This window comes from Sturnira hondurensis, unplaced genomic scaffold, assembly GCF_014824575.4.
Source record: "Sturnira hondurensis isolate 20B ecotype Veracruz unplaced genomic scaffold, ASM1482457v3 Scaffold0014432, whole genome shotgun sequence".
Lineage (NCBI taxonomy): Eukaryota > Metazoa > Chordata > Mammalia > Chiroptera > Phyllostomidae > Sturnira > Sturnira hondurensis.
The window spans coordinates 3,240,460-3,384,638 of NW_028087063.1; the positions used below are offsets into that span (position 1 = coordinate 3,240,460).

Sequence of the window (144,179 nt, forward strand, 5' to 3'; positions counted from 1 at the left end):
TTGTTGCTAGCCTTCCTTGCCAACATGTTGATATTTTCAAGTATTGAAATCTGGTAGTCATTTTTCACTTAGGAGATTTGCACTGCTTTGAGGCTTATTTGTCCAAGTTCTTAAAGACTGAAAAGCAGTTCTCAAAAACAAATCGAACCTCTTTTGATTTGGGCTTCTGGTTTCTCCTTGAGGTCAGTCACCTTGGCATGGTGGCTTTCCAGTAAAACACTTAACAAGCTGTTCATAGTGTGTCCTGCTGAGCCTAATGATCAGCCCTTCAAAGAAGAGGCCCCATCAGCCTGGACAAGTGAGCAGCAGACTGAGTCAGGAATTAGGAATCTCGGGCTCTCACCTGGTTCTGCCCCTGCAGCTTTGCAGGCCATGCATATATGTCACGTCACCTCCCGGCGTCCCATCTGCTCACTAGGCATAATGGAGCTGACCTTCCTCCCTGCCCTGCCGTGAGGATGAAACCCTGTTGTGGAGCACTTTGAAATCTTTGGATGAAAAACATGACAGAGGCGCCAAGTGTGGTTGTTACCCGTGCCAGCATCACTAGAAGACAGCATAAAAATAGGAAGCAAAGAAAATTTCATTTTACAAAAGCTTCAGTGAGAAAGTTGGCTGGTCAGGATGTCATTCCCTGTTTTTGATTCACATAAATGTTGGCTTTTATAAAATTTTTTTAGATGTACACATTGTTGTCTTTGCCAGGCAGAAACCCTTTGATCTTCCCCTTCCCTGTGACATTAGGTAAGTCCCAGATGCAGACGGAAGCTTAATACCTTAGGAGACAATGGAATCTGTTCTTGGTGGTTACCACACAAGTCTTCCTTCTTGTGACAAGACATCAAGACCAGAAAGTCTGAGAGGAAGTTACAGATTGTGGCATGGAGGGGAACTATGCCTCAACAATGTCACATCATAGAATCCAAGACATCTTCAGCTAAGAGAGAGATCGGCCACACTCAGATCCCCTCAGATCCCCTCAGATCCCCCATGAACACTTAATATGAGAGCTCAAGAGAAGCAGATTTAAAACCTCACAGGGACCTTGGCAACAACCTTTGGTACATTAGGACTCTCAAAATAAGGTGAGTCATAACAATTAATGTGAGGGCTCATTTTAAAAATGACTTCGCCATACTTTGGAGAGCTTATGCCCATTTCGATATATGCCGTCGTGAGTTGTGGTAAGCCGTAATCACCTTTACTTATGAATTGAATGGGCTATGGAGTTCGTTCCAAACCACAGAAAAAAACGTTTCAAACCTGATCTTGCCAACTGATATGACACTCAAAGAATTTAAAATAGGAACTTTTGATTCTTTTGTCACATCTTTGCCGCCCGAATTTTTTATCCTGGAGTTTTGAAAAGCCAACCCTCCACAGGGCGGCTTGGCTGTTGCACTGAGAAGCTGAGAAAGTGAAAGGTAAGGAGGTGCTGCCACCGGTGGAAGGGGGAGTGAGTGACACCAGTCCACCCACAGCAACCGCGCCGTGAAGTTATGAATCATGTTCTAATCGACTCCTGATTTCCACCCAGGAGGGCAAAACCCCTGTGTGCTATTGAAATGTTTTGTTCAGAAGTTTGAGGGGCTCCTCACCATGTTTTGTGGAATAATTTGTATTCTAATTGGCATAATTAAATTATTGCTATAGGATTGACATGGCGTGACTCCAGTTGGAATAATGTTAGGAAATTCTCCTTAGGAAAAAAGAAATGTTCGCTGTAGTATTCAGTCATGTGGTAGTCTCTATTTATTCTATTCGGTGACCCTATGCCAGGGGTCATTCACACTGGATTTTCAATTGCTTCAGTGAAGCAATTAGTTGAAAAGTGGAAATCAAACCTGCTGATAGTTTCTTCATCTACCCGTACCTAATAATTGGTTTGATTGATTTTTCCCCCTGTGGTTTACAATGCTGCTAAGGTCCCTCTTCTTTAGAAAAAATGGAGGTAGAAATTTTCCATAGGCTAAAATTCTGTTTCCACCTTCAAATTTCTCATTTGTATTTTTAACAATGCTAGAAAAATGCGTTACTGTGCAGTCTGGAAAGATCACATTGATTGAGACACGAAGCACACTACAGAAATGACGGCATGACAAGGGTAGCCATACTGTGATTCCGAGAGCATAAATTATGCACATATGAGAACAGACTGAAAAAGGAACACGGATAAAGGAAACAGATAGTGGGTTAAAATGGCAGGATTATTAGAATGCTCTTATTTTTCTAGTTGTCCATGAGCACTCTTACAATATTGTTGTGTAATAAGTATAGCTATGAAAGTATTTAGTTAGGTGCAGGAGAAGCTATGCCATGAAAGTAATCAAGTGTAAGCTACAGGCCCCCTCAGTTGCAAGGGCCCTGTGAATGCCTGAGTAGCTCAGCGTGTAGCACATTCCAGGTGTTACAATCAGAAAAGTTTCTAGTCAGCATTTCTGGTAAATCACTGGAAAAGATCTCAGAAGAAAGGTACCTAATTCTCCAGTGCTCCCCTAATTTGTCATGATCTATTTTCTCATTCTAAGTAATATTCACTGTCATGCCTGATTTTGTATTTGTGAATCTGCATTCTTTTTCTTAGAGAGCTCCCACAATTGTATAAGCTTCATACCTCACAGAGCCTGAAGGTGCCTTTGATGAGGTGGGTCACAGAACAGCCACTGAGTGATGTGGAGGGTGAAATCTACCACTGAATTCCACCCCAGATATTCCCCAAGGACCATGGCATAAGTGATAGATAAACTGGGCTTCTTCTCTGGGGTCCGTGCATCACCACATTCCTGATTTCTCGTCTGTCTCCTCCTAAGTGGTTCTGTGACTTCTTAATCATGAGAAAATCAGCTTGGAAATACCAGTTCAGAATCTCAGGGTTGTTAGGGACCTACCTGAGGGTTCTGTCCAGGTACCCCTCTTCTTCTGGATTCTCCTATTCAAGGCACCTGGGCCTGGGGGACAACCTGTTGCCTGAAGCAACCCGTGAGAAAGATTTTTCCCTGGTCTGGAGTCAAAACCTGTCCCTACTGGAAGTGTTCTATGCTAATTGGCTCCCGTACAAGCCTAATGTCTCAGATGATATTGGCAGAGGCAAGTGAAAATAAAGTAACTTGATCTGTGCCTCTACACCATTACAAGGAATGCTGCGAGGGGTTTTCATACGGTGTTTCATTTAATTTTCACACTAAATCTCTGAGGTTGGTGCCATTATTATTATCCAGTGTCATCAGATATAGCAAACACACTGAAGAATGCCCAGTTAAACTTGAATTTCAGATAAAACAAGTAATTGTTTAATATAAATGTGCCCTCCCCCTAAAATGGGAAGTTAATTTGTCTTTGGAGAAAAGGGATGCCTGGCAACCCTATTATTATGCCCATTTTGGATCTGATGAAACCACAGCTTGGAGTCTGGTGAGTAGCTGAGCTGGAATCCAAGCCCAGGTTTGTGACTTTAAAATGCAGATTTTTCCTTCACCATATAACATACATTCATATTATTTCCCTCTAACCCCCCCCAAAATGTGGCATTAATTTGTCCCTAGACAAAAACTACTGAAGTTGTAAAATAAACAAGCAAAAAACCAAGTAAGTAACAACAAAAACCCAAATGTACTCTGAGCTGAGAAGACAACCCCCAGGGAACTTCTGGTCCATTTATTCAATGTTGCGAGCACAATTCCTGGCGAGGAACTGGCCCGGAGTGAACAACGGAGGTGTAAGTGACCCTGAGAAAGAGCTAGAACAGCGAGCTGAAAGCCCCTTCCCTTCCAGGAGGTGTTTGCAAAGGCCTCCTTTGTCGTGGTAGGGATGGCAAAGGGGAGGCCGAGACGCTGGATGTCACTGGATCCTGATGTCCTAATCATGCTTCCCTGTCACCTCTCAGAACTGATTTGCTTTCTTCTTCTATTCTACATGCCATAGAACTAATTTCCTGCCTAATTGCCAAAACTAATTGCTGTGACATTCATTGTTCATTTGCTCTCTTCTCGAGATCAGGCAGGTGGCTCGAGGGAAGGCAAGGCTAGAATTACTCCTGGGTTGCTGCGGGGTGGGATGTTGCAGAGCAAGGTCCCAGCGACTGGGTTTCTCGTGGAGGTGGACCAGGGCACCAGCTTCCTCACTCCAGGGATGACAGCAGTTCCTGGCAGAGGATCACCTTCTTCTGGTGTGAGATGGGGTTTCTTCGACGGCTTTTGAGTTCCTTAAGTTGTATCTCTCAGGGAATAGCTGTCTCCCACTTAGAGATTAGAATTAGATTTGCTGATTAAAAAATCGGGACCCAGAGAGATGAGCTCGCTTCTCACTGGCCGCGGAGTTTGTTTGTGGCGGAGCTCGATCAGTCCCTGGGTTTCCCAAGTCACAGCTGAAGAGAATTTCCACTACCCTGCACTGCAATTGTTGCGGTTGCACTAATCACTCTTACATTTCTCTAAACACTTTTATTAAAACACTGTCAAGTCATATTTCCTTATTGCTAGCTAGAATAGAAAATATTAATACTTATTGAATTATTGTGACTATCAAGCCTTTTCCAGGCATTATCTCCTTTAACCCTCAGCAATAGCAGTGTGAGCAGGTGCTGTCTGCATCCTTATTTTATTTATGGGGAAACTGAGGCAGAGAGTGGTTACTAACTCGTCCAGGTTTGATGGTAGGGCCCATCTTCTGGCTACCACTAGGTCACATGCAGCATCATAAAGACAGCTTCTGAATTCTGATAGGTGAAAGAACTTCCGAAGGTAGATTGAAAGTTGGAGTTAAAGAAGCTGAAACTAATCAGGAAAGTTATGTAAATTATTATGTAAATTTCTGCCACTGAGCCAGGAGTCATTACATTCCCTTTCCTCCACACTGCTGAAATGAACACAGATGCACTGCAATCCTTACTTGGGAGGAACTCAAGGAGTCCAGGAAGAATTTCTGGGACTTACCAGGCAGTTGTCAAGACGGTGAGTGCGTTGGGCATCAGAGGCCTCTGGTTGGGTTCTGAATCTGCCACTAGCTGGCCCTGTAGGCTTGGTTGCCTCAGTTTCTCCTGTGAAGCAATTAGGCATCATGGTCTTGATGACTGCCGCCCTTGTATGCACCTCGGGCAACACACACAAGATGAACACACACAATGACAGAGGCTTGTCCTGACCTTCAGGACAGCTCTGCAGTGACTACACATAAAAGTCTTATTGTTTTGTTCTTGATCCACTGCATCCCCGCCCCCAACCTCCAGTAACAGGAAGAAGAATAAAAGCAATGGCACTATTGTGTGAAATAAGATTTTTTTTTTTATCCAGAAGAAAACTATGACAGACACAATAGCAAACCATTTGGAAGTTGGGAAAATAATTAATTGCATAATTATTAAACAGGATAGGAAAGGTGAATTATGATCAGGGAGAAGAACTAAGGATTAAAAAAATGAAGATCAAAAAATGTTTTAGATTGTTTGTTTATTAAAAGGGGAACATTGTAAGGTAATTAATGTCCAGAAAGCAACTCCTAGTTCAGGCCCAGACACAATTAGAAGAACTTTGCCAGGGGTGGGGGTCGGGGGAGAAGACTTAAATTTATCTGAGGGAAAAAAGATGTCTTCATCAAAATCAGAGATTTTGAAATACTGTCATCAAACTCCTTAATTCTTCTGGGTAAGTTTCGCCTTTGTCACCTTTCAACTTCTAAACATTTATACGGGGGAAAGATGATAAGGCATGAATTTAAAAACTAATTTTTAGGGTGTGGATTTTATAGTAGAAATCTCCTTAGCGTGAGGTGCCACGGAGGCCTCTGGAGGAGAGGACAAATTTGGGCTGTGTGACCTTGGGCAAGTCCCATCCCCTCTCAGGGCCCCAGGGGCCTCCTCTCTGCATGAGGTCAGGGGGATTCAATGCCTGTGAGGCCCTCCTCTGTACATCTGCACTCCTAATTGTAGAACGTGTTCAAAAAAATTTATAGGCACTTGCCTAATGACTACGTCTAGTCATTAGGGTAAAACCAAGAAAATCTATTTCTGAAATGAGGGTTGGGTTTAGTGAAGATGTTCGTTATAATCATTCTAGAGCAGCCTTGTTCTGATGTCAGAACTTTGTCAGAACAAGGAAGTGAATGAATGCTTTTCTTCCTCCTTCATTTCCTTTTTGTTCATGTAATTGTGCATATTTCTGTGAAAAACCAGAGTGGCGAGCTGCTGGGGAAAGCACCTGCATAAACCGCAGTGTGGCGGCGACTCCGTGTTTGCCCGGAGCCCCTCTCCGCGCCGCCCAGTGTTGGGGATGCAGTTTGTTCAGCGTGGTCGCGGTGAGCCAAGTTCGGGCTTCAGCCGCAGGCGGGGTTGGGTGGGGCTGGTGTGGGACCTGGAGCAACTGCCTCAAGCAGAGATGTGAAGCCTCTGCCTATCAAAAGGAAACACTTGTCCCGAAGTTTCGCTGACGCGGGAAACTAAGGGTTGAGAGTTCTGGGCCGTTTCACCAGCAGCCTCCGACGTTATTCTAAGGCCATTGGATGCCAGGCAGCAAACCGAGAAAGCTACAGCTATGGACACTGGCCTGCGGAGATAACGACCAATGAAACTGTTCTGAGGCAGAAGCCAGAGGGGCGGGGACCCACAGGTGGCAGGGCACAGGCAAGATGAGAGGGGCTGTGCCCAGTGGCCCACTGCCTCCTCTCTCGTTTCAAACATTTGCCCTAAGATCTGCATGTGTGAGAGTCAGGGTGGGGTGGAACATTGGGGTTGGCAGGGCCAGCGGGTGTGACAGGAAGGGGAAGCGTGGGGAAAGGGAGGGAAGAGAGAAAAAAACCCCATGACAGGATAATAAGTATCTGAAATATTTAACTACTGCAAAATGTGCTGAGGCTTTGTCTAGTACAGCCACATTTTCCAAACTGCACGTTGTGAAAACAGGCTGTGAAATCAGTTTAGTAATGCAGGAGTCTTAACCTGGGGCCCATGAACGTGGCTTGCCACCCCCCGGATGTCCAAGGATAGGCCTAGACTTCAGTATAGTCCTCTGAATTTTGTTTTATGCATTTAAAAAATCACTCCAAGAAGGGATCCATAAGTGTCACCACATTGAATAGAAATGGTATATACACACACACACACACACACACACACACACAAAAGATAAAAATCCCTGGGTGATGGCCAGTGTTTAATACAAGTTATGATAAACTGGGTTAAAAAGAAATATAAAGACATTGAGCTCTACATGTAATAAGGGTATTATTTTGTGAAATGGTTTTAGATATGTATATGTATATGTATATTCACACACACATTTATTTCTAGGAGTAGGGCATGGCCAAACAATTTGATAGCCACTGATCTCTCTCTAGGCTTCTAGGGTGAAAACTAAAAATATCCATTAAAAATTATGGGTATAGAACACGGTGGAACATTTATTGTTCCAACCAGACTGGAGAGTTCAGGTTTACGCAGACATTTGGCATCGGGGCCACCACATAGACACATTCCAGCCAGCCTCTCACTGGTGGATGGTGACCTGCTGGCCCCAATCACAGCCATAATGGATAGCTACACCCCTCGCACCTCGCTGAGGACCGAGAGACACATGCTGAGTCTTATGATCACGAGTCCCCAGGAAACGGTAAGCCGTGGTCTTGTTTCCTGAGAGGTATGACTTCCTGTTATCTCCACCGAGAAGTTTGTTCTTTCCTGCCAGAACAGCCAGGCCATCTGAAGAAACAAAAAGAGCCTCTTTCACCGAGGGTGAAAGCAAAAGCTGACATGCAAAAGTGAGGAAAAGAGAAACAGGGAGCGGAAAGGTTGAGATGTAGCAAATGTTTGGGGAAGGGGGGTAGGTTCAGACAGGAGAGAAGGGCGAAGAAGAATATAGCAAGTGTAAGAGGCAAGGGGCTGGGCCAGCTGAGCCGGGGGTGGACAACGAAGCTATGGCTCCAGTTTGTTAGCCCCCTGCAGGATTCACAGCATCACAGCGGGGAAACTAAAAGAAAGAGAGGCAGTTCAGCAGGAAAGATCAACAAAGATAAATCCTGGGATGGGACCAAACTGCTATTGGAATCGAAGCAAGCCAGAGAAAGGGCCTCCCCTCTGAGTGAACTGCTGCTTAGAATTTTTAAAAGGAAATTCATCTTTACTTAGTTCACTTAGAAAATGTCAGCTTTGCTAGAGCAGGGACTGTGCCCACCTCATTTCCTAGATCAGCACCAGGGTCCTGGTGAAGGGGTGATAAAGATGTGTAAAAGAATGTGACCAGCTGGTACTTGATATTTAATATTACTTGGAATAATAATAATAATAATAGTGATACTTAAATGTTATGCTGTGCTTAATTGTTTAGAAATCAATTTCATGGCCATTATCTCATTTAATCCTCACACCGTGCCATCAAGTATCACCACTAACATCCTCTTTAAACGTGAAGGCTCTAGTTTAACGGTGCTCCGTGGCACGTGCCTGGGATTTTAATCCATACTCTCTGATGCCAAAGCCCACATAGCAGTTTGCCTCTTTTGAAGTGTTGCACATTGAATGTAAACGCTTTGGAAATTTAAGTAGCCCCATCCACAGTAGGAATGGGTAGCCATTTGGGTCCAACCGGAGGCAGGCAGTCTGATGGAGTTAGGAGTGAGTGCATGAGAAGAAGAGTTATCACCTGTGAAACGTAAAGGGAGGGGGGGGCAGGATGGTGCAGGGTTGCTGATCTGGCAGTAGCGAATGAACAGGTGGAAGGAAGCAGAATCAAGCTGGGAGTGCCTCCGCCCGTGATGCAGATCTGATGAGGTCTGAACCAATACATCAGTGGGAGTCCCAGAGCAAAGATGGCCTACGGTGCAGCCCTGCACCGGATAGAACCAGCCAGGCTGCCACCCCCCACGGTGCTCAGTCAGTATCCGGGTCTGCCTAGCAAGCACATGGCTTTGGCTTGAGAGCTGAGGTGTGTTCTGCAAGCACAGCAGCCGAATGCTGTCGGCAACCTGCTCTTCCTGCCACTGGACGGCAAGCTCTTTCTTGAAGGGCAAAACAAGTGGCACACCCCATGGCCAGCCCAGCATATGTTAAATTCTTCTTAAGATATGCCATTTTCTCTACAATCCCAACCTAAGTATCCTAGCTGGATGTTGTTTTATTTAGCATGTCCTGACTTTCTGGTTAGTAAACTTCAGCCAACCTAAGGAGTAAATGTCCCAATCTGAAAAAACGGAATTCCTGCCTACAGGGTAAAGAGACGAGGGGATTCCAGTAGGTTGAGTGTTTAGAACCTGATATGCTGGAATAGGTCAACTGTTACAGAAACACAGGTGCTGCCCCTCCTCTTTGGCACATTCATGGCAGATGTGGCCGACTGTTCACAACACTCTTCCTCATGAGTTGTGCTGTCTGCCTCAGAATTCTTCTTAGCCTGGTGATCCCAGCAGCCACTCCGATCTGTCAGTGTTACTGCCTGAGATGAAAGCAATTTGTCATCCCAGTACCAGGTGATAGGGGCAACCGTAGGTCTCTGGGCCGGTGTGTGTGCACAGACGTGTGTGTGAGTGCCAACAAGAGCGTGGAGTTGACAGAGACACAACGAAAATGAACACTTGAATTTATCAGTTAGGGGGCAGTTGGGTGAGAGCCCCAAAAGTCTAAATTCTGGATGGATTCCAAAAAAGTAAGATGTAACCTTATTCAAGTCTACAAGATTTAATAGGAAGAACTTACACACGTGGGCAAAGCAGCGGCTCCCTGTGGTGGCTGGCGGGAAGAACCCACACCCCTTCCAGGACAGGGATCCTTTCTACATGGGGTTAGTGGTAAAACTATACAGTGGTTGGTCATGTAGACCACCAGAAAGAACAGTGCATTCCAAAGCTTACAGATAACAGCAGGCAGATATCACACTCTGTAGATTCCTTAAGCTCCTTTCTGGGGCCTGACGTTTATCTGTGGGTGGCCTTCAGGCTCTCCAGGTAGTCAGCCAAGCCTGAGGCTACAGAGAGTTAAAGTCACAGAAGGTTAAACAGAGAGTCCACCATTTCCCAGATGCCTTTGCTGCTAGAGCCACATTGTATCTCTGACTTCCCCTACAGGAGCTATGTTTCAAAAAATTTTTAAATTTATGTCTCTTTGAACCCGGAATACCACCCCACCCTTGCCTTGAAATAATGTTATAAATAAGAATTAGACACAAACATAAGCATTTTAAAACTTAGTTTCCCATACATAAGTGTTAGTGAAAATTCTTTCTTTCTTTTTTAATTTTATTGAATTTATTGGGGTGACACTGGTTGGTATAAATACATAGATTTCAGTTTTACAATTCTTTAATACATCATCTTTATATCGTATTGTGTGTGCACCAATCCCATTGAAACTGCTTTTAGATCCTACAACAACAACAAAAAAGCCAATGCTCACAGACCCATCAAATAGGTGTTTATGTTTTCTCCTACAATAAGAAGTTTGTAGACCGGCAACTGTGTGCAGCGGTTCAGGGTTTTACCAACGCATCTTGTGGTTCTGTTGCTACTTCCCTCAGAGTTACAGAATGGCTGTTGTTCCGAGCATTGCCTTCCATGCCAGAAGAATTTGGACATGGGGGTGTCCCTATTCATAAGAAGAAAACAAGCTCTTTCGTAACCTCCCCCGGAAGACTTCTGTTTATTTCTCAGGGTTTTGAGAGGATCACATGATTATCTCTAGTTTCAAGAAAAACGAGGAAAGCAGGTCTTTTGCTTTTTAGCTTCCATGGTGGGAGGCAGCAAGGGAGAAAGAATGGGGAACAGCTCTTCAAGGGCCAACCAGTAGTGAAGTGAAGGTCGGAAGGAGTTGTACTTACATATAAAGGATGGCGGTCATGGATTCCAGGGGTTAAAGTGAGTCTCAGATGTTTCTGAGTGCAGGTGGAAACTACTCTGTGTTTCCTCTTCTCCTCATTCCCACTTTCCAATAAAACATTACTTGATAAAAAAATGAAGTGTCCCTGTACAAGTACATTTCCTGGGTGAAGGTGGATTCTCCACGTATGTGCTTTAGCAAAATGAAATTTACTTTAAGCTTCCAAAGACCTATGTCTTAAAACCCAGTCATTGGATAATCTTGAGCCAAAATACTGCTGATACATTCCTGTTTGCTATAGGATTAACCCGGTAACTCACCACAAATAAAATGAAAATGATAAAATTAAACTAACAATGACTTGTAATTGAAGGTGAGAGAGACAGAAGGTGAAATCTCCAGCCCACTTGTGATAACAACGATGAAAATGTGCAGCACGTTCTCTATCAGCTACAGAGGGCCCGAACTGTGTCCACATCTTTGAGCAGGTCACGTGCCAACGTGGCAATCCTCTGGTGTTATTCAATCTTCTTAGCAGAATACAGAATGAAATCCTTGGTAACTCCAATCAGGTGTCAATTTTAGATGATGACACCATCTTTTAGTAATCTTTAGTAACATACTTCGTAGGTTACTAGAAAACGGCTGTTCTCATGTGTCAAAAAGAAAATCAAAGGTATTACATGTTGTTTGCTTCCAAGAACTGAAGGCAGACAGTTTTGGGAATTAGTTTTTCGTCCGTTTTTGCATAATAGGTTAGATCGCATTTTAAGGAACGTAGAAGTAATTCTACGTTCCTTAATGTAGAATGACTGCTTTGAAGTCAACAGCTGAATTTAAATTTTTATTCCACCTCGGACTCCTTGGGGCACAACACTGAACCTCTCCAAAGCTTACTTCCCTCCTCACTAGACTGAAAATAGTAACGCAGAAACTGAACTTAAAATCGAGGTGTGAGGGAATCTATTTGTTGGAAAGTTTAAAGTGACCAAGCTTGCAGCCACAAATGCTTTCCCAAGAATAGGAGCACAAATCCATTTTCAAACCTTTCATTAAGGCTAGTGTTCTCACCCATACATGTCTTATGCCAGGTGTACCTAGCTGAGAGAATAATGTTTGGCATTGAATATATGTTTTTCTGAATGAGCAAATGACATCTTTCCCCCAAATCATCCTTGTTTGTGCCTACTGGGTGTCTGTGGAGGCAGGTAACTGCCCGCCTTGGGTGTCCTGGGCTGTCCCTTAGAAGGCAGTCTCCACTCTCACCACCTCACCTTTGTGTGGATGTGATCCAGATTGGAAGAGGCCTTTCCCCTTCACTAAGACTGGAGATTCAGAAGCAGGACCCTCAGCTAACTCTGAACCTTTCCCAATGCCTAGAATTAACACAAAGTTACCCACCCGGCATCTAGCTGCACGCTGACAAATGGTTCCACGGTGTGTCTCTTTCATCATCTTGTTGATGTCGTCTGTTGGTGCGGGCACAACACCTTTGTATGTTACGTGATTTGTTCTTTGTTTTCCAGAAATTTTTCTAATCCCCAATAACACATTCTATAGTCACATGAGCATTCTTCCTTTTATCACCACTTTAAAAATTTAAAAATTTCTTCTGTATCCATGGTAATTGTGCATCCTGACAAGAACTTTTAAAACTCTCAGTGCTTTTGGACTTATTGGACCTGCTGTGGTTAATAACGCTGGCGAAACATCTTAAAACAAACACAAAGCCAAATGCACTGATGGCAAATGGCACAGTTTGAGAGGAAAAAGCCAGCCGCACACATCGCAGCATCCTCTGCTGGAACCGTGCAGAGTGTTTTCACAGGGACCTTCGTTTTCATCTGTGAACGGTCGCAGGTTGAAAGTTGGTGAGCAGAGGAGTGACTATAACTAATCCATCTTCTTCACGGGTGTGTTGTTAGGATAAAGCCAAAGCGAAACTGTGAAATGTTTGGATCTTTGTTACCGTTTCCCTGAGACATGCCCCATTTCCACACTTCCACATTCAAACACCGGGGACAGATCTTTGTCCCACAGCAAAGGTGGGAAGGCTGAGCTTAATGTCTTCTCATTCTAAACGTGTGAAGACACGTGCACACGCGCAAATGCACACCCCACACAGTCAGGGTGCAGAGGGGAAGCAGGAAACATGGTTCCCGGAGTTCACACCTCTCACAGGACGGGGCGTGTTCACTTGGGTTACTTATTACTTATTCAACAAACTTTTGGTTACTTATTACTTATTTTGGTTACTCATTCATTTTCACAGCACTTTCTATTCTTTGCTTAATAGAAGGAAGCAAGTCGTTGACATGTGTTTTGAATTGGATTTAAGAAGAACACAGATTGAGATTAGAATTAGAGATTTTTATTCCATCCGGAATGCCTATATAACGTACGTTGTACTGATGTTTAGTTGAGGTTTTCTAGATAATAAGCAGGAAACTCATTTACCGGCACTTCTGAAATGCTATGGGAATAAGGAAGTGTAGGTGTTGGCGCATGTTCATGTACTGCAATGAAATAACAAATGACTAATTTTTACATTGAGTACAGAAGCTTACAGTCATAAATAATTCACGTGAAAGTCGGGTCACGGAGAGAACCTGTAGTAAAACAATATAGATTTTAGCAGCCAAACTTGTACTGGTACATAACTACTTTAGACATATTGTCAGATTTTATAAAGATATTTTCCCTCTTACACTTCCTTTTCGCTACCTAAAAGCCAAGTTGAGGCATTTTCTTTGATGAGTGGGGCTTGTAGGGACCTGCTCGAGAGTAGAGTCAGCTTTAAGCAAAATTGTAATGTGGGAGCAAATTATTGCTATAGCTGTATTTTGTTTCAATGACTTGAGTCTAAACCCTAATCTCGCCCCTGGGCACCCCAAATCTCTGCAGACACAGAATCTCCCACAGAAGTATCTCTTTGTTCTTTAAACCGTGCCCAGGGCTTCATTCTCCTTTTGCCGCCATCTAAAATGTAACAATTCTAATATTTATCTCCAAATGGCTCCAGTTTAGAGACATATATCTGTGCTTATACCACAGTTCTTATGATCTAAAAGTGTTATTCTTCTAAATAAGTGGTTTGAATTTTAACAGGGGTAAAAAAATGCCTTAGTTCAAAAGAATGGCCTCATGGGATTGTCAAAATCCCACTTCCTCTAGCCTCCCTCTACCCCCGTAAGTTAGAAGTTTCTAGTAAGGCTCCTAATAAGTAAAGGGCACTTTTCCTGTCATGGCACATAGCACGCATCATTGTGATCACTTGTTTAGCTGTCCCCTTGTTGGAGGTGGCCATCGACAGGACGTGGCCCCTGGTTGACCCGCTGCTGGGACCTGGGTGATCAGAGGCTCCTCACTCCCTCATCGGCCCATTTTCCCTGCACCAGCAGCCACAGAAAGGACACAGACTTGAGAGAGCAACGCACTGTTGGGACCACCTGGATGGGATACATGACTAAACCCTGTGAAGGCCTCTGTATACAATCTTAAGATTCTGGTGGGATGTTGCAGAGCTCATCTTGCAGCCCCCCAGGACAAGTCTTGGATGCAAGTTCCCTTGCGTATCAAAACTGCCACCTGCCAATCTGGCGTGATTTGCCTCTTTCTTTGGTCTCGCCCGGGAAGCTTCTGAGGTTGCAAAACAATACCCCTTCCAGGCAGACTGTGAGCGCTGGGTGTGCACAGCCTCATGTGTGTGCCTACACAGGTTGATTCCCGCCACCTAGGTCTGAGATGGAATACTCAGAGTACCCAGTAAATACTTGCGGACTGAAGAATAAATAGACAATGCCAAGGATTTCAGGACCTCTGGAAAAGTGATGGGGTGAGAGAATAGAAAGCTGTATTTTGGAGGCCAGGTGGCTTTCATTAGTGCCCACTATTTAGTTATTTAATAAGGCTTGAAGACCATGCTGACAAACCTCTGAAAATGTCACTTGAAGAAAACAGGTACAAACTTAAATACCACTCTCAATCTTTTAGAAACCTGCTCAGCATTGGATATAAATGGTTCGGGAGCATAGCCTTGACATACTGCAGCCACAAGAACCTTTAATGCACAGAGATTATATAGACAGTGCCATCGTATCCATGTTGCACCTAGTGAGGGAATCTGTTGTTCAGGTGGGAACTCATATGGGAGTTACTCCTTCCACTCACAGGAGCAGAGAATGAAAAAAAAAAAAACTAAAGTAAAAAATCTCCCCATCTTTGCAGGATGACATAGAATGTTCACCTAAAAACAGAAAGGTGGCTTAAGGGAAAAACAATAATAAAAAAAGAGGAGTGTCAATGATATTCCAGGTAAGTAGTGGCTAGCATTTTGACTCCGTTACTAGCACACAAGACCCTCCTTAGCAACACAGTCATAGAGCTTGTTTCGGAATAAAGCGGCCTTGGGGAAAGTGAGTGAGAAAACACTGAGAAGAGCTAGAACGTAGCCTCGCAGCCCGTGTAGGAGACGCTCAGCTACATTCAAATAAGGAGGGAAGGAAAGTTTATCCCAGAGCAGGGACTGCGACATTAATCTTTCTGGTGGGTGTCTTCTTAAGTTCTTAGTGAGGCGGAATTGTAAGTTATATCAGAACTGCACTGTTTATAACATGCGGTTTATTAATGCAGATGTGGCTGGATCAACCGTATGTAATTCTTAGTAACGCGGCATTCGGTCATGTTCAGTTCTCTCCCTTTTTTCTTTCTCTTTTTTCTCTCTCTCCCCCATCTCCCCTTCTTCCTCTCTCATTTTCCTCTTTCTTTACAACATTTCAAGTTAAAGAACCTCTTTTGATATTGTTACAGATAAATATATACGGACCAGGTAGATCATGTAAAGTGACCAAATCCTGTACAAATATCCAACTTTTGCAGATCTCTTTCCATCTCAGGGTGTTACATGTTTTATTTTCACACACACACACACAATCTCATTTAATTTCCCTAACAGCCCTACACTATATTTGTATGCACATGTTTAGTTGAGCAAAAAAATTCAGGCGAGTTAAGCACCTTGGCCAATAACAAATAGAATGTGGATCATGAATTTAAGGGTAAGCTGTCTTGCTCCAAAACTTATACTTTTTTCCTCATCTAGCTTAGAAGATAATAGGGACAAAGTGGGAGAAAATCAACATTGGGATTACCATTTAGCTTAGATAGAGACACCATGCCCTCATTCATAACACAGCATGTTTCCTCTCTGTGGAAGGGGGTGTCAAAGCCACGAAACACAGCCAAAGATGCAGAAGCTATCCATGCGCGAGTTTCAAAACCCAGCAGCTTCGTGGTCTTTTTTCTTCCTTTGGCCTGGCCTGGCAATGGACGCAACGGCCGCATACCTGGCATGGAGAGTTCATCTATGGTGAGTGTGTCTGAATTTGCATCTGAGGCTCAAAGCTTAGGAGGGTTCCTCCAGGATCCTGTATACCTTATGCTCTTCCATAGGGTGCCCACCCAGGTGAGTGGCATGATCATAGCACCAGTTCAGAGTCTGTTGTTCCCACTTTTCTGTATTTGACTTAAACTAGTACACGGTATTGATACATTTTATTATTTTATTTTACTATTTTAAAAGATTTTATTCATTTATTTTTAGAGAGAGCAAAAAGGAGAGGGAGAAACATCAATATGTGGGTGCCTCTCATGTGCCCCCCAACTGGGAATCTGGCCTGCAACCCAGGCATGTGCCCTGACTTGGAATCAAACCAGTGACCCTTTGGTTCACAGCCCGCACTCAGTCCACTGAGCCACATCAGCCAAGGCAGGATGTTAATATATTTTAATTTGCTCATATGCCAAATTTCAGTGTTTATTTGCAATTCTGAGAATTGATAAGGAGAATAAACAGAGCCATAACTTATACATGCCAACACCATGAAGTAACCTGAGTTTCATTAAAAGGAGAGATACACAAGACATTGCGTTTAGGAATCGCTCAAGAGAAGCAAATGGAGAGAAGCCACATTTTGCTTTAAACACATACACACATCACAACCCTTTCATTATGTGCAGCACACAATTTAACAGGTGTGTGATTTATTCATTTATTCAGACTCATGGACTAACCATTCCATCACAGCACTATTGTCTGTGAAGCAAAACACATTTACAACTAACTGCATTCACTTCTTCAGAGAGCGAGAGGGAGCTGATCTCCAGAATTCCTTCGCTCCCAGTTAAAGACGGTTAATAACCACCCAAATGGTGAACATGAGTAATCAAAGTTTACCTCCATAAAGTCCTTTCTGTTCTTGGATTTCTGGGTCACCTATAACCAGTTATTGATATGAAGAGGGGAAAACAGTGTATTCTTTCTATTGGAGAAGCAATGAAATATAACAGTCTCTCTATGTGCATTTAGAATGGTCAGTGGCTCCCTTAGAAAAAGTCCCATTGCCCTGCCCTTTCTGGTGATTTTCCTGATTGGTAAGACTGGGGACAGCATGCCACCTATGTGGCCACATCCCTTTACTGGGCAAAGGTAGGTTTTGATAGGTCATTGCTAATTTTCTATTGGTCTTATAGGCCCAAATGCTTCTAGAGGTTGTATATGCCCATCTCAAGTCTCCAAGTGGTTAGCTTGTCACTGGTGAGCCCTGCTAAGGCTCTTATTCTTGCTTCTCTACTTGGAGCTGGGTGATATGTCAGGGTTTGGTGGGGGTCCACATGCAGACGTGGAGCATAGAAGTATTAGCAGGCCCGGCTGTATTTCCCTCACAGTTAAACAGAGCGCCCTGTGCTCTCTGGCCCATGACATCAAGTTGATACTGTGCTTGGATCACACAGGGTTATTCAATCCAGCCGTACTGATGGTAAAGCTGATGCCATGATTTCATCCTCTCTCTGCTTGCTCTCTTTGCCAAGTTCTTAACTGTGTGGAATTGGAAGGCGATGATTGGATGAGTGATGTTTACCCTGCCCCCAAATTCCGATAGAAACCAAGGGCAGCAAGAGGAAGACTGGGGGTATAGGCCAGGGAGGAGAGATTATTGTTAGAGTGGATGTGTGCATATGGGTGTGTGGAAAGATAGGTACTTTTCACTTTCCGCCTGCCTCTAATACATTATGATGCCCTAATTTAAAAAAGCTACATTCAAAAATGACCCCAGGGACTATAATGCTGTTGGCACTGTAGGAAATTTGCAATCAATAAGTAAGCAGGCCATGTCAACCCAAAGACCTTTCAGAACAACATTGCTACTCAGGGGGGAAAAATAAAGGTAGATTTTGTTTATTTAAATATTTCCCAAGATCTTTGTTAAATTTCAGGCAATAATGTTCCTTTCTTTGAACAAGCAGTGTGTGTTTGCCTTTGACTGAGAACAGTCTGGGCTAAACACCCTTTAATATTCAACCTGTGACCATGTTGGTACTGAGTCTGGACCAAAGGAAATTCATGCTCAGTGAAACGATTTTTACTCACTGAGACAAATTCACTTTTTGCTTCCTTCAGCAATTCATCAGTCTAATGGGAGAAATAGAAGCTATTGAAATAATGAGAATAGAGTCCTAGGAGTTTGAGCCAATACCAGTACTTTAATAATGCAAATTCTATAGCCACATGTTCGGTCTCAGTCCAAATTTTCTTTTAATTAAGTTTTCTTACCTTGGTATGCTTCTCTCTCTCTCTCTCTCTCTCTCTCTCTCTCTCTCTCTCACCACACATGCGATGCCTGTGCTTTTTTCAAAGCACAGGTATCACATTGGACCAGATCTTGTTGTCACTGGAAACACCTACAACGCTGCTGTTACACTGTCATTATCACGTCAGTGAACACTTAAATGTGGTCATCAACTGTGCTTTAGATAAAGTAAACACTTCCTGCCTGGTATGTTCCATGTACAAACAATAACACTAATTAAGAACACCAGAGAAGATGTATAATTAAAAGTAACATTGAATTAACATAATGTGTTATGTGTCAAAATGTGATGCTTTACGACTAAACTTATATGACATAGGATACTCTTAGTTAAACTTCTTAACTAGAAAGACTACCAAATTCTGCTGTTTCTTTGTTTATATATAGAACAATTCTAAATATTTCTAGGGTAGGTGATTTTGAACAGCAGGTATCATCCAACAATGTTATGAAATTCTCTGGCTTCTTCCATCCTGTCCCCTTACCTTTATTAGGATGCTCTGGGCATCCTACAGTTAATAGGTGTTTCCCAGCCCCTAGCTCACTGGTTTCTCACTTGCTTCTAGCCTATTTCCAGGTTGCTCCTGACTTGGCTTTATTTTCCCCGACTCTCTTTCCTGTCCCCCGACTCTCTTTCCTGTCCCCCTTTATTCCTTGAATAACACCTTTGACTTTGGGTCCTCTTCAAGGACTCCTGACTGCCTTTCTAGCAGCTTTAAAGGGCTAACCCACCTTAGGAAGCTCCAGATAGAGATGCCAACCTGGTTTTTCTGCTGGTTGGGTTTGCACAGAATGGTTTCAGATCATAACTTGGCTGTTCCCTCATCCTTTTTTATCTAGCCACTGAGCATCGGATTTCCTCAAGATCGGATTTCCATCGGATCCTGCTTGCTAACTTTGTGCGCCCTCTGGAAGCAGGGAAGTCCACATCTATGGGCTGGCTGATAGTACAGTTACTAGATTTTGAGAACCATGCTAAAACTTTTAAATGCATCATGCCATTTCATATTCCCAGTAGCATTATAATTTCTGAAACACTGTTGTCTCTGTCTTACAGATAGGAATACTTTGTTTAGAGTGTTTGAGTAATTTCCTTATGGTTGCACAGCTAGGAAGCAGTGCAGCTGGGCCGAAAATCCAGGTAGCTTTACTCTAAGGTCCTTCAAGCACTGCTTGTGGATGTGATTCTTCAAGCACTGCTGTGCATTACCATTAGTTTACATGGAACCTCTAGGAGATCACATCCACACTTACGAGTTCAATTACCGTTGAAGCACTGCTGATTCCCAAACTCTAGTTACCAGTCAAGGTTTCATTAGAACATCTCAAAAACACTTCAATCTAAACACACCCAAAATTAATTCAATTATCCTCCGCACCCCCCAACACAGTCCTCTTATGCATTCTCCCATGGGTTCCCCATAGTCCTCTGTTTTACAAAACAATCCAAACACCCGGGCATCATCCTTGATTCTTTCCTCTCCTGTCCTTCAACCCTGTGTCCAGTCCATCATTAAACACTGCCACTGATGCCACTGATACATGTGTCAGAGCAATCCCCTACCCCCACCTCCACAGCCAGGCCCTCCGCCCAAGCCCTGTTGTCATTCATCTGACCTAGTGCCAGAGGCACCTGACTGAGCTCCCCACGTGTAGCCAAGGCCCTTCTCCTCTTCTCTTGACTCTGCTGTCAAAGCGGCGTTTTCTCTTTTTTTGTATTTAATTCTTGTTCAAGTACAGTTTTCTGTCTTATATTCCCAGCCCTTCCCCCCCCCCAGTGCTCCCCACCTCCCTCCCATTTCTGTCCCCACCTTAGTTATTGTCCATGTGTCCTTTATACTTTTTCATGTGAGTCCATCCCCTTTTGCCCTGTGATTCTCTCCCCTCTCCCCTCTGGACCCTGTCAGCCTGTTCCGTATTTGAGTGTCATTGGTCATATTTTGCTTGCTTGTTTGTTTTGTTGTTTAGATTCCTGTTAAAGGTGATATCATATGGTATTTGTCTTTTACCGCCTGGCTTATTTCGCTCAGCATAATGCTTTCCAGTTCCACCCATGATGTTGCAAAGGGTAGGAGCTCCTTCTTCCTTTCTGCAGCATAGAATTCCATTGTGTAAATGTACCATAGCTTTTTGATCCAGTCATTTGTTGATGGGCACCTAGGTTGCTTCCAACTCTTGGCTATGGATAGCAGATAGTCAAAGCGGCATTTTCAAAATGCAAACCAAACCATATAATCTCCTGCTTAAGATCTTTCCCATTCTCAAAGAACTGTCAGATAAAGGCTTGTCTACTTAGCATCACCAGTAAGGACCTGCAAAGGCTGGCCTCTGCCTGAAGCTCCAGCCTAGTCTGAATCCTGTCTCCCTGCTCTCTGTACTCAGGACACTGGCACATGCTGTTCCCTCTGTCTGAAATGCTCTCTCTTCCCTGGATCTCCCCACACAGACCAAGTCTGGATAACTTTTACTCATTCTTCAGTTCTTAAGTCACAGGTCGTTCTTCAGAGACACCTGTCCGACCCCTTACTTACCCCAAGACTGTGGCAGGTTCTCCTGTAATATAACCATGTAACAGCATGAACCTCACTGTCATAACACTTAGCTTAGTTTGTAATTCTGCCTTTGGTCACGTGATTATTTATTCAATAACTCTCTTCCCCAGTGGAATAAAATACACTCCATGAGGGCAGAGACCAAATCAGGTTTTGCTGAACATTGTATCTCTGCAGGCACTGATAAATATTCAATGGATGATAAAGATGAATCAATCTAAAAACACAACAGAATCAATTTTATAAATAACAGATTAAGGGGTGAAAACTACATTTCTGTGGAGTGATAGGTCACATATTAAATTTTAAGATAGTTACATAGTTTGACTCAAAACTTTCCTCTTCTACTATAAGATTCTCAATACGCTGAATATCTCAGTGTATAATTTTCTCAGTGGCGTATAACAAAAGGGTGTGATCTGGTCTGGAAACCACCACCCCCGGGCCCTGAAGCTGAGCCCATCGTGGTTGTGCAGCCAGAGCACGCTGCCCTGGCACCGGGCCTGGCCGCCCCTTCTGCGGTGTTCATCAAGCTCCCATGTGTCTCCAACCTTGGATTTCTCAGCCACCTTTCCTTCCAGTCAGAGCCTACTGTGGCCCTTGGTTGGGGTGACTCTTCAGAGTCTACTTTTGGTTACACCCTTGGAGTTTTTGTCCCCACAGCTTTGGCAGGAGTAGGAAATGGGAGTGGCAGTGGGTGGGGGTGATGGGGTGGTGGTGGTGACGCTGATGCCTGTCCCAATTTATGGTCACTACCAGGAAGGGAATCGGCGACTATCTGATCTGGAATCTGAACGGCCTTGCAGAAAGCACAGGGAGTGGTGGGAGTTGCATAAAAAATGTCGGCAGCATTCATTATTTTCAGTGTATTTGGGGGCAATGGTTAAGTGCCAGGCCTCCTAACTCTGAATTTCCAAAATTGGCCCAGAAATCTGCGTTTTCACATGCAGCCCAAGTCATTTTGAAGCATGTATTTCCTGTACTGTGCTTTGAAAAAACACTGGCATAGCAGCACCTTTTATACACAGCAATGTTAACACTTATTCTGTAAACACAAACAAAAACACAAAAACAAACCCGTATTCTTGGCACTACCGACTGGCTTGGAACAAGGTACACACAGGCCACCACGTGGGCTGGCGCTCTGGTCCCTTCCATCTAAGTATATTAATGGATATCATTGTGTCTTTACCCTAAGAAGTGTGGAGGAGCGGTTACCTGTTTTTCTTTGTGAATCCCAAGAACATCTGTTGTCTAACACCTGGACTTCTCTGTAACAGGTGCACGCTCGAGATAGCAATGCTGAAAAATCATATGACATTGGCCCAGATCACAACTTGCAGCCTCTCACTCTTGCCAGATGGGCCAGTTGAGATGGCAACCACAATTTGAACAGATGTGTATTAATAATTTAGAGAACTGTCACAATGTAAGAGAAAGAGTATAAGAATATGGAATATATCTTGTAGGGCTTGAGAGGCAGCTTTCAACTGTCTGGGAAGCTCATTTTTGTTCATCCCCTTTACAAGTTCTCATCCCTTGTTTACTCGTCCCCAAAGCATCAGCTACTTCTAAAGACTTTATGAAGGGGAAGGAAGTTATATGTTGTTCAGACGAAGGGAAGCAATGGTATAAATGGTGGAGACCGCAGTTGGAAGGTCCTGAGAGCCTCTGATTCAAAACCTTTGTTGTGTCGATGAGGATGTGGCAGCCCTGGGACATTATGTGAATCAGCCAGGAGACAGGCTACATTATCTCCTACCCTGTCTGGAACCCAAAGTGTAGCTGGAGTCCAGGTGTCAGGTGCCAGTATTCCTCCCACACCACCATAACTTGTTAACTCAGTGTTCTAGGCAATGGGAATGGTGGACGATATTCTCTCTACAAATGGAAATTGTGTGATGCAGGTACTTGTCTATCTCGTTCTCCACTGTAACCTTAGCATTTAAAACAGTGATAGGCATATTGCGAGTCCTTGGTAAGTCTGAAGAAGGCCTAGGAGCTTCTATGTGTGTGTTTCTGGGAACTCTGAGGTGCCTATAAGAAGTCCAGCTATTCTGAGGGAGGGATTGTGTGCCCACAAGAACCTACGAATGAGACCTTACTTGGAAAGAGGTTCTTTGTAGATGTAATCGAGTGAAACTGAGATCGTGCTGGATTAGATGGAACCTAAACCCAACGGAGACCATATAAAAATACAGATGCACATAGGGAAAAGGCCATGTGATAGCAGAGGTGAGAGTTTAGTGGTGCAGCTGCAAGCCAAGGAATGTCAAGGATTTGCAGCAATCTCCAGGAGCCGGAAGGATGTGGAAGAAGACTCTTCCTTAGAGACTTCAGAAGGACCACGGTCCTGCTGATACCTTGATTTTGGACTTCTCGCCACCTGAACTGTGAGAGAATATGCATACATGTCTGTTTTTTTTAAAGACATAAGTTTATTTATTTTATTGGTTTTTTATTTAATCTTTATTGTACTTTTCTTCATTACAACTTAGTTCCCTTATACCCACCTCCCCCCCAGCAATCACCACACTGTTGTCCATGACCATGAGTCCTTTTTCCTTTTTGCTCAATCCCTCCCCACCTCTGGAACCTGTAGTTTTAAACCATCGTTTTGTGGTGTTTTGTTATGGCAACTCTAGAAAACTCATTCAAGAGGAGTGGCCTTGAAACTATGTGCAGAGAGAATAAAGAGTACTTAGTTATTTGGTATTCAAGGTTGATCACCCAGATGACTCGAGCCTCAACTGCTGTCTGCCCACAACCACCCAGAGACCCCCCAGTGAGACATGCAAAACTGCCAAGGGGCCCTGGGCTCATGAAAGTCCATGGCGTGGGACACCTTGAACATCCCAGACCAGTAAAGCCCTAGGTTACTGCAGTCCTGGTTGTCATCATATGGAACGGAAAAGCCAGCCACCCAGTGGAGTCCGGTCAACCCACCGAGTTGTGTGATCGTAAAGAGGTGTTTTTTTTAAACTACTACATTTGGGGGTGGTTCCCTATATGGCAATAGATAACTAGAACATTTGGGCTTCCCATAAGCAGACTCTGAAATTAGAAAGTGACTTCTTAGGATGTGTTCCCAGGAAAACTGAGAAATGGTGTGGGGAATTGGGACAGCAAAGGGAAGACATCCCAACAAAGTGCCATGGAGGATGAGTGTGACCTGGTTCTGTAAGGAGCTCTGGTTACAATGCAAGTTGTAACTCCGTATTGTACCCCTCAGGGTCAAAGACACAGCAAAGTCTAAACTCCTTTATCCTTCAGTCATGGTTAAGGGCATCCCCAGGGATGCTCAGACTGACTGTCACTCTGGCTCTCTGGGAAAGCAGGTGTAAGGGGTGCTAGCAGCAGCCCCCTGATAGGAGACATAAGCACTGAAATTTGGGAGTCAGGGTGCACAGGAAAGCTGTATGGGTAAGATGGTAAATATAGGGCAACCAGTTCATTCCAATTTGCTAGGGACTGTTTATATCTAAAATGGAAAGTCCAACATCCTGGGAAGCTGCTTAGTTCTGGACAAACTGAACAGCTGGTCACTCTAGAAAGGGACCCCAAGGGACACAAGCAGAACATGACAGTGTCTGCTGCAGTGGGTGCAGGACTACCCCCAAGCTGGAGTGAGTAGGGTCCATGGGACTGTCCAGAAGTGTCTCCTATAGGAGGTCAGGGATGCTGGCGGTCAACAAGTAGCCAGCGACAATTTCAATGTAACAGCCTGTGATCTATGATGGGTATGAGTGTTTTCAAAGGGTTTCAAACACTGGAAAAGGTCTGAGGATGATCAAAGTGGAGAAACATCTTTCATTTTGGCAGTTAGAAGCATACGTGAGAGGAGGGGTCAGAGGGCACATTGGTGGGGCCAGGAGCTGGGCTGGAACATGAAACTCGACAATGGCGCACGGCAAGTCGCCTGTGGATGAGGGTGTGGAGGGAATGACAGACAGGTGGAAAACTGGGAGTTAGAGGAAAGAGGGGGGATGGAAAGAGAGGAATTTACTGTGAGTTAGGAATTGTTTAAAAAGAAAGTGTCCCGAAATGCTCATTTTTGGATGTTTCCTGAGGGAAAGGAATTCATGGACAAAAATCGAGGTGAAAGCTAGTCATGGGAGCGGAGAGGCTGGTGGCTGGTGGTACTAATAGGGAAAGAAACGGAGTTCTAATCACTTTAATTAAAAGTCAAGAAGCTGGTTTATGTTGCAAACAAAATGGAAATAAGAAATTTATTAACAGAAATGAGAATTCCAGTGAGAAAAAGCAAAGATAATGGGGAGATTTCATTAATGCTTATAGGTTAACGAATGGTTTGAGGATAATAAACATAAATATATTCATTTAATATCAGTGTTAAATGAAAGGGGAGTTTTGCAACCGAGGGGAAATGCCTATAGGATAAACAAAAAAATGGTATTTTATTTAAATTCCGCAAGGAAGTATATGAAAGAGGTTACGCCCCAGAGTGTAATACTTTGGCTAAGTAGGTAAAGGGGTCAAAGACAGGTTTGGATAAATTAGTGAGTGAAAATCAATCTGATTAATAAGAAAAGGCACTTAAGATTTTTCTGTGCTTTAAAAATTTATATTTTATTTGATTTAACTATTTAGAAGATATGAAAGTGTCATATCTTCTAAAGATATGGGGTGAAAGATATTCTATTACCGGATGGACTCACCCTTGTGCTCCAGGGTCCCCTGCCCTGATACTAGGTTCGCCTTGCCTGCCACCAGAGAAAGGTGTCTCTCAATGCCAGAGATTGGTGAAAGGAAAGGGATTATTTATTTAAAAATTTATGCAAACTTCAGTGGATTGAATGCGGGCCTGTGAACCACATGATCGCGATTCGATTCCCAGTCAGGGCACATGCCTGGGTTGCAGGCCAGTTCCCAGCAGGGAACTCCCGAGAGGCAACCATACATTGATATTTCTCTCCTTCTCTCCTTCCCTTCCCCTCTAAAGATAAATAAATAAAAATCTAAAAAAAATTTATGCAAACTTGGTAGTAATAACTTAATGTCTTCTCTGAGATCTCAAAGTCCTTTAGAATACTCACAAATGCACAGTCCTTCCTTCCCCCTCTGCCCAGTCCAGGATACCATATCTCAGAAAAAGAAGTAGAAGTCCATGGTTCTTCTCTGCTTGAGCTGTGTGGTCCCAAAAGGACGCTGTGCGGCTGCCACACCTGGGTTTAAATCCCAGTGCCAATCTGCCGCACCATCTCCGACTCCTCCCACAATTGGCCACAGCTGCCAGCATTCCCGTATTTTTCCCACGTTACTGGGCTGCCATAGTAAGTCTGAGCAGGTGTGGCCCTGTGGTGTGGAGCCAGTCACCTCCAAGCTCTTCTCCATGGCCCTGCTCCATGCATCCCATCCCTCAGCTCAGACTTGTGGGGATGAGGACATCCTATACATATATATATTTTTTTTTTCTAATATTTTCTGGACACTGAGTTCTGGACCCCATTACAAAGCCCTATTTGGGGTGCCCCCTGGCTGCACCCTGTTACAAAAGGCCATTCAGTGAAAACTTGCTTTCTTTTCCTTGCCTCTGTCCCATCTTTCCAGTCCTTGCCTCTCCCAACAGGTAATTGCTGTTACCATTATGTCTCCCCCTAGCGTCTCAGGTAATGGGGACAGAATTCTTGGTCAGATGGACCACCGGTATTCCCAGTATGACATTTCTCATGTTCCGTTTAGTGGTCATTGGGTCACTAATGACAAGTGTCTTTGGCCTGCTTTTTAAAAAGATGCAGAGATCTGCAGAATGAGAAGTGGTGAGAAGTGTCGGGAGCCATAAAGTCACACACAGACCCCAAGACCGTGCCGTGGGAGAGATCACACAGACCTCAGATCCCAGCTCTGGCATGGCCTCTACTTGGATCTCTGAGCTGGCTGTTCTCCCTGTGAGTTGTAGGTTTTAACCATCACTATTTAATAATTCACATCTTTGTTTTTCATATTTTTCCAAGGGCACATGAGTACCCAGGCCACTGCATAATGGCCTCTTTGCCTGCTTTGCTTCCTCAAAGCCTTTTGTCCTCACCACGGCCATAGGGCTTTGATCTTACTGTGCTGGCCAGACTCTGACACCAGGCACATCAGGCTGAAACAGCGACATTCCACTCGGTTTATCTCAGTGTTGTTTCTTACAAGCGAGGGCAAAGCCAATTCAGACACGGATAAATGGAGATACAAGGAAGCCATCTCTGAATCCTTCACCCAGACATGTATATAGCTGGGCTGCTCTCCACGGCCATGTTTCATCTGAAACGTGAAGATAATGATACAGGCCCACATCCTTTGAGGGTATGGCGGTGCATATTAATGAGATAAGCTTCAAAACACAGTTCAAGTTCTTCAGGCTTGAGGTCCTTGATAAAAAAAAAATGGGTTATAGAATTAGTGAGATAAAGGAGCATATTCCAACCATGACCATTTTTCATTACCGAGTAACTTGATGGCTGCTCTAAGCCTCTTACTCCAATACAATGGCTAGAAACTGCCTGTACAGTGCATATGTCTTTTCAATATTCTGCTTTATCTTTCTATGTACTAAATGCCTAGGACTGTGGGTAGTTTATTCAATCCCAGATATGCTATAAATGTGCACGGGATCCTGATGGAGGCATCCGTCTCAGAAAGGACTTTGGGCTGCTGGCTGGGAGGCAGGCTTTTCCCTGACTCCACCCCACCTGGCTGATGGCCGCCCGCGGCTCGCTTCACTTGCGCCTCGCTTTCTTTTTCATTACCCAGGGTAATGGTTTTTGCCCTGTGCATCTCTGAGGGTGAACAGGAAAGGGCAGTAAGTGAAAATGGATGGACAAGTTGTTCAGCAGAATAAGGCTCATGAAAGAGTAATATGAGCATTAGTGTCTGTCTATACAAGGTGTTTTCTCAAATTAGAAAGAAATTGGATATATCGGGAAACAAGGTCCACACACTCCAGGCCAGGGCTTCCCCACCTCAACTGAACAACAAACCAATAACATACCTAAATTTTCTACTGTGATATATCAAAATCATACATGCCTATGCATATGTACAATATGCATATGGATATATGTAAAACATGCATATATGGATATAAAATATAGAAGCATCCACGTTTCAGCAACAACAAAAGTCTTCCTTTCAGTCGCCTCACATTGAACTGTTCTCCGAGGGGAGCTGAAGGAGCCCAGCTCAGAGGGCCCAGCGCGGAACTCCGATCCTGCTGCCGCGTTCCAGCCCTGGGAGCTGTCCCGGGGCTTTTGGATGACCTCAGGAGTCTGGCCAGACTCTGTTCCAAGAAATCTAGGGACTCAGAGAAAGGGAGGGAAAAAAAAACCACGTTGATTTCCCCCGTCCAGAAAGCTGACAGCCTGTTGGGGCCTGGAGATGCAGGTACCTGTGCTGGCGGTTGGAGTCTGGCTGGCAGCGGACGGAATTCACCACCTTCCCGGAAGGATCCACGGAGCCCCACCGGCAGTGCAAAAGAGTGAAATGGTGAAGATAAGCTTTCTTCAAATCCAGTGCCATCGTATTTAGCATTTGGGACGGCAGGCGATGTATTTCGGGAACGCCACCAAGAGTGGTGCGGATGGAGGTGCGATCTTTGAAGCTCACTCACTACGCCCGTTCGGCCTGTCACGGATGGAAGTGCCTCGTTTTGTGGCATCCTCTGACTTCTGGCCAAGGTTTAAATTTGCGTTTTATGTAAAGTCCCCCCATTTTTGAATGTTGGTGTGTCTACACACATACTCACACATACATGCACAGGTCACTAGGTTAGACAAATTCTCCCTGGGGGTCCTTGAGCCCTCAGGTGGTGGAGAGCGGAGGGTGTCATAGGCAGGAGCCAGCACGACCTCCAAAGTGGAAATGCAGAGCCTTCTGGACCATGAAGTAAACATCTATCAATGTCCTAGGTTTGAGCAGTCCAGGAAGACTGTTTGGGAACGGTTTGTTTTAGGTTCTCCGCTTCATTTGTCAAAGATTACGGGTCCCCCAGCCTATCAAGGAGCTACTGTGTAGACAATGGAACTACGTTTTGAAAGCTGTGTGTTTCTAAGATTAACTGTGTGAACAAGTGGGAAGGTGGGTTCAGGAGGTGAAACTGATGGTGACCTGTCTGATCATAAACACCGGCTACTTCTTCCTAACAAGGGGGAAGGTAACAGATCATCACCTTTGCACTTACGAAATGACAGAGCTGAAATGTAATAGCTAAGCCATAGACCGCCTATGAGGTGATTCTGGGGAACTGGTGTGCTTCAGAATTGGAAGGCTAAGTTCTACCAAACAATTCATTGCCATGTTTCTTTCGAATTGTGAAATTTTCCAAACACGAAGCAACCAACAGGAAAGTGTGTGCCAGGGCACAAACTATAGCGATGAAGTTGGAGAAGGCACTTCTGTTCAGATGATGGTTTCAATTTTCTCACCCGTGAACCGGGATAGCCAAAGGACAGCTTTGAAAGCATGATGGAAACCAGAGCTTGACTCTTTCCTTTTCTCTCGCTGGGAAGCCTACATGCAGAAATCAACCACACCTAATTTAATCACAGCTCTTTCAATTTTCATGGTGAAATCAAAAGACTTAGAGGCTAAGGCCTGTCACCCCAGGGCAGGGGGAGGGTGGGCAGCAGCCAGTGGTGGTGAGAATCTACACAGGTGAAGCCCCCAATAGACGCAGTCATGTACATTATCCCAGTTAATACTCATCACATCCCCAGAAGGAGGAACCGTTACTACCCTGTTGCAATGAGGCGAGTTTTCTTTTTGAAGGCTTGTTCCAATTACAAATCAAAGTAGCAAATGAAAGTGTCACACAGGAAATGAGGGAAGAATGAAAAGAAGGGAAAATTAGAAGTTACATTATTCTCACTTGTCTTTAACTTTTCTGATTAACCTTTCTTAGTGTCCTTCCTCTGACTGGTCCTTAAAGGTAAGCATTTCCACTCTCTGGTCCTTCTTCCAGCCTCTGTTTCTGAATAATTTTATACACAGCAGGCTTGAGGCCCAGCCTACTGGTAGATGACTTCCATCTCTGCCCATTTCCGTCCAGCATTCCAGAACTGAGCCCGCCTGGCCGGCTCCCAGCCTGCCACCCGCACACATAACTGGGAGGAGCTGCAGTGTGCGTGGTCAGTGGCACGTGTTGGGCCCGAGTCACGTCAGTCTCTTTCAGAATTCCAGTGAGATCAGGACTAAGTAACATCTGCCTAAACCAAAAAGAGATCAGAAATCTGACCAAAAGGGGCACTTTTGGATCAACAACACCTCCTGGAAACAATGGGGGCTGCTGAATAGTTTCTAAGGGCCATGCAGTTTTCTGGTGTCCTGGAGTTCTGGATCCCTTCTAAGGCATAGTCACTGCAGGGGGAACCCCATTCAGTGTTCCTGCCTCCACCCCATTTCTTTACTGGCCTCGGGCCCTAGGAAGGCCAGATGTTCCTCTCATTCTGCACGACCCGACATCCTCACCTAGTTTAGCATGTGGCATCGTATCAACAATACTTCGATCCCTGGCCAGCTGCCCCTGGACGGAAACTCCAGGAGTGCTAACTCCCGTTCCAGATGGACTAAATCATGGCATCCCTGGGCAGACCTGATCTTTGCCATACTGGCCCTGTCCAAGAAAACAGAAGCTGTATTTTCGTAGAGTCCATTTTAGTTTCTGGACGGCTTTCTCTAGCACCTTCCATTACAAGATATCTTGTACCAAATCCTGACCACCAGTATTTGTGGCTATTTGAGTGTATCCACATGGATGTTTTGGTCACATTTCAAATTCAGCAATGTTTAAATCAAGTCAGGTCTCCCTGTAGAGACCCTCGTTCCTTCTCTATGCGCGTTAAGTGAGACGGGGAAACGGCAGCAGAACTAGAAGAGCGTAGTTGTCATTCATAACTGCCAGAACTTCCTGGTTTTTCTCCATTGATACCTCTCTGGCAAGTCGTAACTGTCTTCTTCTCCCCCTATCCTACTCAGCCCCTCTGTCCTTTCTGTGTGGCATGAATCTCGAGCTTTGACACTAACTGGGGACTTTGGTCAAGCTGTTGTGTGATGATTTAATACCCAAATTAGCTTTCTTGCAAAAATAGTAGCTGCTCAGTAAAGGGCTATTACAAGCTTTAAAAATGATTACATGTGGGCCCTGGCTGGTGTAGCTCAGTGGATTGAGCGCGGGCCTGTGAACGAGACGATCGCGGTTCGATTCCCAGTCAGGGCACATGCTTGGGTTGCAGGCCAGTTTCCGGCAGGGGCCAGTTCCCTGCAGGGGATGTACCAGAAGCAACCATACATTGATGTTTCCTTCCTCTCTCCTTCCCTTCCCCTCTAAAGATAAATAAATAAAATATTTTAAAAAAAATGATTACATGTGAGGGAGGACCCCCCCCCCCCGCCCCCCGCCAAACTGGAATTATCCTCTAGCAGATGGGCCCCTTGTAGTACAGGCTTTCTGTGCCTGGTGAGTGTTCTAGGAAACCATCTGTGTCACTGCACCAGCTGGTGTTGTTGTGAGAGGCTGCATTCAGCTTCAGCACATTTTTTTGAAGCCTCTTCCAATGTGTTTGCCCATTTCACAATGGCTGATTTATGAGAGCAGCTGCCCACATCATGCTGAGTGTTCAGCAGTTTTTGAACAAGAGCAACGGACCCCCATGCGCAGCCCTCCTTATTCACCCTATCTTGCCCTGAGCTACTTTCTTTTGTTTCCCCAATGGAAAAAGTTCTCAAAGGAAAGTTTTGCCAACATGGAAAAGGTGAAACAAAAATAGTAGAAGCATTAAAAGGCATCAAAATCGATGAGTTGAAAAACTGTTTTGAGCAGTAGAAAAAAATGTCTCAGCAGGTGTATTGTATCAAATGGAGAGTACTTTGAAGGTGCCTGAAGTTTAAACATGTGTGAATAAACACAGTTTTCATAAATAACTCCTATTCTTTTGGTCCCCTGGTGTGTGTGTATATATATGTAAGTATATGTAATATACTACATATAATACTGTAACTTGACTGTTGTGCTCTTACATCATATATCTTTATTTTTTTTCCAATTAAAGATTTTGTAGCACAGTGAGTTTATATCATGAGTCCACTATTATATGGCCTTGGGCATGTTACTTAGCTCTCTGGATCCCGGTTTCATGTCTATAAAATGAAAATAATACCTCCTATGCTCAGCTGCAAAATAAAGTGCGATAATATAGATAAAGTACTCAGCACAGGGCCTGGCACATGCAGTAATAATGATCATTACCGTTGTCTTTGTGACTTTGTCTATGTCAGTCCTTCTTAGAGTGCTGTTTCTCCTCTNTTGCCCTGAGCTACTTTCTTTTGTTTCCCCAATGGAAAAAGTTCTCAAAGGAAAGTTTTGCCAACATGGAAAAGGTGAAACAAAAATAGTAGAAGCATTAAAAGGCATCAAAATCGATGAGTTGAAAAACTGTTTTGAGCAGTAGAAAAAAATGTCTCAGCAGGTGTATTGTATCAAATGGAGAGTACTTTGAAGGTGCCTGAAGTTTAAACATGTGTGAATAAACACAGTTTTCATAAATAACTCCTATTCTTTTGGTCCCCTGGTGTGTGTGTATATATATGTAAGTATATGTAATATACTACATATAATACTGTAACTTGACTGTTGTGCTCTTACATCATATATCTTTATTTTTTTTCCAATTAAAGATTTTGTAGCACAGTGAGTTTATATCATGAGTCCACTATTATGTGGCCTTGGGCATGTTACTTAGCTCTCTGGATCCCGGTTTCATGTCTATAAAGTGAAAATAATACCTCCTATGCTCAGCTGCAAAATAAAGTGCGATAATATAGATAAAGTACTCAGCACAGGGCCTGGCACACGCAGTAATAATGATCATTACCATTGTCTTTGTGACTTTGTCTATGTCAGTCCTTCTTAGAGTGCTTTTTCTCCTCTCGCCCATTTTGCAAAGTCCTAGAAGACCTGGCTGAAACACCCTTTCTGTTCACTGGAGTCCCTTTCCTCACCGTGCTTCACTGCACCCAGGCCTATTATTATATTTTATTGTATTGTGCACATTTGATTTACCACTTTTCCTGCTTGACTGTATCCTTGCATTCAAAACACGCCATTTTGACCCAGGAAAGATGGCTTCTGCAGGATGGGGAATGACTCCGCACAGAGATCTGTGGCTGACCCTTCAGCTCTCTCCCCAGAGCCACCAACCCCAGACTCCCCTCCCGCCATGCTAGTCCCCTCTGCCCTCCCTCTGCAGGAGCTCAGGGAAGTGCTTGTCGACGGCATGCTTCTTCCCATCTGGAGGACGATATTTCCCCTCAAGTAACATCCTCGTCTCCAACACCTATCTTTCCAGTTTCAGATGCTGTTGGAGCAATTCCAATGAAGCACTTTCCAATGCACACTGCAGACTTTCCTGAAGAATTGAGGCACTGGAAGAGTTTTACCAGGTGATCATAGTGGGGTTAAACTGTCAAACTTGCTGAAAAGGTAGCAAACTGACTGCTGACATCAGTCAGTTATGCCAGTTATGTTGACGGTTACAACAGGCCAAAATTTACATTGCTGATCCAGGTCCACTGAAATCCACAGCCAGACATCTCTAGAGAATGACACAGGAACACAATGTGGAGGTCACCGTCATGACCACAGACCTCATGGAGAAAGGAAGGAGGCAATGTGACTAGCATTGGCCTGCCAGTGACAGTGAAGAGTATGGGAACTTTGTGGTCACTCAGAAGAGTCTTCAAATGTTTGCCTATTATACAGTGAGAAATTTTACTCTAAGAAACACAAAGATAGCCCAGGCCAGGTGGCTCAGTTGGTTGGAACGTCATCCCGTGTACCAAAAGGTCACAGGTTCAATTTCCATTCAGGGCACCTACCTTGGTTGAGGGTTTGATCCCCAGTTGGGGCATGTATGGTAGACAACCAATCAATGTTTCTCTCTCTCGTCAATGGTTTTCTCTCTTCTCCCTCTCTCACTCTCCCTTCCTTTCTCTCTAAAATCAATAAAAACATATCCTCAGGTGAGGATTAAAAAAAGAAAGAAACAGAAAGATTAAAAAAAGATCTCCCAGAAAGGAAGACCCAATGGGCATGGGCATGCAGTGCCACCATACTCAGTGGCCTGACACAGGGGAGCCGCACTGCTCGCTGCCAGTGCTGACTCTCCAGAGAAAGGGGTCCCGTGCTCAGCGCCGTGCGGTGGAGCCTGTGGTCGCCCACTGCAGTGCTGCAGTTGGAAAAACAGGAACATACACTGTGCTAGACAGTATGTTGCAAATTCAGCATGAAGGCACTGTCAACATGTTTGGCTCCTTAAAACACATTCGTTTGCAAAGAAACTATTTGGTGCAAACTGAGAAATAGTGTGATGCACTGGTGGAGGCCATACTTAGTGAAGAGTCTGAGGTGCCAGACAGTCGTATTCACGCCTATGTCAATATGCTCTTCATTCCTGGACCGGCAGGAAAAACAAAGCTAGAGAAACAATTCAAACTGCTGAGTCAATCAGACATACAGAGGAGTGATTATTCCACAGCCCTTAAGCAATGCAACAGGGAAAAGAACAGAACTCCTTCCACCATCCCTGTGGAAAGGTCAAGGGGTGGCATTTTGTCCCTGAGTGGGGAAGGCACAGAATACAGCAATGCCTCTTGTATCGTGGATGATTATGTACTTGAATCGAGACACTTTCAGGGTCCCAAATGGCCAAAGCCACGTAGCCCCGTTAGCAAAACTTCTGAACTTCCAAGTGTTATCAAAATTGAACCTTCTGGCAGGGATGGGCCCATGGACTTTCTGTGCTCTGACAACCCTTTGCTTCAACTAGAGAGACTATTCTATGGATGTCAATCAATTTGATGAGGCCAGGAGTCTTTGCTGACATTAAGCAGCATCCGTTTCTCTATAGAGCGCTCCTCACCTTGTGAGCCAGGAGAGAACCCGTCCATCTCTCTGGATGGTCTTGGAGCAGCGTAGCCTGATGAAAATACAGTCGAGAGCTGAGAGTTGTTACACGCTCAGGAGGGAGAGGAAAGTCTGTGTCCCAGCATCATTTCACCCTTTCTAAAATGAGACTGGAGAGTCAGTCCAGCCTTCGGTACCTGCTCCCCCCATCACCTGACAGTGACTTCCGTGACACAGGATTCTGCTGCCGAATTTACATCATTAACGATCTGTGCAAAACTTCTTGTAATCTATTTACTGTGTTTCAACTGAAATGATTGAATTTTACAGCATTTCTAGGAACGGAATTATGAGTTTTTGTATTTAACAGAATTTTTAAATTTATAGGTAAAAGGAATTCTCAGCTACAGAAAATGTTTGTTTTTAGTATCAAAATTTTAGCTGTATTTGTAGCAATTATCAGGTAAATAAAATGCTGTTCTCTATGATATTCAACACTTTACGACTGTAGTATTCACCTTGAGTAGGAAACAGTCAGATACTGTAAACACTGCTCCAGTCTCTCCATGGGCCAAATTTATATTTATAATTGTAGATTTTTATATTTTACTGCTGGATCAGTTTTTTAGTTCTGTGTCATTACTTAATGATAAAGTTCATTATCTGGTCTTATTCCTTAAGTCTCCTGATACTGTTTCATGCTATTTCAGCATTTAATTCTGTTTTAGCATGTAATCTTAACTCTTGTGGAAAATAGAAATACTTTTGTTTTGAAAGATGTTCTTGTGAAAATAACACATTACCCAACATTGCTTAAATGGTTTACCTGAGGTATTGCAAAAATAAATATAAGTATCGCCATGAAAAACAAACCCCCTCCATCCTTGTCTTTTTCTCCCAGTGTTCCTCTAACACTTCCTCTTGACCCCCGGATCCCTTACCATCCTTCCCCGCGGCTTGGTTTGTCCCTTCCCTCTGCCTGGAATGGCGCTTCCCATTTTCCTTTGCTACTGGAATCGTACTCGTCCATAGATGAATTCTTGTTTTCTCACCAAGTTGGAATGATTTCCTTACCAAGCTTCAATAACACTGCCTATCGCCTGCTATGGAACTTACTTACCACTGTAACCTTTTTTTTTAAAAGATTTTATTTATTTATCTTTAGAGGGGAAGGGAAGGAGAGAAGTATCAATGTATGGTTGCCTCTCATGAGTCCCCTGCTGGGAACTGGCCTGCAACCCAGGCATGTGCCCTGACTGGGAATCGAACCGCAATCGTGTGGTTCGCAGGCTCGTGCTCAATCCACTGAGCTACGCCAGCCAGGGCTTACCACTGTAATCTTTGATTGTCATGCACACATCTTCCTCATAATCCCCCTGTGAGCTCTTGGAATCCAAGACTGTGAGCTCTTGGAAGGGGGGATTATAACTTATTCATACTTGTCTCCCTAAGTACCTAATACAGTGCTCAAAATACAGTCGTTTGCCATCACATTTTTGTTGTATTTTTACTACAAGAATATACACATTTATATCCTCTGCCTAAATCAAGAAGTCAGAAATATGCCTGAAGTTATCGTTTCTGGGTCAGCAGAACCTTCTGTAAAGCTCATGGGTGGCTGAATGGCTTCCCCAAACCAAATGGAGAGATGATTTCAAATGCATCACAACCTCTATGTGAAGTAAGTAAAGCATCCAGGCATGCACGTAAGTAGAGGCTAACATTTAATGACTAACAAAGTCCAGGAAGCATAAGTAAAATTGGGTCATATGCAGGGGAAATAGGTCAGTGACATTTTTAAAAAATCTAATAAGCTCTGGCTGTGATTCTTAGTCTCTGCATATTATGCATAATAGAATCCTTATTAAAATTTATGGTTGTGGAAAACTGGCCAGTTTCAGTTTCAGCCTGGTTGGCTCAAGGACATTTCCTGTTATCAATAGGAAGCTGCCATACAATTAAAGGGATCAATGATGCAGTGAACTGAATTAGTTGTTTTTTTATAGTCAGGTAATTGAACTAGTTGTGCATTCCCCATTTTTTTCAGCCACACAAGCATAGTCTTTGAATCCATCGTGTAGGAAGATGCCTGGGCTGCTCTAGCCTATTGATTTGAGAAGCACTAAAAGGGCCTGGGTTTAGTTGCGAAGGCAGTAAAGTAACATCAATAAAACAGTACAGGGGATGCACATTTGACACACTGAGTAGCTTTATGGAGACTTAATGATTTTTGAGAACAATTTGCAAATCTGATGTGATTCAATTAGTACTGTAATAATCTACCTTAAAATATGGTGGAACAGTCTGTTATATCTTTACTGCATTTGGTTCTGGTCTAGAAACCTTATAATACTTATTATCAGTGGTGTGTTGGTAAGCCAGCTGTTTAGTTTGGTTTTGCTTTTTAAAACCCTAATTCTTAGTATTTTCCTATTTCATGGTGTAAATATTCCCATTATGGGCTGGTTTTAAGCTACCGAAAGTTTAACCACTGCTTTCAAAGTTTCCAGATATCTGATGATCAGCAATTTGGAGCTGGTTATTACAAAAAGTGCAGGAGAGCCTGCTAAAGATTGAAAACCATGCACTTTGGGGGCCAGAAGCATTCAGCATATTTGAACCCTTCTCCTAGCTTTGCAGAAGAAAAATCTCAACATTGAGGAAGTGTGAGGTCCTCACAGTCATGCAGAAAGTTACTAGCAGATTTGGAAGGAATCAGTGTCTGGACTCCCCATGCACTCTTCCATGCAAAAGTCTTGTTACAGGGAGTAGAGAAAAACAGGTGGTGGGTAGGAGCGGAGACCTGGCTGTACAGTACAGCTTTGGGATGCGATGGGTCGAGATGGGGGACAGGCACTGTGAACGTGAAGTCCCTCAGAACTGCCACAGATGGCACTGAGAATCATGTAGAAAACTGCAGTTTATAATCTTGATTTAGAAGTAAGCAAACTCCTTAACCTCTGGGGGCACCTTTTAATGATTTGTGCATGTGTGTCAGTTTTAATATTAGTATGCCTCAAACTCTAATGTGTATTAAATAATCTAAGGTAATTATTAAAAATGATCTGAGGTGGGGCTGTTAAGATAGTCTATATATAGGCCACATTTTAATTTTGATCCCCTTTAAGTAACTTTTTAGATCAAGATGCTGTGTCTATACAGCCAGGGAAAATTTCTGGAGGGGTAGGACCCCATGGTAATTCTTAGATTAGCCGGACCAGTCCCCAGAGAAGCTTTTTGAAGTTTCTCACCTCCCAGCTCTACCCAGAACTTAGTAAGAGTCGAGGGGAAGAGGGCTGGGAAATTGGGTACTTTAAAAAGTTTCATATTTGATTTAGATGCTCAACCATAGTTAGGAACTTCAGAGGCTGCTAGTCTAGAGAATGCAGGGTAAGAAAGTAGTTAACTAGTTGTTAACAACTGACCCATGTGTAGAGGGGCTATGTATGGAGCTTGAAGCCTTTCTGATAGCTTCTCAAGTAGGGCATGGGAAGCGGCAGGTGGTGGGCCATGGGGTACAGTCTAGTCGTCAACTGAAGTGTCCATGCAGTACGTAGCAGTGCAAGGACAAAGTGTGAAGGGGCCTAAGGAGGGCCTGAAACGAGGTGTTGATGGTAAGTCAGCAAATCAGATTTGAGTTTTGTAAGTCTGTTATTAAAAACACATAATTATAAACATCTCATGTGTGAGATGTGCAATTTATAATAGATTAAGATGAGCATAGTTCTTGCTCTCCTCTCCTGTATTTTGCATTTTTTAAAGAAAAGCCTCATCCCAAAAAAATCCCCCCAATACAGTGAATCCAATATTGTTTTTACCCTTTAAAATACTATTCCTCCTTTTTAAGCAGAAAAATTTGGGGTTCATGATTTGGTTGTTAGTCACATTGTTTTAAAGTCTACAGCTATGACAACACTATCTGACCACAAAGTAGGGCGGTATATTCTAAATACACTTAATTGCATTGTTGTAATAAAGATTGCTTTAAAGAAAACCAATTTTTTGAACTTGTAAAAAAAAATTTTAAGATTTTTTTTAAGACAGAGGGGGAGGGAGAAAGAGGGAAACATCAGTGTGTGGTTGCCCTCGCACACCCCCTGCTGGGGACCTGGCCCACAACCCGGGCATGTGCCTTGTCTGGGAATTGAATTGGCAACCCTTTGGTTTGCAGTCTGGTGCTCAATCCACTGAACCATACCAGCCAGGACTGTACCAAAGAGTCTTAAGAAGAAAAGCATTGGGTCATGTAATCCTAGGTCCTCTATGAAGTTTTCCACATCTTTGAAGTTTATCGACATCCAAAAAGCTTCACATGCTTCTGAGCCATCTAGGCAGGAGAGTTATGAATCAGCATAGCATGTGTCTCTTATCTTCCTACATAGGTTGGCTGGTTCTAATAAAACGGAAAATAACCTCAAATTTGTACACTGAGTTTGCTTTCTCAAAGTGTGTTTGGTTGTTAAAGGAGTCTGTGGCTTTGGCCGATGTGGCTCAGTTGGTTGGGCGTTGCTCTGCAGACTGAAAGGTCATGGGTTTGATTCCTGGTCTGGACACACACCTGGCTTGCAGGTTTGGTCCCCTGTTGGGTGTGCACCGAAGGCAACCAACTGATGGTTCTCTGTCATATCCATGTTTCTCTTCCTCTCTTCACCCGCTCCCCCTTCCTCTCTCTCTCAAGGCAATGAAAACATGTCCTTGGGTAAGGATTAAAAAAGAGGTCTGTGATTACATATTTGTAAAAAATGGAACTACATCTGCTGCCTTTAGATTTACAGTGTAGTTGGGAAGACGTGAAGGAAATGAAACTTGTTTAACATTTCTCAGACTTGACAGTTACAGAAACTTTAGTTTTTGTGTCAAAGTCATGGGGAATGCTGAAATAAATTAGAGGGCAACAGAGAAAAACTTCCTTAGAAGTGTCAAAAGATTGCTCCTACTTGGTTTTATAATCAATAAATCAATGATAATAAAATTGTAAGTTTAAGATGTATTCAATGGGCTATATAATTTTATTTGGAAGGTCATATGATTTCAAGTTTATTATTTGATTCAGAGGAGGCTAACTTCTATATTGAGTATGTAATTTGTAAGAACCATTACTTTTAAGCTTTACATTTTGAAATAATTTCAGATTTATGGAAAAATATTTTAAAATGTATAAGATTTCTATATATCCTTTGTCCAGATTTTCAAAAATGTTAACAATTCATATTTTCATTATCATTCTCCTTCTCTATATATACAGTAAATATAAAAACACACACACATGTATTTTTTCCCTGAACAATTTGAGAGTAAATTGCTGACATTATTCTTCTTTATATCCAAATACTTCTGTGTATTACTAAAAGCAATGACATTTTCTTATGTAACCACAGTACAAATATCAAATAACGAACATTGACTTAATACTATTAAATCTATTAATCTACAGACCTTACTCAAATTTTACTTGTCATTCCAATTACGTCCTCTATAACAAAAAAATCTTTTGTCCTGGCCCAGGACATCTAATAATGTCCCTTTAGTCTCCTTTAATTTGGGAGAATTTGCCTTCTTTTTTCATGACCTAATTATAATTTTTGAAGAATACAGACCATTTTCTACCGCACTCATCCCCGGGATTCACCTGACGCTTCCCCCATGAGACGCTGCACTTTCCAGTGACTGCACACGGGGGTGGGTGCCCTTTTCAGGAGACGCGCGACGTTCCTTTCCTCCACTGCGAGTGACGTTAACTTTTGATCACTATGTTAAACCACTCTCTACCACGTATTTCTAAGGTTACAATTTACTTTGAGACAATGAAAATACTCAGTTTCTTATTGAACTTTTACCTACTAGTTTTAGCATCCATTGCTGATTCTTGCCGCTCCCTCCACCAAGTTACCACTATGGTAGTTGCCAGCTGATGATTTCTGAATATAGTATTGCTTTTACATTAGCTGTCATCCTAAAGATGACTTTTCTCCTTTGATTCACTTATTCCTATCTTTATAGACTCATGGTTTCTTGCTTTATTATATGGGCTAGACTCCTCACTATAATCATTTACTTTCATACTCAATTGTCCCAGCTTGGCTGGAGGGATACCCCTCAACCTGTGTGTCCTTTTGCCATTTCCCCATCATTCTCTCAGCACTTCTTTGCTTTCTGACAGCAAGATATTTCAGGCTCATTTTTGTCCTTTCTCTGCTCCAGGCCAGGAATCAGTAATTTTCTATGTTTTTTTTTTTCAGTAGAAAATTTAGAAACCAAGATCTGAACGGCAGGTACTCTCACTGTTACTGGGATATCACTGCTGCTAGGCCTTCTCAGAGGACAAAATAAGTAAATATGCATGTATGTCTAGTTATTTCTAATAACCTGTATGTATGGAAAAAACCATGAGTTCACATTGATGTTTCCAATATCAGTGCAATACCACAGAGGAAAGCCCATCATTTATAATTACTTCGATGGCACTGTGTCAAACTCAGTCACTAAATACGTCATGCGTTTGAAACTCTGGAATTGCACAAGGCCAGTCCTCCACTCATTCACTTACCAATTCACTCTATGTGCTAGGTACTAGACTACAAATGTGGAAATGAAATATTTTCTCCCTATCCTCAAGCAGACACATCTAGAAAGGGGAAAGAAAATCCTAACGCAGCATAGTCAGTCCCACACCAGAGGTACTCACAGTGCCCCATGGGAATAGAGTGGAAGGGCAAACTAGTTTGTTTCAGAGAAGGCAAACGGGCTGCTCACTCTACTCATTGGAAGGGTGCTTAGATTACTGTGTTTGCATGAAATGGAGAGCGTCCTTTGCTTCTGAGTAAAGATACATTTTATGGAGAGCTCTGATTTATTGAGAAGGGTTCTCAACATTGATTGAATTAATCAAAAAAACCCCAACAACAACAAAAAACACTGCTCAGCCCTGACAATACCTATGCAAATAAGGAAATCACTATTAGCTTGTGGGACCAATGTTAGGCTTCTCTCTATTTGGCCCCTCCCAATGACCATAAAGGGAGAGTCTGGGCTTTTTCAAACTGTCTATAATCACATGGTAGATTCCCCCCTCTTCTTCATAAATTAGATAAATCATCTTATTTGCCAGTGTATTGATTGCCACCTTCTTGAATAACAGAGTAATTTATACATAGATTTACTTTTATCTAAACTTGAGAGCCTGAAGAAAATAATTTGTATGTGTTAGAGTACATGTCTAGAGAGTAAAGGTTAAGAAAACATTTGAAGTAGGAAACATTAGGTTAAAGATGAGAAAGGGATTTATTATTTTTGTTGTTCTCTATATAGTATCCTTATCAAAATTTACCACCAAGCTTATACAAAAATAAATGTGGACTGTCTTCTGGTTAGTGCTTCTGCACCATATCCCCCTGGCCGTAAATCTGCTCTCTCTAATGTTTCCTACTTTACCACTTAGAGATCTGGGTCCACAAAGCTGCGCGGCGAGATGGGCGTGCAGCCATCACTGTACCAGGGCGCTGGTTTGCAGGGACCTGCTCTCCCTCCTTCGGCTACAAAAGGATTCCTTAGTATTACCAATGGCACAGAAAAACGTAGAACTGCGTACCTAACCTTCTTGTCACTACAGGAGCAGAGTGAACATGACTGAAATATTTATTTACTTATTAGTTGGCTTTAAATCATAGAGAATACAAAATCATTTTAGTCATGAAATACTCATGGTAAATAATACAACTTCAAATGTTAGTAAGGACAGTGAAGTTTCCTCTTATGCTTTCTTTATTAAAATGCAATTTCAGGTAACCATAAAGCTGATGCAGTGGCAGTCTGGGTTCTTGGGAGAAACCAGCAGCCACGGTCAGCTGCCTGTAGGTGCAGAAGCCCTGCAACCCCTGCAGGGTGGGCAGAACCACTGGCGGCCGGGCCTGTGTCAGAGGTCCACCTGGTGAGAGCAGCAGCAAAACCTGCAGAAGGGAGGGGTCACACACTGGCTCACACAAAGAACAAGAAGAAACAGGAACAACCAGTGGGGGTTAACCTCACGTTTAATGTACGTAATGATTAGTGAAAGCTTCTTTAAAAGTGAGAATTTTTAATTACTTTATTAAATATTATAGTCATTTAAAGGCTTTAACCATTCACGATCACCATGATACAATATGTGTGTGTATATAAAAATACCCATCGGACATGCTTTTAGAGGTATAACTGTGCTTTGACATATGACTTGGCCTTAAAAACCAGCTAATGAGAAGCAGGCACGAACACCCAGGATGTCTTAATAGGCGCCCATCGCAGACTCCGGGATGACCGTCGCATGCATGTCCCTGGTCATGTTGGACTTCTCCTTCAGCTTCGACTGCAGCAGCGTGTGCTCCACCACGCCGATTCTGACGTCCATCTGAACGGTTTCCTGCTTCAGCTTGGTTAAGCTCTGTTTAATCTTCACCAGGGGAGCTACCGAGTGAAAATGACAGGGAGTAAAAATGTTTATTTGGAGGAGCATCCTATTACAGAGTTGTATGACAGTTTCCTCACTTTGTCTTCAGCCAAAAATGGGGTTAACAACACAGCCAACAACTTACTGATATTCACACCGTTTTTGCTGTGTCATTGAACCTCCTGAGACTTTTAGGATGGGCAATGACACAGCTTTTGAAGCACTGAGGCTGAACTTCCTGACTTTTCTAGGGAAAGAGTTTTTAAAGAGGCAGTTTGGGGTGTCTTCAATATTTTTTAAGGGCTGGTACATTTGTCTGAAGGGAAAGGGAACACACTGGGAGAAGAAGAAAAGAAAGAATTATCTTTGAGATACACACAATGGGCTCATTCAATCATACTGCAAACCCCCTACATGTCCCCTTTGAAAGATGGCTCAGTGGATACTATTAGAAAATCTTTCCGGAGCAGAGAAGGGCTTTAGGCAGTCACTACTGGGTCATGTCAAAATGACTAGCTCACGATGGAGGATGATGACCGAAGGATTATTAATTCTTCTCTATTTGACCTGTGCCCAGTCAGGTCTACCGGGGAAGAGGGGAAACTCAGAGGCCATCAGAGCATGGCCTTCGTGTCATTTGGGCATCACACTTAGTGCTCTTCAGTACATAAAATGGGATAATGAAGCTCGTTCGATGAAAATAGAACAAAATACTTTTTAAAATTCACACAACAAAGTGCATGCATATTTCTCACTCCATTTGAATATAAAACATCTTAAATTATAGCTAAAAAATGGCTCTTCCCAGCTGATTTATAAGGAAAACTGTAAACTGATTATTATACATCATTTTGGCACCATGCAACTGTCCTCAACAAATTCATGTTAAAAAGCAAATTCCCCATTTTAATAGTTTTTTAATCTTGAGGAAAGATTCTTGTCTTGCTCATTTTCTCCTTAAAATGGGGGCGTACTTACCACCATCAGTCATACTGCTACCTTTTTCTTCCATGTCCTGCTTTACCTTTTCTAGTTCTTCGGTAACCTTTCATTAAAAAAATGTTTCCGTGAGCACTGACTTGTAACAAACTTTCTAAATTTTTGAATGATGTATTAAGAAAATTAGTTTAGAAATAATACATGCATAAAGGAATAGAGATATTAGGAGCACTTGGGACATAATTTGAATAATAAAATATGCAGCCATACAAAGCTTTTTACCTCCTGAGAGTGCCCCTAAGGTCGAACTCCCCCAGACCACCTCCTCCTCAGCGGAACCAGGACAGAAGGATGGTCACAGGACAGAAGGAAACTCTGCTGCTGAGCTCAGGCACTCAGACCGCTCAGGCATCCCACAGCGGCTCCCATGCCAGTCTTTAATAACCAGTCATTCACTAACGTGGTGTGAACACCCTAGAAAAATCTGGGATTTCTACAGGTTTACTAGATGCCTTTCTTAACATCATCGTTTTATCTCTATGGCACACTAAACTAATGTTTACACCACAGGGCTATATATAAAAATATTCTAACTGCTCTATCCAAACCATTAACTCCAAGAGGCACGTTGTGCTATTAGGTTGGCTTTTATCTGTACTCCACAGAGCACTCAAAATTATAAAATTACATCCTCAAACTTATATGACCATTATTAACAAAATTTCAAGCTAGAAGTAATATATGTAGGGAAATACCATCTTTAAAAAAATTCAAAATTCTTATTATGATTTAGAACTAAGCGGTAATTATTGTAACTTAGTTGGCTTTATTTTTCATCAGACTGGTGAGTAAAAACTTCCTTGGGAATAAAGTGCTCATCCAAGTAAAGCAAATTAATTTTTCCCCAGCACCTGAAACGTTACAACTGAGGATAACTACCTGCTCAAAAGAACTAAATGGTTCCCTGGACTCCCCTCAAGTGTTAATTTATTCAACCTAAGTGAGCAATTTATTCCTATATAATGTTTTATTTGCCTGGAAGAACCACAGGATTAAATGCTAAATATTTTTGAAGTTATATATTTTTCATATTTTAAAATAACTATTACTCTTCAAATAATTTCTGTAAAAGAAGCTTAATTGAATTGTGTATTATACAAAATTGAATTTTATTATATTATATATAATTATATTCAATTATATTATATATAACTGAATTTTTGTATTATACAAAAAATTTGTAACAATTTTACTGGATTGTAATCAAATATAATCTTGGATTTTAGTCCCACATTGGCTGCTGACCTTAATAAAAGTATTTTTTTCTCTCAGCTTTCAGTGAAAAATGGGAATGTATATTAGACCTTACTTCTCTTTCAAAGTGAGGAACATAAATATGATAATATATGTAAATATTCCACAAGTTCTCAGAAGGAAAGGGTTCCAAGCCGCTCCCAATTTGTAGACAGAGAAACAGTATTACACACGTTATCAATAATCACTAAAACAAATCTTATATCTTGCAGAATAGAATTAAAATTTTTACAGATAATTAAGCCAGTGCTTTACCTACTCTTCTATATATACATTATAATTATTATGTTTAAGAAAATTAAGGTTATGAATTTGCTAATGTTATTATCAGGTTTTACGTTCAATTTAATAGAACTTAAGGCATTTTCTGGAAACAAATACAAAATACACACATAACTGATTCACTGATAAGAAAATAAGGGATTTTCTCCTAAAGAAGAGGGTTCAAAGGAAACAATGCCTGGAACAACCCACGAGTACTACATCATCAAGGTGCAGAACAGGGGGCTGGCTGGCAGGCGGGAAGTCTGAAAGAGCACACGGTGGGTACCTCAGACAGCAGTCTGGTCCTTTCAGTCACTCCACCATTTCCTTGCTGGTATCGCTCCCTTGCCTGAGGGAGAAAATATTTTATTTAATGACAAATTCACCACAGAAGCAGATGACTTAAATATGACCTCTTTGTGTTTGCAATTTGTGCGTATCATTTTATGACAACCACCCCCCCCACTTGTGAACACATCTGTGAAAGCGACATTTAACTGTAGCTATTTTATTTCCCTAACAGGCACCATGTATGTAACTAAAACACTATAAAATGATGAACTACTTTAACCTTCATATACTGACTGTGACTCACATGGGCATGGTTCACAATAAAAACTGTCCCCAGCCATTATTATCCAGTTTACGAGAGTGGTTCTCGGTCGATCTAATTTATGTGCTATGCAGACAAAACCAGTTTTAAAAAATCAATCATAATAGAGCATCAGGATCAGCAATTAATAAGGATTAACAAACAGTATGACAGTGTGCTATTAAATAATTGATCTAGTAATCAATTATTTAATAGCAAAGTTTGAGAGAGACAGAGTGGCTTTAATCAGATTTTTACAGCATTTTAAAAGTAAAAATATCCATAAATAAATGCGTATATGAGGAAATAATTAAACAAATAATTAAAAAGTGAAGATTATTTTCTTTTCGGTTTTTGAGAACTTCTGAAAATACATTTATTTCTTAAGCTTATTTCCTTTTCTTTTTCTCCTTCTAACTGATGGGGAAAAAGCCCAAATGTCTTCACCTGACACTCGTACAGGTTCTACCTGGCCGTCTTCAATGTGAGGAAAGAAGCGGCATAAGTCCCAAAGAGAAGCCTTTAGATCCCTACTGCTGGGACAACTGCTCTCCCCAAGGCTGGAAGTTTTATTTTTTGGTTCAAATTCTAAAACTTTGCAAGGATTAAAACATTTGTTCATTTAATTAAACTGCTTGTCTTTGAATGTGTCTTGCTTTCACACTCCTCATTACATGGCAGAAGCCGCCACGGCAAGGACGTCTTTCCCCGACACACATTGAACGCACACTATTCTTCCTCCTCCTCACACAGCAGGAATAAAACAAGGGGTCCTGACACCCTCCCTGTTCCTGTTCTAAGCCACGATCCCCAACAACATATGCCTTCATTTATTTAAACTGAATGAAGAAATGCATGTAAAGACTTCTAGGAGATCATTTCTATCACATGTAAAATGGAAACAAGTTTTATTGCCTCACTTGACTTCCTAAAGTGGGCAGAGAATCAATACACAGTAAGTTCTCACTTGATGTCATCCGTCGATTGGTTGTCTACAGCTTTAAGCAATTCTACCATAGCTAACTGATAGAAACAAGAGTGATGCTTCTATGGCATATTTCTGTATATCAATTAGCCTATGGTAAAAATTTAGTTTCATTTATAGGTCATTTTGTTTAAAATTGCATTTTCCAAGCAGCTGTCAACAATGTGAAGTGGGGACATACTGTATTGATGTTTGTGAAACACATTTCACGGTTCTCCAACAAAAGTGCTGTGTTGAGTTTTGGGATTAGGGTCACTCACTGGAATAAATCCTTGGACAGCATTCTTAAGTTACCTCACTCAGCTGAGCTTGAGCTGCACGGTATTCTTGAACTAAGTGCTCCAGCTGATTGTTGATGTACTTTTCTCGGCTGCCGATCTTTTCCAGGGTCCTACTAATTTCACTATGGAGTTTGTCCAAAAATCCCTAGAAATTCCATGAGATTTTAGTACATAAAAAATTCACAAATGTATTTTTCAAAAATAGCTTAAAAGGGATTAAGTCTGCCTTCAGTCATCCCACAAATTCTCAACCACTTGTGAAAATAAGACAGTTTGAAATTTTTAACAGCAAAAGAAGTCTGCAATGAGAAATAGTTTAGTCACGTTGCAGAATGTTAAAATAAAATAGCACCTGGCAGTGTTAGTTAACTCATTCATTTTATGCACATCCAAAATAGATGTGAGTGAAATTTGCTTTATGTGAAGTTCACAATTAAAGTAGGTATGGGAATAACATGACTTTCTTCCAGCACAATTCAAGCGTGGCTGGAACATTCCAGTTGAAAGGAGATCACTGAATACATAGCTCTAGCCTGAGACCCACAAATTCTCATTCCGGGCCTGCTTCTTCGTGCTGTCCTCCAAAGGCCCGTATCTCTGGCAGGGCAGCAGGCCTGGGGAAGCTGTGGATTCTAGGCACGGCTGGCCTGGTGCTCTGCTACTCCTTGGAGGAAGGAATGATGAAAAGCTCCTCTCGATATACATATACATACATATATAAGATACAGCTCTAATATATGTAATGTAATATATATTATACTGCTTTTATATAAAGTTACCTTTCTTTAGTTGGTTTAAGTGTCAGGGCTTCTGAAATACAGTATGTTACATTCCGATTAGTAAGCTCCTCACACTCTCCCTAACAGGTGTTCCACAGGTGAGTAAATGGACATTGATTCATTTGAAGTAACTCACATACCTTGGTCTCTTTTAGAGCAGATTCGATTCCACTTTTGTGCTGGTGCATTTGGTCAACGTGGATTCTCCAATCCTACAGTCACAAGAGTACATAAGAACAAGTAAAAAATGACATTTCCTTCTTTCCTCTATTATTTGAAGTTGTATACTTTAATTACTTTGGTTGCTCCCCTATTTCAGGTGGGAGTCCTACATATAACTGGTAAGCAGGTTATAAAGAAATACATGCAGAGCGCTTCAGGATAAAAGGGTCTAAATAAACATAAATTATTTTATGTGTTCACAAAGTGATGTATGACAATTTGAATATAAATTATTCCTGCACTGCTCGTGGTTAATATTTATGACTATCAAAATGAAAAAAATCTAATTACTAGAAAAGAAATACTTGTTTAAGCACTAACAGTTATGTCTGCTAGAAGCAACTTTGGAATCAGTCTCATATATAAAATACTAGTTCATCCCTTGAAAATAATTCAAATGGGGCCCTTTTCTTCAGTAAGACTCTAGAGTCTCTTTCTGAAGAAAGGATGTCTGCAACGGTTTTGGGAGTTCATATATTCTGAGATACACTGTACTACTACTAGACGGGTCTGAATTAGTGTGCACATTTGAAACCTACTCCAACATCTTAATTTCCTATAAGATATCTTCAAAATGTTTTGGTTTACACTACCAAAGATGATAATTGTAAGACTTGAGAAATACCCAGTACAAGAGAGCAGATATTATTGTATGTTGAAGTAAGTGAGGGAACCAAGACATTCCTCTATCACACACACCAATTTGCAAACCCTGACGCTCCACCTGGCTATCTACAGTGTTTTGTGATGAGAAAAATATTTTGTGAATAGTCCCGTGCTACTGATTTTCTAACTTTGAAACATGGGATAGTGACTACAGGGTAAAAAATCCTTGGGTATTTTTACACATATCGATTATAAAATCACAGGAAAGCTGCAAAGAACCTCACAGAGCATCTAGTTCCACCTTTATCATTTCTCAGATAAGCAAACAGAGGCCCGGTGACAGAAAGGGACACACCCAAGGCCACACAGGTAGTGAGTGGTACACTTTGGTCAGAGGCCAAATGTACAAATTCCCACACAACACATTTTGGCAGTTCACAGGTGATGAAAGGAGCAAGTGGCTACTTGACACCAATGAAGGTGCTAGAACAGTGAACAACTCAGCACTTTCCTTTGTTCTTAAGCATTTTTCTGTCTCATGAACCAAAGATATCCCAGAATATGAGAACTGGAAAGGGCTTTGAAGATCATCTACTCATCCACTTAACAGTTTTCTAGTGCAGTGTTTTCATTTTACAGTCAAGGGGATTGTTCACCACCTGTCTTTGACGAGACAGATGCGGCCAGGAAACAGGCCCCTCCGACCCAGCCAGTCCAACCGGAACAGGGAGGAGAAGCAACTGGCGGGTCTCCTGCACCTGGACCAAAGGTGGTTTAAGCCTCCAAATGGACACCTGTTTAAACCCAAGCAAGCATCTTCCCTAATGAAAATAAACCTAGCAAGTATCATTTTATAATTAATTTTACAAAAAAGTATTCACTCTGCCTAATTCCCAAAAGAATTACAGAAGCTCAAGTGTTACTATCAGTCTCTGTGTCTGTCCACATATATGTATAAACACACACATATACACAGATATATGTACTTTACATATAGTTGTACTATAATTGATATGTTTAAAATAGTTTGTGTTCCACTTACTCAACCCAGCAAATATTTTTTTTCACGTTTTGATATTCAAAGCACTTCAAGAGATGCAACCACGCCTGACTTATCTATATGGAACTACGACAACTTACCCTGACGTTACACTGCATGGGGGAGTGGGCACTGCAGTGGAACCTTGGAGCAAGGGTAGTGTTTCATCCAGGAGGGTAGAAGAGGAGGGGCATTGTAGGCTGAAGGAGTAACAAGTACGTGGAAAAACAGGAAAATATATAGGGAGCAAGTAGCCCAGCTGGCTAGAATACAAAAGACAGAGTTCTTAGGATTGGATGGGGTGGAGTGGGGAGTGGGGAGCATGAATTACAAGGAAGCAAAGCTGGAGACAGAAATTAAATTAGATCAAGGGCTTTAACTAAGGAGTGTGGATTTTATCATGTGGATAATGGAGAGCTATCAAGGGCTTTTTCTTGTCAGTTTCTAAGACAAGTCTATATTTTGAGAAAAGTTAACAGCATGAAGGACTGATTGGAGAGGCAGGAGACGGAAGACAGGTAGGAGAGCAGTTAAGAGGCTGCATAATGATCCACGTGACCCACGAGCAGGTTTGAATAGAGTGGTGCTCGTGGGAATGGAAGGGAAGGAGTGGCTTCCTGGGGTAGTGTGGAGTCAGAAGTAGCAGGACTTGAGGGCTGACTGGGGAGGAAGCGTGAGGTGGCTGAAGTGGGGAAGAGAGAGACAGTGTCTCCAAGGTTTCTAGCCTTAGGAACTAAGGGGATAAAAACATCACCCCGTGAGAGAACAGAATAGATTTCAGGGAGTCAGACATGTTGAGGAATTTTGTTTTGAACTTTAATTTAATAAGATACTGGGACATCTGCACTTCTTATTGCCTTTTACAATGGAAAGCTAGTAATAATTTATAATTATCTGCCAGGTAAATCTCAATGCTTGTTTTATTAAAATCTTCAAGATGGACACATTTTCTGATGTATAGTTATTTTAAAAAAACACCTTAAAAGTATTCTTAACCTTTAACCCTTTATCTCTACAAATTATTCCCAAGAAAATAATTGGGTATACACACAAAGACTGAACAACCTCTTTGTAAAGGTAAAATAGTAGGGAAAAAAATCTGTAAATATCTAACTGTAAAAGACAGTTTAAACTAATTTTGCAATATTCATTTCACCACTAAAAATAATACAATATAATACCATTCTTATAAAGTTCTAAACTAAGCAACACACAGCAATATATTGTTTGGAGAAAAAATATATATATGCACACTTAAAAAAAAAGCTGTTGACAATACACAAACTTGAGGACAGTGGTTACCCACAGGTAGATGGGGCCGCAGTAGAGGAGACAGAGGTAACTTTAAGGTGTCATAATTGCCCAGGTCTCAAGTTGGGTAGTGTAGTAGGTTTGCGAGAGCTTGCTTTGTTACTGGGCCTAATAATTATAGATGTATTACATATAACATACATTAACATTGCATATTAAAATGTAAAATGTATGTTTAAAAAATTATAAACATCTGCAAAAAGGCATGCTAATAGCATATAGTACAGTAAAAAAATATTCCCAAAGAAGTGTATTCATTAGGTGGTCAATTTAATAAAAATTAGTATTTGTGTATATTTGTATGTCTGTCTGGATGTGTGTATTAAGACAGATGTTTGAATACTAGTGTTTTAAACAACTTCTTTATTTTTCCAAAGATTTCCTAATTTCTTTAATCAGAAGGGGAAAAAGTCAACCAACTTTTGGATGTCTAAGAAGTTCTTCAAAGGGGTTTAATATAGTGGAAAATATAAATGATTATACTTGTAACATTTTAAAAACATGACTACAAAAAGGAAAAATACACAGCTTTAAAAAAACTGCAACTGAAATGGTTACAAACCTTCTAAAGGTCTGTGGTAAGAATGAGGAGGTGATGGGTTTTAATGATATCTAAGGAACTGATACCCCAAGTGTTGTGGACAGCTCTGCCTGATTCTAGGAATTGTATCTGGATCCCTTGTGGCTAAGGGCGAGGGACCACCTTTGGAATGCCAGCCATAAGAGACAAAGCTTGTCTCTGGTAGCAAATGCTGCCTCAGTTCCTCTCCCTGTCCCCAAAGCTTGGTCGGAAGTCAATGCCATCATTGACTGTATTGACGGGTAAGACCCCTCACAGCGGGGGGCAACCTAAGCCAGACTCCATCACTTGGGAGGCCTTCGTGGAAGGACTCAGGGGGGCTGCAACAAAGAGCAATGGACTCTTGCCCCCAGGCTTAGACATAGCCCAAGTCCCCATGTTCTCTGGGAGAAGCATTTCCTGGCTCTAATCCCCTTAACCCTGAATACCTGTTGGGAAGAGGTGCAGCTCCTTGCCTTGCTAGAGTGTGTCCTGGGGAAAAAATCTGGCACCACAAAGACTTGCTGATAAACCTGTGAAATCTGCTCTGCTAAGAGTGCTTTCATTCATATGATAAGGGTCTATGAGGAAATGAGTATGTCTCCCAAAGTTTCTGCAACTCTCTTCCTGACAGACACTGACTCAGACTCTGAAGCCCTCAGATATCTTTGAAATGTTATCTACTGTTTGATCCTTGCCGCCCTGTATTCCTGTGTATTACAACCCAATAAAAGGCTATGGAGCAGGGGGCTCGGGGCCTTTGTCTCCCCTGAGAAACTGGCCACGGCCCACTTCTCCTCCCCAAGCAGATNGAACTGATCCCCCAAGTGTTGTGGACAGCTCTGCCTGATTCTAGGAATTGTATCTGGATCCCTTGTGGCTAAGGGCGAGGGACCACCTTTGGAATGCCAGCTGCAGGAGACAAAGCTTGTCTCTGGTAGCAAATGCTGCCTCAGTTCCTCTCCCTGTCCCCAAAGCTTGGTCGGAAGTCAATGCCATCATTGACTGTATTGACGGGTAAGACCCCTCACAGCAGGGGGGCAACCTAAGCCAGACTCCATCACTTGGGAGGCCTTCGTGGAAGGACTCAGGGGGGCTGCAACAAAGAGCAATGGACTCTTGCCCCCAGGCTTTGACATAGCCCAAGTCCCCATGTTCTCTGGGAGAAGCATTTCCTGGCTCTAATCCCCTTAACCCTGAATACCTGATGGGAAGAGGTGCAGCTCCTTGCCTTGCTAGAGCATGTCCTGGGGAAAAAATCTGGCACCACAAAGACTTCCTGATAAACCTGTGAAATCTGCTCTGCTAAGAGTGCTTTCATTCATATGATAAGGGTCTGAGAGGAAATGAGTATGTCTCCCAAAGTTTCTACAACTCTCTTCCTGACAGACACTGACTCAGACTCTGAAGCCCTCAGATATCTTTGAAATGTTATCTACTGTTTGATCCTTGCCGCCCTGTATTCCTGTGTATTACAACCCAATAAAAGGCTATGGAGCAGGGGGCTCGGGGCCTTTGTCTCCCCTGAGAAACTGGCCACGGCCCACTTCTCCTCCCCAAGCAGATCACATCATGTCTCGGCCATTATTCACTTTCGTCAGCGGCACTCGGGTGGGGAGGTGGGGGGGGGGGGGGGCGGTGGCTTGGAGAGAAGTCGCTCCACACCCAAGTAAGTAATAGTAAAAGCAACTGTTCAAGCAATGACCTTATGTTAGTAGACAATCCATTCAGTTACAACATACTTTTATATACCTTTCCTTATCTGATGCTCACAAAGGTTTGGATCACTAAGTAGGTATTTGCATTCCTTTTTTTTTTTTTGCTTTTCTTTTTAAATGTTATTAAATTTATTGGGGTAACACTGCTTACTAAAATTACATACGTTTCAAGTGTACAATTCTATACATAATACAACATCTGTACACTTCACTGTGTGTTCAACACCCAAAGTCAAGTCTCCTTCTGTCATCTAGTTGACCCCCTTTACCCTTTTCTACCTTCTGTTCAACCCCCCTTTCCCACTGGTAACCACCATACTGTTGTCTTAATCTGTGAGTTTTTGTTTGATTGTGTTGTTGTCCGTTGCTTTCAGTTTTATATACCACGTAAGTGACTCATACAGTTCTTGACTTTTTCTGACTTATTTTGCTTAACATGATATTCTTAAGTTCCATCCATGTTGCTGCAAATGGCAGTATTCTTTTCTGATGGCTAGGTAGTATTCTACTGCATATATGTACTGCATCCTCTTCATCAAATCATCCCTTGAAGGACACTTCGCTTGTTTCTATGTCTTGGCCACTGTGAATAATGCTGCAATGAATATAGTGGAACATACGATAGGGGACCCCCCTCCAAAAAAATAATGACATTATCTTCTGAAGGGCAGGCCCCTTGTAGTACAGGCTTCCCCCATTAGCAAGAGTTCTAGGAACCCATCTGTATCAGTGTCCCAGCTGGCCTTGTGAGAAGCTGCATTTGGCTTCAGTGAAATTTTTTTGAAGACTCAACGCATTTGCCCATTTCATGATGGGTGATTTATGAGCCCACCTGCCCACACTGCCCCGAGCGTTCAGCAGGTTTTGACCAAACAGCACAACCCCATGCCCTACTTGCCCTATTTACCCAATTGCACCCCGAGCAACTCTTTTTTGTTTCCCCAGATGAAAAAAAGGCTCAAAGGGAAATGTTTTGCCAATGTGGAAGAGGTGAAAGAAAAGATGGCAGAAGCACTAAAAGGCTTGTCAAAATTGACAAGATTAAAAACTTTTAAGCAGACAGTTGTACGGTATCATATGGAGAGTACTTTGAGGGCAACTGGAGTTTAATCATGTAATAATACACAACTTTTTATAAATTGTTTTTTGGGTCTTGCCTCAATATCTTTACAAATAAATATTTTTGAATTTTCCAGGTAAATACTCAGAAGAGGGGTAACTCTATTCTTAATTTTTTTAGGAACCTCCATACTGTTTTCCTTAGTGGCTGTACCAGTTTACATTCCCACCAGCAGTGAATGAGGGTTCCTTTTTCTCCACAACCTCTCCAACACTTGTTATTACTTTTCTCGTTGATAAAATCCATTCTAACAGTTGGGAGGTGGTATCTCATTGTGGTTTTATTTGTATTTCCCTAATAGCTACTGAAGTTGAACATGGTTTCATATATCTGTTGGCAATTTGTATGTCTTCTTGGGAGAAGTGTCTGTTTAGATCCTCTGCCCATTTTAATTGGATTGCTTGTTTTTTGCTGTTGTTGTAGAGTTGTATGAGTTATTTATATATTTTGATATCAACCCCTTATCAAAGGTGTTGTTTGGAAATATCTTCTCCCATTCCTTTGGTTGACTTTTTGTTTTGATGATGGTTTCTTCTGTAGTGCAGAAACTTTATAGTTTGATATAGTCCTATTAATTTATTGTTGCTTTTCCTTTCTTTGTCTTTGAGGTCAAATTAATTAAATTCCCCCTAAGATAAAGGTCTAAATTTGGTATCTATGTTTTCTTGTATGTATTTTACTATTTCCAGTCTTATATTTAGGTCTCTGATCCATTTTGAGTTAATTTTTGTATATGGTGGCAACGAGTAGTCTAGTTTCATCCTTTTGCACGTGGCTTTCCAATTTTCTCAGCACCATTATTGAAGAGGCTTTCTCCATTGCATGTGTTTTGCCAAAAATTATTTGCCATGTATATGTGGGTTTCTTTCTGGGCTCTCAACTCTGTTCCACTGGCCTGCGTACCTGTCCTGTCAATACCATGCTTCTTTTTCCCCCATACCCTTCTAAGAGGACTGTGTGATCTGCTGGCTGGTTGTATGAGGAATACACATACTTCCCGGCTCCCATAATGCTGACCTTGGCCATATGATTCTCTTTGGTGAGTGGAATTATGGTGGCATAGGCCATGACCTATGCCAGGATTATGCAGAAGATGCAGGAGGCATCCATCAGCTCTCCTGCCCTTCCTTTCAGCTATGATAACAGGCACGTCCCACATAAGGGGCATTGTCTTTGTGGCCTGGGCCTTGGAATAAATACGGAACACAGCTGGAGTGGAGTGGCAGCTGAGCCACAGATCAACAGACAGGTGTCTTATGTGAAAATAATGTTTTTATTATCATAAACCACTGCAATCTGGGAGTTGTCTGTGATACAGACAAACTGAGTACATGTATAAATTTCATAGGAGGAAAACCAAGGATCAGATAGGTTAAATGCCTCTCCAAAGTTCCATGTCTGGAAAATAGAAAGCACCCCTAACCTAGTGCATTTTCCACATATTATATGATATTACATGCTGCCATTCTTTGTGATCAAATGAATTACCAAAGCATCTAAGGTAAACCAAGAATTCATTTTGTTATATATCAAGTGAGTTCCCATTGGTCACTGGAGTTTGCCGGCCACCTACTCCAAAGTGCTCTGAGTGTGCTTAGTCAGCATCACTTTTCCTCTCTATCAAAGTTGACTTACTCACCTCTCTCTATGGAGATGAGAAGGCCAGTAACACTGAATGTCCTTTCTTCAGATTTTCAAAGCCCTTTCATACGAAATCTTACGTATAATTCTCTCTGTCACTTGTGAGGTAGCTAGCAAAGGTAACACAACCACAATCCCCTCCCCACTCCAAATTCTTAAGCACCACATTATATTATCTCCGTTTTTCAGAAACTGGAGGATTGAGATGATGTAGCTGCAGATGACAATTCAGGGTATACCATAAAATCAAAATGTATGAAGTCTACCTGCAGCTGTTAAGGTGACTGGCAAAACTGTATGGCTCTCTGGGTTTTACTCTAACAGAATAATGCCTGAACGATTTCCTCTGCATACGCATAGGCATTTTGTTTCTCTGTCCAAATCACCAACTTGAGACTCAAAGCTTTTCTCTGAATCTGCAGGGAAAGAGAGGCTGGAACGTGAGCGAGGGAAGGCAAACGGAACTTATATATATGCATACATTTCAGTAATTTACAACCTGTGAAACATCACACTGTCAGTGTTTTCCACCCCAGTTGGAGCCTCTTCTATGTGTGCAGAGGTGAAGTGTCAAAGGACACTGGGTAGAAAAAGGCGCCTTTGTGTGTACTGGGATGTCTCTTCCTGGGCTCAAGAGAAGTCCACGCTGACTGTGTCAGTGTCTGGTCTACTGGTCCCTTCTGCTCCAGCTGCAGCGAGCAGGGCCCCGCAGCTCTGATGCGTCTGGAATTGCTTCTATGACGAAGTGTTACTTCTGCCACCTATTCTACCTTGTCCTCTATTCCCACTGCTCCTTCCTCAAGTCTGTTATGAATGTTACTAATGGAATCTTAATTTGATGTTCTGTTTTTACAGACTTATTTTAGTGAATATACAAATATTTACAAGGGCTTTTATGGGCTCCATCCATTTAAGGTGCTTAACCCCATTTTTCTCATTAGGCCTTTGTTTCAACTCTGAATATACTTTTTCTAGGAATTTTCAAGACCACTGTGGGGAGATAATCCATTTCACAGATTGGGTAACAGACTGAGATTGTGTGATTTTTACACACAATCACAAAATAAACAGGAACCCTAACGTCCATTCTCATACTTACAGACTTTTCATTGCACACCTGCTGCTTTCATCTCCTAACTTTGCCACCCAATTTCAGTGAGAAGCACGAGAAACTCTGAACACCCTCAGTTCAAGTCTGCACATTAAATACATGTTTCTTAGCTTGACTGTTTTGCTAAAGCATAGATACTACAGAAATTTGCTGCTTCTAATCTGTGGATGAACAATTTGGATAGCGAAACTTGTCAGAATAATCTTTAAAACAAGTATACGTAAGCTCCAAATAAGGATTTACAGGAGGACCTTCCTACAAACAAAATACGTGAGCTTTCATAGACAGTTTTTTGTGATACCTGTCTGGCTACCAGAAGCACTTTCTAGCTTCTACTCTGGGTGTATAGTGATCCCCAGTAGTCACATCCTTCTGAGACCTTTTTAAATTTAACAGTAACAACTTCAGTGTTGATATTCAAGGCTAAGAAGCACTATCATCACGTGCAATTCTTTCTGAAACTCTATTAAGATGAGGAAACTGAGGCAAAGCCCTGGCTCACATAGGCAAATGTGTGGTAGGGTCAAGTCTGCTGTATCATAACATATCATTTCCCTGATGAGATGCAGTAAAGTATAGCTAAAAATTTAAAAGGAGTAACAATGAAAGGAGCTTTAGTTTTTATCTGTAATATTTGAATTTTTGCAATAAGGATTTTTATATTAATTATATAATGAAAAATGAATTTGAAACATTTTAAGATAAACATGTAATTAAAAACTTTCTCACAGAGAAATATTCAGACCTAAATGGCTCCATCAGTGCAATTTCCCAAATATTTAAGAAAAAAATAACAGAAACAAACTATCAGAAAACAGACAAATAAAAGAGAAGCAACTGCCAACTTGTTTTATGAGGCCTGCCACTGAAATCTGACAAAGACACACAAAAAAGCCAAACAAACCAAAGAAAAATTCCAGATCCATATCTTTTATAAAATATATAAATCCTCAAAAAACTCCAGAAAACTAAAACTAGTAAAATATAAAAATCATAATATGTCATGATTAACTTGCATTTATTCCAAAATGTAAGGTTAGTTACTCAAAAATTAATCAGTACAATTCACCATAATGAGAGAAAATGAAGAGATAAACATATGATCACCTCAATAGGTTGAGAAAAAATATCACTCAAAAAACTTAACATCCATTCATAATGACTCGGCAAACTAGAAACAAAAGGGAAGTTCCTGAAGTTATTAAAAGATATTTATAAAAGTCATAAAGCTGACATCATTACAATGGTACACTGGTATACTGAAAGTTCTCCTCCCGTTTATACCTCTTGATTCCAGTATAGACAGCTTAAGTGATCTATCAGATAAGGTAAAATGAATAAAAGGTGTGTAAAGAAAGAAGATTGATATTACTTATATGCAGATGCTATAATCATACATATAGAAAATGCAAAAGAATCTATAAGCCTACTCTTACAATAAGTGAATTAGCAATTGTGTTGATATGTGTGTATGTATACCACACATACAGAGGCACAGAGAATTGTATAAACCACAAACAAACAGGGAATAACTAAAAAAGATACCCTATTCAATAGCATAAGCTGACAACAGAGAGACCAATGCAGTAAAATAGTGTGCTGACACGGACCCACACACACGTGCTTACTTTTTACGGCAAAGCTGTGCTCTGGTGAAAGGACAACCTTCTCTGTGAACTGAGTCGATCGCACATACTGATGGACACCAAGTGAACCTTACGTTCTACCTCCCACCACACACAGGAATCAGGGCTTGATGGGTTGCAGATCTCAATGTAAAAGGTAAAACAACAAAGGTTCAAAAAGCAAACATAAGAGCATATCTTGGTAACAGTGGGGCAAGCAAAGATTCTTAAATAGAACATAAATATTAGCTGTAATCCCCTCCCCCCAAAAGATCATTTTGAGCACATTAAAATTAAGCCACTATTTATCATAATGTACCAATAACAGTGAAAAGGGAAGGAAGCTGAAGAGTAGATATTTGCAATACAGACATCAAAGGACTCATACCCAGGATATATAAAGAACTTCTATAAATCAAAATAAAAAGCAGATAATCCAATAATAAAAGACCAAAGAGGATATCCAAATGCCAAATAAACATGGAAAGGGGCTCAACATCATTACTGGTCATTAGGAAAACACAAATTAAAATGAAAATGAGACCTTACAATATATTTACTATGATGACTAAAATAAAAAAGACTAAAACACTTAATGTTGATAAAGACATGGAGCAAATGGAACTTTCATACACTGCTGGGAGGAGAATAAATTTATATAACTGCTTTGAAAACTATTTGGCAGGGTCTGCCAAAGCTGGACATACACATTACACTATGACCTAGCAATTCAAAATGTACATGTTTATCAAGAGACATATCCAAGAATTTCCAAAGCAGTATTATTTATAATAGTTCCAAACTTCATATAAGTCCAGATGCAGGCTTCTCTGGAAGGTCATGACCTGGGGTTAGGCAGCTCTGGGCCACTGTAGGACAGACAGCTAGAGGCTGCCTATTGACCATCTACGGCTGGAGAGCAAGTCCTTGCTTATGAGGGTATCTGTACAGTTCACGTGTTTCAACCGGTGGTTAAAACTCTAACTGTGGCTGCTGTGATAGAGAGGTAGGGCCAAGCATGAGCTGCAGTCCAAAAATGACCTCTCTCAAGATTTCAATGAAGAATACTGTTGTTCCCATGACATGTTTAATACCCCATCCGTGGTCAATGAAAAAATTCTTTGGGACTTCCAGTCAAGATAGAGGTGTAAGTGGACATGCTTTGCCTCCTTGTGCAATCACAGAGGGAAGTGCTAGATCTCAAAACAAGGAATACCCAGAATGGTTAGAAAATTGAGCTGTATGAAGTCTGAGAACCAAGGATTTAAAGAAGCCACATTCATCCAGACAAGTAGGAGGGGTGGAGTCACCGAGACTGGTGGAGAGGCAGGAGAGGCAGTGGTGGCAGCAGAAGGGACAGTCCCACATTCATGTATGGTGGAAAAAAATGGAGACAGATACCTCGGGAGAGAGCGATCCCAGTCCCAGGCCAGACCAAATAGCCCAAGGTTCCAGTGCCAGGAAGATATATCCCTATAATTTTTGGCTATAAAAACCAGGGAAGATTTGGGCAGTGGAAGAAACTGCTAGATTTTCAAGAGATTCTATTTAAGGGGCCCACAAGGACTTAGAGGGTATGCAAACCCACCCATTCTGGGACTCACCACCAGGGCAATAGCTGGATGGGTGCCAGTTGCATACAGAAAGTGGATGAAGTGACTGGAAATGGGGCCAATGCCCAGCAAGCCTCCAGAAGCCAGGCAGCAGCACTGCCCCCTCTTCTGAGCCCTCCCTACCACACAGAGCGACAAAGCGGTGAAGCAGGTTGCCTGCCCTGGCAATTACCAATGATTCCGCCACATACAATTTACAGGTGCCTTTTCTACAATAGGCCATGCTACTAAGACAGGGAGTCAAGGTAGTTCCACCTAACACACAGAAAATGGGAGCACAGGGAGGCTGCCAAATTGAGGAGACAAAGAAATAAGGCTCAAATGAAAGAACAGAACAAAACCCCAGAAAAAGAACTCAACAAAATGGAGATAACCAACCTATCAGACAGAGTTTAAAATACTGGTTATCAGGCTGCTCAAAGAAATCATTGAGTATGGCGATAGCATAAAGGAAGAAAAGAAGGTCACATTCAGTGAAATCAAGAAAAATCTCCCATCAGTGGAGGGGAGGAGGCTGGGATTCAAATCAACAATTTGGAATATAAAGAAGAAATAAGCATTCAACTAGAACAGCAAAAAGAAAACAGATTTAAAAAAAAACAAGGATAGTATAAGGACCCTCTGGGATGTCTCCAAATGTACCAATATCCGAATCATAGAGGTGCCAGAAGAAGAAGAAGCAGCAAAAGAAACTGAAACTTATTTGAAAAAATAATGAAAGAAAAACTCCCTAATTTGGTGAAGGAAATAGATACATGAGTCCAGGAAACACAGCAAGTCTCAAAGAAGTTGGACACAAAGAAGAACACACCAAGACACATCATAATTAAAATGCCAAAGGTTAAAGATAAAGCAAGAATCTTAAAAGCAGCAAGAGAAGAGCAGAGTTACCTACAAAGGAGTTCCCATAAGACTATCAGCTGATCTCTCAAAAGAAACTCTGCAGGCAAGAAGGGACTGGCAAGAAGTATTCAAAGTGATGAAAAGCAAGGACCTACAACCCAGAAAACTCTATACAGCAAAGCTATTAATTAGAATGGAAGGGAAGATAAAGTGCTTCCCAGACAAGGTAAAACTAGAGTTCATCATCCCCAAGCCATTACTACATAAAATGTTAAAGAAGATCTAAACTACAAACATTAAAATGGCAACAAATTCACAACCATCAACCACTGAATCTAAAAAAACAAAGCAAGCAAGCAGAACAGGAACACAATCATAGATATGCAGATCTTCGGAGGGTTATCAACTGGGACTGGGAAGGAAGAGAATGGGCGAAAAAGTACACAGATTAAGAAGCATAATTGGTAGGCACAAAATAGACAGGGGGAGGTTAAAAATAGTATAGGAGCCAGGCTGGTGTGGCTTAGTGGATTGAGCACCAGGCCTGTGAACCAAAAAGCTGCTGGTTCGATTCCCAGTCAGGGCATATGTCTGGGTTGCAGGCCAGGTCCCCAACAAGGGGCTCATTAGAGGCAATTACACACTGATGTTTCTCTCCTTCTCTTTCTTCTTCCCTACCCCCTCTATAAAAAAATAAATAAAATCTTAAAAAAATAGTGTAGGACATGCAGAAGCCAAAAACCTTACATGCATGACCCATGGACATGAACCAAGGCTGGGGACTGGAGGTAAGGGAGTGCCAGGCAGAGGGGCGCAAAGAGGGAATAATCGGAACAACTGTAATAGCACCATCAATAAAATGTACTTTTCAAAAATGGTAAAATTCTTTGGAAATCTGATATCAAGGAATCAGGTTAAGTTAAAGAGGCAGAGAAGACAGCTTGACAGAAGCAGTATATGTCTAAGTTCACTGCAGCAACTATTTCTGGGACAGGTTGATAACTTATCCTGTGTGAATAGTGTACACATTTCCCTTCTCCATGGAGAACAACACTCCCTTTCCTAGTAACAGAACATTATCCACATTCTCTTTTTGTCATTTTGCAGTTTTGCAGTCTCTTCTTGTTCTATTCATTTTCAGCTTCACCACTGTTCACATTTATGCATTTGTACGTATGTGTGTGAGAGAAAGAAAGAGAGTGAGATTACCCATTAAAGTAAATAACCTTTTCATGAGATTGAATTACTTTCTTAATGAAAAATGACCAGTAGGTTGTGGGATAATTACAGATTGTGGCTTTCCTCAATTTTTAAATGAGACATTTTTCTCTCATTGCCAGCAGCTTAAAGACTTCTGTGATATACATTTGTGGTGTGAAAGCATTGTTCTTTTTAAATGTTCGAAAAACTAAACATATGATTTATGAAGAGTTGAGTATGTATGTGTGGTGTATGCTGCACATGTGTATTTGTTGCAGGGAGTGTAGGAATCATAATTGCTGGAAATATGTGTTCCCTCAGGAAGTACCTGCTTTCCAGATATTCTCATTGGAGGGGAAAATAAGACAGTGTGCATAGAGCTATGAGCAAGGGCCATCATGATGGTCACTGGTATTCTCAACTCTGCCTATAATTCAACTGAAACTGGAAATCCATGATCTCTAAGTAAAATACTTTGTTCATTAGATACAGTTCTAATATGTGCTTAGAGATCAAATTTACTGATTACCATCTGTTACTAAAGCATTTTCATATGTACACTCAGAGTTCTTTATTCCCCAACTATAACAATTTATAAATCACTACAGGTCAGGAATATTAGGAAAGCTAAATTTCATTAACAGTCTTCTTACACTGCATCCGAACACAGTGATGGCAGAAGGTCAAAGCAAATTACTCTTTCCACTGCTCTGGGATGAGAACATGTTATTCATGTTTATTCTACTCATAACCCTTTTATATACCTCAAATCTGAGTGAGGATTTCTAGACTTGGAGGAGTCACACGCCCAGAGAAGAGACTTGGCAAGGCAGACAGGAAGTGATGGGGGCCTTCCTGCCGAGAATGCAGGCTCAACCCAGAATGCAGTTCTTTCACAGGACACTGAGTGACCATAGTGGGCAGTTGGAAGGCATGATCTTGACAGTTCCTCCCCACTTTAGGAATCTACTAATCAGAACTTTGATCTCATATGATATTCAAAAAACAAACAAAAATCTGAAAATATATGAGTCATCTGCATCCTTGAAGAACCAAAAAACATGTGTTTTACCTTGGCGTAAGTTAACAAATATAATGGACTCAAGACGATGGGAGTAAAATTTGTCCAAATAGTAAAGAATTGGTAATAAAACACAGTGACAGTGACAACTACTCTAATATCACTGACTAGAAAAATGAGTCAAGCTAATTAATAAGTACATTTTATAGGGAAGTCCAATGACAAATGGTTTCTGCTTCAACTCATATTTTATATTAAGTAATTTAAAGGAAACATTAAATCACGCTTTGCAATAATAAAATATTTAGGCAGTCTAGAAATTTTAATTATAATCAATATGTATTAATTCACTGCTCTCAATCACAAATGCCTATTCGAGGCATATCTGCTGTGAGGCACTAGTAACTTCCCTCTGCAGTACTTATATACAGCACGCAGTCTTTATTGGTTATTTCCTTAAAATCTGCTACTATGGTTGATGTTCTTCAGTTGGAGCTGATAGTAATCTCTGAAGCACAAACACTTGTTCTATTTTCACTGTGATAAATGAAACCTTTCCCTGATCCAGTTGAAACATTTATCACACTGAGGGTAAATAAGAAGGAAGGCATCATCAACTACATTTAAACACCGAATATCGTGAATGTTCAACAAGACTGTGACAGAAGCAGCTAAAAAGCCTTTCCAACCGCTTAAGGACGGCTGGGTTTTTCTCCACCCCTTTGTGGTATTTTTATATGTATAATTTTAAGCACAGTATTTTTTCCCACATCCCTGATATTTGTCCTTGACCCACATGCTACAAAGAAAAAACAATTGACTTTGTGAATACAACTTTAAGTCCACAAAATGACACCATGTTTTAAAAATAATTAAAAAAAACCCAAAACGGTATTTTGTTTTGTTTTTGTTCTCCCTCAGAGAAAGCTTGCCTGTACAAGTCCATCAGTGAATATTTCTCCTCATTTTCTGAGATGATGTGGCGGTTGAGTAATCATGCAGGCTGCTCTAAAAATGTAGGTATCTAGTTAATTTAGGCAGTTTATTTTGATAGCATTCACCTCTTTTTGATTATAGCAGGTGTTTCAAGGATAAATTTGCTGAAAATTGTATTTTGTTTAAACAACAGCAGCAGGTACATTTATGGCCTTACTATATTAAACAGCATTTATTGCCTGGCAGCAATAGATAAAATTACAGACATTTATGGTAGTAATTGGAGCTATTACTTCTGCATGAAGCCTCATGAAGACCAACTTATTGCCCTCTATATTTAAATTTGTTACTGGTAATTGTAAAAGTTGATTTTTAAAAATTTAGTGCCTTATTTTTTAAAAATTGTCTTTTATTTTTCAATGAAAGGTCTACCAGAACATCTGTAAGAATTATAAATGTAGTCTCTCCATTATTCATGTAGCAGAATCTAATTTTCGTGACTAATATATACATAAATGCATTCCTATATCCTAGCCCGCAGAATATATTATACCTTTTTGCTCATGGATACACAAATCCTATCAATATAGACTAAATTTAACAACCAGAGTACAAATCTTAAGAAATGTTCTTTATTCCCCAACTATAACAATTTATAAATCACTACAGGTCAGGAATATTAGGAAAGCTAAATTTCATTAACAGTCTTCTTACGCTGCATCCGAACACAGCGATGGCAGAAGGTCAAAGCAAATTACTCTTTCCACTGCTCTGGGATGAGAAAAATACCCTCTATTGCTTCTCGATGCCGATGTGTCTACAATAGTAAAAAGAGAAAGCCTACCACTGTACATTTCTGCAGGATTTGGCTTCCAATTTGAAGAGACTTAGACCTAATACAGCAATTTTGCAGTCCCTCCAGGTTCATTGAAATGGAATTTCACCTGCTGATTAATGAAGGCCTCGCTCCTCCCTCCTAGGTTTTAGCTCTCAGAGGGACTAGAGCGCCCAAAGGCTCAGGACGACTGCAATGACTCCTCCCTGGGGCAATGACTCTTCCCAAGAGGTTTCTTCCTGTGGATCACCTAAGGTACCACCTACATGTTTTATTTTTGTTAAAACAAAATCCGATTGCTTGGAGTTGAAATTTAAAGTTTAAGGTTCTTTTTACAACTGTACTCTGAGAATGGCAGACACTGAAGAACAGGTAAGGATGTACAAAAATAAAAGCAGTTCAGTGAATCAAAGGCTTGAAATAATTAGAAACACATGCTGTAGTACTTCCAAAGCCTTAAAAAAAACACACACACAACAAAACAAACCCTCTATTTAAATCCCTTGTAATGAAGCTAAAGATTTACATAATGACTAGAGACTTTTTAGAGAAATGGAGGAAGTACCTAGCCAACTATCTTTTAAAACAACAAAGCAGGAAACATTTAATTATAATTTGAAAAAAATCTAAGTCATTAATCCAAATTTTAATTGCAATATCCACAAGGCATAAAAGCATAATAGAACATTTGTTCACTGCATTAAATACCTAATGTTAAATCATTATACAATCTTTTAGGACTAAATACTGTATAATTGAAGAAAAAGGTAAGGTTTAGTTGAAAACTGATTTCGCACTTTCTGTTCTTATGTCTTGGGAAGAAAAATATTTATTAATGTTTACTTGGTTTCTATTAAGATAAAAACACTTGACTTGAAGAAAATTGTTCTCCTGATAAAGACTAGTAAGACTGATTATTTTCAGAAGCCACTTTTCTCGGCTCAATGAATGAAGCTGAAGACTGAATACAGTCATGTGTTGCTTAAAGACCTAAATATGTTGAAATGTGCCGCTAGGCTATTTCACTGTGGTACGAACATCACAGAGTACACTTACACAAACCTAGATGATATAGCCTATTGCACACCTAGGCTATATGCTATCGCCTGTTGCTTCCTGGGCTACAAAGCTGTGTACAGCATGTTACCGTACTGAATACTGTAAGCAGCTGTAACAAAATGCTAAGTATTGCATATGTAAACATAGAAAATGTACAGTAAAAACACAGTATAAAAGATAAAAATGATTCACATGTACAGGGCACATCATAGATGCAGCTTGCAGAACTGGAATTTGCTCTAGGTAAATCAGTGAGTGAAGGTGAATGAATGTGAAGGCTCTCAGAGCGACTGAAGTGTACAATGAATGTGTACATTATTGTACACTACTTGGACACTACTGTAGATTTTATGAACACTGCACACTTAAGATACACTAAATTTACAAAACAACATGAGATTAAATCAAGAACAAGATGTATGAGGCCGCTGCTGATGTAACACAACACACTGTCTTACAGCAAACTATAAACACGGTATGACTAGGCAACACTAAATTTATAAAAATATTTTTCTTTATAGTAAACTAAACTTAGCTTACTATACAAACTTTTTACTTTACAAATGTTTTAATTTTTTTAACTTTTCAATTCTTAAAATAATCATATGCAGCTTAAAACCCATAGTACAACTATACAAAAATATTTTAAAATAAAAATCCTTAGTCTATAAACATTTTTTAACTACCTACTTTTTTTAGCTTTTTAAACTTTTTTGTTAAAAAAAACTAAGACACACAATAGCCTAGGGCCTACAAGGAGTCATGATCATCAACATCACTGACCTCCACCTCCACATCTCGTCCCACTGGAAGGTCTTCAGGGGCAATGGCAAACACGGAGCTGTCAGCTCCTATGGTAACAATGCCCTCCTCTGGAAGACCTTCTGAAGGACCAACCTGAGGCTTTTCCAAAGGAGGTGTCACTTTTTTCAGAAATATGTCCACGGTGATTTGGTTTGTTTTTTCTTCTCATCATATATTTGCTCGTAAGCAAATAATACACCATAAGCATACCTCTCTATTAATGACATCTATGATGTTACTAGGCCATAGAAATATTTTAGCTCCATTGTAATCTTATGGGACCACCATCACATATGCACTTCGCCATGGACTGAAACACTGCACATGACTATACACAAATGGACAAAAGACAACAGCCAGAGCATTATACAAAATAGAATTCTGACCCACAATCTGTAGCAACTAGTCCAGGAAGCCAAGCTCTGTAGCAATAGGCCCCAAATGATCAAGACTTAATAAATGCCAGCTTTCTCCTTTCCCCAGACCACTTCCAATGTAAAACCAATCAGACAAGGCCAAATATACTCTCCTAAGCAACTACATAGGAGGCCCTGCTACTAGATAGCCTGCCTCCAGATTTCTAGTCACCTGAACATATATGAGGCCCCCCCTTTTCCCCACCATAAATTCTCCTGTCTGCCTTTGAGTCTCTGCCAAATGCAAGTGATGGTGGATGGCTCCGTTGCTATAGAGCAAACTCTGAATAAATAGCCTTTGTTTGTTCTCATTTAGGTGCTCTCTGTTTATTTCCACAAAGTCAAATAAAGTCTTCCCTTTTTAGAGTAAAAAGAAAACTCAAAGATGGAATAATTTCCTTCAAGAAATAGCATTAAGTATTTAGTGATTCAAAATTAATCAGAAACAGAAAAAGTTAAATGTGTGTGTGTGTGTGTATGCATATATATCTCCACATTTTCTACTGTCCCAGAAACACGGGACATGTAGAATTCTTTGGCAGCTCAGTTTCAACTACTATTATTAATCAACTTATTAACTGTCAATTGATTCACTTAAAAGTTAAAAATATATGCTATTAAAGAGTTAAAAATATTTTAATTATATAGAAAAACATTATCTTTCAATAACTGTCATAAAATACCCTGGAGAAGAGGCCCTCACACAACTGAAAAAAAGTAACAGCAGCTATAACCTACAGGCAGATCTGACTGCATACTCCTGCAGTGATGAGTAATTACACAAGATTTCCAAATCTAATTTTCTTTTAATCTTCATTTCTTCGATTCTGAGTCCTGCTCTCCATGTGTTGCCTTTTAACTGGACTTATAACTTCAAAAACAACTTGTTTCTCTAAAATGACTCAATGACAGATTCCATTTCTTGCCACTGGTTTGTGTTTTTTGGTCACCCATATTCTAACCACCAGCTCTTGCAGGACTCCGCCCTGATGACTTATTCCCCCACCTAGATGGTGGACCTATTGTTTTGACCCTGATCTGCTGAGCTTGGTCAAGCCATGTCTGCTACCTGGTACTCAGCTAGAGATTCCTGGTAATCTTTCAGCATTACAGACAACCACTAAAGTTACGGTTTATAATTTTTAAGGATACGTGCAAATACCCAAGATGTTAAAAAAAAAGAGGTATAATCTCAACTATATACACAAAAGTACACAGAAATAATGTTCAAAATATTTTAAGTAATTCTTCTGGCATCAATGTAAGTCCTTTACATATGTTAATTCATTTAAACCTTTTAATAACTCTTTGAAGTAGGTTTTATAATGAAGCCCATTTTACAGATGAGGAAACTGAGGCACAGAGTGTTTGAGTAACTTGCCCACAGTGTCCAGCAGTTAAGAGTTAGAATCAGGATTTGTGCTTTTAGCCAGTATGGTATATTGGTGCTAATTAAATTGCTACAAGCCTGGAGTAGGTTGCAGTATCTACCTGTCACTCACTAGGCAAAGGCAAGTTACTTTTCTGTTTCTGTTTCTTCATCTGTAGTACAAGGTACCTGCATCTCATAGGGTCGTGGAAGGATTAAAGGAGTTACTATATGTGAAGAGCTAAGAAGAGCTCTTGGCACACAGTGAACACTTAGTAAATGTCAGTTACTATTATTATCATCATACTAGGAAGATTTACCAAAATGATACTTATATGAATCTGATTATATCCACATGTAAGAATGTAAGACCGACAGTTCTAAATATTCTTTTAAGTGATGAAAGCATATGAAATTTTGTCAATTCTTCCTAAATACTGATACAGGCACTGAATATAAGAGGGCTATGATAGAAAACAATCATGTTATCATGGCAATACTGTTACATAATAATAAACATATATTAGGTATTGACTTGTGTCAGGCACTGAACTTGATACTTTATAATAACTCTGTAAGGTTAGTAATATAATTAGTCCAGTTTTACACATGAGGCAAAGTACCTAGCCCTGTGTCAGGCAACTAGTAAGTGGTGTGAATATAAATCCTGGGCACCAAGGAAAGGTGTGTGAGATGGACTCCATTTTTTCTGGGTCTTTATGGCTACCACGGTTTCACTAAGTTTCTGAAACTTTTGTTGAATAAATGAGAAACTGATAGATTAAATGTGTGATCGCTCCCTTCTGAAAATTTGTATTTATTTCACAAATACAAATTGAGGTAAATTTATTTATTTCGCCTCAACCAAGGTGTGTTTGTTTATTTTACAAACACAGAGAGATGAAGGGAGGGAGAAAGAGAGGGAGAGAAACGCTGATCAGTTGCTTCCTGTGCCCTGATTGGGGTCGAAACCCACAACCCAGGCATGTGCCCTGGCGGGGAATCAAACCAGCAACCTCTCGCTTTGCAGCGTGACGCCCCACCGAGTCACATGGGTCAGGGCTGATTGCTACCTTCTAATTCACAGCATGCTGATTGCCCCCTCTCCCCTTGAAATATTGCTTTCATATTATTTTTATAATCAAAAACAAAATTGTATTTTAAAAAGACTCAGAGATTAGAATAATTCTTGACTAGTTATAGATTTAAATCTATTCTAATAATCACAGATGTTTACTTTTAGTTTTAAATTCCAAAAGCGTAGTAATGTAACACTTGTGAGTACTATTGGGTCTAATAGAGAACAATGCAAAAGATAAACACACAGCAACAAAGAAAAGTGTAAAAGAAATAAACAGAAAAAATAAGGACAGAGAGAACAAGAGTAAATGATACAGTGTTACAGTGAAGCAACAATACTTGTAGATGATTTTATAATGTTAGGTGATACTGACATAAACGTGAGTAGATAGATGTCCTCAGACAGCCCTTCTAAGGAATTGATTCCCAAGCCTTACGCACTTAATCATAAATGAGGTATTAACTAGAGTGGAATGACCTAGGATTTTATTGACTCTCACAACAAAACTACCTGCTCCATCTTTAGCCACGTTATTCCTAGTTTGGGCAGATCTGAGTTGGGTCTCTGGGTGTGTAACGACTCTACAAGTGACTGCCAGGAGCATCCTCTATAACCAACTCTAAAAATGGAGCTATTAATATAGTCCGTTCAAGCTAGCACATGACAAAAACCTTTCATCCCCATTGTGGTACACGCTACTTGTATTTTGGGCAACATATTTATTTTCCTAATTGTAATTTGTTTAAGCTAATATAAAATCTGTTTACATTCTTGAGAACTAGCAACAGTAACAAGTGGTGCCAGAAACAGGGACAAGCCAGCCTGCAATAAAAACCTGATTGCAACCTCATGGAGAATATACAAAGTAAAATACTGGTATACTATAGGATCTTCTCAAAGCATACATAATGTTATATGCAAACAGAACAGAAAAGGAGATTTACTTCTTTGTAATTCTCTGCTAGGAAGCATACAAGGTACAAAATGAACTTAAAAGTAAAGCAAAACAAACATTTGATTCAGTGCCAAATAAATACGGCCTTATTTACTACTAAGACAAGATCATTTAAAAGAAACTTATATTGGATTTAAATAATAGAAACCCTTTATTATTTATCTCCCACATATGTATGCTCCTTAAAAACTAATCTGATTAGTAAAACATATTGATCTGAAAATAATTCATTTTTCCCCTTAAACACCAAGTTAAAATCTCTAAGTGTCCAAAATAGCCTCATTGGAGTGAAGGTTATTATTTTGGCTGAAATAAAGGCAAGGTTTTAGTTTTGGTAGGTGTGAGAGTGAGGAAGAATGGGACCCACTGCCATGGTGGAGTGTCAGCCTCTGATGACGAGGACAATGGGTCTGAGACACCGCACATATAACCAGGTTCTTTGTGTTTCTGATACATAAAAAACACTGCTCTACTCACTAGTGTGGTATTTTCTCAACTCAGTGTATGATTTTATTTTCCTTAAAGAAGCTGAATAAAAAGTTGCCATAAAGCTGTATTTCCCATTTGCTACGACTGACACACTTAGACAAAAAAAAAAGTTTGTGAAATACACAAAGATCCAATGATAATTCTCAATCAAATATGACTTTAGATTGGTATGTTTTACCACAAAAATCTAAATTCGAAGTGATATTCACATATTGTAAAAATGCTACAAAAAATACCCAAAACTTTATCTGACATTTTGAAATGTTGCCTATAAAGCCTGACTGCAATTAATTTGCCACTGCATATTCTCATAAGATCAAGGCCAGTCATGTGTGGCGTGAGCCTGAGAGTCCAAGTTTCAACTGGTTAATTCCTCCCCAAGCAGAACACTGGTTCCCTACAAACCCATGGTTTTGATTACTATGATACTGGTTTGTAATAGAATCTGACCTGCACTTAATTTTGTGAAAATGTACATGTTGGCAGTTACATGTATATGTTTTCTTTATTCAGTTATTTCTATTATGTGGAAATTAATGATAGTGTTTACTAACAAATAAAAAACACTTTTGTTATCATACTGGGCTCCAAACGAAATGTTTGATTTCAAGAGTTTACTTAGTTTGAAAGGAAACAAACGAAACTTGCTTCCTTGTGGGATTAAGATGTAGTTGAGAGTTCCCAACTACACAATTGTTTTAACATGTCATTCTAACTAATTCACAATGATAGTCATTTTTAGTTTTAGGAAGAGACTTTGTTCTAACAAAACTAAATTATCAAAAATGGGATTTTAAGAAAAATATTTTTGCAACTTATGACTTTCAGCAAAGATCTAATCAGTGAAGAAATTCTTATTAAGTAGTATTTATAGAAAAGAGATACATAAATAATGAATTCACTCTCAGCGTAGTCAAATGATAGCTGTTCTCCACAATGACTGAACGTCAGTAAACAGGCTGTAGAATCTGCCCACTCACTTGGATAAAGTTGATTTCACAGCTATTCACAGCCTAGTAACACCTTTGCTCTCCTATCCTGTTCTGCCACTGCCCCGGGAGTCTAGGCTACCTCTTACTCGCTCTAGGACACCGTTCCACAAGTCCAAGCCCAGACGTTCTAAGAATAAATCAGCTTCCAGGGCACTCTGAAAACAGAAATCTTTGTATGACTTCTACTTTGGGGGCAGACACAGGACCTTGTCTTCAGATGGACACCCTTCCCTAGAACATTGTTCCATAATGCTGAGGCTTGTCTCCAGCCTCCAAGGATAAACATCCTTTAATTTCTTTACCTAGATGTCTCTCTAACCCCTTTTGTAAAGAATACTGTATTATAGTACTAATAAGAATAACACTGTCTAGTCACCTATTAGCTCATTCTGAAGTTCTTGCTTATAAATTGAAGGTAAAAAGAAAGTAGAAACTTGATTAAATGGGCCAGTTCACTAGGCTTAATCCCCAAATCTTATTGCACACAATTTCTTGATTACTCTCTTAATATTTAACTTCTAATCATATGTTAATAGATAATATAAGGCAGCTTCCAGGAAGTCGTCCATTTTACCATTCAGCAGAGTTCTTAATCACAGTCTAATTCTATTCAGTTGGTATAGTTATGGAGTTTCAATTTTATTCACTATTCACCTAAACAAAAATATGACTGCAAAAAAAATATCAAAATATATTGAGAAAATACCTTTCAATCTCAGGGAAACATGAAGTGGTGCAAAACATTTTAAAGATCTATTCCTTGTTTTGTTTCGTTGACCATATTACATTATTTATTCATTCAATGTCAATTTATTAAGTCTCCAATAACACAATAACTGGAAACTGAACCCTAATATCCTTCTTAAATCACTGGTATGAGAGTGCCCTTGACCCTGAATTTGCCTTATAAAAGTCTATTTGAGCAAACTGTGCTCCCTCTTCTATACCTTATTGTCAGTCCGAATCGTGACTTTCAGCTGGGGTAGTACACGTTCCACTTCTAGACTCCATTCTGCAGCATCTGTTGTGGATTCTAAAATATCTTCTTGTTTGGCAGACTCGTTCATATCCTAAGAAAGGAAAGATATCACAAGATGGAGAGTTTATAAAAAGAAGTAGTAAGACTGTGAGGCATTTTAGCAGGACTACACAGCTTACATCAAGCATGTAGTGTTAAAGTTATAGTGGCAGCAGACATTCTTTTCTGTCCTAACCAATGTCGAAAGCAAATAATGCACTGATAGAATAGCAAAATAAATATTTTTATTTAAAAATAAAGTAAAATAGCAAAATAAGTATTTTTGTAGAATAGCAAAATAAATATTTTTTGGTAGAATAGCAAAGTAAATATTTTTTTTAAAAGAAGCAAATACATGATTCAACTATTTTTAAATAGATTTTATTGTAGTTTTCCCATTACCATTTAACTATTTTTATTAACAATATTTTTGAGATTCCACAGTGAATTCAATGGGAAATATTATCAAACAGAGAAGCCATTTGGGTGTGTTACTTGGTAACAGTAGAAAACACACACACGTCTGATATGAAAACATTTCCTTACTGACAATATAAACCTCCAATCTTAAAGACGAAAAAGATAAGATCCTAAAAACAAAGAGCTTATCATTTATAGATTTTTGTACTTATAATTAAAGTGATATTCTGGTTAGGCTTAAATATAATATAGCTTAAAAATGTGATTTAATGCAGACCTGTCTGAACTCAAACAGAGTGGGGGCCAAACTTCTGCACTTGGTTTCTGCTGTTGAGTAAGAAAGTCAATTCATGCCTGTTTTTTAATAAAAATGGGAACCTTTCTTTTCCTCCCCATTTTCTCAGCCCTTAACATTTCAGTACTGAATATGTATAAATCTGAAAATGCAAAAAATATATAAATCAATGATTTAAAGATAAAGCCTAATGCATTAACTTCAGTAGCAATTTTTCCATTTAGTTACCTTGATTAAGTTATAAGAAAATGTAAGGAAAATATAAAATTTATTATTGTACAATAATACAGAAAAAAAGAAACTTTAGAGACATAAGCAGCCAAATTATATAAATTCTAATTTGAACAAACGATCTACAAAAAGATGTTGTTGAGTACATCAGAGAAATCTGACTGTGGAAGAGGATAAGATGATATTAAGGAACTATTAATTTTATAGATATGATAATGACATGGTGGTTATATTTTTTACAACTCCTTAAAATTAGAGATAAATGCTGAAATATTCCAAATGAATTGACATGATGTCTGAACCTTAATATTACGGGGCAAATACAGGAGAGGGTGTTCCAGAGGAAACACAGTTGTCCCAATGTTAGCCACTGCAACCAGGCACTGTTGCATAAAAACATATTCTCTCTAATATTCTAATATGGTAATATCCATTACCATATTCTCTCTAATTTGGTACATGTTTAAAATATTCCATAATACAAAACTTAAAAATAAAAGACTATACACTGTATAAACAACCTCATGGTAAATTATATTCTCAATGTTAACTTACATCACTAAAAGACATTTCTTAGATAGAAGTGCATTGACTAATCTCCCCAGTCTAGTCTAACACTAAGTACAAGAATGACCTTATATTGACATTTGTATTTTAGAGGGAGCCTGAGGTCTCAGGAGCTTTGAACTCACTCCCAACTGAGTCTCCAGGGCACTGCTGACATAAATCCTTTCTCTCCCACCTCCTGGCTCACATTAGCAAGTCCTGAGGAGCCTTAAAAGGAACATGTATTGCTTTTTGTAAAGAAACCCAGGGGTCTTTATAGCTCTAACCACACAATTAGAGGATGGATAACTAATACATGGTTGTATATTTTATAATAAGTGGTCTGAATTTATTGTTACATCCTATTTAAACAACCAGAAGTATAAAAAATATAAGCATTAATTTAAGAAAAGTAAAATGTGGAAACTCTAAGTAAAAATGTTTGAGATGCTCTTTTAAACATTCCAGCACTCCTTTGAATACAGAAACATTGTTCTCTTTTGAGTACTTATTAGAATGTTATGTGCATCCCTATAAATTGAATCCAGGGTAGCGTAAGAATACCACAGCTAGGAAGGAATGGCAGCATTCACAAAGTAGACATGTGTGAGGCTGTATGAATATATGTGACGGCAGGAAAAGAGATACTGGGTCTTCCAGTTAAAACCCAGAGCCATGGCGAAAGCTCTTTGTCATGCAACTCCACGCGGACACCCTTGACATGCACATACTTGGAGGAGCCAGGTAATGCAACTTATGGCACATCCCATTCCTCGTTCTGGCTCTGGGAGGCCCGACTGTGATTAGCTCGTTTGTTTCCACAGCAAACAAGGAAGGCTTATGGGGTTGAGAGCGGGAGGATGTATGCAGTGCTAGTGGCATGTGAGCCCTGATATTTGGGGCGTGTGGGTGGTATATACACGGGTTTGTTCCTGCAGGGTTATGGGTCCCCATACCCCAATCCCACAGAGCCAGGCAGAGCCAAAGGGGCATATCCTCTGAGCAGCAGTTCTGCAGGAATCTTAACAGAAGGTAGATACGCTGGTCACTGATTTAAAAATAAATCTGATTTATGGAACCACTGTTTGGGTGACTCGAAACTGGATGCTACCGATTAATTCCCTGAGCCAATACTCACAATCCTGTCCCCTCATTCCCACTCCTCCTTCGGTCATTCCTCACAGGAGGGTGGAGTCGCAATCCCCTAATTAGGCCAGAGAGGGTACCCAGGCAGCTTATCACTTTCTTCAGGCTTGAACATAGAGTTGTTTGAGTTGAACAAAACATACTTAAAACTTCTGCTCAAAGAAGGGCACATTTCTCTAACTTTCTCAAATGCAGGTGGGTTAGCAGTGGCCCTGTTTGAATCAGACTCGTGATTTAAGAGTAGGGTACATGGAGATCAAACACTTGGTGCATAAGCTATTTATTTTTATACAGGGCCCGTTAGTAAGTTGCATTTATCCTTCTTAGCTTATTATTTGGTTCCCTTAAGCAATGATTTGCTAACTTCTATTCCTAATGTTCTAAAATGTTTTAATGCTCAAAAATTTTCACTTACTCCTGGGCCATAGTCAATACACTGGGGGAAATGGCCCAGTTACTAAATGAAGGCAAAAAGAGAACATTAGGCCTGGGAGAGCAGCATTAACTCATTCAAACTATAGAGTCTCTTTCTACTTCTATGTTTACACATCTATTTCGTAACCTCAGTCCTCACTCAAAATTTCCAAAGGCCCAGTAAGTGGATACATTAATGGAGCAGGCTCTATATACAGAGTATAAATAATTGTAAAACTATATACCATGCCTTGGTTATAGTACTTTGCGAAAAACTTTCCTTTCTCATTGTTTCTCTATTTAACAAATGGTATTTTATGTGGAGCTATTAGTAAAAGAGAAATAAACTGTTGCTCCCATTTAATCAAAATTTTCTATCATCATGACAAAGTCCCTGAGACAATATTAACTAAGATAAAGCATAGCTCTTTGGAAATTGTGTTTTTCAGTTAATGCTGCTGAAAAACCAATTAGAAGCTCAATAATACACAGGCTATCCAGAAGTCTCATTTACAATTAATTAATTTACCAATAAGCCATTTGTTTAGCTTCCATAATATGTGACGTGAAAATCCAGGCACTGTGCTCAGTGTGGAAAGATAAACAAAGGGCAAGAATAGCATGGGAAATGTAGAAGCTAATGACTTGTGACACATGGACATGAGCTAAAGGGGGGAATGTGAGTGGAGGGGGTGTGCAGGGTGGAGGGGAATAAGAGAACTGTAATGGCATAATCAATAAAATATATTTAAAAATAAAAAAATAATAAAATAGAAAAAAGTGAATACCCCCCCCCCAAAAAAAAGGATTTAATCCCTGTCTGCAAAGAGTTTACAGCCGATTAGGCAGAGTCCCAGGCTAGTTAATGGGGGTAAAGATTGGTCCTGTGAGAAAAAAGACTCATGAGAACTGACTCTGACACTGCCAAAGGAAAAACAAAAGATGCCAGTCTAAGCCATTCCTTTACAACCCGGACTTCCATAGCGGGACACACCACAAAAGCCAGTTCAAGGATCAAACATGTAGTGTTATTAGTCTGCTCAGAATTCTTTCTAGTAAGTAATCTCCCCTTTTCCCAGGTAATATTAATGGGATGATTAAGCATCTGAAGAAATACTATGGTCTGGGTCTGTGTGTGCATGAATGTGTAAATGAAAGTATTTCCAAAACTTGTCTAATTATGAATACCCTACAATACTCCCCTTGATCACTGAGAAACACCTTGTCTAGAAAAGGGAACATATACAGCTACATGGACAAATCCAAGAGTGAAGCTCAAAGACTCAAGCATCCATGAGAAGACATTTACTGGGACAGAGAGACCCCAAATTGGAAGTTAAAGAGAGATCACAAGTCCAGGTGGGAGCTGGCCAGTACAGGCTAGATCATCACAATGTCCAGGGCAAANCCCCCCCCCCCCCCCAAAAAAAAAGGATTTAATCCCTGTCTGCAAAGAGTTTACAGCCGATTAGGCAGAGTCCCAGGCTAGTTAATGGGGGCAAAGATTGGTCCTGTGAGAAAAAAGACTCATGAGAACTGACTCTGACACTGCCAAAGGAAAAACAAAAGATGCCAGTCTAAGCCATTCCTTTACAACCCGGACTTCCATAGCGGGACACACCACAAAAGCCAGTTCAAGGATCAAACATGTAGTGTTATTAGTCTGCTCAGAATTCTTTCTAGTAAGTAATCTCCCCTTTTCCCAGGTAATATTAATGGGATGATTAAGCATCTGAAGAAATACTATGGTCTGGGTCTGTGTGTGCATGAATGTGTAAATGAAAGTATTTCCAAAACTTGTCTAATTATGAATACCCTACAATACTCCCCTTGATCACTGAGAAACACCTTGTCTAGAAAAGGGAACATATACAGCTACATGGACAAATCCAAGAGTGAAGCTCAAAGACTCAAGCATCCATGAGAAGACATTTACTGGGACAGAGAGACCCCAAATTGGAAGTTAAAGAGAGATCACAAGTCCAGGTGGGAGCTGGCCAGTACAGGCTAGATCATCACAATGTCCAGGGCAAAAACTGAATTCACAGACTTACAAGTGAAAACGGGATATAAAGAGAGGACCAGAAAATCCCACTACTAAACTAGCAATGAAGCAAGCGCAAGTGGAGATCCTTGTTTTCAACTAGCAAGCCCAATTCCTGTCTCTTGAAAAGATGAGGTATCACTGTCAGACTGGATACTGGACACTAGTAAAGGCCATACTGATGGCCTTTTTGATGTCTCTTACTGTACTATTCTGTAATACAATGACATCCGCAGGGCTGAGAAACCTGAACACCACTGATCTCACACTAAATAACACCAGATGGCTATAACTTTTTCCATTCTTGTCTGCTTTTAAAGTGTTCTGGTAGCTTTTCTTGTCATCAAGATGCTGAGGGATCACCTCTGGATACTTCCTTGCCTGCCTGCAGAGTAACTAGCTCTTCCTCCTCCTAAAGAGCTGTGGGTTTAGCTGTGGGTTTAATGCCCAGGCTTGTTAGAATTTAGGCGAAGTAAGAATCCAGGAGGAAAGAAGTGAGAGCACTGGGAGCAAAGGGTGTGAGGCTGAGATGCTTCATAAACATTTTAGAAAATGGAAGTGGTTATACTTATTTTGGTTGCTCACAGGCGTTGTTTTTAAATCTTTCCTCACTTGATGCTTTGTTCAAGATAGGCTAGATGGCCAAAAAGCTAAGTAGTAAATATAATATGGATGGTACTACCTTAATTAACAGGTGTTTCTCCTAAGGGTATCTAGGGTTCCTCTTTCTTTACCATCTATCAATAAGCGAAAAGCCAGATAGAGGGATGAGTAAGAAGCTGTTTTAATCAAGGAGAGTGTTTGCTCAAAATTCAATGACTTTAACAAATCACAGTTAAGGCAGAGAGATAAATCCTTTTATGTCCCTACAAGTCAATTCTACTTCATGATCAAAGGAGCGTAACTCCTGAGTGTGATTTATTCAATCTTTCCAAATTAGGTTTTACATGATTTATTAAAAGATTTTATTTATTTATTTTTAGAGGGAGGGGAAGGGAGGGAGAAAGAGAGAAACATCAATGTGTGGTTGCCTCTCACGTGGCCCCCACTGGGGACCTGGCCTGCAACCCTGCACATGCCCTGACTGGGAATCGAACTGGCAACCCTTTGGTTCACAGCCTGTGCTCAATCCACTGAGCTACACCAGCCAGGTCAGGTTGTACATGATTTAACACATTACTATAAAGAAAAATGTTTAATACCATACAAAAAGTATTTTCACATTTGTTCTGAATAACTAAATTAAACCCTGGCTATAATCTACCAAAATAAATATACCCCCCAAACCAACATTTATTTGTAAAAATTAGTTTATTTATTCTTACATGTTTAAACTTCAGTCACCTTCAAAGTACTTTCCATTTGATGCAACACATCTATCAAGACGTTTTTTCCACTGCTCAAAACAGTTTTTGAACTTGCCAATTTTAATGCCTTTTAGTGCTTCTGCTGTTTTTTGTTTCACCTCTTCCACATCAGCAAAACGTTTCCCTTTGAGGGCTTTTTTCATCCGCAGAAACAAACAAACAAACAAACAAACAAACAAACAAAAAGTGGCTGGGGGCGAGATTGGTTGAGTAGGGAGGGCAGGGCATGGGGGTCATGAGGTTTTTTGGTCAAAAACTACTGAACACTCAGCCCCATGTGGGCAGGTGTACTTGTAAATCACCCATCATGAAATGGGAAAACACAGTCTTCAGCCCTGACTGCTGTGGTTCAGTGGACTGAGTGCTGGCCTGTGAACTCTAGGGTCAGTGGTTCGACTCTCAGTCAGGACGCATGCCTGGGTTGCAGCCCAATAAGGACCATGTGAGAGGCAACCACATACTGATGTTTCTCTCTTTCTTTCTCCCTCTCTTCCCCTCTCTCTAAAAATAAATTTTAAAAAATATTTTAAAAAATTCACTGAAGCCAATACACACTCTCACAATGCCAGTAGGTAGACTGACACAGATGGGTTCCTAGAACATTCACTCAGTGGGGGAAGCCTGTTGTACAGCAAAGGAACCACCCTCCAGAAGATAATTCTGTTTTGGGGGGGTCCCCCTTATGCGAAGTTCATTTTTTAAGTTCAATTTTAAGATTTTCAAAAAATTTCATCCTGACTTATAATGTGAACTAAGATTTGAATAAATTATGCTCCTACAAATTAAAAAAAGAAAGCTCTCCAAATTCACACAAAATTAATTTTCCAATAATTATTTTTGAATGAGAATTTCAAATTACTGTTGAACGAGACTTCAACTTCCAGTATTATTTCTGTTTAATATATCAGAGACCTAATTTTGCTACTACTTTAGCTATTTTAATGTACATTCTGTGGTAAGGTAAAGTCATCTCTGAATTTTTACTTTTCTCAAAATAAAACTAAAAGAAAGTACTCTAAGAAGTATACATGGACAAACTACTATAGACATTATCTTGGCGATATAGATTATGCAAAATAAGTTTAATTCTTTATGGCCTGACTTTCTACAACCCTTCTTTTCTTTGAGATGGCAACTTCTTGGATATACCAGTGCCCAACTACCTCTGAAGAACTCAATTCATATACCTTCTGAAAGGGGCATGAATGTCCAATTAACTGTCAAGATGGAATATGTAGTCCCAAGACTCAAGGGAAAGGGAACTAAGTTGGGTTGAAAATCGCCACATTACGTTGTAAATGGTAAGAAGATGAGCCCCATCTCTGCTCAAACTCCACCTCTGTCACTTACTAGGCATAGGTCAAGTTACTTAACCTCTCTAAATCTCAGGGTTCTTGTCTGTAAAGTGGGGAGAATGGTAGTTACCTCTAATGGTACAGTTGCTCTGAGAATTAAGTTAGATGATGCATTTAAAAGACTTGCACAGTACCTAATAGAAAGCTAGCCGCCCGTACATTACAGCAGTTATTCTTATCATTATACGCTGAGCATGGGATAGATGCACAATCATAACACCATAGGGTGTTATTATTCCGAGGGTGTCTCATTCCCATTTTTGCATATGAGTAAAATGAGCTAGAGCAGTTAGGGAATTTTCCCCAACGTCACATCATTAGTAAGCGTCATGGCGCAGGCAATGTCACTCCAGAGCACAAACTCTGAAACATCTTACTATAGGCCTACTGATCCTTTGTCCCATAGGTTACAACTATACTCCCCTCGTTTATCACTTGCCTTTTAACTTCATGGCGTTCCCCACCTCAACCCACCGCTACATATACAAGGTTTTCATTTTTATGTTATTCAGATTTATCAGAATTTTTCCTTTATGGTGTTTAGTTTTCTTGCCATGCTTTATCATGCCCATTTCAACACATGAATATAACACGTCATTCTTGTTTTAGTGTCTCATCATTCTTTAATTTGCTGATCCACAGGGGTTTTATCTGTGTGTAAGATATGAGGGAGCAGTCTATCTTTTTTCTCCAAATAAACAGCCTTTTATCCTCTCACCATTTGATTGAATAGTTCAGTTTTCCTCACTGATTTGCATTGCTTCATATATTAGTATCACTACATATTTGAATTATTTTATGAACTCTGCATTACTTTATTAATTTATTTTTATTTTTATTTTTTTTCAGACTTAGACAAGAATTACACAAATAGCACAAAAAATCCCATATATCCTTCATCAGATTCACCAAATATTGGCATCTTACATAATCTCAGAGCAATTATGCATAAAGGGATACAATGTTCACATCTGGATGCTGAGATGAGAGAAATTTTCACATCTCTTTTTGTACTTTTTTCAATAAAAGCAGGTAATACATTTGATACACTTCAAAAACTACAGGTGGTAAATGCTATAGGCATTTGACTAAGAGACAGAAGTGTGTTGTAACGGTAATGTGAGGTTTCAGTTTAACCTCACAAAAATTCATGGAATATAAATAACTAGAAAAGAGACAAGCCAAAAATTTATAGGCAGGAAAGCATCATAAGCAAAAACAATAAAATAGGTGTAAGCATGGCTTGTGAGGATCACAGAGAGACTAGGGTTTAGAAAGGCGAATACTGGAGGGCAAAAATAAAGAGTTGAATAGATTGTGAAATGCCTTAATTGCCAGGCTAAGGAATGTTGAATACTGTCCTCTAAGCCAGAAAGGAGGCAAAGAAGAGCTGCAAGCAATGTACAGTGACTTTGTTATCCAACAGATCTTTATTTAGTGCCTACTGTATGCCAGGTACTGTTTTGTTCTAGGAAGAGGGAATAAGATGATAAAAGTCATTATAAAGGAACATTAGAGTGATGTTTTATGAAGATTTGTGGGTCACAGAATTAAATGGGGTTGGGTGATAAAGTAAGACATCACTGAAGAGGCAGAATTTGAGCTAAACCTTGAGCATCTTAAGTCAGGTAGAAAGATGATGGCAAGGCATTTTAGATAAAAGACAAAGGAAAAGAGGATGATGGAATAGAAGCACATGTGATCATGGGTTGTTTGGAAACTGAGAGGACCTGTTTGCCTGGAACAAAGTTACACCAGTGGAAAACCATACGATTGGCTCTGTGAACAGTTACCCAATTTCAAAGGCTCTTGAAAGTCAGACCCAGAAGTTATCCTTCTATAATCTACCTAAATGAACCTGTAGACATTGAAAAGCTATCAAAAGTTACTGAAGTCAGAATGACCTGATAAAAGTCATGTTTTGGTAAGACAGAAGAGTATAGTAAAACTATTTTTAAAAATGGTGGGGGTGGAATTAAAGGATAAGGACAGAAGACCATTTAGGACATTACTGTTACACAGTCCAGACAGAGAGGAAGAGGGCCTGACTTTGACAGACAGCTGAAGGGATGGGGATGAGAGTACTGTAAAGGCCGCATCCACAGGTCTCAGGGACTAACTAGATGCCCTGGAGAAAAATGAATCATCCACCAGGCACATATTCAAAGGAGACACTGGTAGGGGTGGGTGGCAATGGGTGCATGGGCTTCAAGATTATAGGTTTATACAGAACTGAAAAAAAGCACATAGTCTGGGTACCCACTTAACATATTAAATTACATAAGAATTATCTGCTAGGTTGATTCAGGAAATATAACCTATTTATAAAATAATAACTCTTAAATCATTGTCAGAAAAAATCATTATATCACTTTTCTTCAAATTACCCTTAGTTATTTCTGTAGGGGGATCTTATGTGACAGCAGATTTACTCTAGTGGGCCGTCACTAACAATCCATGTTACAGAATATGAAATAAAACCATGACATCACCAGGGCTTACCAATTTAAATCAAAGCTTCTTACTCAAAAATACTCATGGCAACCTAGAAACTAGTAAGTATTGAGAGATGGGAGCTTCTTTACTCTGTTCTGCTATACAGCACATAGTAAATCATGTAACTAATCTCCAAGAACAGTGAAAAAAATTTAAGAAATTTTAAAGAAATTATGCATCAACGGCATAATCTATGGCAGCATCATGCTAGGTGCTGTGCACAAGTTGTTATGGTTATCTCAAAACAACCCTGGGAAGAGCTGTGTCCCCATTTTACAGAGAAGGAAGCAGTCACTGAGAGGTTAATTTGCTATTGTGATGTGGCTACAGTTGTGCAGTCTGGATTTTATCCATGGCTGCTATTTCAGCCACAGCAACTACTTTGAAGTTATGGATTCAGATTTGGAAGGGACCTTGAAAAGTCCTTGCCCTACTTCTCGACAGGCTCACAATAATACCAGGATGAAAATAAGGATCTATCTTATTTCAAGTGTAGGTTCAAAACCACACAAGGATCAAGCACAATTCTCTGTAACACCCAGCAAGAACTGCTGTTTGAGCCTCCTCTGTGCAGGAAGCAGTCAAGCTTTCTTCTCTAACCCGTGTTTCCTATTCACCTCCAGATATAAAACTGACAGGGCGGTGCAGGCTAATTACCAGGAAAATAAAAGCAGTTACTCGGTCATAGTGTGTTCCATCACACCTAAACATGCGGTGTTTTCGTTCTTTCTCCTGTGAAACAACAGACTTTTCATAGTCCCAATACAGAAAGTAGGACTAACACTCAAATGTTTTAGGAAAGAAGAAAAAACATTTTCCTCAAGCAGGAATCAGAACCAGTGGTTAACACAAGTTATATTGCAGAACAGTATTTTCCCCCTATATTACTCAGAAAGGACATTGTGTTGACAATTGTAAAAAATATGTCAAATGAAGAAAATTTAAAGTATTTAAGATATTAACCAAAGTATCCATCTTCTTCCTCCTTTTGACTGCAATATTGCAGACTTGCCATGATGATACCTTTTATTCTAAGCCCAGATTTTTACTTCTTTACAGCTTTTGCTCCTTAAGCTAAAAATTCTCTCATTCTTGGTACAATAAATTTTTTGCTAAGTAATTAAAAAACGATTGTGTTCAAACCTTTTGAGATCGTTGGTTTTATGCTGTCTAATTCAGAAGTTGGTTTCTAAAACTTCAAATTTAGCACCTCAAGGAAGAATGGTATCTATGGCATGCTTTAAAATGTTTTGAAATGAAGTGATGGGCATTTAAAAATAGAATTCAGGGAGCACACAGCTTCCCTCCCATCTTTTTTCACTGGGGGAGGAGAATGACGCATCTGTGTTATGCTGCCAGAACACTGTGGCTGTGATTCTACTGAGCTTCAGAATGGAGGGGAGCCACAAAGACCACTCATAATCACAGCATCGCTGCCACAGACGTGCAGGCAGCTTCCAGCAGACACACTCACGTTAGAAACAGAAATGACTGGAACACCCCCTAACACCTTGCCACCAGGGCCCCTCCCTTTCCTACTCCCACCCCTTACAACTGTGAACATTCTACGTCACCCTCCCATCGGGGGCCCTGCCCAACTACCTGCCAGAGCTTTGGTACAGCACCAGTGCCCTCCCCCAGGATCACTCGGAGGGAGGCTTTGGCTAAATTCCACACTTCAAGAACATCCAGGAATCGGAGGAACAGAGAGAGAATGTAAAACTTTGTGGGCTACCCTTAAAGCCTTATATCCATCCATAATTTTTTTCCTTCTAAGAAAAGTCATATCAGAATTGGAATAACTAGCCTGAAAATGAAATTTGGAACATAAAACAATCCCTTACTAGTTGTAGGAATTATCTTTTTGAAAATTAGATCTCGTAAAGCTGGTAAACCCGGGATAAGAGAGTTAGAGGGGAAAGCACACAGTGAGAATAGCTTTAAATATACAGGGTGGGGCAAAAGTAGGTTTACAGTTGTGCATACACAAAACAGAGTTTATTCCTGTATTATTATTTACTAATTATTGTATTATTTTCCATACAAAAAACTGTAAACCTACTTTTGCCCCACCCTGTAGTTTTTAAACTTTAAAGTAAATAAATGTTCTGAAAACCACCTGCTTCCAAAACAAACCAATTTCATCATTGTAAACACTTGCCATTGATGGAAGGAACTACTTTCTTAGGACACAGTTTCCAACACTCAAGAAACATTGCTGCTGTGTCAAGATCCAGTTAGGGAGACACTACAAAGTTTAGTCAATGGCACACACTCCCTTTAAAATTGCTCAGATTAGCAGTTACAGGCTTTAACTACGTTGTGGAAGTCAGGAAGACAGACCACCAGGTCACCTCTCAGGGAAGGACTTGCTGCTCAGCTGCAGGAAAGGTGGCCAGCGAAAAGCTTCCCGCTGTTGGCTCCCTCAGGCTCTGACTCACCTGCTGACGGCCACCTCGCCCAGGGCTATGTCCTTTCCTGAGCAGTCTGCACTGAGCCAAGAAGGCAACACTTGCCCAGAGCTCCTCACCAGGTGGGCCTGAGCTCTGTCAGGCCCAAATCACAGCTACACTTCTCCCTTGACCCAAAGCCACCGCCTCCCTGCTTCCTGTCACAGTAAATGTCTCGCACCCCAAACTCTGTCTCGGTGTCTACTTCCAGAGAACGGAGTCTGCAACACGCCCTTTTCATTTACATTCTCTCTTGCTCCACTTTCCACAAATATCAGAAAAATGCCTGTGTATACCCATTTTCTGGAATTATTATGATACTTAAAAGCACACTTTTCGGGGTCTATGACTTCACTTTAATGAAAGAAAGGAATATAAGTAGATTTTTCTCACAATCATTGTTAAGAGGTTTCTTTTCTCCATGAAGATTAAACTATAGCTTGCCTATAAAATTCTAAATATAAAATGGCATTCATGCATAAATGTATTCATCCAATATTTTTCAAACTGAGTACATTCTAAACACCGGGCGCAGGTGAAAAGGCAGTGCAAAAAGCTGTCACTCTTAAGAAGTTCGCATTCTAGTGGTTCTGGTCAGAAATTAATAGAACGCCAGGGTCTGTGAAGAAACACAAAGTGGGGTGAGGACTAGAGAATGACTGGAGCGGCGTCTATTACTTCAAAACCACAGGTGGAGTGGGACTGTACTCAGGTCCCTGTGCTCCATACACCGCTGGGCTGGCACAGTGACACGCGCGAGGACACTTAGGACATCAACTTCCTAGACAGCACACATCACTCCTGTTCTAGTGAAGACTTCGTCACATTCAACTTTACTAAAATAGTGTTTCTCCTGCCCTGTGAGTCCACCTGCTTCACGTAACACAAAGTCTGAGATCTATGTTACTAATCTGACAGCAATTCTGTCTTGGAGAGAGAGCAGCCTGAGCCATCATGAACTAGGGTCAGATACAGCTGTCTCAGACGGATGGCTTTATGGGCAACATCAAAAGCTTGCCAGACTTTTTAAAATAGGAAGAGGTTTTCTGTCTCATTAGTATTTCATGGCTGACCACTCTCAAACACCTGGTGTTCAGACTTCCTCTCGTGACAATGCAACCATACATAGTCTTAGTTTGAAAGGGTATATGTTTTACAATCTTTATCCAAAGGGTAAAACTCATAGATAATTAATTTATAAAGGTTCAGGTAGGGGGAAAGCCCTTCCTTATATAGCTTAATAGAAGTGAAAAAATTAAAATCAGGACCAAGAGGGACTTACGAGTGGCGGTGGAGACAAATTAAATTACTTTGCTCCCAACATTTCCATTGAAACGACTTGGTCCAAAGGGAACCCCGTAAAGTAGCCTTTACATCATCAATATAAGAACGAGTAACACAAACGCCAGTTCCTTTCTGAGAATAACTGCATATGCATCTCTACTTTTCTTTTCTTCCGCACACTTTAGGAGAACTTTGCCATCATCACCTTCAACACACACAGGAACACCAAGTGCCACTATGTCCTTGCTTAAGTCAGGAATCAAACCATACTTACCGCATTGAACTCTTGTTATGGTGTAAAGGGGAAAAAAACAACAGACTTGAGAGTCTGAAGAAGCTGAGTTCAAATTTAGCTTCCATAATTTGTTAGCTTTTTAAAAGATTAACTGTCCTAAGGTTATAAATGTCAGTTTTTGTATCTGAAATGGAGACAACACCTATCCAATTAGCCCACAAGGTCAGTAAAGTATGTGTTTTAAAGTACTTTGAACGATTCAGAAGATATCAGCCAAGTAGGTGGAAGCTGAGCCCACTGGCTCGTGCCCCCAGCACGAATTTTCGGCTATCTTCCGAAAAGTGACCCGAACAATCAACAGCATCTCAGCTGACATAAATTTTTGAAGCCAAGGAGTAGAGAGGATGCTTTGCACCATCTGCATCTCTACTCTACAACAGTATACAAGACATTGTGGGTGGTGTGACTCTCAGTCAGGCGGCCATAGGGAAGAGCCCACCCAAGAATGATGGAACAGAAACCAAAACCCAATTACCACAGAGGGTCTACATAAATGGCATAAAGGGCATCCTGAGAGCATCCAACTCCGGAGATCAAGGAGACTGTACCACTGAGTGCTACAGGTCTCCTACCACAGAAAGCCAACCACGAAGACAGGGAGTCAAAACAGATCAATCTAATATGCAGACACAAGATGTCACCTAAAATAGGGAGACAAAGAAACCACCCTCAATTGAAAGAAAAGGAGGAATACCCCAAAAGAATGCTAAATGAAATTAAGGCAAGCGATGTATCAGGCATAGAGTTCAACATAATGGTTATAAGGATGCTCAAGAAACTCAGGGAGAACTACAGGGAACTCTATGGAAACTACATCAGCATGAAAAAGGACATAGAAACTATGAATAAGAACCAGAAGGAAATACAGAACACAATATCTGAACTGAAAAATATACTAGAAGAAATTAAAAGCAGGCTAGATGAAGCAAAGGATTAAATCAGCAAGTTGGAGGACAAGGTAGAAAAAAAAAAACACCTAGGCAGAGCAACAAAATGAACAAAGGAAAAAAAGATAGTTTAAGGGAGCTGCAGGACAACATGAAATGTAATCATATCCACATCAGAGGAACAACAGGGGGAGAAGAAAAGGAGGAAGGCATAGAAAATCTGTTTGAAAAAGTAAGGGCTATGACTTCTAGGACTTTTGGATAAGATCGAGTGAATAATGGCCGAAAACTTCCCTAACTTGGTGAGGGAAAAAGTCATGCAAGTCCAGGAAGCACAGAAGATCTCTATTTTATTCATTCATTCATTCATTCATTTGGTATCTTCTGTGTTACACTATAGAGACAATAAAAAATGATAGTTATCCCTGTTATCAGAAAGGGGAATTTGGAGGGAGATACGGTTTTGGTTTCTACCAATATTTCTTCAGGACTTCCTAGACGCCAGATATTGTTCTAAACACTATACACATAGTAACTGTTTTAATCTGTAAAAACCCTGTGAAAAAGTTAGTATTTTAATCCTCATTTTACAGTTAAGAAAGATAAGCACAAGAAGCATGGAAACCTGTGCAAGGTCAGACACCTAGTAAGCATTAAAAATATTAGAGTCAACTCACAGATTCAGGCAAGTTAGCCGCATCACTGTTATGCTGTACCTCAAGTGGGCAGAAAAAACACATATACCATTTATAATAACTAATGCTGACTAAAATACTAAAGTAGGAAATGATAAATGAAAAGATTATCCTGGGGTGAAGTCACCAAGGAAGTCTTTATGATATGAACCCAAAACTAGATTCAAATTTATTTGAAAAGTTTAGACCAAAAAAAACGCCCCCCCCAAATCGTATTATTTTGCTTTCAGTGTGTACTTTTTTGAGCATGAGATAGGTACCACCTTACTGAAATATCACATATATTAAAAAATACAAAAATCCCATATTAACTTGTGAAATATCTCATTCAGTGGGTTCCCTTTTACAGACTAGATTTACTGTATTTTGCTGTGTATAATGCATTTTTTTTGCCCAAACTTTTGAGTGAAAGAAAAATAAGGGTGCACACTACACATGGGTAGTATATAAATGTTCTCAATTCTTTTATTTATGCTTATGCATGAAAAGTATAACTCCTTTAAAATTTTTGTATAATATAAAAAGTTATAAAATTCCTTTATAATACAAAAAACAAGTATCTAAATATAGATAAATAAAAATTGAATTAGAAAATTAAAAGAAAGATTTTTTTCCTGTTTGGGCCATAAATGTGGGTGTGTATTATACATGGGAGTACATGACGTGGCAAAATACTGTATTTCCTAATTGAAACAGAGCAAAAATTGACTTACAGCAATGCCTGACTGCCTATCCACATACCAATCTTAATATAATCTATTTATTTCAAAGAACTGTCATTTAATTTAATTACCATTTAATTGCCATTATCCCATGATCAAGACCACTGAACATTTCAGCACAGGCCCATTATTAAGAAAAATAAATTGAAATCAAATGATACACTGATGTCTGTCCAGAAAGTATCTAGCCATGTAGTATGAAAGATAGAGACATTTACTGAAGAAGACCCAAGATACAAGAAACACTGTATATAGGACAATGACACCTCAGTCCCCTTCAAAGTAGGCACCTTGGAACCTCACACAGTTCTCCCAGCATCTCTTCCACTCTTCAAAATGCTCTGCAAAATCCTTTGTTGGAATCACCATCAGCGGCCCAGTTGTATTTTCCTAAATTTCATCAAAGTCCTGAAATCTCTTCCCTTTCAAAGGTGATTTGAGTTTGGGAAAAGCCAGAAGTCACAGGGCACCAAATCTGGTCTGTAGTGGGGCTGAGTCACCTGGGTGATTTGATGTTTTGCCAAAAAACTCTGTATGAGACATGATGCATGAACAGGTGCGTTGTCACAATGAACCAGCTATAGTTGCCCATAGCTGTGGTCGTTTTCATTGCACTGCATCTCTCAACTGACAAAGAACATTGAGGTTATACTTATTGTCTGGCCAAGAGGGGCGTACTTGTGATGACAACACCTTCTTAATCAAAAAACACAGTTAACGTGATCTTGATCTTATTGCAACTTCTCTGAGCCTGCTTTGGGTGTGCAGAACCAGGGGACTTCCATTCGGACGACTGGACCTTCGTTTCGGGATCACAGCTGTAGATCCACAATTCCTCTCTGGTTATGATCTTCTTGAGGAAATCTGGTTCATTGTTTGAATCAAGTCATTAGCAACTGCATGATGTTCCTTCTGTTCTGGTAGCAGAAGCCATGGAACAATTTTGCTATGACATGTTTCAGGCCATGGTCCTATGTCCAAATCTCGGAAACAGTAGTTTTTGGAATTCCCAGATCAGCTTCAAGTTCTCGCACTGTCAGTCGGCAATCTTTGTTGACTGAGGCCACACACATTCAATATTCTCAGGTGTTCTGCTTGTTGCAGGCCTTCCAGAACATGGATCACTTTCAACAGATTTTTGACCCTTTTTGAAGTGTTTGTGCCATTTTTACTTGCACTGTACTCACTGCATCAACCTTGAAAGCCTTCTGAATCACTGAATAGTTTCTGTGGAGTAATGTTCAAGCTTAATGCAAAATATGATGCAGATTCATGCTCTACTCACTCGGTTACTTTGAAGGCCATGGCAACACAGTACACATGCTCACTCAATGGCGTCTACCAGCCCCAGTGACTGGTATAGTGAAGTTGTCATTGTTACACATGCACATTCTAGTCTACTCTCTTTGGCTGCCAGGTTACATCAATGCTGCACAAACTGTTTTTGTTATATTGACAATGGCTGGAGCTTTTCTGGACAGACCTTGTATGTGTTTCCAAAATAAAAAATGACATAAGGCAGGGGTCCAAACTCATTTTTACTGGGGGGCCACATCAGCTTTTCAGCTACCTTCAAAGGGCTGAATGTAGAGCTCCTTGCCCCTAGTTAAGGAGTAGTTACATTTATACAGTCCTAAAATGACAGTAGACCCTTTGAAGGCAACCACGAGGCTGATGTGGTCCCAAGTGAAAATGAGTTTAATACCTCTGACATAAGGCAAATAAATTATTTTCAGTTTCCAGAGAAGCATTGTGCTAATTTTCCATGGTACAGACAGGAGGCCGACTGCCCTACTTGCACCCTTGAATTTTCATATTTACTATTTCAGTTTATATCTAGGAAAGCAATTTTGAAATCAACTTTTCAAATGACACACTAAGCAGTGGCCAACAATGGTTTGTACTTGTTTCAATTTCCAGCAGAAAAAGTGCACCGATTGCTTGGTGGTCCTGTGTATATACCACGCCACTTACCATGCGATAGGTCTGGGCTTTTAGAACATTAAGATCAATAAAATTTTCTTCGTTGTCTGTCTCTTCTTCCTTAGAAAAATAAGAGTTTTAAAAGTTAATAGTTATAAAAAGGTACCATTTAAAAATGTATTTACAACTTTCACATATACAAGTTCTATACAAAGACTAATGCAGGAAAGGGTATTTGAAAGCCCAGTAATGCATGTAAACTTATTAGCAGCTCATCTGTTTCTGAGGTTTTGATGGTGCCATTTAAAATAGGCCTTTTTTAGTAGTCACTGAAAGAAGGTGGTAGGGGGAAGGGAAGGAGGGAGGTGCAATCACTGTCGATCTACAGATAAACATAAAAACAAGAAACAGTCCCAAGTGACATATCTGAAATAGTGGAGAACGTTAACAGAAATTTTGAATAACATGACTAAGATAAACAAAAATGAGAGGCCGACAGACAGAATATTCTAGAGACCAATCACATTAATGAATATTTTTGATATTTCATCTTTTATGTTGACGTTTAATCACTTAAGTCACCAGTAGTGCCTGGCCCATGGCTCCTAAATCTATTTAAAGATGTGAGATATACAGATTTAGGACATTAACTTTGTATCTTAGGTATTACCTACCTAAAAAAGCAGTTCAGGTGGATTCCAAGTTGGTCCTGAACCCTGGACCAACTGCTGTGGAGGGCAGGGTCAGAAGTGACCCTTGCAAAGGTAATCCTTTTCCCAACAGAAAGTAAATAAGGAGTCTGAGCAGGTTCTATAAGCAGGTAGGACAAAACATGAGCTCCCCCTTCTCTTAAAATGTTTTTGTGGTGATGAGTGACATAGTGGGTGAAATACACTTAACAAGAATATTGGAAGCTTAAGGATATTGCAATAAAGCCAACAAGGCTTGGTCCTCAATTCTTGTAAAGAAAAAAATTGGTGGGTGTTGTTTGGTGGACACTTCTACGTGTTGAGCTAAACAAAAGCAGCGGATAATGCTCAAGGGTAATGCTCATTTTCAAGAACTTAAAAGTATGTAAGACAGTGGTCCTCCAGAGGTCGTTCTGAGACGAGCGTCATCATCATGACGTGAACGCCTGTGAGAAGGCCAAGTCTACGGCTCCATTCTACATCCACTCAGAACCTCTGGCGGTGGGGCCGCTAAAGCAGGATGTGAGAACTATGCTAATACTTGGGACTAGAGAGATTTTAGTAAAGTATAAAACAATATAAACGCAGTTTTCTTCCACACGCTCGAGTGATGTTTACTCTTCTAGGGAGAGGGAAGTGGGGCATAGAGATGCAGACAAAACTGATCTGTTTACATCTTAAATCCTAAGCCTATATGCCGACACACATCTTTGAAAAGTGGCCCGGTCTATTCCGTGTTTGCACTAATGACAGTCTACTTAACAAGGAGAGTAAATGACTGAAATGCCAATGACTGAAAATGCTCATGGGAGAAAAGACGAGTTTATAATGCTTTGCGATAACCTACTGAGTACTTGTTTACATATGTGATCAATAAATACTTGTTGAATTGTACTGGATTGAACATTAATAGGTAGAAAGCTTTCACAGAAGATATTAGGATAAGAATTTAAGTTACTAAACATTAGAGAGCATTCAAAAGGAATTTGAATACAAACAGACTCAGAGGAAAAGGCTTTAAAATAAATTGAGAATTCTAATCTCAGTAATTTAGAAGGCACTCAACAATTTCCTATCATTTCTTTGCCTTATATGCATCCTCATAATTCTGTTACTGTCAATTACTAAGGACATGATTAAATACAGTGGATGAGAATACTATGTCAGGACCAGTACTTACTTTTTTTTTTGGACAGTTATTATTGTATCCTATCACGATTTGGCAAGTCTAAAACTGAAGGTTTCTAGTTTCTAGCTGATTATAGCAGAATTTTGTCAGAAATTATCTTTATCATCCATCCTTAAGCCACTCTACAAACTTTGGCAACAAAATGAAGTAATATCTAATCATCCAAATGCTTTTTGGCATTGATCCAGTTCTCCTTAGTCTGAGCAATGGGAGAGGTAAGAGGTCCCCATAGAATACAATGACAATAAGAAAAGAAAGGAGGGAAAAAATCCTCCAGAGACATGACTAAGGGAAATAGTAGCTTCAGAAGCAAACCTGTGAGGAAGGCCTTTGAGCTTGGTGCTATGGCAATAGATGGTGTCTACCTCACAGTTGGGAAGAAATGTGCGATGAGGCTGCTTTCTAGTTTATTTCTCTAATTTACATGCCTCATAATGCTGCTTTAAACTTTAAAGTGTTCTCAGAAAAAAATTAGCTATGATTTCTAAAAGTTATACAGCAATATGCTGACAGATGATTTTGTGGCCAAATATTTAATAAACACCTACTGTGCACCATGCCCTGAACAATAAACTGGAGATGAAAAAAAGCACAAAATTGTTTCTGCCTTTATAGGGTCATTTTTCTGACTAGTATGTTTTTATACTTTTTTTCCGAACTGGCAGTTCCAAGTTATATCCCATTAAAGGTAAATGTTGATGCATTGGGACCAGATATCTGTCAATAAACTAGTAACTAATAAACAGCTATTATAAAGACAAGATGAGAAATATACCTGCGTAAAAAAAAAATGAAGTGAACACCTGGGAAAATGTGAGATCTTAAAATTTTCTGAGCCTGAGTGGAAAGATCTATCACACAAAGAATAACGTCTAACCTCCTAAAATGCCCCAAATGGTAAGTACCTAGTCTATCTTCCCAGTTCATCTTAAGCCACCTTCCCCCTCACTCAGATCTGGCCACAAGGGTTTTTTCTCAGTTCCTTGATCATGCTAAGTTCCTTTCTGCCTCAAGCTTCTGTACCACCAGGGTCTTACCCACTGTCTGCTACATAACAGGGGCTCAATAAACACATGTAGAATGAATGAATATATTTTTACATTAATTTTTAAAATGCATTCTATCAAAAAAGAATCTTTCAAATTGATTAGTTTTACAATGGTCTTTTTCCTTCAGTAAAACATGTTAAATATTTAAAAATACAAAGCACAGAAAAAAATTATTTATAATCCTGCTACCTATATATAACTAATGTTAACATATTAACATTATTTTTTTTTTGCACATCTCGGATACCTGAGTTTATGCATATTGTATGTTACCATGCCCATGTCACTAACATTTTTCCTTAAACAATTTTTTTCACTTAAATAGTATTTATTTATTAGAAAAACATATATTTGGTTTGTGATATAGTCCTACTCTGAAGAAGTATTTCATTTCACATGATTTTAAAACCTAGTAATCTGACAATATGTACACAGTGGTATATATTTGGTGTAGGGGGCACAGTGGGTTTTTAAAAATATTTTTAATTATAGTTGACAAGCAATATTGTATTAGTTTCAGATGACTGACATAGTGATTCAACATTTATATACTTTAAGAAGTGATCACCATAGTTAGTCTAGGAATCATCTGTCACCATATATATTTATGATATTATTCACTATATTCCTTATATTGTACACTACATCCTTGTAACTTATAAATGTAACCATGTACTTCTTACAAACAACTATTAAAAAACAATTTTTCATGGATATACCATAACCTACTACTTGAATATAGCCTAAGTTCTTTAATGGTTATTTTCAGCACTTGCTATAAAACAATGAAGTGATTAATGTCTTTGTACCATATAGTAGCTTAATAGATTACTTTAAGCTGAAATATAGTATATACTTATTCTACATTAATTTTTAAAATCACTTGGAAAATTTAACTGACTTATGAGAGTAAAATACACTGCCATCTTGAGTGCAGACCACAGCTACACTTCCTAACACGCCACGGTTACTCCACCTCTGGCTCTGAGAAGGAGCTCTGTGTTCCTGCCCCTTTACTAGTCTAATGTGTTGTTGAGACTCGATCACTTACACCATTGATAGAACGTGAAGAGTGAAACAAAGCTCAGATGCTGCCAAACAATTTAAATAATACTGATGTTTACAAGTATTTTTAAAGTTCCTGCACTTAAAATTTTTAAGTTTTAAAATTAGTATTTGTCCTCAATTTGGAAGCATAATGTAGTACCTGAGAAATGAATGGCATTCTTATGAAGCAGAATGTATTAATCCTAAATTCTACTACTCTGTTTTAAATTGTTTATTATTTATGACTACTTAAGGTCATGAATAGTTGTTAATGAAATGTTTACTCGTACAAGCAGCAGTCTCCCACCTCCTGCCCACAATTTAAGAACCTCCGCTGAAATCCAAACCTCAATCACTATAGAACATGAGCATTAACTTAACTGAAGGTTTAAACAACTGGTACTCTAAAAACTTTTAATCTCTAGAATATTGTAATAAATTATATTCCAGAAAATGGAAAGCTAGGAGAATTAAAAGAAGGAAAAAATCCACAGGTGAAAATGAACAATAAATTTGGTAACACTCATACCACAAATTCTTCATCCACTTTATTTAACATTAATTCTGCATCATCTTCTGGAACAGTTTCTTCTTCTAATTCTTCCACTGGATACGTTGGTCTAAGAGAATGAAGCTTAATATGAGATGAGAGTTGAAAACAAAACAAAACATTTTGGTAGGACAAAAGCTATGTATGAGATGAATACTAAGGATCTCCTCTACAACAGGTCTTATCTTGTTCCATCCCTCTTCCATGATCACTGTTAAATATTTCATGTATTCTTGATACTTTCTGTATAAAGAAGCAAAAATGTCTATCTCCAAATTTAAAGAACAAATTCACATAAATAGGGTAATATCATGCATATTACCCTATATACTTTCTTCACTTACTAATATACCACATTTAAGTACCTATACACATATCTCTCCCCTCTCTATCACCTGCACGCATTACATTTAACAGCAATCCCATGATATTACTTAACTAGTAACCTACGGCTGAACATCGAGGTTATTTCTAGTTTTTTTACTAGACAATATTGCAGAGGTCGTCATCAAATATCTATCGTTATGTACACTATTACAACGGCTGGTTCAAGAACTCTGTACATTTTATCGTTTTGCTAGATATCACCAAAACCAACTTCTATTATGTTATACTTCCAACAACACTGACTCCGTTTCTACATATTCACCAATATGGTAAACAAACTTTAATCTTTGCCAATCACTTAAGTGAAAACTTCTCATTCTTGTTTTAATGGTATTTCCTTCACATGAAATTGGTTGAATACCTTTTCATATTTTAATTGATTATTTGTCTTTCTTTTTCAGGAAAAGGACTATTTATGTTCTTTGGCATCCTGTATATTAAGAAAATAAATTGGCCTAACCTGTGCTAAAAATAATTTCCAAGTTTATTACTTATAATCTTGGCTATTCAGGACTGTTACAATTTTTACAACATTGATTTTACAACCTTTTCATGCATCAATCGTAATTTGAACATCATACAACATATCCCACACCCCCTTGGTTTTTAGTACTACTACAGTCTCATTTCTCATATTGGTATCTTTCATCAATCCAAAATTTATTTCTGTAGAAGTAATAAGAAGAGCTCTGGCTTTATTCTAATTACCAAAATCTACTCAGAGGTCCTAACACTAAGTATTGAACAATCAATCCTCCATCAAAATTAAGACCGTGGATTTCTGACCAAGATGGAGGCGTTGGCAGACACACTGTACTTCCCCGCACAACTAAAAGAAGGACAAAAAATTTAAAAACAAAAAACAACCAGAACTGACATAAAATTGAACTGTATGGAAGCCCAACTCCCAAGGAGTTAAAGAAAAAGCATTCATCCAGACGGGTAGGGGGGTGGAGACAGGCAGCCAGACAGGGAGAGGATGGGTGGCAAGGCAGTGGCTGGAGGACTGGGGAGGGCAAGGTGGATTGCAGACTGGGTGGGCCCACATTCACGTGCAGATAAACCGAGAGGAACAACTGGGGAGCGAGACAGACTGAGCAACCCAGGGTTAGTGTGGAGAAATAAAGTCTCAAAGCCTCTGAATGAAACACCTATGGGAGTTGAGGAGGTGGGAGAAACTCCCAGCCTCACAGGACAGTCCACTGGCAAGACCCACAGGGTCCTAGAATATACACAAACCTACCCACCCAGGAATCAGCACCAGAAGGGCCCAATTTGCTTGTGAGTAGTGGGGGAAGTGACTGAAAACTGGCAGAGAGGGGAGCAGGCGGCACTCTTCCCTCTCGACCTCTCCCCCAGATAGTGTCAGAACACAGTGACTTGGGTTGCCCCACCCTGGTAAACGCTTAAGGCTCTGCCCCTTACTACATAACAGGTCCGCTGAGATTAAAAAAAAAAAGCCCCAATTAAAGAACAGATCAAAGCTACAGAAAAAATACAACTAAGCAATGAAGAGATAATAGCCAACCTATCAGATGCACAGTTCAAAACACTGGCAATCAGGATGCCGAGACAATTGGTTGAATATGGTTGTAAATTAGAGGGAAAAATGAAGGCTATGCTAAATGAAATAAAGGAAAATGCACAGGGAACCAACAGTGACAGGAAGGAAACTGGGACTCAAATCAGTGGTGTGGACCACAAGGAAGAAAGAAACATTCAACCAGAACAGAATGAGGAAACAAGAATTCAAATGAGGAGAGGCTTAGGAACCTTCAGGACATCCTTAAATGTTCCAACATCTGAATCATAGGGGTATCAGAAGGAGAAGAGGAAGAGCAAGGAATGGAAAACTTATTTGAAAAAATAATAAAGGAAAAGTTCTCCAATCTGGTAAAGGAAATAGGCTTCCAGGGAGCTCAGAGAGTCCCAAAGAAGTCAGACACAAGGAAGCACACACTAAGGCATATCATAATTACATTACCCACGATTAAAGAGGAGAGGAGACAGTTACCTACAAAGGAGTCCCCGTAAGATTACCAGCTGATTTCTGATAAGAAACATTGCACACAAGAAGGGGCTGGAAAGAAGTATTCAAAGTCAGGAAAAGCAAGGACCTACATCCAAGATTATTCTATCCAGCAAAGCTTTCATTTAGAATGGAAGGGCAGATAAAGTGTTTCCCAGATAAGGTCAAGTTAAAGGAGTTCATCAGCACCAAACCCTTATTATATAAAATGTTAAAGGGACTTATCCAAGAAAAAGAAGATAAAAAATATGAACAGTAAAATGACAATAAACTCACAGTTATTAACAACCACACCTAAAACAAAAACAAAAACAAAAATGAACTAAGTGTACAACAGAACAGGAACAGAATCACAGAAATGGAGGTCATGTAGAGGATTATCAGTGGGGAAGTGGGAGGGGGAAAGGTACAGAGAATAAGCAGCATAAATGGTAGGTAGGAAACAGACGGGGGGAGGTTAAGAATAGCACAGGAAATGTGAAAGCCAAAGCACTTCTATGTATGACCCACAGACATGAACTAAAGGTGCGGAATGTGGGTGGGAGGGTGTGTGTAGGGTGGAGGGGAATAAATGGGGGAAAACAGAACAACTATAATAGCATAATCAATAAAATTTATTTAAGAAATTAAGAACATGTATTTCCCATATTAAAAATACCAGAAGTATTTAATTCATTTCTAGAAACTTGTTTAAAACACCCATACCTCAGACAAGTGAACAAAATATAAAAATCAACATTTAATATTAAGGAAGAAAACTAATGCAAACAAATCAATTTGTTTAAAGAATAAATTTTCAGCCCTGGCTGGTGTGGCTCGGTGGATTAGCGCTGAACTTCAAACCAAAGGGTTGCTGGTTTGATTCCCAGTCAGGCCACATGCCTAGGTTGCCTGCCAGGTTCCCAGTAGGGGGAGTGCAAGAGGCAATGACACATTGCTGTTTCTCCCTCCCCCTCTCTCTCAAAATAAATAAAATCTTTTTAAAAAAGATTTTATTTATTTATTTTTAGAGAGAGGGGAAGGGAAGGAGAAAGAGTGGGAGAGAAACATCAATGTGTGGTTACCTCTCATGTGTCCCCTACTGGGGACCTGGCCCGCAACCTAGGCATGTGCCCTGACTGGGAATCAAACCGGCAACCCTTTGCTTCACAGGCCGGTGCTCAATCCACTGAACTATACCAGCCAGAGCAATAAAATCTTTTTAAAAAGCACACAGTTAACTAGTAGCATAAGGATGAGTAGAAAAGAAAGAAAGAGAGAAATTCATTAATTAATCAATTCTGACACTGCATAAGATGATGGAGGATCAAGTGGAAGTTGCACAGAATTCCTTCCAGGACCCAACTGGAAATTACAACCAATCTGGAGAGAAATCATCCTGAATAACCAATTGTACATTAGCTGGAAAGAGGCTTATAACTGCGCACAGAAGAAACTACACCACCACAACGTGACTGAGGGGGAGATGTGAGAGGACTGGCTGGGCTCCCAATGGCAACAGCTGAAGTTCTGGAGGGATATTGCAGTGGCCTGGGGTGCCCCCGCCCCGAGAAGTGTGCGGTGTCCATCCTACTGCACTAGAACTGGGAAAGGAACCTAAATAGCATCTGGCCGTGAAAAGCCGCAGGGTTGCTGTATGCCAGGCTGAGATGGGTAGAGCAGCAGAGAGCCTCTTAAAGGGCCAATGCACAAAATTTCATTTGCAGCCATTCACCCTGGGCTCTGGCAGAGAGAGGGCAGAGTGAACTAGAGATGCACGAGAGTCTGGGGTTGGCAGCTTTGGGGAGAGAACTGAAAAAAGAGCCACCAGGATCCCCATACCACATAGGCTCTTTCTCAGGCAGAACAATCCCCTCCAAGTGGCATCAGCCTGAAGGGAAGCAACAGCACCTCCTTGTGACTCCACAAGCTGCTGAATATAGCTGGGGGTTGTTATCTCAGTGATTAAGTATAACAGCTAAGGCAGATCTCTGGGAGCTCTGACCCTCCCCTGATCCAGGTACTGGTAAAAGCAGGCCTTGGTGCACAGCCTGGTTCTTTCAGTACAAAACAGGTCCAGCAGAGGGAGCCACAAGCTGTGGCTCACTGATAGCTCCAAAGAGGTTGCCCAAGGCCACTCACAGGCAGCATCTGGCTAGGTCTGCACCACAGTTCACGCAAATCTACCTAATAGAAATAAACAGAAAGAAGCAGCCAAAACAGGAAGACACAGAAACAGGCCCCAGATGAAAGAACAAGAGAATTCTACAGAAGAACTAAATGAAATGGAAGCAACACATTTATCAGAGAATTTAGAGTAATGATTATAAGGATACTCAACAGCATGAAAAAAGAGACAAAGAAACCATAAAAAAAGGACCAGTCAGAAATAAAGAATAAAATTTCTAAAGTAAGTAACAGACTGAAAGGAACAGTAAATTAGATAAAGCAGAGGACTGTATCAGCTATTTGGAAGAGAAGGTAAAAAAAAAACAAAACACCAAGGCACAGCAGCAAAAAGAACAAAGAATTTTAAAAAATGAGAATTTAATAAACATTTGGGACAACATGAAGCATAATAAAATCCAAGTCATGGGAATACCAGAAGGACACTGAGCAAGGGATGGAGAACCTATTCGAAGATAATGACCAAATTCCTAGTCTGGTGAAGTAAAAAGACACACAAGTCCAGAAAGCACAAGTCCAAGTCCATCTTATCCCAAATAAGTTGGATCCAAAGAGGCCCACACCAAGAAATATCACAATTAAAATGGCAAGGTTTAAAGACAAGGAAAGAATCCTAAAAGCCACAAGAGAAAAGCAGGAAGCCCCAATTAGACCAGGGGTGTCAAACTCATTTTCACCAGGGGCCACACCAGCCTTGTGGTTGCCTTCAAAGGGTGGAATGTCACTTAGGACTGTGTAGATGTAACTACTCCTTAACAGTTAAGTGAGAGCTTGGTGCTGCTGCTGGTAGGAACGAGGTGCCAGGCCGGATAAAACAAGGTGGAGGGCCAGATTCAGCGTGTGGGCCTTGTGTTTGCCACCTGTGGATTAGACTGTCACCTAATATCTCAACAGAAACATTTCAGATCAGAAGGGACTAGCATGAAATAGTCAAAGTGATGAAAAGTAAGGACCAACAAACAAGGCTACTTTACACAGTAAGGCAATCATTTAAAATTGAAGGAGAAATATAGAGCTTCCCAGATAAGGAAAAGCTAAAGGGATTTGTTAACTCTAAACCAATACTGCAACAAATGTTAAGAAGCTTGCTTTAAGATGAAGATGAAGACAAATAAAGAGAAAAAAAGAAGAAAATAGTTTAAATATTTATCTATCAATAATCACCTTAAATGTAAATATTTTAAATGCTCCAACGAAAAGACAGAGGGTAGCTGAATGGATAAGGAAACAAGGCCTGTATATATATGCTGCCGCCAAAAGACCCATCTCAGGTTGAAAGATACACACAGACTAAAAGTAAAGGGAAGGACAAAGATATTTCATGCAAATGGAAAGGGAAAAATAGCTGGGATAGCAGTACTTATATCCAACAAAATAGACTTTAAAACCAATGCTATCAGAAGACACAAAGAAGGACACTACATAGTGATAAAGGGAAGAATCCAAGAAGAGGATACAACCCTAGTAAACATTCATGCACCAAACATAGGGGCACCTAAATATGTGAAGCAAATCTTGATGGACACAAAAGGAGAGAGTAACATCAATACAGTAATAGTCAGACATTTTAATATCACATTGACTTCAATGGACAGATGTTCTAGACAGAAAATCAGTAAGGAGACAGTGACCTTAAACGACACACGAGATCAAATGGATTTAATTGATACCTTCAGAGCATTTTACTCCAAAGCAGCAGAATACACATACTTTTCAAGTACACATGGAATCTTTTCTAGGATAAACCATATGTTAGGACTCAAACAAGCCTCAACAAATTTAAAAAGATTGAAATCATATTAACCATTTTTTTTATCACCATGCTATGAAACTAGAAATCAATCATAAGAACACTGAAAAGCACGTCAAGACATGGAAGCTAAATGACATGTTATAAACAATGAATGACCCAACAATGAAATCAAGGAAGAAATCAAAATATACTGTGAAACAAATGAAAATGAGGAAACAACAATCCAAAATTGGTGGGACATGGGAAGAACAATCCAAAGATGGAAATTCGTAACATTACAGGCCTATCTCAAAAAACAAGAAAAACTGTGAATAAATAACCCAACTTTACACATAAAGTAACTAGAAAAAGAACAAAGCCCAAAGTGAGTTGAAGGAAGAAGGAAATAACAAAGATCAGAGAAGAAATATATGAAATAGAGACTTAAAAAAAAGGATACAAAAGATCAATTAATCCAAGAGCTGAATCTTTGAAAAGATAAATGAGATTGACAATACTTTAACCAGACACATCAAAAAAAAAGAGAGACAGGATCCAAATAAATAAAACCAGAAATTAAAGAGGTGAAATAACAACTGACAACAAAGAAATACAAAGGATTTTAAGAAAATAATATGCACAACTAAATGCCAACAAACTGGACAACCTTAAGAAATGAATAAATTCCTAGAAACATATAATCTTACAAAACTAAATCAGGAAGAATCAGAGAATCTGATGAGACAGATTACACCTAGTTGAAGTGAAGCAGTAATCAAAAAATTCCCAACAAACAAAATCCCTGAACTGGACGACTTCACAGGTCAATTTCACCAAACTTTTCAGGAAGAACTAACACTGCTCCTTCTAAAACTACTACAAAAATTTCAGAAGAGGGAAGGGTCCCAAGCTCATTTTATGAGGCCAGCATTATCCTAATACCAAAACCAAATATAGACAGGCACTACAAAAAAAGAAAATTATAGGCCAATATCCCTGACGAATGTAGATGCTAAAATCCTCAACAAGATACTAGCAAACCAAATACAGCAATACATCAAAAGATAATACATCTTGATCAAGTGTGATTTATTCTGCAAATGCAAGGCTGGTACATTTGCAAATCAATAAATATGATTCACCACATAAACAAAATGAAGGACAAAAACCACACAATCATATCAATAGATATAGAAAAAGCATTTGATAAAAATCTAGCACCCATTTATGATAAAAACTCTCAGCAAAGTAGGAATAGAGGGAACATACCTAAACATAGTAAAAGACAACCCACTGCCAGCATCATACTCAATGGACAAAACCTACAAACATTCCCCTTAAGACTGGGAACAAGACAGCTATGTCCACTTTCACCTCCCTATTCAAAATAGTACTGGATGTCTTAGCCATAGCAATCAGACAAGAAGAAGAAATAAAACGCATCCAAATTGGAAAGGAAGAAGTAAAACTGTCTTTATTTGCAGATTTCATGATGTTATACATAGAGAACCCCAAGATTCCACCAAGAAATTACTAGAACTCATAAATTAATTCAGTGAAGTAGCAGCATACAAAATTAATATCCAGAAATCAGTTGCATTTTACATGCCCATAATGAACTAACAGAAAGAGAAATTAAGAAAACAATCCCATTCACAATGACTTCAAAAGGAATAAAATACCTAGAAATAAATCTAACCAAGGATGAAAAAGACTTGTACTTGGAAAATTCTAAGACACTGAAGAAAGAAATTGAAGAAATACAAATAAGTGGAAGCACATACCGATCTCATGGACAGGCAGAACTAACATCATTAAAATATCTGTACTACCCAAAGCAATCTATACATTCAGCAAAATTCCTATCAAGATTCCAGTGATGTATTTCACAGAACTAGAACAAATATCTGAAGAATTTATATGGAACCACAAACAGACCTGCATAGCAATAGTACCCTGAGAAGAACAGAGTTGGAGGAATCACGCCACTCAATATCAAACTATACTATAAGGCCACAGTAATCAAATCAGCATGATATTGGCATAAAAACAGACACACAGATCAACAGAACAGAATATAGAGCCAAGAAATAAACCCACACCTTTGTAGTCAATTAATATTTGACAGAGAAACAAGCACATAAAATGAGCTAAAGATACTTTACTCAATAAATGTTGCTGGGAAAATTGGATAGCTACAGAATGCAGAAAAATGAAACTAGACTACCTTCTTACACCACACACAAGAATAAATTCAAAACGGAATAAAGACTTTAAATATTAGACCTGAAAGCATAAAAATCCTAAAGAAAACATAAGCAGTAAAATCTTGGACATTGCTTGTAGCAATATTTTATCAGCTATATCTCCCCAAGCAAGAGAAACAAAAGAAAAAATAAATAAATGGGACCACATCAAACTAAAAAGGTTTTGCACAGCAAAGGAAACCATCAACAAAATAAAAAGACAACTCATAAAATGGGAGAACACACTTATCAATACATATGATAAGGGGTTAATATCCAAAAAAATTTTTTTAAGAATTTTATTTATTTACTTTTAGAGAGAGGGGAAGGGAGGGAGAAAGAGAGGGAGAGAAACTTCAATGTGCGGTTGCCTCTCATTTGCCCCCTCCTGGGGACCTGGCTGACAACCCAGGCATGTGCCCTGACTGGGAATCAAACTGGTGACCCTTCGGTTTGCATCCCATGCTCAATCCACTGAGCCACACCAGTCAGGGCCCAAAATTTATAAAGAACTTACAAAACTCAACACCAAAAAAATGAACCACCCAATTAAAAAATGGGCAAATGACCTGAATAGACACTTTTCCAAAGAGGACATACAGCTGCAGAATAGATAATAAAGACGCTCAATGTCATCAATCATCAGAGAAATGCAAATTAAAACCACAGTGAGATATTAGCTCACACTTGTCAGAATGGCTATGCTCAATAAATAAACAAACAAGTGCCGGTGAGGATGTGGAGAAAGGGGAACCCTTTTGCAGTGTTGGTAGGAATGTAGATTGGTGCAGCCACTGTGGAAAGCAGTATGGAAACACCTCAGAAAATGAAAATGGATCTGCGTTTTTACCCAAACCCAAAACACTAATTCCAAAGAACATAAGCACTGCTATGTTCATTATAGCATTATTTTCAGTTGCCACAATTCGGTAGCTGCCGAGTGCCCATCAATAGACGAGTGGCTGAAACGACTATGGGACATTTGCACAACTCAATACTACTCGGCTGTAAAAACGTGGAGAGCATTATGCTAAGTGAAATGAGCCAATCAGAGAAAGACAAATACCACATGATTTCATTCACATGGGGCATCTAACGAACAGAGTGAACTTACATGCAAAATAGAGACCAACTCATAGACAGCAGGATGACAGCTCTGGTGGCGAAATTAGGGGTTAGGAGTATCAAGCAAAAAGGAAAAGGACTTGTGGACACGGACCACAGTGTGGTGACTGTGGGAGGTAGGGGAGTATAAGGGCGCTAAATGGCAATGGGGAAAAAAGAATACATTTCCTGTGTTTTTATTAATTAAAATCAGATAATATCTCATGATAATATCTCTAAAAAATAAATCTAGGATTTTGATAGATTTAGATGTACAAAATAATCATCTATAAATAGGTAAATTCTATGTAACTTACATATTAGATAGCTGATATATTCTCTACTGCCTATTTTCAATATTTCCCTCCCTTTTCTTTCCCCTATGTATACTATACAGTCCTTATATGTTATCCAGATCACAACACAGGGCCAAGAATAAGATGTGCCGAAGCAAAGGAAGTACAAACTTGAACTCTGCTTAAGGAACCAACAGCTTCTGGTAACTTTAGAATATACTGGGCAACAGATTTCATCATTTTAAAAAGTGCTAAATGGAGCAACACAACACATAACTTCTTGGAATCTAATAAAGAAATAATGTGGATCACATAGTCATTCTTTATATGTTGTACCAAGCGGTAATGTTTTGGTTGAAGCATTAATATTAACCATGTTTTAGTTTAAAATAAGAGAATAACAGTAATTTCTTATGGTTCAACCAGATATACTAAGCCAAGTAAGTTTTTAAAAGCTCCTATTAATGGGGAGTATATAATGTACCTGGGAGAATGCAGCTGAATACACATTAAACAATTAGCTGAAGCTAGTTCTAACAAAAATCACTGTTAGTCCTGTTTCACCTGAATAAAACCTTCTACAATCTCCAACCTATCAATAATCTCAATCTTCAAAGGACCAAATTTGTATTTTCTAATTATAACCTATATAACCTATTCAAATTAATAGTTTCTGAATACTTCATTTCTTCATCCATTTATTGAGTATCTATAATACACCAATATACTATGCTAACAGCCACAGAGTGCACAGTAAGATTTCGCAATTTCCAGCAAGAAAACCAGACTGTAAACAAATTACTTCAATACCATTTGATAAGTAACGGAAACACAAACATAGCACCGTCAGGTCAGATAAGGAAGCAAAGCAACGAGCAACGTCTAGGAGAGTGTCAGCTGGCTTCTTCAGTATTTTTCTGGCCCAATCACTTTAAGCAAAGGAAAAAAATCCCACTTAAAGTACTATGTTAATTTACATTTTTCCTTAAATCTGCAGCTATCAGTTATCTGCATGTATAGATTATGTTTGTGTATATAAATATATATACATATACACAGAGGACCTTTTAAAAATTTTCCTAATTGACAAAAATAAACGATTACAGTTTAACTTTTAGTAATTATATATTTGAACTGGAAAGGGATGATTAATATCAAAACTGGCTCTGAAGACATCAGATATTCTAATTTTGTCCATTCTGACTTTTCTAATCACCTGTGGTATTTTCAGTTTAGAAAAGTCAAGAGGAAATACTTCTTATCTCTTCAATTAAACAGCTCCGTACCCATACAGGAAAAAGCTACACATATAAAACTACTATTGTTGGGTAAATTTTACCTTTTCCAAGTGAAACCAATATATTTTAATGCTTCTTCTGCTAAACAGTCAAGAACATAGCATACATGCTCTCCACAACCTGACTTTAATTTTGAAGGAGGAAAATCTGCGGTTCTCCCCTGAAACACAAAAGATAAACATGGTATTATTATTTGTTAGTTATATTCCAATGTCAAAATATTTTAAGCAAAGTACTGCTGAATAAATTCATCACTTCTCTCTAGTTTTCAAATATGATTTAAAATAACAGTAATTACATTGCTTCTTAAAAGTCTATCTCTAGGTTTTTTTTAATTCATTGATGCATAAAAAACTAAAGAAAATGGAAATGAAGACATTCTATTGTGAAAAGTATCAAGTTAAAAAGAAATAACACATCATGACAGCAGAACAAATCATTGATACTGTTAGGGTAAAAACCAATAAAACTACTAGCTTGGTACTGTATTTTCAAACAACCATATGAAGGACAGAGTGATTTGCTTGTCAAACATACATAATATGTGTGTCAAAAAATTCTTACTGCCTATCTCCAGAAAAAATAAAAAATGAAAAGTACCCAGGACCACTCAGGCATGAAAGTATTAAAACAAAGTTCTCTTTCAATGTAGTGTTTCAGCTTTGTAGTTTCTTTTATATCATTTTTAAGAAGGAAAACTAAGTATCCACAAATTTACCTCTGAATATATCAAGATTAAGAAAAATATTACTTTGGGCTATAAAGAGTGTACACAAAGCATTTTTATAAGTGGCATTATTGTTAAATATCAATTGTTCTGAGGTTTTACCTTAAAATAAATCCAGATATAATTGCAGTTTTATATATATATATATTTCTATACATGCATATATGTATAAGTGTATGTATGTATGTACATACGTAAAAATAGTAATTCACAGTGGATTTATCTAAAAGGCTAGCACTTCTGTTGTTTAATTATCAATATTAAAATTCACAACTTGAGAGCATGCAGAAAGAAGACAGTTCTTTACACTTACAAATGATCGAAGCTCAGATAATATGTTAGATATTGTTGCATTAGGGTCATCATATTCCTGAGGCTGCTCAAAGGGCCGTCCCGCTTTGTTAATCAACCAGGCAGCAAGAGTGCAAAACAGGTAGAACTGTTCACCAGGATTGGTAGGCAGTGCAAAATAGTGTCTGTTCAAAACAAGAGGGGAGGGTGGAATGTGAAACATTGCAAAGTCTACAGTAACTGAAAGAGTTAAGTCCAAAATTGCCAAAAGACTTTTTTCTAAAATAGCCTCAAAATAAAGACACCGATAATTCACTGTTTGAAGTTTCTAGTAATCCACAGCACTCACATAAAAGTTTTTCATCAACAGGATCGGGGCAATAAGTACTGTACAAGAAATATTAGATCAAAGACTTTACATCTGGAAAATGGAGGGTATGTTAAAAAACTGAGCATATAAATTCTTGCCGAAATAATTTATGTGTCAGAAATAATAAAGTACTTTCTGAAAATGGTAATTTGGACTTAAGAGACTCTCAGAAGTTAAACAAAAGACCTTAATGATTATTCACTATGCATTTTCGTATTTTTTTTTTTTACAAAGTCACTGGTATCTTTACTTACTGTTTCTAGTCTATCAGCTTTGTTAAACAGTTGTTCTCATCCTGGCTGCATATTCATGAAACTATTGCTACCTGACCAAACATTTCTTCCCTCATGAATTAAACGAGAACTTCTGGGAGTGAAGCCCCAGTATGTTTCAAACCTTCCTAGATAGATCTAAGGTATAGCCAGGATTGAGAACTACTAAAATAACATCCCCAGTCTAACAAATATTTGCGTTTGTTGACCTTTACTAAATCCCCTAGCCTACTAAAAATAGTCCTATGAGGATGAATATGATTTTTATCTAAACTTGTTAGAAATAAAATTTGCTAGTAATATAACATTCAATTCAGTTTGATTAAAAACTTTATTTTGCTTTATGTGTAGCTATTATTATGTTTATAGTTATATTTATAGCTATTTTAATAAAAATCAGCACTCTACTTCATGTTTCCCATGTTTTTTCCTGCAAGATAAGTATAAATGTCCTGGAAGGTAACAGAAAGCTGGGACAAAATAAAGGCCATGAAGTCCTTGCAGGTATATGTTCACAACCCTTTAAGCACCTGCTGATAACAACTAATGTTTTCCTTAATGACTAAGAACTCCAGGACAGAGGAATGGATGCTGACACCTTCTGTAACCTATGCCAGTGTATCTCAAACTTTAGCATGTATCAGAATCACTTGGAAGTCTTGTTAAAACATAGACTTCTAGGCCCCACCCACAGAATTTCTGACACAGTAGACCAGGGAAGGGGCCTGTGGATTGCATTTCTAATCAGTTTCCAGGTGATGCTGATGACTACACTTTGAAAACAATTAAACTAAGATATCTCCATCCAAACCCATGATCCAAAGTATTCTACTAAACTCCTGAGGAAATAGTACAGGAGCTATGTAAGTAAAACCTTTAGGTCATTTTCTTTTAATTAAAAAAATATATACTTAGGGAAAATGCATTTTTTAACATAGAAAATGTTTGTTTATATTATTCTGATCAATTCATTTAAGTAGTAACTCCCAATCCTACAATTTCTATGATGGACCAAGCAACACTACTTTTTCCTTTAACTTTTCTCCTATTATGGACTGACTTAATAATATGGACGTTACATAAAGCCTACATATCTTATAATTCAAGTTACTGAATCGGAACAGAGAATAAGATGAAAACTGTGGAGGGAAACTATTTGGGCCTAGCTATAACTATTAAGAGAAAGTACTACAGAGTCTTAACCTAGATTGTTTCTTACATGACACAGCAAACAACAACTGAGGCACTGGCTTTGGGATATGAACTTTTCCCCACCAGAAGAGCAGAACTTCAGGTTCTATGATAAGAGAGAGTTCCAGCAGTTGTCATTTTATTTGTCTTTTCCACTTCTTGATTTCTCAGAGTACTGTTTGTTGTGGCAAAGGCAAAAGTCCTTTAAATCACAGCAATCAGTCAACAAGTTTCTAACTTCATATAAAGTGCTTGGCAAGGTCCAAGATACCCAGGGTTACCAGACGCAGGAGCGGGTTCTTGCAGAGGAAAAAAAAAACTAGAGATAGATCTGAAACAATAACGGCATTCGCCTTTGGGAATAAGGTTATGGGTGATTTTAGTATTTTTCTACACAGTTTCTCTGAGTTCTCTACAATAGGTATTTTATTACTTTTATAATCAGAAGGAAAAAAATGTGTGATTTGTGGAAGCGTGTTTGTGCTTTAAAGACCAAGGAAGCTGTCTTCCAATGCTTTCTGCTGTTTCAAAACTTCCTTCTCTTTACTAAACGACCTAGACAAAACTCTGAGCTCCAGGGCAGCCCTCCGTCGCCAAGTAGCCTTTCCTGGATAGGTAGATGGAGGCAAGTACTTGCTAACCCGCCCTCGGCGTTCCCGGAGAGGCAGGAGGAAGGCATCTTCCCAGGGTTCAGCCGGCACCCGGGCTCGGAGGACTTAGTGCACCCACCTGGACGGGGGCTTCAGGTTGTTCTTCCGTAGGAGTTCCTCCTCATAGCGGAGCAACTTCAGCTTCTCCACCAGGTCCTCCATCACTACGAACATGTGGTAGGCCGCGCCGGGGCCACGCTCCACGACCACGTCCCCAGCCCCTTCGCCACGGGACCGAGACACCCCATCCTCTAAACCCGACAGCGTGACCACAGCCGCCGCGGCGGCCATCGTGGAACAAACAGAAAGGGCCCAACGTGGGGTCCAGCCCACAGATTTACGCGCCCCGCGTGGTAGCCGCCAGGACTGCCGCAACCGGTTACCAGGCGACCGCCAGGCAACCGGTCACCAAGGAAACTAGACTCCGCCTCCTTCCCCGTCCCCAATCTCTTCTTCTAAATTTCCTCCAACCAGGGCTGGCTTTCCAGATTACGTCACAGTACCCGCCCCTTCCCCTGCCTTAGGGGATGCAGCCCCGCCCCGTGGGGGCGTGGCGTCCGGTGCCCCACTAGGGCCGCCCCTCCTACCTCTGCTGCTTAAAGGCGGAGGAGGGTGTGCTGCTCGTCTTTGGCTTGCTTGAGGTGGTTTGGGCCCTTTGGATATTAAGGCCATCTGAGCGGGAACTCTGAGTCAGCTGGTAGCATCCTCCAAGAGTAAGGAAGAAGGAAAACGAGCGGTATTGAAGGCTACGCTAGCCTACTGATTTCTTTTTATCTTCTCAAATTTGAAAGTTTTCACAGTTGGAAAGACAGTCGGTCGATATCCTGAGGTTTCCCCTTTTTTTAAAGGGGAACATTTTAAAGGGAGGGTCTTCCCCCCCCCCTTAAACTTGGTCTTTAATTAGGGAATGCTGTGTTTGACTTAACAGTATTATTATAGGACTAGAAGTGTTATAATTTACTTCTGGGCTAAGAAAGGGGTTATTTGTTGGGAAGGTGTGGGGGGAAAGAATGGTAGAGGATGAGCAAAAAGGAGGCATTGGGAAGGATCTCTTCTACCACATAAATAAGAATTCTAGACTCACATCCTTCTCCTAGTCTGTTTCAAGGCCATTATATGTATTATAACGTTTTGGGGTTCCTTGTTAAAACCGAAATAGAGGTGATTATCTTGGAAGTATTTATTTGCCTGTGCTGTTGCTCTAAGTGTGGCTAAAGACAGTGTTATTACTGTACTCTGCAGCTATTGACATGGAAAATACAAGGAAGGGAACAAAACTAAACACAGATTTACTGTGCTAAAAGAAGTCTTGTGTATTAAGAGGTTTACCTAACAGCTACATAAAAAAGTGAGGTAAGTGGAAGTTGCATGGAGGTTTCCTGGGAGAAGAAAACTTACAGTAAGAGGTTGAACATGTGTTTGTATTTATATTGTAACTTTTGAGGGATCTCTGATCTCTTATATCTGCTACTAGGCAATGAGGCAGAGTCACATTTTTTTGATGTAAACGAAGTTTGAAGTTTATCTGTAATATCTTTTGTTTTTCATGAGAGAAATGGGCAGATGAGCTCATTTCATTATCGGTCTAGACCTAACTTGTTTTTGATACAAATAAAGGTATCAAAGTGAAAAACCACAGGCAAATACTTTTCTATTTACCAAGGAAAGGAAATAATACATAATAAAATAACCGATTTGTATAGAAACAACTCAAAGAGGAAGGCCATTGAAAATTACTTTTTAAATAAATAACGTTTGCCTACTACAAGTCATTAATCAGCTGCTTTTAATAAAAGTAGGAAAATTGGATTTGACTACCCCATTGCCAAATTGGTCTTTTTCTTTGCCTCCTTAGAACAGTGTTCTCCACACATCCCCACCCCAACCCCCACATGTTTGGGAGAGAGAGGTTTTGGTATGCCTGTATAACTTTCCAAGTAAAACATAGATGTATAGGTTTTTCACATAGAAAAAATTAAAGTTCAAAATCATACTTTGGGGTGGTTGGTTAATCAACAAGCAACCTGTGGCTTTTAAAATGACTCTCTCCCTGGCCAATGTGGCTTAGTTAATTGGAGCATCACCTTGTAACTGAGAAATTGAGAGATCGATTCCCATCAGGTCATGCACCTAGGTTGCAGGTTCCATCCCCAGTCTGGGTGCATTTGGGAAGCAACCAATAGATGCTCGCTCCCCTCTCTCATTGATGTTTCTCTCTCCCTTCCCCCCTTCCTCCTCTCCCTTCCCCTCTCTCTAGAAGCAAAGAAAAATATCCTCAGGTGATGATAAATAATAATAAAAAATAAAGTAAAATGACTTTCAAAAAGTCATTTTTGAAAATGACTTTTCAAAAAGGTGTTAGACTTTACAGGTTAATCAGTTACACAGAGAGAGAGATTCAGTCGAGGCATGTTGCCTACATAAGATGTTCTGAAAAAAGAGACTAAAGTAAGTGTCCCCCAGTAACTGTGGCACAGAAATAATGAAGAAACAAAGGAAAAGCCAGCTGTTCAACACTGCTTTTACTGCAGAAAAAAGATGGGAAAGAACATTGAGATGTCATTTCATTTTTAGAAGGCCCCAGGGATTATTTTTTGCTGAATCTTTGTTTAAAAGCCAACAGTAGTTAACACTGCAGGAGGTTTTCCCTTATGGAAGAAGTTTCCTTCATGCTTGTAAGAATGTACCCTCAGATTGTCTTCCTTCTGTCTCAGCCACTTGGAAGCTTTGGGCTATCTTGCGTTAGTATTTTTTGCAGGACCAGTTCATTCATTAACTAAGTTAAAGCTTGAAGAGAATGGAATGTTGAGACTTGTTCATATTTTCCCAGAATCTTAAGAGAGATTAATTCCTTGATCTACGTGTTGACCACAGTTGTAGTCTGGCTTCTGACTTTGAATTTTATCTCTTGCAAACTATCTGTGAAGTAGTTGGAAGTAATTTTTCAGGCCCTTAAGATCTTCCTATGATTGGGCTAATCTCAAAGACTGAGCAGCATCCCAATCAAAGGTGATTTAAGCTGAATGGATTCCCCGAAAGACGCTGAGCAAAGCTGGAAGTGAACAGGAGGCAGGTTCAAAGATGGAGGAAGGCTTTCTGGCTGCATTTCTAAATATAAGGACAAGTTCTCCGAGAAGATGGAGTAGTGTTTGCTCTAAATGGCTTAATACCATACATTTGGTATGTTAAAAACTTAGAAAACCACTAAGTGAATAAAGCTTCCTTAACCTGATAAAAAGTTATCTGCCAAAAATGTAGAAAGAAAAAAGTCATTTAAATATGAAGCATAGAGACAATGCCTTATAAAGCCACAAATAAGGTGAAGACATGCACTCTGAAATTGAACTAGAGATCAGAGCCAGTACACTGAGACAAAAAATTAGGAATAAATATTGCAGAAGAAAATATTGGTGATAAGATTAAGTAAAAATCCAAGAAAATCTTCCGACAAGCTGTTAAGATACCTCAGCAAGTGTGCTGTGTATGAGATCCAAACTAAAGTTACTGGAAAAACAGGAATCTCAAAACCAAACCATATATAGCATCCAGGAATAAATCTATCACCATTATGAAGAAAGTGTTTAACTTCCTGGAAAGTCAGGGAAAAATTCGATTAGGGAAGCAAAGTTCATGAGTGAAAAAAGTCAGTTATCTTTAGCCAGTCTGTAAATTCAGTGCAATTTCAACTAACATTCCAAGAGGGCTGATGCTGAAATTCATATGTAAGAGTAAATTGAAAGAAGCATGAGGAAGAAACCATGTCACATAGTAAGTTTCCTGATAGAAGTATAATAGAATGACATCACAGGAATAAACAGAAATTAGCCTAGAAACAGATGAAAATTTATATGAAAAATCAGTATATGACAAAGTTGGTGTTATCAGTTAGTAGAGAAAGAGAAACTATTCAATTAATGCTATTGAAGCTATGGATTCATGTGGAAACCAAATTTTGTCTCTGAATTCCAGCACGTAAATTCCAGATGGATTGAAGACATAAATGTGAAATACTGGTAGGATGTTTAGAGGAAAACAAAACATATTATCTTAAAGGGAAGGATTTCTTGAAGGAAATAAAGAACAAATTTTGAAGAAAAATCAAATTTAAGAACTTAGGTACAAACGAGGGTGCTATAAACAATAAAAAAATATGTTATTTGTGACCCATATAATACAAGTGGATTACTCTCCAAGACGCAAAGGTAGTAGATCATTGCAAGATCTCTGTGCCATGTTGAAGGATTTTAGATTGTTTTTCTATATGAGCATTACTTAACATTAGCACCATTGACATTTTAGGCTAGGTAATTTTTGTTGCTAGGGTCTGTTCTGTGCATTGTAGGATGTTTAACAGCATCCCTGGCCTTTACCCACTAGGTGCTCATAGCACCCATCCGTAGTTGTAACGACCAAAAATACCTCCAGGCATTGCCAGCTGGCCCCTGGAGACATTATTACCGCTGGTTGAGGATCACTGCTCTAGATGCATGAGTTGCAAATGCCTTTATGAGGACTGGGAATGTAAAGGTAAATGAGTGACTGCCCTCATGTGGGTGGGGGTGGGTAGGTGTGGGGAGTGACTCTGGTGAACTAGAAAATTTATGCACCATCTCAAGGAGGAGACATTTTTGTCATGCAAGAATTCGGCCCAGTGCCGTCATGTGTCGTGATTTTGCAAGGATTTAAACCTAGATTTGTATATCAATGTGAGATTCTAATGTTCTTGAGGGTGACATTTCTACACAGAAAATATTATTTCAGGTGCTACGTTAGTTGTTAAAGATATTTGATTTATTAAAGTACTGCAGTTCAAACTCGAGAAGCCTTGTTCTTTTCTTTTTATGTTAAAATCTTATTAAACTTGTAACTGTTGTAAGGTTGTTACAGTCAAGTTTGGGCTGGGGGATTTACAAGTTAAATTCCTATAGAGGTTTTAAACTGTTCATAAGGTTATTATAATTGGTTTTTTTTGTGAACATTGGGATTTTTTTTTCAAAGATCTTATTTATTTACCTTAGAGAGGAAGGGAAGGAGAGAGAGAGAGAGAGGGAGAAAGAAATATCAATGTATGGTTGCCTCTCGTTCATCCCCTGCCGGGAACCGGGAACCTGGAACTGGCCTGCAACCCAGGCATGTGCCCTAACTGGGAATTGAACCGCGATCGTGTGGTTCGCAGGCCCGCGCTCAATCCACTGAGCTACACCAGCCAGGGCTATAATTGTTTTAATGTTGTTGAAAAACCATTCCAGATGCTGTTAAATTTCCTGAATCTAAGACTTAAAAAAAAAAGGTGGGAGGAGAGAGGAGTAAATTCAATGAAGTATTCAGATTTTTTTGTAAACATAGATCTCAACATAAATTGAAATCTATTAATCAATTACATATTATAAAGTATCACGAGTCAGTCTGCTTCTCTAATAGGCAAATTTTCAAACACTAGATACCTAAGTATCAAATATGCACCAAGTAACATAATTATGACTACTGTGAGTTTGACTGTATTGTTACTACACTTACTATTACTGTTTTCCAGGATTAAAATATAGTCACGCACCTGGACACCAATCATCATCCCAACCTGAACCTGTGAAGTTTTCCATCCAATGTACCAAGAGATTCCTAGGCCAGACATAAAGAGATTCTTGCCAAAAATACTAGTAAGGCACACTAAGTCTTAACTTGCTATAACAAACCCCCTAACTTAGAAAGGAAAGTGGTTTTGTAACCCATTCTCCTGGGTTTACTTTGTTTTGTAGTTCCTCTGTACTACCGGAAGTCTTCTAGCTCTACTAAGATTATAGTTCATTGCTTTAGCTGACTAGTACTCATGGCAGGTAAATGCCGTCTAATTATATGGTACGTATTTCAAGGCTTTGCTTCATGACCTCATTTTTTGAAAGAGGAGAGAAGCAAAGTGCATGTGTGAGCTGCGTTCAGTTGACTGCCGCTGATAAGTGATCCGAGATGGTTATTGTAGGGTTGTGTGTGTTGGGGAGGAGGGTGGAAGGTTATTAAATGTGTATCTTAGTGTGTTCTGACAGTATTGTAGAGAAAGGACTATAATGTGGAAATTGATTCAGAAGGTCAATTTGAATAGTCAGGTGAGATGTGGTCCTTAACTGGGATAGTGGCAATTGGAATGGTGAAAAAAATGATAGATTTCGGAAGGAAATTCAACAGACCTTCGTGATGGGCACTAGGAGGTGTTCTCTGGAGCACTGAGGGCCCCACAAAGAAAGCTAGTCCATATTCCCCATCCTACTGGTCATTGGCTGTGGGATGGCTCTGTGTGAGGTGGCTTCTGTTGGCCAAGGGTAATTTTTGGGAGATGGATACAGATGAGACCACTGGGCAGCCAGTACTCATAGCAGCCGAGGAACTGGTACCTCAGCCTGGTAAAAAGGGATCTGGGTAGGCACCAGCAGCTTGTACCGCAACACTTCCGAATTTCTTCATGTGGGATGTGTGCCGAAGTAATGGAGGTAATCTTCAAATATGGAAGATTGGAAAAAGCTTTAAAGCTTTAAAGCTTTTTGGAAAAAAAATGAGGTTGGTAAAAGTATAAACCATTCATCAGTTACTGTACAAAATGTCAGATGGGGAAATAGCAGATAAGTAACTGCAAATATTGAAACATTTAGTCCAGTTTCTTGATAAGAGGTCTATTCCATCTTATATGTTAGTAACACTTTGATTTGATACATATCAGGGACTGACAAGAATTGATCTTATTTGTGAGACTTTTGAAGATTAAATAGAAATAGGTTTATTCTTTCTTTAAGGTCTAGATTACCAAAAAATTCAATTTATTTCACTGTCTGGAATGGCATTTTCCCCCCAAGGGAGAATTAAATTTAAGATAGAAAGTTAACAATAAATGTTACAAGAAAAAGATTTCTTAATGGGGCTTCCTAGAACCTAATACAAGCAAAATCTGCTCAGTGCAACACTCTCTTGGATACAGCCTCGCATCTCAGAGCACAGTACACCAGGCTTTCTGACAGCCTGTTACCCAAATGCTTATTGGCACCTTATCTTGACGCTTGGGAACTTGTTGCCCAAACCATTACATGGTAATAAAACATTAAATTCAAATGACTTGTTTTTATTCCTAGCTATTTAGTGGAAATGGTTTCGTACTCCAAACCTACACATTTTGCTTGCTGCATAGAACAAGGAAACCATCCTGCCTTTGTTTGCATCCAGTGAGATTTTGACAATGAGAGAACTTATCTTCTTTCCGAAAGTGTGAATGCGAAAGCCCACACTAATAATTCGGAGATCAATGGTTTTCTTTTGACAACCACAATATTTTCTAGATTTTTTGCATAGCTAATGTTTACATCTATTTAATGTGTTTAGCACCATGCTCGAGCCTGGCATCTGTGCTCAAGTATATTCTAATGCAGGATATACATGTAAACTGGCAAGTCCAACCTAGGATGTGGAGAAGTAGAGTGTGTTTGGAAGAAGGCTCTCTAGACTTCTTTTATCCTACTCTTGCATAAGACAGAGTTGCTTGTGCCTCTTCTGTACCCCCATGGCCTTGATACATTCTCTTTCTCGGGTCCCCTTTTTCTCCTAGGGCCTGAAGGGGTGGGGAAATTAGGGGAAATTAGTAGGGGAACCAGTATTGTTGTATTAAGGTAGATCTCTTGCCTGGAAAGCCAAGATTCAGAGCAAAGATGTCAGCTCCTCTTCTTTATATGGAACGTGGGGGCTTTAGCTTTTTGCATAAGTATGCAGGGGCATGAGCTAATAAATAAATCTCTCTGCCTAGGAACTTTAACAAGGGCTCTTCCTAGCAGATCTGTCCATAAAGTATACAGCCACATAATTTGAAAAATAGAGACATTTACTGAAGAAGGTACAAGAAACTTTGTACACAGGACAAGAACACCTCGGTCCCCTTCAAAGTAGGCACTTGGGACCTCACACAGCTCTCCCATTTGTCATAAGCTGCCCTGTTACATTCCCCGAATCTCATCAACAGTTTAACATTTCTTCCCTTTCAAAGGTGATGTTAGTTTTGGGAAAAGCCAGACGTTGCAGGGTGACAAATCTGGGCTGTAGCAGGGCTGAGTCACCTGTGGGTGATTGTATGTTTCACCGAAAAACTTCACAGGACATGATTCATGAGGGGGTATGTTGTTGTGATGAAGCTGCCAATCACCAGTTGCCCATAGCTGTGGCCTTCTGAGTCATCCAAATAGTTTCCATGGAGGAATGTTCAAGCTTAATGCAAAATTTGATGCAGTTCATCACTCTACTCAATCATTTTGAATGCAATGACCACACAGTGCACATGCTCACTCAACAGCATCTGTTACCCCCACTGACTAGTGCAGCGAAGTCGTCATTGTTTACACATCCACATTCCAGTCCACTCTCGTTAGCTGCCAGGTTATGTTGATGAGAATGGCACAAACTGTTCTCATTATATTGACAATGGTTGGAATTTTTCCAGACAGACCTTATATATAGTCAGATATTTCTGGAATCTGAAGAATATGCACTGGAGGGTCATCTGCTAAGAATTCAAATTAGAATGTGTTTAAGTTTATTACAAAGAATTCATCCTAATATAGCCCTAAGTCAAGAGCATAAACTAAAAGCTTGTTTTACTACTTCATAATAACTTACCATTTTCAATAAGTCTTTATGCTTGATTTCTATGCTCTGTAGACATTTTTTGCAATTGTAGCTTCAGAGTTCAGAGGAATATTCATAAACTCTGTAAAAGTTTGATTCATTCTCCCCAGCATCCCAAGGCAGGGTGTGGATTTGTTGTTGTAACTTTCTGAGGCAGAGTAGACAATTGTTGGTACATAGACTGTGGTTGACTAAGCCCCCGGGAAGAAGAGATGATTGTCCCCACTGTCCCCCACTGTCCCCACAGGGTGACTAGGAATTAGTGGTTTTTCTTTCACTGTATAGTGCTTTGAAAAAGTGGCTAACCATCTACCGGCCTGTTCTTTCCCAATTGATGGGAAATGTTCATACCTACCTGGACCATTTCCAGGTTTCAGACTTGTAACAGACTTCTGTTTCCGTATCTTCGTGCCCCTTAAACTATTTTCGTTTGCATGGCTTTAAAATAAGATTTATTCTCTTGTAGAACAACCTACCTCTCTAATTCTCTCAATCTTCTTGATTATATCTGTTCCTCCAAAAGAACTCTGAGTTTATACAATGTTAAAATACGATACTGAGTTTACCCTCCAGGAATAACATGTGCTCCATTTGAATCTATTTTGGGGTTAAGGACTCTGAAAAATGTTCTTTTCATTTTTTAATATGACAGTAAATTTTAAAACAAACTCTTGCTATTTTTCTTACGCTAGTAAGTTAGCACTGTTGAGTATGATTTTACTTTCTGAAGGCAAGGACAGATTGTTATACTATAAAAGATTTGAATCTCTTCGGCCTCTTGGAGGAAGAACAATACTTCTGAAATGGGAGGTGGGAACTTTTGTAAATAAAATTAGATCTGCCCCAGAGGACCTTGCTCTTTCAAAGAAAACGCCAAGTCCTTTTATGAGATAAGAAGAATATGGCCTTTTCTTCTGCTTGGAGCACAGTGACAGCTTCCTTACAGTTCTTCCCTACAGATCTGGTCCTCTTTTGTACTTTTATCTACATTGTTCCCAGAGTAATCTTTCTAAAATGCAAATATGGACATACCATTGGCCTACCTGACATTTGTATATGGACCCCCCCAACACATATCATTTGAGAGAACATCCAGTTTTTTTTTATCCTGCTATACAAACCTCTAGGGATAGATCCAGGCTTTGGGGGGCCTGACACTTACTCAATTAGGTGTGGGAGTCCTTTTTAATAAGAAGAAATATAAAATTTTGAATTCAGAATCAGCTACAGGGCCTGTAAAAGGACAATGCAAGTGACGCTCCTTGGAGTATAACTTTCACTAATTTTCTGGTATATCTGCCTCTACTGAGGGAATTATTTTATTGCAAATGAGATGAGGTTCCTGGGTTAGTAAATAATGACCAAGATAAAGTGTCTAACCTGCTGAAATTGGAAAAAACCCTTTATACATCTCCTAGCTGGGGCCCTGCAAATTAAACTGACAAAAGACAGATTAACAAGAGAAAAAAACAGTTTGTTAACAACTGCAGAGAGATTATATGTGAGGCATACTCAGTGGTGCTCAGTAACTCAAAAGGGAGATTAGGACTTGGGCTTATACACCATAGCATCTTAAGAGCAATACATTTCTAGAGAAGTGATAAGACAAAGGAAAAGGGTTTTAGGCTTCCAAGGTAAATGTATAGGAGAAACTAATGGAAGATGAGGATTGTTTGGGGAAGGCATATTGTGTAGGTTTCTCTCAGTGCTGTCTCTGGGCAAGCAAGCATCTCTGGTGATTGAATCTAAGTTTGATTTTAAACAGATGCGAGGGAGGGCAGAGAGATTTGTTTTTTAAAATAGTATAGAAGTCTTTTATTTTTTGTATACTTATCATGCCGGGAATTCACAGGGAAAGGGCCCCAGCAGCTCAGGCTCCTTTCCATTGGTTCTCACACTGTGGGCTGCTCTGGGCAGCGCAGGCTGGCGCTCCAGCCGACCCAGGTACCGTTCTCTTTGGCTTCCTCCTGTTTCTGATCACTTTCCTTCCCATGTTTCAGGAAGCTATCTTGGCCCTTAGAGTGCTTAATGTACTCAGTATGCATTACATTACTTCTCTTGGCAAGACTCTTGCCTTTAACTTGTTTGTTTATAGCGATGCCCACCGCACACTGGATGACACTGTAGACCCTTCCGGTTCTGCCACACGAACATGGGAGGGGCATTCCTTCTTGGACACCACCCGCTCCCTTGACGTCCACAATATCGCCTTTCTTGTAGGTTTGCCTGCATGTGGTCAAAGGCACAACTCTGTTCTCTAAAAGGCACAGAGCACATACAGCAGGTGCCTCTCCTCTTTCCCTTTGTGTTTGTCATTTTGGTGAGTTACTGGAAGATGGCAGTTCTGACTGAAAGGAGGGGCAGAGGTGCTTTGGGCAGGGGGATATCTGCTATTTTTCAGTTGTCTTCAGCCCCAAATAATTCTTATGCCAAAACGGCACATTCTGATCCCTTTTAGCATAGAGATGTGTGATGAGAACAGAAAACCGTGTGGCGTCTTTGACGAGGGTGGTTCTTCCCAACGTGGGAACAGACATGTTGACACCTCTTTCGTCACCACGATAAGAATATTGAGCCCGTAGTTTTCAGATTAGGTTGGTTGACTCTTAAATTACTAAATTAAATAAAGTCAGTTTAATTACATAAACTGTGATTTGAGGTTGCAACTCTTTACCTGGTAGTAACTAACTCGCTCCACTAATACTAACTACCTGGTTGAAATACCCATTTAGCAGTCTTCCTGCCTGGCTGAGCCACGATTCATAATGGTATTTTAATAATGGCTGGTTGAATTCTGTATTTCTCATACCTTTGTCTGGCTTTGTGGTCAACACCACCGAAGTCATGCTAGTGACACCTGTGAGGAACACTTCCTCGCACCAGACAGTGGCCTGGTTTCTACTTGCTTGAGGCTGGAGAGGGAAGAATAATGAGAGTGGCCACGTAGACTCTTTCGTTTTTTCCTACCCTTTGTAAGCATCTTCTCTCTGCTCACTCTACAAATTTGGTTCCTCTCTTCTGTTTCCTCTAGAGCCTCTTTAAAGATGGTAATATTCTCTTTAGGTGCCTCTTCTGTGAAGCACTTGTGTTAGTCCAAGTCTTCCAGGAATCAGAGACCAAAATGGGATTAGATATGCAAAAATTGTATTAGGTTACATGCCTGGGGTGGAAAATAGGAAGGGAGCTTACAAAGGCTGGGATGCAAGACTGACCCCAAGTAAAGAATAAAGGGATGGAAGTGCTCAGTCCACACTGCCATGCAGCCTAAGCACCCCACTCAAAGCCTTTATGACACCTGGTATATGAGTGGGATAAATATGCCCAGGTTTGGAATATATCACCTCCAGAGGCCTTCCAAATGCTTTGCTTCCTTTATTGTGTAGGGAGTGCAAGATAGAGTAATTTGTCTTTCACTTTGGAGCATATCCCAGCACACCCCTGATCTCTGGGTTCTCAACGCTTCACCAAAGGGACTAAACTGTGGCTGTCTCAGAATGCATGCATCTCACCAAGGCCTCCAGCATGCTAACCCACTCTTGCTTCTGATCAGTCGCCCTTATATCATGGATGTGGTGGACAGGTGTGATGTTCTGTGGGATGTCCTGAAGGTGTAGCTCTCTGGGCCAACAGAGGGCAAGGGAGTTAACATGGCCCTGACAGGGAATTTTAAATGGATACTGTCATCCATCCATAGGGATGGAAACTGTTTCTGATCCTCTTTCTGGGTTGGGACTGAGTAGAAGGTGTTCACTGGATTAATGCTCTATTATTGTATACCTGATGCTCTATCAGCAATACTATGCCTGGTATAGTAGCTACAATTGGGGTACATCTTGGCTGACATTGTGATTGTCTACAGTAATTCTCCAGGATCCTCCTGGATTTTAAAGAGGCCAGAGTATTAAATTAAGTGAAGATGTGATGGAGTCCACCATCCTTGCTACATCCTTCCAGTATTTAGTGCTGGTACTGGTCTTTGTCACACCCTTCCATGGGATTTGATAATGTATTTGATTTACTTTTCTGGTGGAGGCAGTTTCCGAGGTTTTCATTTGACTGTTCCCATTATGATAGCTCTTACTGCAGAGGCCAGGGGCATAATGTGGAGTTGCCCCAGCTGCCAAGTGTATCGGTTTGAATCATGCATCCAGACACAGTATTGCCATAGAACAGACTTGCCATAGTGTAGCAGAGTCTTTCCTCCTAAGGCCCCACCCCTTCTTTAGTTAACGGGTTACAGATGTAAAAACTTGGTCTGGGACTGAGCAAGTGATTGGACAACCATTCTCAGCATCCTGCTGTTTCATTCTTGTCTTTCTTTGGTTGTGATGTTAAGCAGCACCACCCTTGTTAGCAGCCCATCTATTTCGCCCCCAGAGACACCATGCTGTATTAACCATCTCTACTACGCCCTGTGGGTCAGGCAACCTTGGCTTCCCTCTGGCTTTGCCAGTCATGGTAATTACAGCCTCCTGGCTCCTGACAGACGGGTGCAGTCATCTGTCCTCTATTACTCCAGTGCCCCATCATCTCCAAGGATATTAACCCAGTCCAGCTCTGCGTCTGCTTCTAGTATCAACATCCTTGGCCTGTGGAGGAAAGTAGTCATATAACTACTTAGCGGTGCTGGTACCCGCCTCACTAGTGCATCCCAGTGGCCTTGGAGAATGGTATTCCTCCTGTGGAACATAATCTCTGGTGGGGCTTCTGGCACGCCCACTTCCCTTAGCTACTTAATTCTTTCCTGTGCCTCTGCTAGGGCAGCTTGACATTTCTACTCTATTGAGAGTTAGCCCGCCTTCTCAGAGCTACCCCGGCTGTGAGTTTACCTATCCTCTAGGGTCTTTGCTAGGGTGTTAAATCCTGGGGCCTAATAAAGTATCTCCAAGTCAATGAATTCAGGGTTATTCAGTTGTACATTCTGTCCCCACTGATCAAGCACTTTCAAAATCCACCTCCAAGAGTAATTTCCTGACTCCTGCTGATATATGACAGCTCATTTGTATAATTCCTTAGGTGCATAGTCCTTTCCTTCCTTATGAGCCCCAGCATGTCTCCCGCTGTGTTAAGCTGGGATTTAACACTACTTATTGGCCTGACAGCCAGGAGAGGTAGTAGGGGTAGCCTTCCTGGGTATCATGTGTCACCTTGTCAGGGTAAAACTTCTGCAGTGCTGGGAGATGCTGCGGAAATGCGTTTGTACCGGGAAGGGGTCTGCTACTTTTGCGGTCCTTGAGAAGTTCAGAGAGTCAATAGAGGAGTCAACATCTAGTAGATGTTCCTATCCTGTTTCAGGGTTCCAGGTTTTCCCCACCAGGGCCCTGACCTTCACACAACTGACCTTCCTTGGCTGAGAATTAAAATGTCTCAGGACCTCTGGGACATGAACACCCAAGTCTTCAGCCTACTGTTCAACTGTGCCTGACCTCTCAGCAGGAGATGAGCCTGCTTGTCAGCTATTACGTAGGCTTTCTGACCCTCATATTTATCTTCTAACTGCTTGTTTGCAGCCCTCATCGGCTAGTGTCCCTCTGCAGGGTGTCCATACAATTTGGTGCTAACCAGCCAGGTACCCTATCTTTGTAAGCATTATTTCCATCATATTTTTTAAATGCCAGTATTATCTCCATATGTCACAATATTCACCCACTGCAATGTTTTCCAGAGAGCACACCGTTCACCAAGGCCATCGGGAACACACGGCTGAGTGGTCACTGAAGTCTAGTGATTTTGTCACTACCTGTTGCCAGAGCTGTGTGTGTCCTACCTACCAAGCAGGACAGTCCTCGGTTTGCCTGGTAGCAGGTGAGCCAGTACTGACTCCCCATCTCGCTGTCTGTTTTTTGGGCCATTCCTGGTACCACTGGTGTGTGTTTGAGTCCTCTGAGAATAAGAAACCAAGGCTGCTAAACATAAAACAATTTTATTAAAGAAAATGCCTGTATGGTGAAAAATAATGAGGGAGATGGAAAAGGCTAGAAGAGCTGACATGTGGGCAAATCTGACCTGAGCGAGGAAGAGATAAAAGGAAGTTTGAGTGGAAGCTTGTAGTTACAGTTTAAGGAACGCTTAACAAGGCCATCAAGGCCTTAAATCAAGACCAGCCATCCAAGGAGTCCCGTGTTTCCTGCAGGACCCAGCCATTGCCTGGAAGNGGCTGCTAAACATAAAACAATTTTATTAAAGAAAATGCCTGTATGGTGAAAAATAATGAGGGAGATGGAAAAGGCTAGAAGAGCTGACATGTGGGCAAATCTGACCTGAGCGAGGAAGAGATAAAAGGAAGTTTGAGTGGAAGCTTGTAGTTACAGTTTAAGGAACGCTTAACAAGGCCATCAAGGCCTTGTATCAAGACCAGCCATCCGAGGAGTCCCGTGGTTCCCACAGGACCCAGCCATTGCCTGGAAGCAGCCCTTCAGAAGCACTGCACCTGCACAAGGCAGTGGGTTTTCAGATAGCAGCAGTTGGAACCTTTGGTCAGTTTGGCTCATTGTCATGGCCACCACAGCTTAATCCGTGTTCTGGTTGCTATTTATACATAACAACATATACCAAAACTCAGCAGCTCGACACCATTTTGTTACGTTTGTGCTGTTAAAAAACAAATTGGAGACCACAATTTCATTATACCCCCGGACTAAACATGCATAGTCATGTAACCAAAATTTAAACTGTCCTGGTTTCTCTAAAATGCTGACTCCGACATTAAATGAAATTTAAGTTTTCTTCATATCAATGTGGCCTTACAGCTTCCTAGCCAATCAGCTGCAAACAATTAAGCATATACAGTGATACTACCCTCAAAGGAATAATAACCAATCACAGTGGGTTTTTCACTCATAACAGGCACCTGGACTGGGAGGGGGTGAGGATCAGGGCTGGAGTGCCTAACCGTGGCTCTCCCTGTGGCCTGGCCTCTCTGCAACATGACTCTCAGGTAGTCACACTGCTCACATGGTGGCAAGGGGAAGCGTTCTAGTGAACAAAGACCACCTTTACTTTTATGATCCAACCTCTGCTGTACTGTAGTGCTCAAAGCAGCACAAACCCACCTAGTCTCGTGGGGAGGGAACAACACTGCCCCCCCCACCTTTTGATGGGAAGAGTAACATAATTTTTTAGCCATTTTTTAAAACCACCACAACTGGTCAAATGGTTTCTATAAAGAAGGTTTTTTGGACCATTCCCGGTACCACTGGTGTGTGTAGAAAGGTGGTAGAAAACCCGCAGCTTGATTTGTTGCCATTGCTAGCTTCCTGGATTGATACTCATCATAACACTCTTCAATTTGTATTGCAATTGCCTGTTTGCAGGTTTCAGTCTTCTCGTTCCCTGCACCTGGCACCCAGGTGCTGACTAGTCATTCAATTAACTGTTCCTTCCTGAAACCTACTTTGGGAGCAAAACTCACATAAAATAGTTACAATGTAGGGCAATAAAGTTACAAGTCCATGTGGTTTGAGTTGTAGTATAAGAGTTAAGTTTTCTTTTATTCCTCATCTGAATTAAATTCAGGCTGATGAATTTATTTGGATAACAACATCCAAATAAACATCCTGAACTATTTCAGGATTCTTTCAACTGAAGTCTGATATGTAATTCCAAAATAATAAAATCCTAACTTGTTTCCCTAAATGGCCTTTTAAACCTGGAATTAGGAAACTGACTTCTTAACAAAAGGCAATTAAATGACCTTATTAAGTAATTAGTGACTTCTTAAGGATGCCCTCAGTCTATTCCCCTGAATATGTTTATCTCTGTAACAAAACTATGAGAGAATTAGGAGAATGACAGCACTTTGTCCTGAAGACTTTCAGAACAATTCTTCAACCTTTTCCTACTTTAAAAATATTACCAAAAATTAAATGAAAATATTAGATAATAAAATAGATTAAAGTATTTGAGCTCTATCTGCACAGTGGTTGAATGCAAAATAACAAAAGAAGCAAGAGGGAAATGAATGAGATCAAACCAAAATACAGCTATGGCTGTGCGTCAAATGACTCCTGAGTTTGTTTAATCTCTATGTGATTTATACATGAAAAGCTAGCTAATTTGTGATATTATTTGGAGAACTCAGAGGTGTCAGAATAAAGGCAGTTTTTCCAAACTAAAACGGGTTGGAAAGATAAGAAAATCCACCATTTAAAATAAATTGGCTCAGGGACCAGCTAAAGCTCACTGCAAAGCTATATTATGAATGAAATCCTTATTGGAAACTTGGCTCTTTCCTATCAGTAAATATCAAATCCTTATTTCATTCTTGTGCGGCAATAGATACCATTTATTTATAACTTGTATTTTACCTGTTGCAATCTTCATAGCTTGGTGACTTAAATTTATAGAATTTTTAAGAGAAAACAAAGATCCATTGAAATTAGAAAACCAGCTTTCCTGACAATCTATGCTTTTCATCTTTGATTTGCTAAAGCAGTCGGTTTACTTTGAATTGTATAGGGTCTAATTAGTAAAGCTGGGCCTGTCTTTCTTGAAGATTGGTAGGATTTTGCCTTTACCTTTTTTGTATTCCCTTGGGTCTTTGTAGAGCAAACTGGGCTGCTTTCTCCCTGCCCCCCCTGTTTCACTTCCCCCAGGCCCGAGGGAGGAGAGACTACGCATGGAGATGGGAGGTAGCTCTTCAACTTTGTTTTAGCGTAAACTCGGCTGAGTTAAAAACTGGAAATACAGTGAAGAGTATCACAAATCCAAAAAGATTTCATGTAGCTATAGCCTGATCAGAGACCGATTCTTGGAGTTTGGAGAAAGGGAAAGTGACCTCAATTAATGCTACAAAACTGAAGAGAAGATTCTTTCAGTTTAAAAAATTAGTTGAACTTACAGGAGTCTTAAGAGAACATAATTATTAAATATATGTCGATAATATATGTATTTTGTGATACCTATATGTCATTGGTAATTTCTGGTTATAAAGTCAAGGTAAATAACTGAAGATTAATACTTTTATTTATTTTATTATTATGTTTAATTCTCACCCAATGATAGGTTTATTTTATTTTATTATTATTTTTTAAATCCTCACCTGAGGATTTTAGAGAGAGGGGAAGAGGGAGAGAGAGAGAGAGAAACATCAGTGTGAGAGAGAAACATCAATCAGTTGCCTCCCACATGTGCCCTGACCAGGGATCAAACCTGCAACCTTTTGGTGTATGGGACGATCGATACTCCAACCAGCTAAGCAACCCAGCCAGGGAGAGCAGTAATCATTTAATTTTATTTTTTTAAATTTAATTCTTGTTCAAGTACAGTTTTCTGTCTTGTATTCCCAGCCCTGCCCCCGCCAGTACTTCCCACCTCCCTCCCATTTCCGCCCCCCACCCTTAGTTATTGTCCATGTGTCCTTTACACTTGTTCATGTGAGTCCTTCCCCTTTTCCCCTGTGATTCTCTCCCCTCTGGACCCTGTTAGCACGTTCTGTATTTCAGTGTCTTTGGTTACATTTTGCTTGCTTGTTTGTTTTGTTGTTTAGATTTCTGTTAACAGTGATATCATATGGTATTTGTCTTTCGCTGCCTGGCTTATTTCGCTCAGCATAATGCTTTCCAGTTCCATCCATGATGTTGCAAAGGGTAGGAGCTCCTTCTTCCTTTCTGCAGCATAGAATTCCATTGTGTAAATGTACCATAGCTTTTTGATCCAGTCATTTACTGATGGGCATCTAGGTTGCTTCCAGCACTTGACTATTGTAAATTGTGCTGCTATGAACATCGGGGTGCATGGGTTCTTTTGGATTGGTGTTTCAGGGTTCTTAGGATATACTCCTAAGAGTGGAATTGCTGGGTCAAAAGGCACATCCATTTTTAGTTTTCTTAGAAAATTCCATACTGTTTTCCATAGTGGTTGTACCAGTCTGCAATCCCACCAACAGTGAACTAGAGTCCCCTTTTCCCCACAACCTCTCCAGCACTTGTTGTTTGTTTCTTTGTTTATGGTAGCCATTCTGACCGGTGTAAAGTGGTATCTCATTGTGGTTTGAATTTGCATCTCTCTGATAGCTAGTGATATTGAGCATCTTTTCATGTGTCTCTGGATCCTCTGTATGTCCTCCTTGGTGAAGTGTCTGTTCAAGTCCTTTGCCCATTTTTTAATTGGGTTGCTCCTCTTCTTTGAGTGGAGACCTGTGAATTCTTTGTATATTTTGGAGATTAAACCTTTGTCTGAGGTATCATTGACAAATGTGTTTTCCCAAACAGTTGTTTCTGTTTTTATCTTGATACTGTTTTCCTTAGCCATGCAGAAGCTTTTAAGTTTGATGAGATCCCATTTGTTTATTCTTTCCTTTATGTCCCTTGCATTAGGGTTGTATCAGTAAATATATGAGAGCAGTAATCATTTTAAGTACTAAAACTAACACCTGATGAGGTTTCTTCTTAAATATGTGGCCTACATGATTCTTCTGTATTAAAACCTAGTTACTATAAAGCAATGAAGCTGCTGCTATGAAGGTGCCCACCCCTCACCAAGGACATTCTGGCTCACTGCAGTTTCGTGCAGCCTACATCTGTGTGTTTAATCTCCACAGTTGAACCCGAAGTGCAGCTGGTAGTTAGATCAGCCTCCGGGGAAAGTTACTGCTTCTATCTTCAATCAGGTTTCCACGGATTAAAATTCAGCACTACCTTCTCTCTTTTTCACAAAATATCACCTGTCAAATTAACTACACTGTGCTGTGACATTTTGCAATGTGAATTTTCCTCCCTTGGTTATCACTTCACTCCCTCCATCTTGTTCTTCAGCTTCCTATTAATACTATTCTATTTTACAGTAAAGTTTTTTTCTTTTATGAATGAAAAATAAAACCAAAATTGAACAATTTGGCCTCTTTAAGCTGCATGTTTTTTTAAAAATCATCCTCAAGCAGTGGAGTCTATCTTATCTTTATTACTTTCTTCTTTTGCAAATTACATTTTGACTTCCTGATACAATCCTTTACTGTTTTGGTTATATATATGCCTGTCCCCTGAAACTGTAATCGGATTTGTTGAATTTATGTATGTTCCCCTTTTTCTTTCCTCTGTTCCCTCCCAAATGATTCGGAGATTAGTTCGAGTCTCCCATTAGGCCTGAACTGTCCTTCACATAATAGATTGTCTAGTACTTACTCCCTGAATGCTGCGAAATAGGCCTTCCTCATATTTGGCATCCTTCTCACAATGCACTTGGTGCGCTTTTCTTTGGCTGAAATAGATTCTGAGGTGTTTTCTCTTTCTCCCCCAGTTTCTATTACTTCTGCTTCAGAAAGGATTATTTATGTTAGAGTGAAATTAATTCAAGGGAAGCAAATACTTTCTTCCAGAAAAGTAACTTCCTAAAAATCCTACTCTGTCTTTTCAGAAGTATTTGTCAGACAGTTCAAGGATTTTTTTGCTCAATATCCCCTCTGTAGGAAACATTCCTATACCAATAGTCAACTCAGTTTTATGTTATTTCTACTAGTTTCTACAATAGGAAAAAATGGAACCAACTAACATGTCTATCATTAATATAGTTAATATTCTATGGTATATTGGGCTCTAATTTAGGCAACATAAAAATATTTTAAGATGTTAAATGACATGGGAAAAGACTCAGGTGGTCAAGAAGGAGTTTGGAAAACTTGCATACAAAGCATAATACTGGTATCTAAAAATATATACAAACAAAAATAAGATTAATCATCATATGAACAAGTTATTTAGTAGTGATTGCATTATCTGCTTCTCTTTTACTTTTCCAAAGAGACTATAATTACATGCCACTTTAAAAATGAGGAAAAGTTGTTATTAGACCATTTTTTATTATACATGTACTTCTATTAATGGCTAGACTGTTTTGTTGGAGTTCTCTGTCACTTTCCCATGTTGTTTCAGAATCTGTTTAATAATCACGTATCAAGTACAGTACAGGGACAGAGGAAACAGTTGCTGGCTACATAAACTTCGGGTTCTCCTTCATGTTAGCCAGCAGTTGAGTACTTACTGTGTACTAGGCATAGTGCCACGGGTATGAAACACACTGTTTTATGCATCTAATTTAGACACTACCTCCTTCAGCCTCAAACAAAATCTGGTGTGTTATATGTGAGGACACAGAAGCTCAGACTGTCCAAGGCCACACAACTCTGTTTGAGCTATATTTGACCAAAGCGCATCATCTTTCCATTACACAGTGAATGCTACCATGCTTTTTCCACAGCACTTACATAATATAGCAGCCCCCAACGGGATTATTTGAATATACAATAAAACCTCATTACTTAGCCCTTCAGTTAGATTTATAAATGAAGTTAAATTAAAAATTTAGATGTAACTGTGGATTCACATGCAGTCGTAAGAAATGATGCAGAGGTCCTACATGCCCTTTACCTACCATACTCCAATGGTAACATTTTGCAAAAGTATGGTACAATATCACCAGGGTATTCACATCGATACAGTCGAAATAGATGAGTGCAAGGATTCCTCATGCTGACCCTTTTCATGCTGACCCTTTGTAGCCACGTCCACCTCCCTCTCCATCCACGTAACCCCTGATAACTACTAAACTGTACTGTGTTTATACACGTCGTCATTTCAAGAATATTATATAAATAGGATTGGCTTTTTAAACTCAGCGTAATTCTCTGGAGAATCATTCAGATTGATGAATTTATGAGTGGTTAGTTCCTTTTTGCTCCTGAGTAGTGTTCTATGGTATAGATACACCAGTTTGTTTAACTGTTCACTTTCAAGAATATCAGGGTTGTTTCCTATTTTTGACTATTACAAACAAAGCAGCTATGAACATTACTCTTCAGGTTTCTGTCTAAACATTAGTTTTCATTCTTTCATTCTTTTGTTAAAGAATTGTGTTGGAAATCAGGGATCTGGATACTGGATGTATTTGTTACTGGAGTGTCATTGATTTTAGGCTTCGCAGCCTACAGTGTGGAAATATGTGTCATGTTAAAATTTTCATGTACATATCTATAAATATTTTTATATCTAATGATCTAGATCTGTATTAAGCGAAATCTAAGTTTATAGAGATGTCTCCAACTCTAATCTATTAACATGAGTTATTCTAGCCTCATCCTTTTGCATGTCTATAAATTTCCTACAGTGGGAAATCTGATGTCCATCACGGTCATCTATGTACTCAATTGTTCAATTCCAGTATACGTGCATGGTGTAGCAGAATTACTAATCTTTACTCCAGTGGGAAACAACTTTATCAATTAAAGTATAATCTCATGTATACTTTCTTTTGTTTTAATGTCAGAGACTCTCTCTGCTCATTTCCAGAGTTATTGAAATCAGCATCTTTTCCTCTCCACCTTTCAGCGAAATTGTTTTATACATTTGTAGTACAATTAGATTGTTTTGTCAGAGTTTGCATTCCATCCTGGAATCCCCAGACTTTCTGAGTGATTTTTTAAAAATTTGCACAGATTATGAGTTACTTTTTGTGCTATGCAGTTCTATGGGCTTTACCAAATGCATAATTTCATGTGTCCACAATTGCATTGTAGCACAGAATGCATGTACCTCACCTATTCAGCCTTCCCTCTTTCTCCTCCTCCCTGTCAACTACTGATCTATTTATTACCTGTATAGTTGTGTCTTTTCCAGCATGTTAATAATGGGAATCATACAGTATGTAGCCTTTTTAAACTGGCTCCTTTCACTTTGCAATATGCATTTAAGATTAATCCATGTGTTTTCTTATTTTGATAGCCCATTTTCTTTTTATAGCCAACTAATATGCCATTGAATGAATGTACACAGTTTGTTTATCCATTCACTTATTTAGACACACCTTGGTTGTTTTCAGTTTTTTTCGTGACTATGAGTAAAGGTACAGTATGCGTTCATGAGCACATTTTTGTGTGGACCTACATTTTCAAATCCGTTGAGTAAATATCTAGGTGTTTGCTGAGTTGTATGGTGAGAAAGTAACATGCTGCCTTCTAAAGGACTGCATCTTCTTTTTTTAACCTCCTGTATTTATTTATTTATTTAATTGTTGTTCAAGTACAGTTTTCTGTCTTTTACTCCCAGCCCAGTCCACCGCCCAGTGCTCCCCACTCCCCTCCCATTTCCACCCCCATTAGTTTTTGTCCATGTGTCCTTTATACTTGTTCCTGTAAATCCTTCCCCCTTTCCCCTGAAATTCCCTCCCCTCTCCCCTCTGGTCCCTGTCAGCCTGTTCTCCATTTCAGTGTCTTTGGTTATATTTTGCTTGCTTGTTTGTTTTGTTGTTTAGGTTCCTGTTAAAGGTGAGATCATATGGTATCTGTCTTTCACTGCCTGGCTTATTTCACTCAGCATAATGCTTTCCAGTTCCATCCATGCTGTTGCAAAGGGTAGGAGTGCCTTCTTTCTTTCTGTTGCATAGAATTCTATTGTGTAAATGTACCATAGTTTTTTGATCCATTAATTTACTGATGGGCACCTAGGTTGCTTCCAACTCTTGGCTATTATAAAGGACTGCATCTTGTTGCATTCCCATCGCAGTGGTTGAGAGTTCTTGTTGCTCTGTGTCCTTACCAGCAATTAGTGTTGTCAGTTTTGTTAGTTTTTAAAACTTTAGCCATTATGACAGATGTGTAGCAGTCAAATATTTACTTTGTAAAAGTATACTGGAAGGTGGACTTCTGGCCAAGATGAAGGCGTAGGTGGAAGCACTGTGCCTCCTCGCACAACCAAGTTTAAAGACAACAAAGTTTTAGTAACAAAAACGCAACCAAAACACAGAAAATTGAACTGTATGGAAGTCCGACAACAACGAACCATTCAGCCAGACCGGTAAGAGGGGCAGAGTCAGCGGCTGGCAGAGCGGGTCACACAGGAAAAATTGGCCAGACCGACCAGGGACCCAGGCTCACGGGCAGTGGTTGGCAGATCCCAGGTGTGGGGTAGCAACAGGCAGACCCATTGGGGGCCCAAGGTGGCTGGCTGACCGTGGTCACACATTCGCATGCAGATAAACCAGGCAGAGGAGCCAGCAGTCAGACAGACGGTGCAAACCAGGGCCCCAGTGCTGGGAAATAAAGCCTAAAGGCACTGATTGGAACAACTGTTCAGGGTCAAGGTGCTGGGAGATGCTCCCAGGCTCACAGTTCATTGGAGAGACCCACAGGGTCCTGAAGGACGCACAAGCCCACACACCCAGGAGCCAGCACCAGAAGGGCCCAACTTGCCTTCAGGAAGCAGCAGAGGGTACCAAAATCTGAGAGAGAGCAGAACAAACACCATTGACCCTCTCTGACCCTGCCCCTACATGTACTGTCAACCCAGCAACTGAGTCACCCCACCCTGGTGAACACCTAAGGCTCCACCCCTTGTATATAACAGGCACAAACAGACCAAAATATTATGGCTGAAGAAGAATAGCTCAAAGCCCCAGAGCCAATACTTCTAAGCGACAAAGAGATAGCCAACCTATGGGATGCACAGTTCAAAATACTGGTGATCAGGATGCTCACAAAACTGGTTTATTTTAGTCACAAATTAGATGAATAAATGAAGGCTATGCTAAGTGAAAGGAAGGAAAATGCACAGGGAACCAATAGTGATGGAAAGGAAACTGGGACTTAAATCAATGGAGTTAACCAGAAGGAAGAAAAAAATGACCAAACAGAAAAGAAGGAAGAAACAAGAATTCGAAAAAATGAGGAGAGGCTTAGGAACCTCCAGGACATCTTTAAATGTTCCAACATCTGAATTATAGGGGTACTAGAAGGGGAAAAGGAAGAGCAACAAGTAGAAAACTTATCTGAACAAATCATAAAGGAGAACTTCCCCAATCTGGCCAAGGAAATAGACTTCCAGGATATCCAGGAAGCTCAGAGAGTCCCAAAGAAGTTGGACTCAAGAAGGAACACACCAAGGCACATCATAATTGCATTAGCCAAGATTAAAATGAAGGAGAGAATCCTAGAAGCAGCAAGAGATAAGGGGACAGTCACCTACAAAGGAGTTCCCATCAGACTGTCAGCTGATTTCTCAAAAGAGACCTTACAGGCAAGAAGGGCCTGGAAAGAGGTATTTCAAGTCATGAAAGGCGAGGACCTACATCCAAGATTGCTCTATCCAGCAAAACTTTCATTTAGAATGGAAGGGCAGATAAAGTGCTTCTCAGATAAGGTCAAATTCAAGGAATTCATCATCCCCAAGCCCTTATTATATGAAGTGTTACAGGGACTTATCTAAGAAAAAGAAGATAAAAAGTATGAACAGTGAAAGGACAGCAAACTTAGAGTTATTAACAACCACACATAAAACAAAAGCAAACCAAGAGGACAGCTAGATCGGGAGCAGAGCCATAGAAATGAAGAGCACATGGAGGGTTAGCAACAGGAGAGTGGGAGGAGGGGAGGTGGGGAGAAGGTACAGAAAATAGCATAGACAGTAGGTAGAAAATAGATGGGGGGAGGGCGAGAATAGTGGGGGAAATATAGAATCCAAAGAACTTGAGACACGTGGTTATAAACTAAGGGGAGGAGAATGGTGGGGGAGGGGGTGTTCAGGGTGGAGGGGATGAAGGGGGGAAATGGGTCAACTGTAATGGCATAATCAATAAAATATATATTTTTAAAAAAATATACTGGAAGATAGGTTATTTTGCAATGCAGGTGAATTAATTAAAAGCAATGAGACTGTTCAAAGACGCTACTAACCATTGATGCGTCTTCTCACAGAATGAAGAGTGGCCTCACTGCTAAGGAATTTGAAGGCCCAGGAGAACCCAGTTTTGTAAAGGTTCTCTGCGTGTCCTTATACCAGATGTTTACAATACCTCCCTGTCTATGCTAAAATGAAATTAATCAGTGCTATAATTAACTAAATACTTTTTGAAATCATTATAATGCCTCATTACTTAAAGTATAATGCTTAAAAAATTTTATATATTCCATCATGTGAGGTGTTCAGTCATAACTACATTAAAAGATAATGAAATAGTTAAGTATTAGAACCTTCTTCTATAAGTAAGTGGGAAGATCAGAGTCATTCAATACAAGATACACAGAAATTGAAGCAGTGACAGGAGTAGACACTAGAATAAAATCTAGTACTGTGCTTGTGCACAAGAGAAAAGGAGCTTAGCCCTGGCTGCTGTGGCTCAAATGGTGAGAGCATTGTCCCATAAACAAAAGTTGTGGATTCGGCTCTTGGTCCGGGCACACACTGGAGGCAAACAATGGATGTTTCTCTCTCTTCTGGTCTTTCTTTTAAAAGTCTTTTAAAGTTTTATCGATTATGCTATTCCAGTTGTCCCAATTTTCCTCCTATGCCCCCCCTTCACCCCCCACTCCCTCAGGCATTTGCCACAACATTGTTCATATCCGTGGGTCATGTATATAAGTTCTTTGGCTGCTTCATTTCCTATACTGTACTACACATCCCCATGGCTATTCTGTAACTACCTATTAGTACTTGTTAATCCCCTCACCTCCTCACCCATTCTCCTTCACCCTCTCCCATCTGGCAACCATGAAAACACTCTGTGTATCCATGGTTCTCTTTCTGTTCTTCTTGTATACTGAATTTGTTTTTTACATTCAAGTGTTGATAGGTATGTATTTATTGCCATTTTATTGTTTATAGTTTTGATATTCTTTTTCTTAAATAAATCCCTTTTACATTTTATATAATAATGGTTTTGTGATGATGAACTCCTTTAGTTTTATCTTGTCTGGGAGCTCTTTATCTGCCCATCAATTCTAAATGATAGCTTTGCTGCGTAGAGCAATTTTGGCAGTAGGTCCCTGCTTCTCATGACTTTAAATATTTCTTGCCAATCCCTTCTAGCTTACAAAGTTTCTTTTGAGAAATCAGCTGACATTCTTATGGGAACTCCCCTGCATGTAACTAACAGGTTTTCTCTGGCTGCTTTAAGTTAAGATTCCCTCTTTAACTTTAACCTTTGGCTTATAACTATAATGTGTTTTGGAGTGGACCTCCACATCCATCTTATTTGGGATTCTCTGTGCTTCTTGGACTTACATGTCTATTTTCTTCACCAAATTAGGGAAGTTTTCTTTCATCATTTTTTTCAAACAGATATCCAATGTCTTCTTTCTCTTTTCCTTCCGGTACCCCTATGATGCAAACATTGGAATTCGTCAAGCGGTTCCAGGGGCTAATTACACTATTCTCATTTTTTTGGATTCTTTTTGCTTCTTGTGATTTTGAGTAGTTTTTTTCTTCCTTATGTTCCAAATCATTTATTTGATTCTTGGCTTCATCCACTATACTATTGTTTGCCTGTAAGTTGTTCTTTATTTCAGTTCATGTATCCTTCATTTCTGTCTGGATCTTTTTTATGCTGCTGAGATCTTCAGTAAATTCTTTGAGCATCCTTATAACCAGTGTTTTGAATTCTGCTTCTGATAGATTGCTTATCTCCATTTCTTTCGCTCTTTTTCTAAAGTCTTGATCTGTTCTTTCATTTGGGCCATGTTTCTTTGACTCCTTATTTTGGCAGCGTCCCTGTGTTTGTTTTTATGTATTTGTTTCTATGTATTTCTATGTATATGACATTCTGTCTTGATATCATGGCTTAATGTAGTAGGTGTCCTGTAGGGTCCAGTATCACAGCCTCCCCTCTCACCCAAGCTGGATACTCAAGGTGTGCTCTTCATGTTGGCTGAGTACACCCTCTTGTAGTTGAGCCTTGGTTGCTGTTGGCAGGTCAATGGGAGGGATTTACCCAGGCTAGTCAGCTGCAAGGACTGGGTGTGACCATGGACCAACCTCTGCCCTCCATAAGGGATAAGCTGTGCAAGGACAGGGTGGTGCTGCTCCAATGTGGTCTGTAACTGTCTGCTGGGTGTACAGGCCAAGGTTAGCTCTCACTTGTGTTCTACCTGGGGCCACCTTGCATGAGCTATAAAGCAATCTTAGATGGCTGCTACTTTTGCTGGATTTGGAGGTTCCCAGACAAAGCCAGGCTATGAAGCTAGACTGGCTACTACTAGTGCCAGGCCTGAAGGCACTTAGCAAGAGGTATGGGGCCTCAGGGCTCCCTGAGGTTAGCTGTTGCTTGTTCGAGAGGTAGTAGAAAGTTTTGAAGCATGAGTCCAGGTCAACCAACCATTCATATGGAAGAGTCACTGTTAACAACTTGTGTGAGCCCATAAGTTGGAAGGGACAAAGACTCAGGGGATCTTTAGGGCAGGGCAAACAGTGTTAGCCAGGTTGATGAAGTTTCAGACATGGCACCCACCTGCCGGCTGTGTGGCTCTGTGTGGGAGGGTTCAGAAAAGGGACAGTGGCTGCTGCCTGCCTCTCTGTCAGGGTGAAAGTTGTCCCCTAGGTCTTGCCTTGACTTCAGATGCCTCATTTCCTCCCTGTATGCTGCTGGTACCTGGAGCTCAGAGCGGGTGAGTCTGAGCAAGTCTATGTCTGGTCTCTTTAAGAGGAACTGCTTGGAACTCTAGAAGTTTCTTCAACTGACTTAATCCCCACTAGTTTTTGCAACCAGAAGTTATGGGGACTTATCTTCCTGGTACTTGAACTCTGGTATGGGGATCCTGGTGTGGGGCTAAGACTCCTCACTCCCACGATATCCCTCCTGAATTTTGATCCACCACATGTGGACGTGTGACTAGCCCATTTCATGTCTGTGCTCCTCCTGCCAGTCTGGATGGATGTGGTTTCTTTAATTCTGTAGTTGTCAGACTTCCATTCAGCTCAATTTCTGACAGTACTGCGTGATAGTTGTTCTATGGTGTAGTTGTAATTTCAATTTGGTTGTGAGAGGATGTGAGCCATGTTTACCTGTGTTACCATTTTGAGCAGAGGTCTCAGCCAGTCTCTCCCTTCCTCTCTTTTTCTAAAAGAGAGAAAGAGAGAGAGAGCTCAGGCTCTTGTATATGATGAGAGGGAACAACCCACTTGAAGAAAAAATAACATGCCAAAGTAAATGACAGATTATTGAAGTGAAAACAATGGGGTATGTGTGATTCTTGCAAAGGAGCTCAACATTACAAGTATGGTGTTAAAATTTCCTGTATTATGACATAGGATATGATAGCAACAATGTGTCAATCTCTTTCTATTTTGAAATTCCATTACATGTTGGAGGATATGTTCAGTCTCAGCTAGAAGGCCCCAAGAGGCTATGTTCTTCAATAAACTACAGGACCTCTCGGAAGGATTGGGAAAGGAACTGCGAAACGAGAAGCTGTAGAAAACCTGTGATGAACCGTTAGGGACAATATTGTGGTGAGAGCGGAGAACAGGCAACCCCCAAATAATGACAACGCTGTTGTCACAACATTATAAAAATAATGTAAGATGGTAGCAATGTGAAATTTCATTTTTTATAATGAAATGCCGTGAAGTCCCCTTATGTTCTGCTAATTTAGTAACATTTGACATCAAGTATCTCAAAAGGAGTCCCAGAGCCATTTCGTGGCTGCAGCCTGCCTTGTCGTTTTTGCAGCACTGTGATTGCACCTCTGCACCGACACCCTTTCCACTAATACGCACTTGAAAATGCTATACGGCACTGAGTGGATGGGAAGTCAAGAAAAGTCAATTATTCAATACTTTTTAGATAGTCTTTATCCCATTAAAGCTTTTCCCTCTTAAATTATGTTGACTTTTTGTATAAACATATGTAAAATCTTTTCAGTGTCTCATCGACTAAAGTATTATTAATTTATACTTGTAGTGAGTCTGGCACCCTGGGATATTAAAGAGCTGTGCAGGAAGCTGCTTTCCTTATGAGATTGTCGTGTGTGTTTTAGAATATTTAACATCTCTTAGGCCCTAACCACCAGATGCCTGAGATTCCATGTCTCTGTCCCCAGTCATCAGACAAGCAAAAATGTTCCCATGTTTCCCAGATGTACCCTGGGCTATAGTACCTGCCTTGCTGAGAACCTCAACTAAATGTATGGTTTGGGCCCTTTTATGAGCAGTATTGTACATTTCAGCTATTTGAACCTGTAGCGTGAAGTCTGAACAAATAGTTTCTGTAATGATTTCCTGGTGGCTGGAGAGGCACCAGGTATATTTCCTGTTTCCCAGGCTTCCTGGTGTGTTTCTTGAAGTGGGTGTTTTCAAGTTGAGTTGAAATGATAAATGTCAGATATTGCAAAGGTGGGTGCAAAAATGTGCTTCAGGACTAGACTGACTCTAAGGAAAAGAGAAAGTTTGGTCAGACACTAATTTTGTTCCTGGTTTGTTGTTGGTCATTTGTCCAGAGACCTGGGTTAGGACACAGGAACCAAGAATATACAAGCACGTAACGTACCTTGTGCCAAGAGTACTATTGATACCATTAGATAGTCTTTAATCTTCATAAAAAGTCAGAGGAGGTTGCATTCTTCTCATTCAGTGCTCAAATAGTAGGGGAAACAGGGATCCTGAGAAATTATGTAATTTTTCCTAGCTCGGTTGAAAAATAGTATCCACTGAAAAGACGAACAAGGAGAAAATTGGATGTTGGAAATGGAATAGATTGGTTTTCTCATGCCATTGAATAGTTGTGAAGGTTCATTAGGTGAAAGATATCTATGTTTTGGGGAAAATAGAAAGCCTTTGTGAAATGGTAGGTCCAAAAACTCTATCTTCCAACCCGACCTAAGGTCTTTTGTCCAAGTGGGAAGAATAACCCCTAAGTAGGAACCAAAAGTTTAGCCTTTTGATTCAGGTCTAGCTGTAGCTAGACCTCCATTAATTAATTGTCCTTTTTTGTGTAATAATTAAAAACTTCAAATTGGAAGATAGTACAAATTCTTTAGTCCTAGCTTGGACTAAAGATTCAGTAAAATGAGTTACTTTTTAAGAGATTGTGGACAGTGTGTTTATGCACCACGCCTGGCAAGATCTATATTTAAATTGTTGGGTCTTGTGCTTAAATTCTGGAGTCTCAAAGGCAGTGTACCAGCTCATTAGGGCCAATTGTTAAATTTACAGGAGGTTTGCCATCTGTTTGTTAAATGGTTGATAGTTTGGAATCAGCTGTGAGGGAACATTCACATCACAGAACTCAGCAAACCCTGTGAGATGAGCTCCTATTCCCCCACCTTAGAACCAACTTGTAAACATTTATTAGCATACAGCTGTTTAAAGGTTATTAAATGGTTCCTTTATGGCCATTGACAAGTATTGGCCCTCAAAGGATCATGAATGTCTCAGGGTATCTTCCTAAGGCTGAAAGTCATTAGCCATTTGCCAATTACTGAAAAAATTATTTGATCCTTTGTCATAACCCACTTTCAGTTGGGATCAGGAAAGTAACAAAGTTACTTATTTGGGGAAAGATTTCTAGTGCAGATGGTGATGGAAATCAGTTTGTGGATCATTACCATTAAGGCTTCTACCATTTCCATTTATCTTGATTCTTCCATTGCCCTCTGCTGACATTGACAAACATTCTAATTGAGAAAATGTTTATACTTATGTCTGTGTTTTTCTAAAATGCGTACTGTTCTGCATACATATGTTAACTTACAGAGATGGTTTGTCTCACTCTGAGTATTTTTTCCTATAGGGTCTGGCAGAGTGTGGTTGGTAGGTATTAATGTGGGTGTAATAATTTATAGTTTTAATTTGAACATTTCACCTAAAGTTTATATGGTGCACTTGAGCATGGTATTCACAGAATTGCATGCTTATGATTTTGTAATAAAAGATTTTATAATAAGAAGAGGGTGTTATTTGTGCCAGATCCTATGTTTTATATCTTTTACACTGAGAACTAGTTTTGTGGATTTTGAATTTGACTGTGTTATAACCAATTGTCACCTGGAAAGACTTCACTAGTCACTTCCCCATTAACAATTCTTGAGGATTCCGTGTTTCACATTCTTGGCAATACTTGAAAATGATCTAGCTTTCTTCTTCAGGCTAATAGGTATAAAGTCATATCTTTTCTTAATTTACATTTCTTTGATTACTAATGAGTTGGAGCATTTTGTTATATATTGGCTAGCCTGTGTTTTTCTTTTCCATAAATACTGTGTGTATGTATTGGGAACCACCCTGCCTGGTTTCAGAAGCTGTAATCCCCTGTGGCTAAAGCTGAGTAGAGAGACCCTGGGACCATGAGCCACTCAGGAGACAAAGCTTATCTTCCTTGTAGGTGAGCTGCCTCTGCCCCCTTTTACTTCACCCTGCTTGGCCCTGGGCGGATGACTGGTTAGCCAATGACAGGTTAGATTCCTCAAGGGAGGGATGACCTAAGACAAGCATGGTCTTGGAGGGGCCCTCAGGGAAGGATTTGGTGGCTATAGAAAAAGGGGGTGATGGACCCTCAACCCTCAGCTTTGATGTAGCCTGAATCCTCATTCTGTCTGCAAGAAGTCTCCTAATCTCTTGGCTGCCTTACTTCCCCTGCCTGACTTAAGCCTGAAAAAATGACAGAGGGCAGTGCAGCCCTGTGCCGGAAAGGGTGGGTTTCCCAGGGCGATCAGGCCTAAAAAAGAATGCATAAAATCCTGTGAAACCTGCTTTGCTAATACCCTCAATTTAAATGATAAGGTTCTAAGCATAGAATAAGCTTGTTTCCCCAAAAGTTTTATGGCCCTTTAGCTATCTGACCCTGACTCAGAATAAGCCTTCATAGTTCTCTGTATGTTATCTATGTTTGATCATTACTGCCTGACAATGACTGATGAGCTTTACC

At 40.1% G+C, this 144,179-nt stretch overlaps 1 protein-coding gene and 2 long non-coding RNA genes across 4 annotated transcripts in view; 2 read left to right on the plus strand and 1 right to left on the minus strand.

Annotated features, from left to right (window-relative positions):
• Positions 1-42,663: 42,663 nt before the first annotated feature.
• On the minus strand, positions 42,664-112,308 carry IFT57 (intraflagellar transport 57). Of its 2 annotated transcripts, XM_037063349.1 has the most exons (11): positions 111,988-112,308; positions 109,448-109,610; positions 108,449-108,567; positions 97,129-97,219; positions 92,677-92,745; positions 73,985-74,107; positions 48,613-48,684; positions 47,707-47,838; positions 46,122-46,184; positions 44,297-44,363; positions 42,664-43,335 (listed from the first exon to the last, which is right to left on the minus strand). In XM_037063349.1, exons 1-11 carry the CDS (start codon positions 112,197-112,199, stop codon positions 43,157-43,159), a joined length of 1,290 nt encoding a protein of 429 aa, XP_036919244.1. In that variant the 5' UTR covers positions 112,200-112,308; the 3' UTR covers positions 42,664-43,156. The 2 variants fall into 2 exon arrangements, with proteins under 2 accessions (XP_036919244.1, XP_036919246.1); XM_037063351.1 differs by lacking the exon at positions 47,707-47,838.
• A 213-nt stretch (positions 112,309-112,521) lies between these two features.
• LOC118998997 (uncharacterized) lies at positions 112,522-118,380 on the plus strand. Its single transcript, XR_005069013.1, has 3 exons — positions 112,522-113,261; positions 117,442-117,565; positions 117,665-118,380. It is a non-coding gene; the product is annotated as an uncharacterized LOC118998997 (long non-coding RNA).
• A 25,160-nt stretch (positions 118,381-143,540) lies between these two features.
• Positions 143,541-144,179, plus strand: part of LOC118998998 (uncharacterized) — a 2,059-nt gene continuing 1,420 nt past the window's right edge. Inside the window, exon 1 of the long non-coding RNA XR_005069014.1 lies at positions 143,541-143,636. This is a non-coding gene — a long non-coding RNA (uncharacterized LOC118998998). The remainder of the gene's footprint in view (positions 143,637-144,179) is intronic.

What these genes read in the sequence shown, in the direction of transcription:
- IFT57 (XM_037063349.1), bottom strand. Translation starts at nt 112,199, where the DNA reads ATGGCCGCCGCGGCGGCTGTGGTCACGCTGTCGGGTTTAGAGGATGGG. An exon ending in CGATTCGGACTGACAATAAG is followed by an intron (nt 48,685 to 73,984) that starts GTATAGAAGAGG and finishes TTGTGACTGTAG; the next exon opens with GATTGGAGAATCCACGTTGA. An exon ending in CTCAAGCTCAGCTGAGTGAG is followed by an intron (nt 46,185 to 47,706) that starts GTAACTTAAGAA and finishes TTTCTCCCTCAG; the next exon opens with GCAAGGGAGCGATACCAGCA.